The 123,544-nt window shown below is 38.9% G+C and overlaps 2 protein-coding genes and 1 long non-coding RNA gene across 4 annotated transcripts; all 3 read left to right on the top strand.

The window, feature by feature from the left end:
• The first annotated feature begins 8,827 nt into the window (after positions 1-8,827).
• On the top strand, positions 8,828-11,089 carry LOC122969992. The gene is made up of 3 exons (XR_006399127.1): positions 8,828-9,658; positions 10,022-10,278; positions 10,787-11,089. It is a non-coding gene; the product is annotated as an uncharacterized LOC122969992 (long non-coding RNA).
• Positions 11,090-39,166: 28,077 nt separating this feature from the next.
• Positions 39,167-82,496, top strand: cacng7a (calcium channel, voltage-dependent, gamma subunit 7a). The gene is made up of 6 exons (XM_044335987.1): positions 39,167-39,211; positions 56,111-56,306; positions 58,585-58,671; positions 63,400-63,540; positions 77,812-77,957; positions 81,968-82,496. The coding sequence occupies exons 2-6, from the start codon at positions 56,111-56,113 to the stop codon at positions 82,487-82,489; spliced, it is 1,092 nt and encodes a 363-aa protein (XP_044191922.1). The 5' UTR covers positions 39,167-39,211; the 3' UTR covers positions 82,490-82,496.
• Positions 82,497-98,274: 15,778 nt separating this feature from the next.
• LOC122969853 (voltage-dependent calcium channel gamma-4 subunit-like) lies at positions 98,275-122,364 on the top strand. Of its 2 annotated transcripts, none has more exons than XM_044335855.1 (5): positions 98,275-98,289; positions 108,233-108,443; positions 115,092-115,175; positions 117,727-117,867; positions 118,309-122,364. In XM_044335855.1, the coding sequence occupies exons 1-5, from the start codon at positions 98,275-98,277 to the stop codon at positions 119,151-119,153; spliced, it is 1,296 nt and encodes a 431-aa protein (XP_044191790.1). In that variant the 3' UTR covers positions 119,154-122,364. The 2 variants fall into 2 exon arrangements, with proteins under 2 accessions (XP_044191790.1, XP_044191789.1); XM_044335854.1 differs by lacking the exon at positions 98,275-98,289 and adding an exon at positions 103,122-103,152 and having other exon boundaries at positions 108,192-108,443.
• Positions 122,365-123,544: the final 1,180 nt, after the last annotated feature.

Below are 123,544 nucleotides of genomic sequence, written 5' to 3'. Positions count from 1 at the left end.
AAACCAGCATCCAGGGACTTTGGCAGAAAGATCATTTCTTTCATTGTGTCTGACTCCTGGTTGCAATACATCAGTTAACTTATCATGAGACTGGTGGAGACTTAAAATTAACACGTAATGAATCAAGGATGTAAAATTCGACTCAAAAAAACAGGTTTGAATGGAAACGGTGAGCAAGATTAGAAATGTACTGAACTTATCGCAGCAGAGGGGATGTGAGATCAAAAAGGGCAGGGAGGGCTGCACTGTAGGTCTGGCAAAGGAGATGAGTCGAGCAAAGAAAACTGGATGAGATGAAAGAAGGAATGAGAAGGTGAAAAGGTGTAAATCTGAAGAGAGAGATGCTCTCTTTCAGCCTCTCTGGGGTTTTCATCTTTTTTTTCTATTAGTCTCTATGGTAACTCTAACAACCAAAACATGATCTGAACATTAAACAGCACCACGGACAGCGTCAAACATCCACCTACAACTCAGCCATCTCTGGAAGCGACATTCATGACTTCAAATAGTGCAATCTGAATATCCAAACTATATCCCTGACTTCAGAACAGCATGATACCTATAGTTCAGATCATTTAAATCTGTATCAAGTCATATTTTTTCATATAAAAAGTGAATCATATGACACAGTGTTATTGCACTCAACCTGCCGCCTAGAAAAGGCAAAGAAGGAAAAATAGAAAAATTGCAGCTTTAGAACCAGATGTGTTTTTATATATTATGTTATGTTTGTGGAAACCAAGCAGAAAGGAAAGAGAGAATATCGTACTTGAGCTCCCCTCAGCTTTACAAAGCATTTTAGCATCTTTCAGCTATTTTTTTTTTTTGGTTTTATGGCCTGCAACTTTACTGTTTTAGTTCATCAGCGTTGTTTTGATGCAGCAAAAAATCTCAGATAAACCCTCCTGGCCAGCACCAAACAACAGATAGACTGTAACTATGTATTTCTGATGATCTGAATAGAGTGAGACACGCAAAGAAGCATAAGTTGAATACGGCTTTATTTCCGGCCAGGGTTCTGTCACATGCAAATACAATGAACAACAATCCCAGCTCAAGCCAACTTGAGCTAGGATCTTTTATACTTTGCCACTTCTTCAACATATGTTTTCCATTATCAGTGGACTTCTCCTTTGTATGATGATTTATGATATGGACCTGTCAATATGTCAGACATCTTGGCGTCGTTCCTATCAAGCTACTGAATTTACACCTAAGGGCCCCGCGCTAGATGTTGTTCCAGTTTGTCTTATTGACACATGAACATGGTGCCTCAACTAAAGGTTTCGTACATTCCTTAAGATGCATGCAACACAAAGAAAATACCTAATATCACAGATAAAGTTAACATGTAGCTGGTGAACATGTTTAGCAGCAAAAGAACCTGATATTTTTATCAGAGAGGAGCCAGAAGAGGCCAAAACAGAGCTGAAAAGCAGAACTAAAGTAGAGTTACATTCATCAGGTGGCCAGACACATGACTTCAAATGAAGGTTAATTTGTTCCATGTTTGCTGAATAAAATAAATAAATATATAAAATAGAAACACAGCTTTGCGGTTGTGAATCTCCACCAACTAGTCGAGTTGCAGTTTACATCCATGTCTGTCCAGACTCATATAATATTTTTAGTGAGGACTTTGAAGGAATTTAATAAAAGGCATTAAGTGGCTTGAGTATGGCCAAAAATGTGTTTTGTGGGGTCACAGTGACCTTGACCTTTGACCACGAAAATCTAATAATTTCATCTTTGAGTCCAAGTGGATGTTTGTGCCACATTTGAAGAAATTCCCTCAACATGTTCTTGAGATATTGTATTCATGAAAATGGGAGCAAATATTTTTGTCAATATATAACTTTACAAAAATTAATTTATCATAAAATAAAACTTAACACAGCTTTATAATATATTTTGTCAGTGTTGTGACAACAGGCGGTTCTGCTGCCACCAAGCTGCTCATAAAATCACTTAATGCAGATTTGATATGGATTCTTCGACATGGCTGACAGGTATAGCTACTTTTTCATCACTTTCATTTTAATTTATTTACTGACACCTTTCATATTTACGTTGTATGTGTTGCTAAATATTTTACAGATGGTGTCATGGAAAATGACACACTTATTGACTTCTAACACCTTTCCTTCCAAAAGACAGAAAAAAATGTGAGAAGTGATGTCCAATAAACATTTTTTCATCTAAATTTGTTCCATGTTGTTCATATTTTTCATGCAACCTTGGTTTATTTATTATTTTCACAGGAAATGGTGCTGATTGTATGTATTCAACATTGTGTTTACACAGCGTTGTGTAAATTCTTCACTGTAATTCAATTTAAAACTTAATTTGCTGGCCACTGTCGGTATTTTTTCCCACCTGAAAACGATGACTACAGTATGAAAGCATCTTGGTTAAAAGAAGAAGACTCAGAATCTTTGATGTGTCAACTGTAGAGCTCCTCTGAGGGCTGAATAACTGGAAATCAGTGCAACTGACAGGAGAGCAGAGACGTATCAGTTATTTGACATCAGAGCACAATACATGGTGAGGCAATGGGATGACAGGACCTTATGTGGTGGCCACGGGCTGATGATAAGAGGAGGAGATTATAAATCAGCCACCGAACAGGAGAGGTACATGGTCAAACAAAGGTGTTGTCATCCTGTGAATGCTGAGTTTTTGTTTGTTTGTTTGTTTTTTTCTTGTGGTGTCTGAAGGGACAGAGACCATCAGGGCGGAGAGAAGGCATACACTGAAAATTGACATGTCAAACACACCGTTATACCGTGTTTTAAATGCATTACAAGAATTATTTGGTTTCAGGTGGGAAATCATTCTCCTATGATGGATGTCTCAATATTGAATGTCCTTAGAAAAGAAACCTTCATTTTTATTTTTAAGGTTCTGTCTCTAAAGATGATTTTTAGTGAAGATCTCTAATGCATTTTTATTTATTTATTTTTGCTATTAAACTCAAATGTAGCTGTTTGGAAATATCTCACTTTCATATCACATTATTTGAGTTCCTCCTTTTGGGAATCCAAAAACTATAAACAGAGAGTGTATATGCACATACAAATGTTAATGTTTTAGGGTGTGTTTGTCCTTTAACTCCCTCTCTCTCTCTCTGCCCCTCTTAATGGTATTAGTTCAAGTATAGGGATCCTTCAACTAGTGTTCGAAGCTTCCAGATACAGAACAGATAAATATGTACCCTGTTGAAATTTCTGAACTGGTATTGCCCACTGTATTTTGACTCTATGCTGGCGTCCTACAGTGATTTTAATTCCTGCCAAATGCACATCTGGTATTTCACGCAGCTGAACACCTAGCCTGATTACACAAGTCATATAATTTTAAAAGGGAAGTGACCTTGTGTCACTAGATTACTGCCTTCGTCTAGTAAATTATTTTATTGCCCAGATGACGGTTTGTAATTTTTAATATGCATGACCCAAACTAAATGACTGACCCCTTCTGCTAATACAAATGATGCTGGAGAGTGTTTTAGTCGGTACAGACTCTACCTGAGTCTATTAGTACTATAACACTGTAAACCCAGCAAATGAAGGCTCCCATTTTCTAAATGTTCTACAACAGCTGATTTCATTTTCATTCCTACTTTCAGGTTGAAGTTGTTGTCAGCAGGGACACAAATTGCAATTTGCAGTTTAAATGAGAATCTGCAGACTCTCAAGATGGTGACAAATAACTAACTACTGTGCGATGAAGTCACAAGACTTTCCTCAGATACCAGCTGTTTGATTAGCACTCAAGCTAAAATAATCTGTTAGTAGCATTGGTGATTCTGAAGTCAGTTTTCTTAGCATTTAAGAAACTGGTTATTGACATGTTTTCTCTATATATATACAAATAAAGCACTTTGATACCAGAGATCTTATTTCTCAGTTGGACCTTTTGCCTCAGCTCTGACTGGGTGCTCTCCATGGTGCTGAACTAACACATCTAACCCACAGACTGTCTATAAAGATGGAGGTGGTGTAGTGTGATGTCACCCATTGGTTTGCACTGGACCCGTTTTGAAGCCCAAAGTTGCAGCTTATGGTCGGTGCCATCTTTTCTGTTTGGAGTGAGGAGCTTCCAAATAAGGGAATCAACGCCCACGCAGCGAACGTCAAAGTTACTATAAGTCCTCAAATCTTATTAACGGAGCAATAATTTCCACATACTTATTAGAGGGCTTTATTTTGTCTATATAAAAATAAAGCCCACATCTTTGTCAGAGGCTGGACAGGCAGACTTTCACTTTGAGACCTGAGATGTTATTTCTCAGTTGGACCTTTTGCCTCAGCTCTGACTGGATGCTCTCCATGGTGCTGAACTAACACATCTCACCCACAGACTGTCTATAAAGATGGATGCGGTGAGGTGTGATGTTATCGGTTGGTTTGCACTGGACCCGGTTTGAAGCCCACAGTTGCAGCTTATGGTCGGCGCCATCTTTTCTGTTTGGAGTGAGGAGCTTCCAAATAAGGGAATCAACGCCCACGCAGCAAACGTCAAAGTTACTATAAGTCTTCAAATCTTATTAACGGAGCAATAATTTCCACATACTTATTAGAAGGCCCGAATTCAGCGATTGAAGCCATAATGACTCGTTTCGAATGGGAGTCAGTTGGAGCCAGCATCTAGCAGCTGTCGGTGGGATTGCACCTGAAGTTACTTCCACATTAGCAAGTGCCACTTGATCTTAGCACTGTATCACAGTTAGCTTTAAAGTTGTTCTTAACTCTTTTTTAAAAATCTCTTTTTATCAATTATCATTAACCTTTTTACTCCAACTGATCCAGGTCACAGCATGAAGTTTTGATTTTTTTTTCCTGTTTAAAAGTCAATATTAGAAACATTTTTTTAATTAATTTATTTTTTTACATGTGTAGATGAAGAACATAAAGATATCTGGACATGTAATTTATGCCTTAACAACTCTGATTGGCTGATTCTTGGTCTGCTATGTCCTTTACTAGAAATTAAATTATAAATAAATACCAAATCACTTTATTTTAAAGCAAGCTTAAAAGATAATAATAACAAAGGCTTTTATTCTGAAGGCCGGACTCTCATTTTAGTTTATCTCATATTTAATCTTGTCTACCATTATTCAAGAACAGATCTTTACTGAACACGCTTTGCTCCAAAATGAATATTTTTCTCATATTCCATCAATGTGTGGTTTGATTCAATAAACAGAAGATTAGAAAAAAGGTCAATGGAAACAGATTTTTGGAATAAAACGTTTAATGATATTGCTGGACATGTTTCCATTCGTGTGTTTAATCATTGCAACAGCTTCCTCACCCAAAACTCTATCGATCGACTACAGTCTGTACAGAACTCAGCTGCCAGGCTTTTAACCAGAACTAAGAGGTGTGACCGTATCACATCTGTTTTGGCCTTCTTGCACCGGCTCCCAGTTTTCTATGTGTTAGAATTGATTTTAAGAACTTTTTGAATAATTTTAAGTTGCTCCTTGCTAAATTTCTGACCTCTTTGTACCAGATGAACCAGCTTAAAACTGGAGGGGACAGAACATTTGCACTAAGGCCAGAATTCATTTGATTAGACTTTATACTTTGCACTTTGTAACTTTGCTTTATAAATATAGGTCATTATTATTATTATTATTACATATTCATCTCCATCAGCATAGACACCTGCATCTGTATATAGCTGCCAATGACTGTTGTATCTCACATTGTGTAAGACCGATTGTTAAAATATTTACTCCATCAAACTTATTACCAGGTAAGTCATAAACACACAAAAAGGTCATCTAAGATTGACTCTGACCTTTAGCAACCTGAAAAATACTATATAAATTTGGTGGGTGGACACAAGAAACAAATCAGGTCATGAATTGGTTGTGTCGTCATAGCGACAGTCACATAACACTTCTGCACTTTTATGTCCATTTCCCATCACTGCCAGTTTCTAACATGTTCTGTCGTGTTACTGAGGTTCCTGTCATTTCCAGTTTGTTGCCACCAGTTCCAGCCACCCATGCCTGATCCCCCACACCCACCCGCACACCCTTAGTATATATACCAGCCCCCTGCCAGGTCTATTGAGACCTTTTATCCATAGCATTATAGTATCTAGTTGCATGTTTTTTAGTTTTTTCATGTCTGCAAGCTTCTTCCCTTTTTGGATTTGTTTGCCTTTGCAGATTGACTGTATGTTACCGTTGCCTTGAACCTAGAAGTAAGCTAGGTAATATTAAGCTTAGGCTACTTGTTGTTGTACTGTTGCCCCTGAGCCTTGCTTTTGAGGTCAGACATGAAAAACAGAAACTGTGAGCAGCAACTAAATCAAAAGATATACCAGGATTTCAGGTGCTCGCAGCTCCAAACATAGTGATTCATATTTTCTGCTTTTGATAACTTTTGTAGGAAATGTACTTAAAATGTTCATAACACAAAAACATAGCATGGTGTTAAAATGACAAATGTCCAAATGTTTTATATGACAAGTAATGAATTCAGTTCAACAGGAATATTTAATAAAGAAACTCAATGATAGTTTTGTTTACGTTTCAACACAGACAGTAAACCAAACCAGGCAGTTTAAAAGCCACAACTCTTCGAATCCACTGAATCATTTGTAATGATCAATAAACCTATCAAGCTGCTGCAGATATGATATTATGGTCACTGTGAGCTGTGGGGCAGTGAGGACCTTACTTATTGCCCCTTTAAATGGACACTCCAGATAATAGTCCCCCCACTGACCAGAGGAGGGCAGTCTGGTGGGAGTTCATGCTCCCCATCAGCTCCTCACTGGCCTCCTGGTGACCGCACACAGCTGCAGGCAGAGACATAAAATGAAAGACAGCATCAAGTGACAGTCTCATCATTTACCACACACACACACACACACACACACACACACACACACACCTGCACATGTGCTGTATATGATTAAAAACCTCATACGTGACATGTGACACCTACAAACGCTGACATACCTATAATTGAAATCCTATCATGATAAACTTCTACATGCACACTCACATCAATAAAATCCTTTCACGCTTCATACTTCATCATACACGCGCAACACCTATCCCACAGGTATGATTGAAAACCTTATATTGTACCGAGCTCGGTTTGACCCGCGACCCCTCTCACTCCTGTGAAAGCTATGAGCTGATTTAACATTGATTGAAGTATCATACAGCTGATGGGATGCGGTGTTTCTGAGATGTACTGCAAATGTACCATGAATGATCCAGCTCTAATTACAGTGAGGAGAAGTGAAAGAGAGATGTGATGATGGACAGCCAGCCAGCAGCAGGTAAACAAAAACTTCAGAAATATAGGAAGGCATGCTCTCCTCTGACAGGCTCCAATTTTCTGGGAAGAATTTTCATCAGATGTTGGATCCAGGCTGCAGGGATTTGCTTCCATTCAGCCACAAGAGCATTAGTCAGGTCGGCCGCTGATGTTGGATGATAAGGTCTGCGCTCCAGTTCATCCCAAAGGTGTTGGATGAAGATGAGGTCAAGACTCTGTGCAGACCAGACATGTTCTCCCACACCAAACTGGGAAAACCATTCCTTTATGGACCTGACTTTATGCAATGGGGCATGTCATGAATTTTTTTTTTCTTTTTCTTTTTTTGTGACAGACTGCAGTTAGACCTTATCTGTGCTTTTGCCAGATGAGAATCTTGTGGTTTCCCATTTATTCCAGTCGAGGGTCACCATCTCTTGACTGCTAAGGAAATGTGTGGGACCTTCATCATGACAAGACTTAAATAGGGACTCTTCATATTTTGTCTTCCAGTAACAAAGAAAAAAAGAAGAAGAAAGCAGTGTGCTGTTTTTTTTCAACGAAGTGATCCTGTCTGTTTTTATACGTTTTATTGGATTCATGGAAGATGCTTGAGAGCAATAGAAAAACACATAAATATTGTATCCAGTGGTGGAAGTAGCAAAACAATGTGAAAAAATATTCTCTTACAAGTAAAAGTTGTGCATTCAAAATCTGATGTAAGGAGAACGTGTTATACTCTAAATGTACCTAAAATATCAACAACAAAAAAAAAGAACTTGTGCAAAAAAATGTACCCTATTAGGTTTTATTTTTATTACTAATGCACTGCACTATTAGCACAGCTGAATTACTGTTTAAGTAGAATTTGAATGTTGTAGCTGGTTAAGGTGGAGCTAATTTCAACCACTTGGGTCATTTAATGTACAACAGTGATTCATATTTGATAAATTGATCGTATGTCTTGTATGTAAAATCTTAATCTGCAGAGTAAAAAGTATACAATTTACCTCTGAAATACAGTGGAGTAGAAGTTTAAAGTTATATAAAATGGAAATACTAAAGTAAAATACCTCAAAATTGTACTTAAGTAAATGCATTTGTTTCTGCTATCAGAGCCAAATTATGAAACTGGTCACCTAAAATTCTCACTGGGAGAGGCTGGTGCCATCTGTAACAAAATAATGCTTTCTCTTATATGTATTTTTCTACTGTTTTAATGATTTATTGATCCACTAGTCTGTTTTTTTTCTCCATCAGTGAGTTGTCACGTCCCAGAGGTCCTCTGAGCATTTGCTGATGTATAATTTGCATGTGTGCTTTAATTCTATGCATGTGTTGTGGATCTCTCTCCCCCCCCTCTCTCTGGTGATCCTGCTGTGGTGCCTGTGTGTGATGGGCTGCAGGTGGGCTGTGCTAATTGAATGATTGTGACTGTGCGAGTGTGCAGGTTGTTCCAGGGAGCTGATTGTTTCCAGCCTCTGAGCTTGCAGTTTTAAGGCCAGCTTCCTCCAGCTCCCGTGGGCTCACCTCTCTCTGTTTCCAACCAACATGTTCCAGTGTGAAATGTTGTATGTAGATTTGCTGATGTGATATACAAAGTTTAGTAGGGGTGTGTAGCATTTATGTTTAATTCTATCTTCTCCTATTTTTGTGACGCTAGGAGTTAGTGGTTTGTCTTACTGTTCTTTTTGTTTGAGTAGCTCAGGTTGCTTAGCTTTAGTTCCCTTCTGTTTGTTTTACTGTTACCCCACCCTGAAGCTTTAAAGACTTTAAATAAAACCTTTAAAGGGCTGCAAATCCCTTGTTGCTGGCAGTTCTTGAGAGCTGGGAAGAGGGGAGTCTCATTCTTTTCATGTTGCGCCGGGGTTTCCCCTAGGCTGAGTCGTAGCAGTTTGACAGTGTTTGCTGCTGCTGCTGCAGGACTCATCTTCTTTATTGAGATCAGTAATTTGTTGAGCTTCATGTTATCTCACCTAACCTAACAAGTTTAATCTCAGTTACTGGCAGCAGATGAGGTGTATTTTATGACTGTGTGCTCCAGTATTGAGACACAGGGTGCACTTCACTGTTCTCTCCACTAGAGAGTGCCAGATGCAGTGATTTTTTTTTCCCCAGTCAGGGAGGGAAGGAGGGAGGGGAATCCCTTCCTTCACCGCTTTTCTGACTACCTGCCTGAGTGACTTACTCACTGCTTCAGCTTGACCTAATAAATCACATTACTGAGGCCAGCAGTGTAATTACTGGCCAGCTGTCGCGCCTCTTCTTTAACTCTGGGCTGGATTGTGTGAACCGGACTGGACTGCGGGAGAGTCAGCAGAGTGGAATGGACAGAAATCCAATGGAGAGGACTGAACTGGACTCAGGTGAGTTATAATGAAGGGGAGAATGAGATGGGAAGTGCCACGATCCAGGTCAGCACTATCACAGCTCCACCACCGAGATGACAACCCTACTGTGCTGTCAGAGGCTGTTAGGTCTCTGTGTGTGTGTGTCAGACAGTAACACATACCTGAAGCACTGTATTTCACCTGCTACAGAGAAAAACTGTAGCTTTGTATGAATTTATATATCAGTATCTCACATTAAAGATTTAAAGAACTACTTTAAGCCGTCAGATGACCCCTTTAAAGATTTAATTAGAATGATTTTCACTTTCCCACATCAGAGAATGAGGTTTTGACAGCTTGGTCGAGACTTCTTATATGTTTTATTGTATTTTATTTCAGTTATAATGATGCAGCTTCCCGTAAACCCACAGATGAAGATACAGAGACAGGTTAAAAAAAATGATGAATTGATCTGCCATCACTTCCTGCTTTCATGTGTTGAGTAAGAAGACGGATAAAGGTGAATTTTCCTGCTACATGGATGGAAATTTAATGCTTCTGATGCTTATTTCTGCTGCAAAAACAAAAAAAAAAACTGTGGGTGGAACAGCAGGAGCTCAACCCAGAAACGTGTGAAGTTCAAAGAACAGACCAGAGTGAGTTACCTTGTAGAAGCTGTGAGTCACAGCAGCGAGCACAAAATAACATCAAAACCTTTTGATCCTCGTGCTTCAAATTTAACAAGAAATATAATTATGTTTTTTTTTTTTTACAATTGCTAACACACTTCTGTATATGTTTTCAAGACTGGTCACACTGTTAATCTCACATCCAAAATGCACTAATTCAACCAAAACACTTCAACTTCCACAACATCCATATTTCAGGATCAACTCTGACGAATTTCGGCTCCCGACTAGAAAACTTTGTCACTTACCAGACAAAAAACACAAACAACTGGTAGCATTACAATATGTATCAGTATTGTCTTTGAAGTAGCTTTTATTTATATTAAAAATGACACTTCTTTATCACATGCATGGTACCTTACAGTATATGTCATGGAAAAGAATCAGAAATGCTGCAATATGCTTCAGTAATCCCCGCATATACTATATCATCACATCTTCTTATGTCCTCTCTTGTATTACACACCTGGGAAAGAATCTTTCTACAAGCCAGATTGATCCCTGGCAACCAGACAAACCTTCACATATGTCCACACATCCAGCGTTCATTGCATCCAGGAGAGACATCTGATCATGTGGACATGTAGTCATAAATGTTCCACTTCCATGAGGAAAATAATTCCTTTATAAGATGTAGAACAATGTATTAAATTGCAGTCTAATTTACAGTAATCTGTGTTGTTTTTTTAATGTAAATGTAACAGTTTTGACAGTAGAGTTTTGTTGGTGGTTGAACTTGAATGAGAAAACATTTCATGAATTTTTAAAGATGAGTTCACTGAACGCGTTTTGTGTCAAAGCAAAGATAAGTGATCCACAGTTTACTCCACATTGACTGTGCTGCGCTGACTGTGTGAAGATGTTTAAACAATTGAACTCAGTAATGAGAAATGTCTGTCAGCAATTGTAAAAAAAAAAAAATGTAAATATGTAGAAGTCAGCCTTTATGCAGAAGTATTTTATTGATAGAAAACAAAGCTCGTCATTATGTATTAAACCTTTTAATAGTACACACAAACAGCACTTCTTCTACCTCTTGTTGATTGGCTGATTGTTCAGAGAAATGTAATTGGAAATGTTTGGTGAATATGACAACATTGCTATAAAACACATCCATGATTTCAGTTAGAAAAAATCGAAAGCAAAGATCAATAACAGGTGAGGATGAGGTGCCTTTATCTGATCAGGTGTTCGATGGCTTCCTGCTGTCCTGTCCAATAGGCCTACTTGAGATGATGTCAGTCCACGATAGATGTCCATGAGTCCATGAATGAGCAAAGTGAGTCTGGCATTGTAAGGCCTTTATTATAAGAAACTACTGTCATTTTGCAAACTCATTTTTATCTGTAACTGAAAGTCAAACTGAGATCAGGACTTCAAAGACCTTGAAGAGAGAAGGACAATAAACTTCCTTTAATCTAATCTCATGGTGTGGTAATAAAGTCTGAGCTGGCTGCCTAATATTGGCATCTGCAGGAGGTGTGTGTGTGTGTGTGTGTGTGACATCAATAGTTGTCTGTAAGTGCATGGATGTGTGTGCTGGATATAGACATTCCATCTGTGTGTGTGTGTGTGTGTGTGTGTGTGTGTGTGTGTGTAGGTGAAGCTGTGGCTGATGACAGCCAGCAGGAGATCTGGCGCCCCCTCTGAGCCCGACTCCATCAGTGAGAGAAGAGGAGACGATCAGCAATGACAACGACGGAGGGGGGGCGAAAATCTGATTCTTTGACACTGTGTGTGTGTGTGTGTGTGTGTGTGTGTGTGAGAGAGAGAGAGAGAGAGAGAGAAGTAGAGAGAATAAATGTCAGTCATTATTCTCTCACCATAACAGTGTACATACAGCCCCTATTGGCCATAGATATATATACACGTTGATGCCACGTTGTGCGTTGCTAGTCGTGTCGATGTGCCAACACGACCGCGATAATAGAACGAGGCAGTGACCCCTCTGAAAACATATGAGGTCTATCTGCTCTTACAGTCATAACTCATTGAATTGTCAATCAATTTCTCATGTTTATACTAGGGATGTGCCCATTATTTGTATTTGTATCAGTATTTGTTGAGGCAGCAAAATTATTTGTATTTGTATTTGTACAGTTAATTTTAGAAAATTAAAATGTTACAATAATTGTTCATGAATAAACTACCTTGTGAAGGAGGTCCACACACCAGATAAAATTTTATTCATCGCCTAATTGCAGGCAGACCTCTACCTATTTATACACCCATAACACAGGGACAGCACAGCATGTAACATGTAGGGAAGAACTTCAAAGGCAATTATTGTTTTGCACTTTTCATTTATTTCATTTATTTTTTTACAACCTAATTTTGTGGAAAGGAGAAGGGGAACAACAGGTTATGGAGAGTCCATCGGGAGCACTTTGCATGTGTCAGTAGCTCAACTTTATCTCTGGGGAACACCCCCAACTCCAGAAGTGATGTCCAAATAAGGAAATGTGCGTCATGTAGCAGGTGGATGTGACTCCCCTCGTTGAGACCTGCTGATAGACATAACAGCGGAGCAGAGGAGAGACACTGAGATACCAATGTAACCGATCTGCACGCTGGTATTTGACATGTTTTTTTTTTCTTCCCGAAAACAAATAATTTTAAAAAATATTTGTATGAAACAAATATTTGTAAAAAACCTCACTATTTGTGCTTTGCCAAATAATGTATTTGTATTCAGGCACACCCCTAGTTTATACTTAAGTTGATCAAAAATAATGGCTTTCATACCAGAATATTTCTGCAAGGTAACAGTAAGCTGATATTACTACTATAAATCAAAGTTGTGCCTTCTTTTTGTAATTATTTTCTTATTTAATATGTTACTATGATGATTTTGAAGTATGTTTTTTTTATATTAAATTCAACATATTCGTTACAATCGAATGTTGTAAATGAAATGTTATTCCTTGTTTCTTTGTTAAGCCGTTCCTGTCCGAACGCAGCACAAAAGTCTGGCATTCTCTACAGTGTAAAGCAGAAAGATACCCACCGCAACATGGAGTATCTGCGTGTACTGTATACATCGTCTATTGGGAGGATGATTTCATATGTCAGTGCCTTCCAAAATCATTTCAAACCACCGTTTGATCTCACCCAGCCATGGTTAATGTTTGATAGCTGGAGGCCATAAACTAAAAAAAAATAGAAGATGAATCAAAACCTCAGCTGACAACTGTACAGTTTAGCAATTTTTATTCCAACTTCACATCCAGTTATTTCATTGGCAGCAACAAAAATGTTCAACAAATATATTTTGGGATTAAATCAGTATTTGACTGAGTTACATATAAAGGTAGATAACAGCATGTTTTTGTATTGAATCTGTTGATTTATTATACTGATATTCAATGTTTGTGCCAAAAATATTCAAACATCCAGATGAATAAAAACCTTGAAGCTTCAATCTGAAATTTAATTATAAGTGGAACATGATGATGATGATATCTCAGTGTGTTCACTTTTCTGTGTGTCTGGCAGGAAATGCTGATGCTACCCTCACGTCATATCATATCATACAGACTGTAATCATGAGCAGCTGAGAAGGACAAAACTTTCATGTCAGCGATGATTTACAAGTCAAATTTCAAAGTCAAACTGCTGCCAAACTGCTGCGACACCATTACATTTTAATTCAATCTAGAAGATGTATGTTACATAATGAATGATCTTAATCACTCATTCATTCATAATTTCACTCTTCTCTCTCAGCTCCTCCCGCTTTCACATCAGCTTTTAGTCGCTTCACTTCTAGTTGACAAATCAGATTCCCCCACGATCCCTAAACAGCCAATCACGGCCTAGCTGTCAAACTTTAAAACCGTTTCCCTCTCTGTCACTGTCAGCTGTCATTTCAGGCAATAATCGCGTCCACCTCCACCCCATCCACCCCCACAGCCGCAACACCGGAGCTCGCTCCTCGCCTCCCCATCTCGGATCATCATTCGTTGTTCCGTCAAGGCCCCAAATCTCCAAGAGGGGATACCACAACACCTCGATCCACGCCTCTCTATCACCGCCACCAGTGTCTAGACTTCATCGGGGGGGGGGGGGGGTTATCCTATTCATGCATGCATCACCTCCTCCATATTAGGCCTTATCAAGATGGAGTCTAATCGCCAAAGACTTTCACATTCATTATCATGCTGTTCAATAAACACCATTCACTAGATAATACGGAGTCTCTCTTGATTGAAATATATATTCAGCCGATTTAAAAAGGGGCTAACTATGTCTGTATCTGGTTTAAAAAAAACAACAATGTGGACAACAAAAACAGCTAATTTATCATTTCTATGAATGAATAATGAATGAAATCCAGTTTGAGTTAGCTCAGTTAGCAATAATGCCACAGTGGGAATAATAATCACAGTGAAATCGAGATGAACTGAAGCTTTTAGAGTTTTTGTCTTCTAGTAAACTTGAAGACAAAAACATTGACTTTTGGATGACAAGCTACCTTGAAATTCTATACAAAAAAAAAAAAATCCACCTCCAAATGTTTGCCAGACAAAGATTTCAAACTGCTGTGAAGTTGAAGCGGTATTTAATCGATACCACTTTGTGTTCGCTATAATGTTTTTATTGTACAAGACTTTGTGAGAATGAAACTGAGTGCTGTGAAAACGGTGGATGGAAAAAGTCATTCCAGTGTTTTTATTCTTCTCAGTGAACACAAAGATGCCAATTTTAAGCAACACTAACAACAACAGCAGCACCCGAGTGCGACAGACGACTCATCATCGGCTGGGCTGTTCAAAAAAAAAAAAAAAAAAGCACCATATAGCAGCTTTAACTCATAAATAAATGTTCCCTTGAAAGAAAATTAATCATCACAAAGAGCGGGCTTGACGTTTTTACGGGTGTGACACTGCTATACATCACTACGGTAATTAAAACATGTTAGTTAATGGACGGGTTAACAAGCTCAGAGTTTCACAACAGGGTCGTTAACTGACCTCGGGTGGTGAAAAACTAACAGAGCGAATATTTCCCTGTCTCATCTCTGAGATTACTGTTTTAATGTGTGTGTGTGTGTGTGTTAAAGGTTGTAAAGGTTGTTATTTGAGATAAGATTGCCACCTTGTACACACATGATCATACATGATTACCCCTCACCTGGAGCAGCAGATGGTGGGAGCTCATAGTGACACCTGACAGACGGTAAAATGTTGTGGGCTCCATCCACCCGGGGGACACAACTGCCAATATATAAACATATATAAAGTGTCCGCTGCTGCATATTTCAAAAATATCAAATTTCACAAAGGTGGATGGGTGGATTATGGTTTTGTTTGTGGTATAGATCAAGTATTCAACGGGTATTTTTTATCAAAACTATTGAATAGAGATAACAAAGAGTGTTTAACCATCCTGAGGTGACCTTTAAAGTATCATTAAATCAATTGAACTTAAAATGAGACTGAAGACTTGTATTTGGGTACAGGTCCGGTATTATATCAGTGTCAGCGCTTCAGTCAGGACTTAAGCTACATTTCTTTGCAAATCATCATGACAATCATTCTTCATACAGGTGCTTTCATACACAGAAACCCAGTTGTTAAAGATATTTATGTGTTTTCCTGGATCCTGGAAAGCTGACTCACCACAAAGTCCATTAAAGCCGGAGCTTTCGGTCATATCACATAAACAGATGGCGTTTCTCCAGTTGTATACATAAACAACATAGGGCATTGCATCATATTAATGCTAAGGTTTGTCAGAATACCCCCTCTTTATTATGTTATATATTATTATTGTTTTCTGCTTTATTGATTTCTGGCTTTTTGCTTGTCTTCATTGCTGTAAAGTTAGAGGCATGACACTCCAGTACACCAGTGATTAATGATGGGCTACACTGTCTATGACAGATGTGATTTATCCTTAGAGAAATATGAGAAAGAAATACTGATACTGTACTGGATGAGCACATAAATAAGAAAATAGTTTGCTGCCACCTGGTGGTCACATGCTGCCACTGCACCTTTATTTTTCAGTCTTCATTTCATTTAATGCTTTTTTCCCCCCTCCTGTGCTGTTCTTATGAATGTTGAATGGCAGTGCTTGTTATTAACTGCAAGGCCAAACACACACACACACACTTCTACACAAATTAATATGTCAGATGTTTTAAAACATGCAAACAAACGTGCCTAATTATTTTCAATATTTACATAAGTGAATGTTCACATAAGTCACATAAGTTCAAGTTCAGATCATCAACACACACACGCACATACACACACAGACTCGAGGTCCAGCCTCCAGTCCAGCAGTCTGTCACAGATGTGCCGGAGCTGAGTGGCTGACGGCTAAAAAACATTCAGACATTCAGTCTCTCATCTGGCTGAGCAGGAGGTCCTAAATGGGTCAGAGGCATCATAGACCTGAACACACACACACAGTAAAGGAACCGTGTTTTAGTATTCACAGGTCATATTTCAGATATTTCAAAATATTTGTAATTGTCATTTTGTCATCAGAAAGTTTGAATTTAAAACTCTGACACATTAATTTGCTAAAACACCCCATGAGTCCATTATGTAATGAAAGGTAATAGTAAGTCATAATGTGCTTTAGTGTGGCTGTTAGCAGTAGCAAGCGTAGCTTTTCTTATGCTTATGTGTCTGAATGAGCATGTGAATAGATTATGTTTCTGTCTTTCTGTGTTTGACTCTGTACATACTTCACTGAGTGTGCACGTGTATGTGTGTGCATGTGTGTGTGTGCATGAATGAGGGGTAACTGTAGTCAGTGTGGAGGGCAGGACTCACTTCAGAGCTCAAGGTCCCTTCAGGCCTTGGCAGCGTCTGCCGAGTCAACATGGCTCCCGGCGCTGGAAGCGGCGACAAAGAGGAAGCTGCTGTTTATCTGACTTCTAATTTCATGGAAATCTAAACACTTCCACTAATGTAAATAAAAACAAGGCCATCTGTTTAGTTTTTTTTTTTTTTTTTTTGCTTTTGCTTATAAGGAATTACAGTTTTCTGAGATGGACTTGTTTGCAAATTTAATTAAGGATCTAGGGTATTTTATCACAGAGCACAGAGTTGATTTCATTCATTTGAGGTTATTGCATTGCTGCTGCTTTATCAGTGTTACTGGCTTCTTGTTAGATGTTTTTATCATTTATCTTTAGTTTATTATGTTATATGGTGAGCAACAATATATTTACTGCTGTACACTGATTATTAACTTTACAAAGTTTCTCTTATTCATTTTCATCACTTATAGAGAGTTTAATTTAATTCACTCAACATGTTGCCTGCTTATGTCACTATATGGATCCTGATCGTTTGAATATATGTGTGTGAAACATTGTAGACGATACAGGGTCAATCATGTTTGTCATTTTAAAGATATACTGTCTAGTATACATTAGGGGTGTGCATGAATACAAATACATTATCCGGCAAAGCACAAATAGTGGGTTTTATACGAATATTTGTTTCATACAAATATTTTTTAAATTATTTGTTGGGGGTGTTCCCCAGAGATAAAGCTGAGCTACTGACACAAGCAAAGTGCTCCCAATGGTATCTCCATAACCTGTTGTTCCCCTTCTCCTTTCCACAAAGTTAGTTTGTAAGAAATAAGCAATAAATGAAAAATGCAAAGCAATAATTGCCTTTGAAGTTCCCCCCTACACGTTACACGCTGTGCTGTCTCTGTGTTATGGGTGTACAAATAGATAGGTTTGGCTGCAATGAGGCAGTGATCATAATAATTTTCTACAATTAAAAGTGTAATAAAAACAAAAAACAGGATTTTTAAGCCTCTTTCCACACTTATTCGAATACAAATACAAATAATTTTGCTGCATCAACAAATACAGAAACAAATACAAATACTGGGATCTCTGCACATCTCCAAAATACATGACTTTGTTATGGTACTCAGTACTCAGGTACCCCAAATAAAACACAAAAATGTTTTCCCAGTCCGCTGTTGATGGTCTGAAATACAACAGTGTACAGCTGAGAACTTTTACAACTTTGTTGTAAAAAAGAATCAGGAATATATCATCAAAGTAATAAAACCCTAAGCAAAAATAAATAAATGAATAAATAATTGGATATGTCATGATTTTTGTATGATTTTTTTGTTGTTTAGATAACCTTAAAGTTGAGCCAATAACTATTATATTTAATTTTACAGGTAAAGCAGCTTCCGACGCACCCCGCTGTCTAATATTTATATGAATAATAATTTGATGTACTACTTAGAGTCACATCCAAATCATCCATTGGATCGGTGCATTGTGGTTTGTAATATGTGATTATGATAAATTTGAGAGAAAGAGATTCGATGTGGACAGTTCATCTTCATCATGGTTTGCATTGTTTTATTTTTGATCAGAGAGAAGACCGTGTGACTCATCTGAGATGTGTGTACAGTACAAAAAGACACATGACAAACCTCTTATTCATGACTTTCCTTAAATTAGTAAAAAAAAGACTTTCTGGAGAATTTTAACCCAAATGTAATGCATCTAACAATGTTTCTAAAGTCTCAACAGAACTTTCATTTTGTAAAGATTGTTATTTAAGCAAGAGATGAAATATTTACTTTAAATGCTAATAATCGCCTTGTAATTGTTATTTATTTCAAAGATTGTAAGCCTGTGTTTTTACAGTGTATTTATGATTCACATCACAAGGCTACAATTGGTACTTTTACTGCTAAAGCCGGAATCATGCTTCACCAAAGATCAACATAAAACGTCTATGCAAACCTCTACATAGAGGGGTGTTATGGGTCACAGAGGCTAGCAGAGAAGTTGACGTGCTCACCTTCCAAATCTCAACAATGCGTCATGCAGACATGCGTGTCAAGCAAGTTGTTTAGTTGACTCAGCTCTTGTCTGGAGGCGGGTCCGAAACATTCATGTATAAAAGAGACAGTCATGCAGGTGAACAGGTGCAAGTGAACCCCATGCACGTTCGCCTACATGCAGCCTACATGCAGCCTACATGCAGCCTACATGCAGCGTAATTCCATCTTTATACTTCCAAGTCATTGAAAACACTTGAGGACAGGGGTAGTGTCACATCTTATGTAACTAAGACCACGTCAGTGCGCCTCATCTCAGCCTCCAGTCTGATCGCTGCCATATTTCACTTCAAGTGTTTGCAAGCTCTTGGACAGAGGAAGCCTGAGGCGGGTGCTGCTGTCTCTGACAACATTTTCTCACACAAACACACATTCCACAAAGTTCAAATCTGTTTGCGCATTAAAGTTTGGTATTTTATTGGCATTGGTATTTTACATGCTACACACATAGGCTTTACAACATCTCAGCCTTTTTCTCCTATTAACACTTTTCCTATTAATCGTCACTTTGGCTGCTTAATCAGTGAAGCTTCAAACTTACATGATAAGAGGTACTGACGCCATAGTGGGAATAAATTAAGAGGATCTTCACTGTTGTTTCTACAGAGACTTCCCCTGCTGTGATACAGTACATGGAAGTTGGAAGGATTAAGAGAAAGAGAAAAGCCTGAGCCAAGACATAATGCCTCTTTGAAATCCTCCGCACCCCCTGCAGACGACTAATTTTCCTCTCTACTTAAATCCACTCTCTCTCCCTCTGTGTCTCCCTCCCTCTCTCAATATCTCTCTTTCTCCCACAGAGGGTCCCTCCCTTTGCCTTCCTGTCTCTTTGCATCTCTGTGCGCTGCTCTTAATGTCAATGCTAAATCGTGTTGACATCATGTATGTGATGTTTGTGTTCCTGTGACTAAGCTGATCTTGCCGGATGATTTCCTTCTATTAAACTGTACAGAAAATGTTCTTCTCAGTGAATTTATCTTGTGACATTGGTGCAGAAACAGTCTGACAGCTAAGAAAGTTACATCTTTACATATAGGTACATACAGTGTATTTTATTTGTAGATTGTAGACTGTTGTAGACTGTTTTTTACATCTTTTTTCCTTCCTTTCCATATGACAAAATACACTCTCAGCTAACTTGAATGGGGACAAAATAATTTAATTGTGCGGCTCTTCTAGACTTTCAAATGTTTGGACCAAATGGATCAAATTCTGATAGTGAAACGACTCATTTTGCAGGGGTTGCGTGGCGCCACAACAGTAGCAACAGAGTAGTCTGCCACAGAGCCTATGTAAGCAAGTGTCGGCCATGTTTTTGTAATTACTCTCACTACTAGAAGGGGGAGACAAAAGTCCCACAGTTGGGCTTTAACTGTACGAATCCATGATATTTTTGAAGGTATATCAACTGTGTACAATCTGTAACAATCATTGCATTGATTGATTCAACTGTATTTAGAAGAGCCCTTGCTTGTGGGTTGTCTTGTTGAACTGTGGAGAGGCTGAAGCCATGCAGTGAGGGTTCATGTTCAGTATTAAAATTATTATTTTAATTAGGTAATTTTAAGGTATTTCATTTTGTGCAGATTTATACCTTTGTTTAACATTCTAGCAACATTTTATAATGTTTTTTTTTTTAATTTCACAATAGTTGGACTGTAAAAATGCAGATGTCTACAGTAAATATCTGTATTTTTTAAAAAAAATTCTCTGTAGAATTACTAAAGTTTTTTTTTTTACTTTTACTACTTTTTTGTTTTGTTTTTATATTTTTTTACATTAAATTTAAAGTTTTGCTGTAAAAAATCAGAAAGTTGCTTTGACTTTACATTCAGTAATAGGATGTAATTCAATGTAATTTAACATTCAAGACCATTAAGTAATTGAATAATCCTGTTAAATAAACTATAATATTCCATTATATTAATTTACAGATTACAGCCTTTATTTTATGGTGAATATTTTTAATAAAAATAATTTATTGTGTTTTTATGGCATTACACTTAATGTAGAATAAACAAAAAAAACAAACAAACTGTAAAATAACACAGTAAATTTCTGTGAAATAACTTTTTTTCAACAGTGCAATTATCATTCAAAAGATTTTTGAAACTTTTCTGATCTGTCAAACCATCATATCCTTAATCTGCTATGACACAAACTGAGAATTTCACATCAAAAAGAATTTCTAGACGCAGTGAAAAAATGACTATTCTGCCTGTGTGAAAAACTGATTTTTGGAGGGTTTATCCTCCACTTCGTCTCTGCCTTCTCTCTTGGCAACCAGTCTACCGTGTGTTCTTATTGTTCTCTCTGTCCTTCGCCACCTCCTTTCCCTCTCTCCTCTCGTTCACCTCCCCTTCATCCTCCCTCCTCTCCTGTCCTCTCCTTCACTCCACAGCAACAATCATAACTGGCGCAGAGACGTACAATACGGTATTGACAGCTCACAGCAGTAACAACAATGCATATGCTGACACACATTTTTCAAGGACAGCCAAGCCTCTCACACGCGGAGCGACAGTACATATCACTGTATCCATATATTTAATATTCAATAAAGGGGACGATAAGTATAGTATTTACTTTCCTGTGTCCATAAAATGATTGTGAACAAAATTGATTTTCTTTAGTTTCTTCCAGCAGATGTTGATAAAGGTCATATACGTCACTCTGTGCCACTTCTCCACTAGCTTCTGTAAGTCAATGCAATCCTTACTGTAGAATCTGTAGAAGTTTCATGCATTATTTGTGAGAGTTGACAAAACAATGTCACCTCAAGATCTATTTAGTAACTGTTTTGGAGCTTTTGATCGTCTCAGCAGGTGCTAAGTTGTCATGGAATTGCAGATGTTCAAAGTTGTGAGCACTTCAAAGACTTCTCATGCATGTTGTCTTAAAACTTGATTCTTGAAATTAAAAACTGCTACTAAATGGACATTGAGTTGAGATTTCCGAGGTCAAAAATGAACCTTGAACCTCAGTGACTCAACAGTTTTTCCTCTCTATGACTAATATTAGTCTTCCAGATAACAGGATCATTTCAAATGATTATCATTTACGCTTTTTATGGTGATCTTTGGAACGCATTTTTTCACAGAACTGTGGATTTTCACCCCCATTTCAGTATTGCTTCATGGCTAGCATGGAAAATAATTACAGCAACTCATCACTCTTTCACTATACAGTACATATGGTATGGGAATATTGTATTAAGATAGACTTCAAAACATCCCATCTTATCCTTTAAGTAGCTCTTTGTGGCTCTGAGAGTCATTCATATTTGTTGAGAGATGCTGCCAGTGTGGTGGATAAATCCTGGACAAATGCACCTCTATTGTAATATATGCCTGGCAGGCATAAGGACTTATTAAAATGTATGCATTTTAATAAGTCCCCCTGAGGAAGACCTGTACCGGTCGAAACACTGTCATGTCCATGTGGAATTAAAGAAGATCTGGGAACAATATAGCGATGTGCAGGTACTTTTTGTTCTTTTCTGTAGATTATTGTTACCCAGCATCTGCAAAAATGTATGGATGCATGTGTGCCCACTGATATTTACATCAAAGTCCTCCTCCACTTTCAACTTTTAACTAAACTTTGAAAATGAACAATATTTGCATATTCATATATTCTGGATTTTGCAATGAGGGAGAAGGAGTAGATGTAATTTTAACAAGTTACTTGAGGGGGGGGGGATCTTTGAGGAACATTTGACTGGGGCTCAAGCCAGTATATGAATATGTGTGATGCCATCACAAATAGTTCACTATGTTTGATTGTGTATGTTTCTAACCAACTTTGAAGAACGGTTTGTGACTGAATGTCATTCTTACTATCAGTTATGATGTCATTTTCCCTACAAGCACTGCCTTGTTTTGATGAATGGCAGTAAAAGTGTAATACTCCACATACTGTGTGTCCCTGACTGATCCAGCTGTGAGCAATCATCATATTCCTAATCACCTTACTATACTATTTTATGTGTAAACAAGGTCAAGTATAATCTACATACATCCCACCGCAGCCCTTTTCTCTCTTTCCTCCTTCCTGTTTCTTGTCTTTTTTCCCGACTGTCCTCTGAAGATGCTGACCTTCCTGTCTGATAGTGTCGAAGCAGCAAAATCACTCTGTTTTCTCCTTCAGTCAATCTGCCTCCTGACATCCCCTCCTTCCCTTGATCCTCTCCTTTAGCTCGGCCCAGTTCACTTTGTTTGCCAGTTCATAAAGTACAGTGCAAGACCAAAGGTATCTTATTGTCACATTGGTTTTTAATTATCTGATATGATGTCATAGCGGTGCTATTGTTAGTGTTGATGCTTCAATATGCTTTGAACATGTTGTCTAAGCCCTTAAGAGCAAAAGCGTTTAAACTGCATCTAAGAGGCAGACTAATAGGCAAACTAAAAGGCAGGGGAAAAAGCTGCCATAATAGAGAGGTTAGTGATACAATTCACTGTACAAATGGGGGTAATGACACTTTGATACATCTCTGTTATACCGTCCCCACTACCTATCATCAATCAATGCATAAAACCACTTAAGTAAGAAAACTTACTGCAGCGTTTTACAGCCACCATGACAAAAAATATAGTGAGAAAGTATTACATTATAACAAAAAGGTTATCTCATTATAACAAGATATTTTTTCTCATTAGAACAAGAAAAACTACTTGTTATCACAAGATGCTTCTACATGTTAAAACAAGTACATTTTCCTCATTATAATGAGAATAAATACTTGGTATAACGAGCATCTCATAAAAACAGCAGCTGCTGAAATTGATACACGTGAATGTTTGAGTTGATAAAGTCTTACTTTCTTTTAGGGAGAACACTCTAGATGGGTTAGTGTCTGCTCTGTGTTTCATATTAGAGAAAGAAGCAAAATGGCATTCTAGATGAATTTTTGTAAGCCCATTATAATTTATAACGAGAATGGTATGTTGTTATAATGACATACATTTTCATATATGTCTTTCAAACCTTGACTAAAATGACAAATTCAATTTTTTACTCACTTACTCTTACCTGTTTCCTTTTGTAAAGAGATTGCTGCTTCCTTGAAGGTTTTCACTTTATTCTATACAGGGTAGGGGTGTGCCTGAATACAAATACATTATTCGGCACAGCACAAATAGTGGGTTTTATACTAATATTTGTTTCATACAAATATTTTAAAAATTATTTGTTGGGGGTGTTCACTGGAGATAAAGCTGAGCTACTGACACAAGCAAAGTGCTCCTAAAGGATTCTCCATAACCTGTTGTTCCCCTTCTCCTTTCCACAAAGTTAGGTTGTAAAAAATAGGCAATAAATGAAAAGTGCAAAGCATTAATTCCTCCGTAGACGTTACACGCTGTGCTGTCTCTGTGTTATGGGTATACAAATAGATAGGTCTGGCTACAATGAAGCGATGAGTAATGTTTTAGCTCAGTAATCATAATAATTTTCTAAAATTAAAAGTGTAATAAAAAAAACAGGATTTTTAAGTTTCTCTCCACTTTTATTCAAATACAAATACAGATATAAATAGTTTTGCTGCCTCAACAAATACAAATACAAATACAAATACAAATACTGGGATCTCTGCACATCCCTAATACAGCGTACTAGCTTTAAGCACTGGCATTTTTTTCTTTATTCCAATTCAAACATTGCTGAAGAGAATAAACATGTTGGGTAATTTTTCCTCCATTACTTTAATCTTTGAAAGCTTTAGATGTGTGTCCTCTGGGACGACACCACCCTCCCTTTCTTTTGTGGTAACGGCAACTCAGCAGATTTCCCTCCCAAACTAACCCTGTGGCTCACAGTGGAAAATGTACAGTAGCATAGAGACTGCTACAAGCTATTAGTTTTAATCAGGTTTATGGTAATTAATGAATATTCAACTATAATATAAACTAAAATACCTCAAAGTGGTTAGTTGCTAATCTATACATATTAAATTGCTATTATCCTAATACCATTTTTGCACAGGAAAAACATTTTTTATGATATTTTTCTCCAGTTCTTCATCTCTCTCTCTCTCAGCCGGTGATTGTCTGCCTGAATCATGTCTAATAAACATAATTAATTCATCTGTTTGTATTTGACTCATGTTTTTATCTCAGCGTTTTGTTGAACATTTTTCCTCTCCCATCCCGCTGCTCTTATCTCCGCTCCAACAGCTCCTCATCAGCCTCCTCTTGTCCTCGCCTCACCCCAACTTCCTTTCTTTCATTTGTACATATTTCCCTTATTTTGATTCCTCTCCCCCTCCCTCTTTCCTTTATTCTCCCTTCCTTGTTATCTATCTTCCCCTCTCTCCTGCCTCATCCTTCTCTCTTAGTTCCTGACTCCCCTCTTTGTCTTCCTATAATCTACCTTTCTTTGTCTCTCCCCTTCACTTTTAGCTTTATCTTCTTTACTTTTTCCCTCATTTTTTTCCATTTTCTTCCCTTCCACACCTTCTCCTATCCCTGCTCCATCCCTCCAACTGCCTCCTTCCTTCTCTTTTTAACATCCTCCTTTGCTTACTTCCTCACCTCCTTCATTGTTTTCTTCCTCTTCTGCATTTTCTTACCTCATTCCCTTCTATCCCTCACCCCATCCACTTCTTTTTGTGCTTCCTGTTCTCCCCCCTCCCCTCTCCTAATCACATCAACACCTCATTCGCTCACTGTCAGACCTCTCCTATGATTTGAATACATTTTTATAATCTCTCAGCTTCCTTCCTTCCCTTCATACTTCACCTCTTCCACCTCATGTTATTTTCCTGGTGGAATTTCTCTGAAATCACTGTTGTCACAGCAACCAGATAATGACTCTGAAAGTATTCAAAACAAGGTTGCACACAGAAGCAAAGGCGGCTGTTTGCAACCAGGTTTACTCCTCAACAACACATCACTATTCTTACATATATTTCACATGCAGCATCACCATTGTTTGGTAACACATTACCTAGTAAAAGTACCTATATGTGATTCATATATTGAGTGATGTGAGTAATGAGGAGTGTAAGGAATTACAATCTGAAATTCATTACAGTTGCTGATTTGGAAGACTGTCCTCCCAAGAAAAACCAAACAATAGGTCTTAATGTTGCCTAAAAACAACATATAGTTACGTTTGGGTGACAGATGCCATCTAGTGGCTGTAGTAATTATGACCTGGAGCAGTGCTGCAGTTCAGATGGCCTATATATACAGTACCAATCAAAAGTTTGGACACACCTTCCCATTCACTTGAATAAGAAAGTGTGCCCAAACTTTTGACTGGTACTGTAAGTTGACAATTTTCCTCATTCGGAGGAGGAGGAGGGGTGGTGGGAGGTTATAACCCAGCAGTGGACAGGGTTTGTTTCCCGTTTCTGACAGGAAGTCGGGACAATTTTTTCAAAAAACATAACTACGATACTCTAATCTTAACAAAGTGATCATTTTAACCCAAACCATGATCTTTCCCTAAACCTAACCAGACCTTAACCACAGCGTTGCCCTGCCGATAACTACCGATAGGGGGCACCAGATTAGAAAATGCTCCTACGGGTCGTTCTGGAGTGTACAAGGTCAATCAACATGTTTAGTCATTTCATTTGGAGGACTTGTTGTGATTTGTGGCCTGGGGATTTTATGGATGATTGATATGAGTTTGCTCTCTCAGGGCTCAGTGGACAAACTGATCCTGTATAGCAAGAAAGCTAGCCTCTACCCACTATTCAGGTGTTGCGTCTTATTATCATGCTTACTAGCATTAGCCGCTGGTAAGCCTACATTCAGGAATCACTTTAGGTCAGAGTTAAGTGCTTCAACGTTTTTTTTTTCTAATTCTATGTTAAATACAGAAGATGTAACATTTGGGTGTGGAGGCTTTTGTTTAAAAGCACCTTTGACAGAGCTGTGTTACGCTAAGTAACCAAAGTAGTGTCAAGAGTAATTACTAAAGGAGGCTAAAAAGTTCTGTGGACCTGCAAAGTTATCTGCAAAATCAGATCTGTTCAAGATTCAAAATTCATTTTAATTGTCATTACACAATGCAGATTTGCACTATGAAATTCAGTTGTAGCCCCCTCCATGCCGCACACAAAGACAATGCATTTAGGAATGTAAATGGTAAATGGACTGTACTTGTATAGCGCCTTTCTAGTCTTCCGACCACTCAAAGCACTTTTTACACTATGAATCACATTCACCCATTCACACGCATTCATACACTGAATGGGTACAGGGGCTACCATGCAAGGTCCCAACCTGCCCATCAGAGGAAATCTAATCATTCACACACTGATGGCACATCAGCCATCTGGAGCAATTTGGGGTTCAGTATCTTGCCCAAGGATACTTCAACATGTGGAGTGGAGGAGCCGGGAATCAAACCGCCAATCTTCCAATTAGTGGACGACCCGCTCTACCTCCTGAGCCACAGCTGCCCAAATATTAAACTATTTTAAATTAGAATAGAATAAAACAGTTTGGCAATAAAATAGACTGTTGTTAATATAAAACAAATTGATTAGTGCCATTTTGCATTGATAGTCAAGAATCACATGAGGAGATTCACTGGAGAAGAGGCAGCCTCAATATACCAGCATGCAATGCAGCCACGAGACAGGGCGGGGGTTTTGTGTGACAGGTTTTGCTCTTGTTTTCATTCAATTGGAAAAACTCACTATTATTATTATTTTTTTGTCTTCTTTACTTTTTCTAAATACACTCTGCATGATGTCTGGCAGAAGTAGAAGCACATACAAGGCAGGGCGGTTTTACATATGGATTTAATGTGTTTTGTTCCACTTGAATACAGTCAGATCACCCAGGGTGCATGTTAAAGCACACGTGCTGAGGCAGCCAAACACATGCACACAAAAAGAAAATGTACATGAACAAACACAAATAAATGTACACTCCAAGCAGTATGTACACAAGCAGATTATACACATGCATGAACACATGTAAACATAAACACAAACACACTTGAGTCATTTGACATTTAAGCAGTTTATACAAATATTATTGTGGAAATAATTTTGCTGTCACATCTTAGTTATAGATGTTTCTGTGTACAGGCCTGTGTTTGGTTTGACTCATTATTATTGTAACCATGACAACGAAGGTGGCCTAACTTTAAAGGTATAATATGTAATTATTCCACATTAAAATGTCTAAAAACACCTAGACCTATGTTATTTATGTTGTTGAGTTGTGTACTTACATTATCCCAAATGTTTCCAACAAGATAATACATTGGCATTGTGGTTGTTCCACAGAAACTGTTATAAATGGACTTTTATTCAGTTTTAAGCCATATTTTCATGATAAATTTAAGTCATTTTTATGTATCTTTTAGCCGGAAGAAGGATTTTAGTCATTGGACGTCTGGATTTTAAGTTATCAGATAAATAAACTGGGCAAACGTTAGCAGCAGCTCGGCCAACAGCCCCTCCAGGAAGTCCGGTGGTCACTAAACATCGTCAGAGAAACACTGAATTTTTAGGTAAAACAGCTTTAATTAGTATTTTAACAATTTTAATCTGTGTGTACGTTTGTTCTGGAGAGGAGGAGACCTCTGCGGGTAATTCGGCTCCCGGTAAAAACATCCTGAACGATTAACACAGGCGTCATCCTATCCCGGTGAAGCTGGTTATTTAACAATGAAGACAACAACTCCCATGATCCCTTGCTACTTCACACCGTCATCACACTCCTATGTGTCATTCTAGAGTCACATAATAATTACGACATTTAATTTTGAGGGCTTGTTGAGAATTTTCCTCTTTCTTTAATGCAAATTTTCCAAATGTTTAACACTTTGCACATAAGAATGAGGCCACATAATGATTTAAACAATATCACATTACAATTTACATGTGAATACATAAAGTTGAACTGGATGCAAGCTTAATTGAAGAGAGGACATATAGAATAAAGCATAAAAGTGATAGTCCATTTATATTTACTCCAAGAGGATTGGATTTGCAACAAAATTTAAGATTAAAGCTTCATTGTGTTGGCATCATTTGAATCCACAATCACAATAAAATGTTTACTGATGGAAAATGTGGCTGGAATAGAGATATAAGTCAATCATAAGCGGTGATGAAACTGTTCATTTCAAAATCTTTTTCATTCTCTTGAGAAGTCAATGTACATTAGCGCATATATTATATTTCAAGAACAGATATATAGTATTTCTATAACAATTCATTAAGTACATACACACAGTACTGTACACCAGTAATGTGCCAGAAATAGCTCACTATCCCTCATTACCACACCACCAGCATCCGCAGTCCATTGATGTAGAATCCCCTCATTTTCTATGCTTTTGCTCACATGTATAGATCAATGTACACCAGGCTATATATAGCGCTGCTCGTGTATTGGATTTCCCTAGCAGGGAGCTATAAATAGAGTGAGGGGTGAGGAAAGAGGGGGCGAGAGGGACCCCAAAGGAATAAGATAAACAGAGAAGGATGAAGGGAGGAGCAGGAGATAGAGGGTCTACAGTATATGGGCTCTGCTTGCTATACTTGCAATGCAGAATTTATGTTTTGCTGTTGTTACATTCCTGTTTTCCAGGTATTTTGTCCTTTTTTTATAGATGAAATTGCTGTAACATCACCCTGTTTTTATTATCTCACTATTATAGTTTTTGCAGTGTTTCTTTGTGTAACAAAAAAAAAAATCTTAATGACACTGCTGTGTGACAGCAGCTGTTAAACCCTTTTAAAAAAAAAAGGACATAGTTACATTTGTGTATCAGTGCCCACTTATGCCTTTAGCACCTTGGTGTCGAGGGAATTTTACTTCTGTTACTCCACAGTGGAGCTCTTAAAGGATGCCTCGGGCAGAAGTAGTGGGTTTCTGTGTCCACTGGGAGGTTTTTTTACGAGCTGTGCTAAGCAGAAGCTTGTGTTTGGCGCTGATCGAGCTGCTTCTGCTGCACGGAGGCTCTCAGCCCGCGAGCCGAGGCAAGTCACAGCCATTTAACTTCATCTTATAGATCTGAACATCAAGATGATTGGTATTCAGAAAAGGTGGTTGTCATCCTCATATCATTACTTTGACATAAATTGTTTTGTTTAGAGTTGACACATTGGAAATACATGTTGAGATTAAAGCTGCTGCTAATTATTTTCAGTATCAATTAAACTGCGCACTCCTTTTTGATACATTTAGTCTATAAAATATCAGAAAAAGACTGAAAATGCCCATCACAATTTTCTTCAGTCTTCAAATCACTTGTTTTGCTGAAACCCAAGGATACCCAATATGCAATTATGAAATAGTGACGTAGAACTTTGTATTTGAAAAGCTGGAACCAGAAAGTCTTTATTTGATAAATGAATGATTCATCATTTTGTTGATTATTTTTTTGTTAATTGACTGAACAATTCATTGACTAATCATGAGAATGGCTTATTAAATCTATTGTGTCCTATACCGTACGTACAGTCATTTCATCGGGGTTGTATAAACTTTCCATCAACCTGTCTTACCTATCTCTACTACAGTAAATGACCTATATGGTCCTACATTACCCAGAATGCCTTACTGAACACCTATACAGAATTTGACAGAAGTGGAAACAAGATAGAGTGAATCTGAAGATAGTTAGCCTCCTTATGTTATATGTTTGAGCAGCTTTTCAATTGTCATGTTTCAGTTTGAAGCAGATTCTAACAATTTGTTGAAATTTAGTCATTGAAATGCTGTTGAAACTATGATAACATGTAAACAAGACATTCAAAAGACCTCCCTTTGAAAATAAAGTTGTTGACGTCTTTTGACATACAAATAATAAAAATTATTGTTTACTGCAATGGGTTTCTTAAAAACTCAAAAAGATAAATGAAAAACTTTTTTTTTGGTATACAGTAATTATTGGATTTATCAATGCTAATCATTTACTAATGTTTTATTGATCCCCAGAGATGAAATTCATGTTACAGCAGTGCAGGAAACAAGGAAATAGATAAGAACTATAGGAGTAATAAACACAACAAAATACAAAGTCATTCAAATAGGATTCAGTCTATATACATTATAATCTTTACAATACTTAGACTATATACATGACGTAATGGTTCTGGAGATGTAGCTATAGTTATATATGTATATATTATAAAGGTGACGTAATGAATACAAAATAAATATGCAGTAGTGTTACCTACATATGTATTTATAAAACCAATCAAAAGTCTGGAGAAACCCCCCCCCCTCACTTGAATGAAGAAATGTGTCCAAACCTCCAACTGGCATCATACATACAAACATACAGACAGATGACAAATTAAAGGAAAAACTGGTCCAGGTCTGAATGCTGGACCCCTACAGTGAGAGGATCCGGTGCCTCTGTTATGCTTTGGGGGGCATTTTGCTGGCATGGTTTGGGTCCACTTCTTCTTGTTCTGACACCTTTATCCTATGATGAAACATTTCTATCCTGATGGGAGTGGTCTCTTCCAGGATGACAATGCCCCATAGTTCACAGGGCATTAGGGGTCACTGAATGGTTTGATCATCTTTTCTATTGGATAATAATGCAGTCATAAATGTTGGTAATGCGTTAATAAATGGGCACGGGTTTCCAATAAGCCATCACATGATTAGACAATCCAATGAGTCAAAGGTTTTTCATGAGCTGACCATCCAGAAGATGTTCTTGTTAGTGAAATATACATTTTCAGTCATTATAGCGCAAGACAACTTAACATGAGGCTTTTTTAATCTCCGCTGTAGGTCACCTTCTTACCAGAAATCAGTTCCTCAAATGCTGATGTGTTAGTTACCTCGCTCATGTAACATTCCCCGTTTCATAGATTTGAATCAATAATCATATTGATTGTGAATTACCATGTCAAGATTCCCCCCTGAGCCAATGCATTGTCCTCTTCTGAACTCTACCCTTAGTATAATTATTGATTATCACTCTGTCTTTTAAAATAGACTTCTGACTGTCGGAAGGGATATCAGTATTGATTCAGTGATATTTACTGTTTCTCTCAGCAGAAGACTTTTTCTTTAACTACACAATAGAAAGCCTGAGGGAAGTACTGTAGTGAGGAAACATTTTACAGTTCCAGGGCCTTCACTCCAGTGTTGAAATAGAAAAGAAGACTAAAGATGCCAGTTCTCTCATTTTCAGAAGATCTGTGGCAAAGACCCAACAACAAACAACAAACATCCTCTTTAATTTCATTGTTTTGACTTTCATATCAAATTTATCTTCAGGACTTTGTTCTCCTTTCTGTCCACAGAGTTAGAAGGACACTGCAAATATTGCCGTCTTGCATCTTTCCTGCATTAGCACTGCAGCAGCCAAGAATTAACATACTGTATGTGTTGGTTTTTTTGCTGCTGCTGCTGTGTGTTGTACATATTGGGAGCCACTGACATCGAATTTGTACAAGTCACAGTGTAATTTACCATTAGATAATGAATTATCAGGTGAAATTTTCATTTTTTTTTTTGTTATTCATTTTCTTTTGACCTTTCTTTCCCCCTTTCAGAAGTACACTGAATTGTTTTCTTTCCAGGTGTTAGATTTAAAGATCGATACAACTTTGATGTGGCTGAAGTACGGAGCTAGAGCCAGGAGGCGATTAGCTTAGCTTAGCATAAAGACTGGAATCACGGGAATACAGTTAGCCTCCCTCTGTCCGTAGTTCAAAAATCTGCCTGGCAGCACATCTAAACATCACTAATTAACATTCTGTATCTTGTAACTATACCTTGGATAATGACAACACTTTCTGGACTTTTTTTTCTCTTCACTGTTAAATATTGCCTGGAAAAGGCTACATCACACAACTTCCCTCCTGAGTCAGTATATAGAGTGTGCTTTTTGAACTTGGTCCTAAAAAGCAAGAGAGCACTCAGTCCAAGGACAGGTAGCTCACTGCCAACAGCTGGAACTGCACCATCCCCACTAGACATAAAAAAGAGGTCTTTTATAACACACAATTTAATCACATTAACCTCTATCATTATTATAGTGTATATAAGTCCTCAACATTCAAACCGTACTCACTTCTCTCAGTGGCTGCCTAATTGTTGCTGAAAAATTTGAAATTCTCTAAGCAGTTACTTTGGATTTGAAGCCGTTGTGAAGCAGTAAGACTGCAGCAAAGTTATTTTTTTCCTGATCTGTGCGGCAGGAAGAAGGCAGTTTGACTCAGGACCAGTTGGCCTGACTCGGGAATAACCAGTAAAATAGGCCATGTGCTCCCTCGCTATTACTATGTTTGTGATTATGAGTCACACATTACTCCATAAATGGCAGAAGGTTCCTTAACCCTCTGCTGTTCTGGGCCTCATTAGTGTTATCGCTTGGAAGCTGAGTTTCACTTGATATTCAACTGTGTTTGAGCTTTTCCACCATGATGAAGAAGAAAATTAGTCATTTAAAACTCTGTATTACATTTAGTTTTACATGGTTTCTATTTATCTACCGCCTTTGTTCAAAGCAGCCTTCAATGGCAGGAAAATAAACTAGATTTCTTTAGCCAACGCCAGAAGCGAACAAGAAAACAAGTTGTATTTTCATTTCTTGACTGACATTGCTTCATTAATCCAATCAAGTAAATTCATTGTAATATGACTAATCTTGACCAATATATAGGGGGCTGCTGTGACTCAGGAGGTAGAGCGGGTCATCCACTAATCAAAAGATCGGTGGTTCGATTCACTCTTCCAGTCCACATACCGATGTGTCCTTGGGCAAGACACTTAACCCAAAATTGCTCCTGATGGCTGTGCCATCAGTGTATGAACGTGTGTGAATGGTTAGTTTCCTCTGATGGGCAGGTTCGGACCTTGCATGGTAGCCCCTGTACCCATTCAGCGTATGAATGTGTGTGAATGGGTGAATGTGATTTGTAGTGTAAAAGCGCTTTGAGTGGTCGGAAGACTAGAAAGGCGCTATACAAGTACAGTCCATTTACCATTATACAAAGAAGATACAATCTCATTCACATTATTTTAAATGGCAACAAACATGGTGGGTGCAGAGAAAGAAGAAAAATTACAAATCCTAACTGACTTTAATTTCTTTGAGACTTTTGGTTTTTTTGGTCGTCCAAAGAACCTGAGAGTTAAAACAGAATTAGAAAGGCAAAATCATCACCAACAAATCATTGGTCAAACTAAATAAAACACTTTAATAATAAAAAACAACACTTTCCATACAGCCTGAGGCGTACAGATGATGAAACCATTTTCCCTCCAGCTCACACACTTTTTCAGTCTTGGATAAGAAGTTTATAGTTTTCCCCTGGGAACGGGACTTATGGAAGTAGATTGCCTGTTCTGTAACACTGAGGGATGAGAGCCCACCTGAAGTGGGGACGACCCATTTTGAGACTGAAAAAAAAAAAAAAAAAATCATTTTTTCTGAAGACAGATCCTACTGAAACGTGTGTGTGAATGTAGGCCAGTAGCTGTGAACCATCAAACTGAAGGATGTGATTACCACTGACTTTGTACCCTATAGAGACCACGCGGCACATGTCAGATCGCATCAGGCTCTCATTGCACTTGAAAGGATGATAACAGACTAGACATGTACAATTTTTTTTAAGATGATATAGATCTTTCCTCATGGTGTTTGCCACTGCATCACAGGGTGCAGTATTTCAACTGGATGTCACTGCAGGAGTCCTCAAACTGCAGTAGTCCTGCAGGAAATATTCTTCATAGTGTTTGAACACCAATGTGGAAGCAGTGCACCAAAATAGATGACTATTTTAATGTCTAATGCAAATTAAATATAATTAAAGCTTATATTTGCATACATTTTGTTGTTTGATCTCATATTCCTGTACATAACCAGGTCAGATTTACATCAAGTGTCAACATTCATTGCCAATGTAGGAAGTAATGTGTCCTTTATCGAGCAAGGTGGAAAGTATGTGTGTGGATGTTGCAGTGGTAGATGTAACCACAATCTTTCCTTAAAGGATAAGGCTGGTGATTCTCTATATTTTTCTTATTGTCAACAAATCTAATGTGCAAAGCCAGACCGACAATGAACAGATCCAATTATAAGTATTGTGTGTGTACCCAAAGCCTGATATATCTTATTCCTCTGTGTTGTAGATCTCCGTTGTTCTCCAAAAACTATTAAAAACACGTCAATGAGCCACACCACTGCTAGATTACTCACTAAATGTAGAGAGTGTCACAATTTGACTTTCTATGTAATGCAGCAACAATAAAGTTTAACAACATTAAAATGTTGCAGGTATAAATTATCAACAGTCCACATCAAATCTTGGTGTGTGGGTCATATTTTATTCTATCAAGACCTTACAAATTTAGACTTTCTGTAAAACAACTATAAAATGACCATGACACCTGTGTGGTTATCTTTTGGGCCAGTTATGTTTTTTGGGTTAGGGCTAGGTTACAATTATGACACATCAAAAACACTTGACAGAAACGTACAATGCCAACGTTTTATTGTGGCGACTGGGTTGTTTTTAATGCACTGGATACGCCTATGGTGTCATTTTTCAATGCGCAGTATCACGGCAGTTACTGTTAAAAAATAATTATATTTTATGTTGAGACAACACAGTGGTTAAGGTTTGGTATCATATCAACATTTCTACAAACGTAGCATATTAACATTTCTACCCGTTGAATAATGATGTTTTATGGTGTGACAACGCTGTGGTTAAGGTCTGGTTAGGTTTAGGCACAAAAACTACTTGGTTAGGGTTGGGGAAAGATCATGGTTTGGGTTAAAATAGAAATAATAAATAAAATAAAAACGGCTGATGTCTCACTAAAAACACAGTTTTATCAGTTGAAACTGGAAGCAGACATTGGTTTTGAGGTGGTCTCGAACCGTACTCTCTGCTGATTTCCAACTTGCTGCCAAGAAACTTACTAACCATCCACCGACCCATCCTCATTCTAATAGGAAAGGCACTTTAGAAATGTTGAGATGATACGTTTGTTGAAATGTTAATATGCTACATATTACATGTGTTGAAACGTACATATTCAATGTTTCTGTGGTCGGGCTGCATATGTACATAATTTAATACTAAAAATTGTAAAAGATACGTATTTAACATCCTATTTTGGAATTGGAGTGATGGTACTTCAGTAAAACATAATTATTACTGTGTGCTATAACCAGAGTTTTAGCCAAAGATGCTGCTTAAATTTGCAAAAACAAACAAACCAACAAACATCTTTGTCTGCATGGGCACATCAGTGGTGGAAAGTAACTAAGTACATTTAATCTAGTACTTCATTTCTGTACAGTTCTCAAGTACTTTTAGTCAAGTATTTCAATTTAATGCTACTTTACACTTCTACTCCACTACATTTAATTGACTGACATTAATAGTTACTTTTCTGATTAAGATTTTACATTAACATTACATAAAATAGTGGCTCCTAATCTTTTTGGCTTGTGGTATTATTAGTAGTTCCACCAAAGACACGTTTCCCCTGCTCTGAGGTCGTCTCATTCAAATAACTGTTTGACGCCCAAAGAAGTAAAATCATCCGATATTTCACAAGAAGAAAAGATTACAGAAAAATCCAGCAGAACTTTGTTTTTTCCATTTTCCCACGCCATTGACTACTCAGCTTTATCTTGTGACCTTTTGGAGGGGCCCAACCCTTAGACCACTGGACTAAACTACCTAACTGTATATAAAGTCAGCCCACTACAGCATTGTGGTAATGGTGTTTTAAGTAAAGGATCTGACTACTTCTTCCATAGCTGAGGTTTAAACAGTAGGCCTTTATGTGTGTGTGTATGTGTGTGTGTGTGTGTGTGTGGTTAGTGTTGGCAGGTGGGATGAAATCCCTTGTTGCCCACACATGTCCCCATGCATTTACACACACACACACACACACACACACACAGAGAGAGAAACACACACACAGAGTGAGTCACAGGGCAACACAGCCTACTGTATCAGTCTGTGGGTCGCCAGGGGCTGATGGGGCCACTCAACCATGAAAGAGGGTATGGAGGCATAAGAAGCACACACACAGACAAACTCGCACACACACACACACACACACACACACACATACGCAAAATATCACATGCAAAAGCACAGGGAGACACATGCACACAAATCTTTTTTTCTCACAAGCAAATGTGTGACGTCTTGTTCTCTCTCTGTCTGTCTATCACATGTGTGTTTTTGAGATTGTATCTTAACAGGATGACAGAATTATAGATAAGTTGTACATATATATGGAGAATATGATCAGGAGAATGTCAAGCAAGTATTAATAAAACATTTAAAGGGGAACTGCACCAGTTTTACACATTTGAAGTCTGCTTACAGGTCTTGGGGAGTGCTACTGCCCTTGTGAAAAAAAGTTGTACAAAGCCTTTTTTGGCTCCAGGAAGCTGCACGTGGTCTAAATTATAGACTTCAGTAGTAATACATTGCCTTAAGTGATGTCACTTGAGTCAGTGTCTGTTGGGGTTGAAGACTACAAGTTTGGAAATGAAAATAATCTGTGTGTGTTGTGTTAGAAAGAAGTGATGTTACCAGACCTCTGTAGCCCGCTCTTCATCTGTGCATGAGGCTAGCAGCTCAATGCTACATTAGCCACTACTAGCATAACACATCCAAAACTGTACAGGTGAGTTCATTGAGTCAAGTTGCATTGTGGGTAATGTAGCCGCCAGATTTTGACGAAGAAGAGGAATGCATGGAATTAAAAAAAAAGATCATATTTCCGATTCTGCAGCATCAGTTTTAATACTTTCTGTTAGAATCTGTCCAGCGTGAGTCCAAAATGATGGATTACTCCTTTAATAGAGAGCAGACAGCAGAGCAACTGATAACTTGATGATTTCTGCAAAATAACTCGTCCACAATATAAAATATTACTTTAAATCAATTTGACATCCCTTAAATTCAAGATAATGCAATGATTGTCGATTATTCCCTCATACTTCACATTTAACAAGGACATTTACTGTCAGTTATTACTTTCCTCTTATTTTAACCAAATATTATTATATTATCATATGTTGTAATCTCAAAACCATCCAGACCACTTTAAATCCATTTACATGGAAATCAAAGTCCATAATTTCCCAGATTATTAACAATTATTCATAGATTTTAACTGATCTATAATAATAACATTCATTGGTTATTGCATTTCTTACTGATGTACAATTTTACATCATTTGTAACTATTATTATTACATCATCATACGTTACATCACTTATTAACTATTACAAGTAAATTTTACTTGATGGTGTCACATTATTCACGCACATAGAACCGTTTTTATTACATTTTTAACTCATGCTGGGGGATATTTTCTAACATTATGACAACTTTACCAATGGCGCCATTCAGAAACAAAACTGCTCCAAATCAAACCATCTGGGCTCCTTTCATTATTCTACTGAAGATTTATTCCCTGCTGTCAATCATTCCCCTCAGTTATCATGTAGAAAAGATGAATGCACGCTCACACAACTACAGATCCATGTTTGGCTGATTTGTTCATTAATGAGTTACACGATGCTAATTGTTGCTGTATGTATGAATCAGTCATACCGTCAGCGTGCACGATGAGTCCTCAATTCATAGCCTGCACGCTCTTATACCATGCTGTCCTTAAGGCGTGCGCGTGTGTGTGTGCGCGCGCGCGTGTGTGTCTTCTTCTCCCTTTAGCCTTCATCACTGTAAAAACCCCCTCCCCTCCTCTCTTTCACACACACACACACACACACACACACACACACACCAGTCCCACCTCCCTATACCCAAACTACAGTGAAGCCCATTCAACCGATTCTCCGCAGTGCTGAAAGAGCAGAGTGAAGTAAAGAAGGAGAAGGAGGGGGGAGTGGGGGAGCAAAGAGAGGAGAACAGGGGAGATACGGTCACACACGAGTAAGAGAGAGAAGGGGAGAGAGAGTGCGGAGAGAGCGAGAGAGAGAGAGAGGAAGAGAGAGAGAGAGCGATAAGGGGAAAACTGCAAATTTGGTGCCCAGGCTTCCCAGTGCGCACGGATCTCTCGTCGGCTGCACCGTCCGACCAGCTCTCCGCTCTGCAGGGTGAGTAAAGCTCCTGCTGCCTTATTTTTTCAACTGCGCCGAGCTCTTACCAAACCCTTCCCTTCCACCACCCAATTATAACTCATCATTTCACCTCACCTCACTCTAACCTCCCCCCCTCCTCCTCTTCCTCACCATCTCACATCTGTGTTTTTTTTTTTTAAAAAAAAAAGCCACTCGCACTCTTTTGGCTCATTGAGCCGCTTCTTCGGTTGCGCACGTCAGGACTTCTGTTTTCGGCTGTAGAGCTGAGAGATGATGCTCATGCATGTGACTGTGCAGTGTGTGTGTGTTAACATACAAATTTCAGCTTCCCTCATCCTCTTAAAAAAAAAAAAAAAAAAAAAAAGACAGGGGTGTTGTATAAGAGAGGGTTGCCTCAAGTCGAGAGAGAGGAGATGTGCGCTGTTTTGTTGACAGCCGCTGATGAGTGTGTCTGCACGGCTGTTTGGTCGCCTGTTAGCGGAGGAATGTACTGTACAGTGATTAGTGTGGCGCATTTGGAAGGAGCGCGCTGTAACACTGTACAATCAGTCTGAATACAGTCTGGAGGAAGAAAAAGCACAATAAAGCGGCTTCGCGTGGAGGAGAGAGAGAGAGGGGGGGTGTGGGGGTGAGGCAAACTGTGTGAGGATGATGTGATTGTGGTGATTGTGTCACTGTATGTGTTAGTGTGTGTGTGTGTGTGTGTGTGTGTGTGTGTGTGTGTGTCAGGGCGGGAGAGGGATGAGAATAGGGAGGAGAGACCAGGAGTGAGGCGAACATGTGTGAGACTATGTGCACATGTGTGTGTGTGTGTGTGTCCATGTGTGTGCGTGTGCTCTAAAAACTCTTGGCTCCTTCTTGGGGAACCCATCCTGTGATACTGTTCCAGCAGACTGCAGCACTTCTTATTGGGTCCATCTCTCCCTCTCTCCCTCTTCTCTCTCTCTCTCTCTCTACTTACATACATATGCATAATGTGTGTGTGTTGTAGCGGAGGAAAAGAGATGAAGAGCAGACAGGAGTTAGAGACTAAGGAAAGCTTCTTGTGTGTGTGTGTGTGTGTGTGTTCATTTAATTTTCTGCTATTTCCAGTCTGCATTCTGGTAATTAAAGTGAAGTACTTGTACAGTATATTACTCTGTTAAAAGACAGAGGAGATCTGCGGTGAAGTCGTCCTGACAGGAAAAACAGAGCAACATATAATGATGGAACAATTTTCTCCACTGTAATATAACCCCTATACAGCATAGTAGACAGCATATGGACACGTCTGTAGAAATATGTCTCACAGATTTCGATCAAAAAGGAGTGATTTTGTCTTTAGCTAGTATGAGAAAGCTTTTATACTTGCTGTTCTAACGCTGCGTTCATGTCATGTGAGATGGAGGGCGGTGATGGAAAAATTTGCAACATGCAAGCATTCAAACCATCAGACGTTTAACATGGTGATCGCTTGAGTGTTTTACTAGTTGCCCTGAGTTAGGGTTCAATGAAGGGCAGAGTTGGTTACGAGAAAGACAAAAAGTAGTGTGCATTTACCAGATATGCATTAAATACGGTGATTGATTGTCTTTAGAAGTCAAAGACTGTTAAATACTGTGAATTCCATGAGACATGAATGCAGCACAAACACCCACCTTTTGGGAAAAATACTCTACTGCACAATGACTGTATTGATTTTTGTCTTCATTGAGGATTCTCTAGACTTGTTTTGTGTCTTGTCTTGTGTTAAGATCTGTTGACTTTCTTTTTAAAATCAAATCCCCATCAGAGAGGAAGACCTTATTTGTGTGGCCTTGGTTGACAACTACTTGCATTCAATAGTTAGTTTCTGTCATGCGTTTTATGTTTTTGGCAGCAGCAACATGAGTTTGTTTGGAATAAGCAGAACTGAACTGGTGGTAGCGACCAACCACAGCTGAATATGTCACACTGTTGGGAGGTGAAAGTTTTGTAAATACCATGGTGACCAAAATGAATACCTGTTTACTCTTAACTGCAGAATTATGTCTGGTAGAAAAGGGCTCAGCCCATCTGATCATGATCAGTCCATCAGAGTCTTTCAGCCGTCCAACAGGAAGAAATCAACCTGAGACGAAGAACCAAAGAGACCAACTTTGACTTTTACTTGACTTGATGTCACAAGATCAAGTTGTTCTGTGCATTAAAGCATTTTAGGAACTGTTGGAAACAATTCACTTCAGTAGAATTAGACGAGTCAGTTTGAGGGAGGGTTTGCATTTAAAACACATGCTTACGATATTAGTTCTGAATTACAGTAAATTATGAGATCCTCTTGTATCTCATAATTTAATATAAGTGCTGAATTGATTAACTGCCTCTTCCAGTGCTTTAGAAGGTCAGACATAATAACCATTTAGTTCACTGCGGAGATGTTTACAGATCTGGACGCTGGTAGTGAAGTATCAGCATTGTCTGATGGCATGCTGCTCTCTGAAGTGAAGGGAAATGAATCACATGCTAACTTCAGTTGTTTAAATGGTTGATTGATGGTATGAGTCACTGACTATGGCAGGGTCAGTGCTTCATTTCCCACTGGGGTTACTCAAGGGACTGCAAAGTGCTTTGGATTTATTTATCCACCAGAGAGATAACATGTCACTGCTGTCATGTTAATACCTTATTTCAGATTTTGTTTTACAGTAATTTCCAATACAGGAAAAGGCTACAAGTTCAGTTTGTGGTTGTGTCAAACTATGACTCTCAAGCTGATTAAACTATATTAAAAAAGTTTAAAATAAATTGGGCCTATAACTGTACGTGAATGAGTAAGGATTCTGTTTTGAATCTCATATAACCAGACCTTACCAAGATCAAGCAGATATTTAGCACACCTCATTAAAAAAATCAATTACAAACTAGTCTTAAATCCGGCTACGACTAGTTTGAACTTGACCCAAGCCTGAAACATATTAAAATCCAAACTTTCACCTCAATCCTGACTTGCCACTAAAAAATCTGTTAGATCTCATATTTCTGATTATTGAGAGCCTCATTTTTAACATCCTTTAATGTTAAAAATGAGACTTAGGTGAGGAAAGCCTTCACGTTCAAATTATATCACTGTCAAATGTGACTTTTCAAAACAGAAACAAACATGTTTGATGTGCTTTCATGTCTCAAAATGAAGAGCTGTGACTCAACTGTCAATGTCACCTGCTGACAGATGAAAAAAAACAAAAACATAGCTCATAATTTGTGGTTTATTAACGGTGTTATGGACCACAGTAGGGACTTCTAGAGCTATACAGCAATGCAGAAATGGCTGATTTATTAAGCTCTGTTCATCTCCATGGAGAACCTTTTGTATTTTTGTATTTTTTCTGACAAGTGACCTCTTGTGGCGGAGCGTATAATGACTGAAGGCAGAAGTAGTGTTATATAGACTGCTGTTCGCATCCTCTAAGTCAACATTTGTTTCTTTTAACCATGACTATGATCTTTCCTTAACCTTAAAGAAGACATGTTATGCACATTTCCATATCTATATGTGTATTCTGGGGCTCTACTGGGATATCTTTGCATGATTTACAGTTCAAAAAACTCCTCTTATACTGGCCCATCATGCAGCCCCTCAGTTCAGCCTCTGTCTCAAACAGGCCGTTTTAGCTCCTGTCTCTTTAAGGCCCGCCTCCCGATAAGCCCACTCTGTTCTGATTGGTTAACTCCTAGAAGTTGGCCCTCAACAGACTTCCGCCAGTTCTGCAGGCTAAACACACAGTAGTAGTTGTATTTTACTTCTTTTTCCACATCTCCAATACATCCGTTCATGTTCAAGCACAAATCTGATCCAAAACATGTGAGCAGACAACGTGAACAGCCCATTCTGTAGCAACAAAGGCTACAGAACGGACGGCCGTTTGTGGGCATATGCGAATGAACTGATGATGGGGGAATAGAGGTAGCTTTTGACTTGATGGCGGCATGTTTTTTTTTTGCAAGGGTTTTGCAAAGGCGACGATAAATGCTGTCATGCTAAGAAGGATGCATGATCATAAAATGTTCACATGGGTCCTTTTGGAAACCAGTGACAAACTCTTTTGCCATTTATATTGGAGGAGTCGTTGGAATTAGTCCCACTAAAGCCTATTAGATTTACCATTTGTTAGATGCAAGCAATAGTTGAGGCCACGATCACCTTATTGGCTCAGACTGAGAATCAAGACTTAAATGGAAAAATGGCAATGGTATTCATCAAGCAAAAAACAAATCTGCTCTTCCTGACATACAGTCATTTTGGAGATGCTAGCTTAGTTTTCACCCAGCAGCAGTGATATATTTCAGTATTTGTACAATGCAGTTAAGGTTGATTCCCCCTCAGGCTGCTAAAAAGCCAAACGTGACCTCAAACTCAAATTATACGACATTGAAACTGAGTGAAGGTGAAACACAGAACTTGTGTGACTGAATGGTGGAGGGTTTGTCTTTCTGAATGCTGCTTTGCACATGAACAGGCATATAGGATGTGTCACACCATCACCTGCCTGCCAGATCTGGTGAATGTGTGTATGTGTGTGTACAGTACAGTATGTGTGTATAAGGACTTCTCTCAGTTTCTGGGCCAAGGTCTTTCCTTGTAAGCCCCCTTCCCCTTTTTTTCTTCCTGTATCTCCGCATACAGTATCTCTCCCTTTCTCTTTATCTACCTCTCCTCAGCATATTAACAGACTGTCTCTCACAGGCCCCTCTCTCCTTTTCTCCAGCGTGTGCCTGTGTGTGTGTGTGTGTTTTCTTACCCGCCGCATAAGCTAATTATCTTTATCAGTCCAGCAGTCGTTCCACAGACTACAGAACGAGGGTTTGTTTCCCAAAGCTTTCATCGTCTCAAGTACTGCTTTGAGAAATGAGAGTCTTCTCGCGGCTCTCAGAGACTTGAACGTGGTTCAGCGTCATTCCTAGAAATGTCTCGTCTGGAGAATTTTGATGCTATTTTTAAAAAAAACAAGTTGTTTTTTCGGCATTTTAGAAGCAAAAGCTTCTTCTCGAAGAGCACTCGCTTCCTCTTTCACTCTTCCTTCTCTCCATCTTTCTACTTCTTCGCTTTTTTTCTTCCTTCCAAATTTAACTGACCTCAGTATTCAATTAATTTCCCAATTTTATTTTATCTTTATTTCCTTCCTTAATCTCTTCGACCCATGTCTACCTTTTTACTTCAGATGCATTCCTTGTCCTCCAGGCCGGTTACTGTCCTTCCCTTCTTCCCCCATCCAGTCTTTCCTTCTTTTCTTAGTGTCTTTTATTGAATGACTTTTATTTAAATGAATTTGGAGTTGTTTCATCCCAAAGCGCTGTGTGTGACCGTCTACTCTTCCTTGTTCCCTCCTTCTTCATGACTCCTCTCCTCTTTCCATCGTCTTTCCTATTCATCCCATCTTTAAATATCCATCTCTCCTCCTGCCAGTTGGCACTAGTCCCTCATTGCTGACAGAGGGACATATTGCCTTCTCAACAGAAAACAACCCCCCCCCCCCCCCCCCCCCCCCCCCAAACGATAGCAAGCTAACCTGGAAACGCCATCTGTGGAGCCCAGCCCGGCACCATGGGACATGTAGTTTCGTGGTGCTCAGCAGTTGCTTTGCCCTGCTCCGTATTGACCTATCGGTGCTGCAGAGTCTTTCATCTTTGTTTCATCTGATTCCTCCTTTTATTTATTCGCCGCCTCTTAATTTTGGGAGCCAAGACTGCAGTCCCCCTGGGGTGTATGTTGTTATAAGTTTCCTAAAAGTCATAGAGGATGTGCTTAAACTGAGATTCATTTTGATGTCACTTTTAGCAAATACTTGCATTTGGTAAATATTCCCCAAATACCCCTTTCTCTCTTTTTTTGACTGATTCTCCTTGAATTTGCAGCAGGGTAGCCAGGATTTGAAAATATACTGAGGTCATGAGTCCAAATTCACTGAGCACAACCTTGCACACCCATGACAGTTTCAACTATCAAAAAATGCTGTAAAAAAGTATTTAGAAAAAACTCAATTAAACATTCAGTTACATTTTTTGTAATTTTATGGTCTAAATATTGTTCTAAAAGTTTCTCTGAATTACCAGCTATGTAATTCTGGACTGGATTATTAAATCTCTTTTTAATTTAAACAAGGTATTTTCCAAAAATAGTCACATTTTCTCCTCTTCCTGTCACAAAATTCACAGAAATATTACCAAAAACATGACCTCTGTGTCTTCATTAGTAGCTACAACCTTGCTTTGGAGCTCCGTTGTTAGTCATAATGTTGCCTTGATATCGTGCATATAAAAGTGGTGATTACTTAACCTTTTTCATAGCAAACAGAATTTGCCTTCAACTTAATTTGATCAACCATTTTAGCAGAATTTGTCACCAAAATGAAATTCAAAGCCCCTGAAAACGTGTTTCAAGTGTTTCTCCATAACATTAAATGTTAATGAATAAATAACCAACAATCAAAGATCAAATATCTTTAGATGGTATTTATAAAGGCTTTAACACTCAAAAGCTCAGCTAATTTGCTTCATCAGGACTGTGGGTGTCATTTGATCAAGTACGACTGACAGAACTACTACAACTCAGATTCTGATTCAGATATGACTAAATCATCTTCCCATTTTATTTTTGATTCAAGATTTTCACCTTGGTATTGTTTTTCTGCCTCAGACAGTGTTACATTTAGACTTTATTCATAAATTGAAAAGCACAATTACGAGCACAAACAGAACAGCTCAATAATCACCAATTAAAAGGCTTGTTGATAGAAGATAAATACCATCTCTCAAACTGTAAAGCACAATGGGCTCTTTATTAAGTAAATGGCCTATTTCCGGAATTTAATTCATATGTACAAAGCTCCTGATTAAGGGAACTTATTATCACTCCTACACTGACAATCCTGCTTTAATGCCTTAATTAGCAACGCACACTCATTCATTAAGTTAGACTTCATTGAGGAGGCTTTTAAGCCTCCAATAAAATTGAACAGAATAAAGAATTAATAATGAAGCCAAATATAAGCTTAAATTGTGCCAAGGAATATTGTGTGGAGCCCTGGGCACAACCCAGTCTCACCGCAGTTTGGGAAATAGTCACGAAATTTAATCTATAGATTCGTGTATATGGACACGAATTTTTCCATTTTTTTCGTGACACTTTTAGCACAACTTTCCAACTGATGTTTTCAACTGGAAGTATCTTTCATGCCCGCACCACGCATCTAAATGATCTATGTTAAAAAAAAGTAAAAGAAAGTAAAGATGTTGGTTTATTTCAGATGTTTAAAAACTAAAACAGGAGTTGAATGCACCAAATCGACCCACAACACAATATACCCTCTTCACATGGTGGCCATTTCCCTCTGACGTCACACTCTGGATGGGAACCACAAAGCTCCTCCATCAGGACTGATACTAATGCAACACCACTTACACACTGTTAGCTTAACCTGTTAGCACCTGCCATAACCAATGTTACTGAGAAAAATACATTGAACAGCTCGCAAGTTAATCAAATCGGTATCTACGGAGCTGTGTGAAAGTTAATCAGGGATCCTTTCTAAGAAAAAGGAACAAAAACCAGCTGATGCAATCATGGCAGACAGGCTGGAAATAAAGCTGCTAAAGCTGTTAAACTGTCACATTCAGTCGGTCTGTTAGTTAAACTGTCAGGTTTTATCATGTTTTATGTGAGCAGTCCGCTTTCAGAAAAGGACAGCATTATTAAAACATCTTTGAATGGAGTTCTGCACAGAGCAAGTCAGCAGGTCCTCCTGTCCGTCCACTGGACTGACGCAGACCATTGACTGTACTGATGAAGTTAAAATAATAATAATAATAATAATAAGTTTATTTAGTATAGCACCTTTCACAGAAATGAAATTCACAAACAAACAACTCAAGAAGACACAAAAGCCAATTTAAAAAGATGGGTCTTCAATAGTTTTTTAAAAGCTTCTACTGCTGCTGCTTCACCAGACTGCTGACCGTATATGTACAGGGTATATACATAGGGTTGGAGCCACAAATGCAAAGGCACGATCACCTTTGGTTTTCAGTCGTGAGCGAGGGACAGCCAGTAGGTCCTGGTTGGAAGACCTGAGTGACCTACTGGTGACATAAAGATGGATAAGTTCCATGATGTACTCTGGAGCCTGTCCATGCAGGGCTCTATATGTAATAGTAAGAACCTTAAAATGAATCCTAAAACGAATGGACAACCAGTGCAAAGATCTTAAAATAGGAGTGATGTGAGTCATCCTGCTGGACCTGGTTAGCAGTCTTGCAGCCGCATTTTGGACCGTTTGTAGCCGGTTCACAGATGCTTTGCTGAGACAAGTGAAAATGGAATTACAATAGTCCAAACAGGATGATATGAACACATGGATGATCATTTCTAGTTCCGGTTGTGAGACGATGGACTTGATATAAAAACAATTATAAAATCTCGTGATTACATGTTGAGTAATGTTGCAGTTATAATTTAAAAAATGAATAACAAATGAGAAAAAACAATACAGCCTCTTTGCTCCCGAGCTCCACCTGAGAGAAAAAAAAAATGTGGTGCAGGCATGAAAAATACTGAAAAACATTGTTTTGAAAGTCATGCTGAGGGTCACAAAAAAAAGAAAAATACGTGTCCATGTACACAAATCTACAGATTAAATATTGTGACTATTTCTCAAACTGCCATGAGACTGGGTTGCTTGGTAATGTTTATTTTTACTTCCTCTGTGTGAAATTCACTATGGGTGCTGACGGGGTGCAGCAGGCTGCATATTAATGCTTCAGGTCTGTGATTATGTAAAGTTCAGTTTAACATTTTATAGTCAGCAAGGACAGACAAATGTGAAGATGCTGACATACAACAAGATGACAGCCAGCAGGAAGAATAAAGATAAGTAAAAAAAATTAAATCAGTAACAGTGAGCATCCGCCCTGCTCAAGTGCCCTTGAGCAAGAAAGATAAGCACTGCAGCTGACCCTGACCTTTGAACTTTGTCCTCTCTGAAGGTTCCCTCCTAGAGGAAAAAATTGCCTTCAGGACATTTTGTGGTGATATAATATCATACGTATTAGAAAAAACAGTGATTATTTACCAATAGAAATCCTTTTCAATGACTGTAAGCACTTATTAATTGACCAGTGATGTCTTTTTTCTAGGGAGGACAGTTTTAACAACTTACAACCTACAGAAACTGGGTCAAGGAAATGTTGGGGCAAGACATTTTCAAAGCAGATACACTTTTAAGATCCCAAATAGTGATCAGTTGACCGACGCCTGGCCTTGTGTGTCAAAATACAAAAATGACCCAATCAGACAAACTAAAGAGAAGGACGTGCCTGGCCCTAGTAGAGATAAAGAGAGACAGAATGGAAAAGAGGCAGCATGTTTCGCCAGGGGAGAGGAGAATCAGGGCAGCCGGGTGTAGTGACGATTTCAGCACCACAGCAGTGGACAGCTCCCCGACCTGCTGCTCACTGCTGGACTCTCCTGAAAATGTTCTTTCATTCATATGTTTTACACTGATTTTTTTGAATATGAACAAAACAGAGACTTCACGGAAATGAACCAAAATAACAAAGAAATTAAATATGGCAAAAAAAAAAAAAAAAGAGACAGCAGCTGCAGTCAATTAAATGCCTCCGCTCTACCACAAGAAAGGCATGTAAACAGAGGAGGATTTATGAAACTATGATCTAGACAGGTAGCAAAAGTTCCAGTTTCTTTCTGAATTATATAATCTAATTATATAATCTTGTAATCACAATTAATAATGAAAAAAACAAATTTGATTTTCATTTAAATCTACAATAAAAATGTACCACCCTAATGTCTGTCAGCGCTGAAACGATTATCTCCTCTAATTTCTAAAATTAGAGGAGATAACAGTTCTTAATCATGACCCTTCCACACTTTTCTTCCTTCTTCTAATCCTTCTCTCTCCATTTTCCCCTTCTCCCCTCCTTCCTTCCCTACCTCCTCCTCCTCCTCCTCCACCTCCTCTGTTCTCCTTCTCTCGCTTTCTTCTTTCTTCCCTTAATTCCTCCCTCACTCCTACTTTCTTCCCTGCTTCTGACCCTCACTTCCAATCTGCTATCTGTCCTATTTTCGCCTTTTTCCTTCCCTCCTTTTATGATCCTTTCTGCCCAAATCCTACTTTTCCTCCCCCCCCCCCCCCCCCCCCATCCTCCTCCTTTTTATTCTCCCTACATCCTCTCTCACAAGCATTCACCTTCATCTCCTCCTCTGCTTTCCTTCTTCCACACCTTCCCTTCTTTCCCCACATCATTACCTCTGATTGTTTGTTCCTAAGCACGCTGCTCCATTCATCTGTAATTCATTACATTGCCTCTGCACGTGGATTCTCCCAGCACACACACAGAGTTAGTTAGCGGCTGTTGCGACCTGGGAATTGTGGTTATATTCTCTGCTTAAACTACAAAGAGAACCTCATCCCTGCCCATTTGTTGTCAGCTATCTCAGCAAATACAGGCCTGGTTCAATTTTGTGTGTGTGTGTGCGTTTGTGTTTTAGTGCATGTTTGTGTATGTGTGTGTGTCTCTAAAATACTCACTGACCCATTACAACAGTTCTTGTCCTCCAAACCCACATTTTCTTCAGGCGTCCGACTCTGTAATTTTAAAGCCACAGTTCACAGCTCATGAAAAAAAAATAATGTTCAAAGCATTAAGATGACCAAAACTAACTAGTAATAACTGTTTATTTATACAAGAAAAATAAATCATGTTGAGAATTTTATTTTAGCATATTTTGCAGTTTGTATACTGTATGTCTTACACAGCAGGTACAAAAATAGAAATTAATTGTCAGTAATGAATTTATCATTTTTGTGCTGCCTACCAAAACCAAAATGTAGAAACCGCATTTAAATTTGAGTTGAAGACTTTCTGACTTTTTGTCATTTGTTTTAACACATTAAAAACATCTGTTGTTACATATTAAATAAGCCACATAGAATTGTAACACCAAAATGCAGAAATCGCATATTTAGCTAAAGTTGAGTTAAGACTTGTGACTGTTTCAACATCTGTTTTAATGCATAAAAAACACAAGATTGTAATTAGACATAAAAATGTATAATATCCATAAAACAGCATGTGAAATTTTCATTGTGGTGAGTTAATCACTGCTAGCCTTAGCCTTAGCCTTTGCTAAAAGTAAAACTACATTTACTTTTCTTTTTCTCGCTTTTGTCTGTAATGGAAAAAATATCCATTTTAATGAAAATAAATCTTTATAATTCAGTTTTGGCAGAAACTAAATCCAGTCATGATGGAAAAAATAACCCTCAAAACTCTAATTGTAGCTAAACTTCTAAACTCCTGCTAAAGCTAACTAGCTTAGCAGAGTAGCAGCACCACAGTGTTAGCTTTTGACTTTTGAGTGTAATTCATGTGATGTGCTACTTTTAATCATACATTTGAATCAATTAAATTCTATATTGATTTATTATGTTGATTTTCATATGAATAGTAACAGTACACAGACATACAGACACCTAGCAAAACAGAGATGGATCTATATTAATTCCTATGAACTCTGGGTTGTAAATAATCAAGAAAGCAAAAGGAACACATTTCATTTCTTGTACCTTGCATCCTCTAAACATCATCCTAAAGCACAATGCAGTATTGTCATTTTATTGTGCAGGTTATATGGTCAGTTTGTTTGGGGTAAAACTATCAGCCTCAAAAGAAAATTCAAGTATCACAGACTTTTTATCTGCCAACCAGCCTGAAACTATAGTTTCTCAACTTCACTCCCTGTGTAGTTTCTATCTTTTGTCTTTGTAGGACAGTTTTGCTCATTTAAGAAAAGCAGCATGCTTATGTAAATAAACTTGAATCTCAAAATATCATCTGTAGTGCCCTTTCATAAGTCTGAAAATTATTATAGAATATATTTTTTAGTCAAGAGAATGAATGAAACAGCCTAAATGAAGCGATCTCACCAGGTGAGACAGTTATCTGTATCCTGCAGGTACTCAGCTCTGTCTCTTCTGTTCTAAGTGGAGGATGGATTTGTGTGTTTTGACTCAGCAGTGCCGAGCGTCAGACTGCCTCTCGTGTTGAGTCTGACATTTCCAGCACTAAGACTGATGCTTATTTACACAAGCCCAGCACAAATCACCTTTGTCTTATTCAGACTTTCTGTGGCGTTGACGTCTGTGAAAGTGTCGGACATCTTTCGGTGACGTCTCCATGTTTGACTCTGCATGTAACGACACTCTCTCTCCTTCCTTTCACTTTGCTCACCAGGCAAAAGTTACAACAGTCTGACTGTATGTTTTGCTGCTGCAGTTTTGATGTATTTTTGGGGATTTGTATCGAGCTGTATGCCCTGCTTTAAAATTCATGTGTTGCCTGAAAAAATAATACAAGTTGTACCGTCTGGCTCCCACCACGAACACATCCATAGCCTTCATATGAGTTTTGAAAAATTCATGACTTATCCTCAAGCTCAAGTATTTGAGACTTTTAGGTAGTCCTTGATGGAGGTCATACCAGGAAGCTCAACTATTAAGTGACCTTCAGAGGTTGCGTATGCTTCACGTGTTTCATATGTGCACTATAGTTTTTGCACGTACACCTCTGCATACCTGGCGAGCCTGCCATCGTCTCTGCAGGGGGACTTCTGATTGGACGGGTTCACCCGAGGCAAAGAGTGTTTTACCATATCAAATATTTGTAACTGGTGACTCATGTCTGAGTGAGTGAATCCTTTCTGACACTGCTGAATGTGCTCTGCAGCGTCTCGCTTGAGTGATGAGGTCACTCCTCACTCTTTTCCTGCCTGACTGCAACTTTTCTTTTTTGCTTCTTATCTGTTTGCTTCTGATCTTGTCTCCTGAGTTCATTTTGTTCTCTTATCAGCTCGGTTCTTTTCTTCTCCCCCTTCAGCCTCATAAACATCATCTTACGAGTCTGACTATCCTTTAACATCCTGTTTTGAACGTGCATTATTGCAAGTAGAACATGAGAATTAGTCTGTTTTACTTTAAATATCTTTTCGCACAGGCTGCTGTAAGAAAAGGAAGTTAACAACCATCCTATACTGTATGCAGACTGTATATCTTGGATTTACATATTTATTGTTAATCCATCAACAGAGATGTAAATTTGTGTACAACGGGAGAATTCTTACGACCTCGGAGAAAATTTGTTTATGCATCATCAACTTCAGGAATCTGCCCTAAACCTATAAATGTATTTCTACACGGTAGCAGGTTTCTCTCCAAAGTTACATCATGTAAGTCACGACCTGCAGCACATGTTTCTCCAACTCCGACTCCTCTCACACACGTTGACCTGTGTGCTCTATCTGGAGGTGTTTTTCTTGAAAATAACTCTTTTTTCACTGTTGTTTTTTTAAGCTCTATTGTATAGAGACTATACCAGAGGTGCTCAGGTACAAGTCTAAGAGGTCCACTTAAAATATTTCGTGTACATTACATGATAATATTTCAGGACAAAAACATGAACAGCATTTCTGTATTTAATGGGAGAAGTGACCTTCATTGTGTCCTTAAACTTGAGTATAAAAAGGTGCGACGGCCGGGCAGAGACACTGCTCTCATGATGTTCATTAGTGTGTTTTTAGTGAGACAAACAGACAAAAGGTCCGAATTTGCGCCTGAAGTTCGATGATGTTTGACAATAAACGTGTGTGTGTGCTGCCTGGAGATCACACTGGATAAAGAAACACATTTAACATTTTAACAACACTGTTTTATCATTTATATTGATTATGATATTAATAATAAACTGCATTTCTAAAGCACAATTTATGCATAAAATGCAAAACAAAGTGCATTACATATAAGTGAATAATCATATTTACAATAAAGCAAGGACAAATATAATGAAATAGGTTCATTTGGAATAGAAATAAAATAATTGAGAGGTAAAACACTGTTTGAAAAAGATTTGTTTTAAGATTTTGTTTTATTTTTGTAAAGTATCCACAGATGTAGAGATCTAAAACATCCCGATAAACCATGTGCGGCTCTATAATTTTCCACCAACACTTCATCTATACATTTCATTTATATGTCAGTGTCAGCTTCTGTATGAAACACTGCATGAGGCGAAGAAATGCAAAAACAGAAAAAAAGTAAATGCAGTTACAGCTTAGCTCGAGCATATTATATCAAAGTAGAGCTCGTACATGCATAGCTCCGACTGTATATGCATCTCTATCTTGTTTACAGACTGCATTGCAGACTATTCATATTTTATAAATGCACATAAAGCCCACAGCATGTTGTATTGAACTGTGTTAACATGGTTCAACTTCAGTTTTAATTACTAGTTCGCTGTGCCTGCAGGTGATGTGAACTGCAGGTGGCTCGGCTATTAATATAATTTTATGCTGGTTTACAGCAGAGACAGACAGGTCGTATCTGACAGTCAGGAGAGGCTTTAAGTCATTTATGTGCATGTGAACACAGTTTTATCGGACACAGATGTCAGAAAGGACGGACTGAGAGGAGAGATTTGGGATTTGAAGTGTGATCCTGGTTTGACTAGAGAAGAAGCTGCGTTTTGTTGTTGTGTGTTTACAGTTTTAGAGAAGCTGTTAGCGTTGGAGCAGTTCACTGACAGCCTGGTGAATGAGACCTCCATTTTGACTGGATGGATGAAGCTCTGTGTGTGTGTGTGTGTGTGTGTGTGTGTGTGCATGTGAGAGAGAGAGAGAGAGGGAAGATGTTTCTCAGAGTGTCAACAGCTGAAATGATGCATGGCAGAGGCAGCGTTTCTGCCACCTAGTGAGTGTCAAACTGCACTGCATGTTACCTGGAAGTCTGACAAACCGGCCTCGCCTGATGAATAGCTGAATTCCAGCAGGGGCTCATTAGATGATCACCACAAGACACCAGAGCTGTTACATCACCGATCACAATTATTCCAGCAATTTAAAATTTACAGGAAAAGCACTCCTAAAAAAACGTTTAAACATTTATCACCACACCAGAATTCATTCATAATTTATCCGTTTTAATGGAAATTCTGTAAACTTAACATTACTGTTAATCATTTGCCAAAGTTTTTTGTTTTTTAGTGGGTTTTTTCCCACCTTCCAAGCATACATTTGCATATTGATTTGCATTCAAATTTGACAAACATCCTTGAGACTCAGTCAAAATTATGCCTCCTTTTATTTTCTTCTGTCTGGATTTTTTTAAACCATAATCATTGTCATCATTTCAAAGGCTATTGCTCAGTTGCCAGTGTTGATTTGTCAGAATAGAAAATAATGTATTCAGACCAGCCACAAACAAGAGACACAAAGAAAACAATTTCATTAGGTTCATTATCTGCAGATAATTAGTGGGGGGGGAAAAAAAACCCTTCACAGTCCACAAAACACTGGCCCTCCTCCATTTTCCTGGAGAGGAGAAAAAAAAAAACAGATCAACAGACCAACAGACCATAATCAGAAATACTAAATGTTAATGAAGTTAGAAAGTAAACATCCCCTTCTTTGGAACGGATTAAAATTAAAGCAGAGATTAAAATTAAAGGCAAAGTGCACTCCTTCTTCTTAAAGGGTCAAGCAGGTCGAGGAATTAAAGTCCCCTTACAGGAAACCTGTGTGAGCAAAAAGACTGAACCAGCAAACATCACAAGTTCATGACTGATATGTTGATTGAATGAGCGACGAGAGAGGAATGTGCACCTTCCTCTCAGCGTAGATACCAACACTGACTCAATTACATTTTAGGAACGGAGAAGGTAGACACGGGCTAAAGATGATTGCTTATTGATCGCTGATTGCATCCAGAGTTCACTAAGCGCCGGGTGCAGTGAACTCTGAAATGTCTCTAAACGTGATTTTGAGTCCTGCTCTTTCATTCTTGCAGCAAATGACTATTATTTAGTGTAGGTATGAGGTAAATACGCATTTTCCATCTTTCTGTCATTCATGTCAATCACACATTTGTATGATTTAATTCTTAAACAATTCATCCTCGCTGTTGGTATTTAAATCCTTCTTCTTGTCCACCATCTTTTTCTTCTACCGTGGTTTGAAGCTGTTTCTCCTCTCTCACCTCTTGTGTATTTTTTTGTCGGCTGAAAAATTTTTTATGTCTTGCGGATTTTTCAGACCTCCCGAAGTTGTTGTTGTTGTTGAGCGTCGTGCCCACGCCGCTGCCTCGTGGCCTCTTTTTCTACTCAAAACTTTTTCTTGAGTTTGTGATTTTGTTATTTGCAGGAGCACCATTCTTCATCTCATGGCCTCTTTCTCTGTTCATGTACAGGTCTACTGTTGGTGTTAGCAAAGTTCTCCATCTCCCAGTCCTTGAATTATACCAGCACCTCATGCTTTTTGCAAAATCTTTCGACAGTGGTGCCCCGATATGTTAAAAAAAAAAAAAAAAAAAGAAGAAGAATCACCTTGAAACTACAGGATTTAAATTATTTTTTGAAGAGGTGTTCAATACTCCCAGACTTTAAAGAATATGATGATTAGAAATAGGAGGTATTTTTGATAGATGGAGCGAATTTGATATTTTCAGATATGAAAAAGGTTTCAGTTCATCCAAGGTTGTTTTCCTCCTCTCTCTTCGATGGATCTCCTCTCTTCTCTCCTTTCATCTCATCTCCTGTCCAATATTGCATACATATTTAACAGCTGGAGTCAATGAAAGTCAAAAAAGATTAAAATCACAGATTCTCCGCCCTCCCTGCTCTACTGGGTGCATATTTTAAATTTTAAAAGTCAATAAATTAAACCAGTCTTCGCCTTTGCACTCATCTAAACCAAGCCTTGCCCTCGCTCTCATCACCTCTCCTTTTCTCGCCACACAACAAACGCATAAAAATGTTTTTCTGCTCCTTTTTTCCCGTCCTCTGCGTGTAAGCTGAACTCTTTTTTTTCTCTCTCTCTCTCTCTGTCCTCAGATGAGTTCGTTCAGTACGAGGGCTCTGACGCTGCTCTCGTCTGTTTTCGGGGCCTGCGGTTTGCTGCTGGTGGGCGTCGCCGTGTCAACGGATTACTGGCTGCTGATGGAGGAGGGAATAGTGCTGCAGCAAAACCAGACCACCGAGGTCAAGATGGCGCTGCACTCTGGCCTCTGGAGGGTCTGCTTCGTGGCAGGTAACGATTCACTATCTGTTTGTTGTACATTTTAGAGTTACAAGTTGTTTTCTGTGCTTGTTTGTACATGATTTTATGTTTTTTAAGGATAATCTGTTGCTGTTTTTTCATGCTGATGTTCCATATCTTAGCTAAAATAGCCAAAGAAGAACTTCTGGCGTCTAGATAATCATGTGACATGATGGAAGATTTCACAGTAGGGTTGTTTGTTTAAGTCTGACCCCCTACCTTATCTGATTATACACCTTCTATACCCTTTTAAAAACTTAAACATTATATACTAAGCTCACACATCCAAAACCAAACATACTAAACAAAATATAACACATGTACATCGGAGGACAACATGTTCTTTTATACTTATTACTAGGAGTGTGCTTGAATACAAATACATTATTCGGCAAAACACAAACAGTGTGTTTTATACAAATATTTGTTTCATACAAATATTTTAAAAATTATTTGTTGGGGGTGTCCCCCAGAGATAAAGTTGAGCTACTGACACAAGCTAAAGTTTTAGCTCAGTAATCATCATAATTTTCTAAAATTAAAAGTGTAATAAAAACAAAAACAGGATTTTTAAGCCTCTTTCCACTTTTATTCGAATACAAATACAAATACTGGGATCTCTGCACACCCCTACTAGTTAACCTCACTTTGCCTTTTTCAAATAAATCCATCTACAATAATATATAATACCTATATATAATATATTAATGCTTAAAAAACAGCACATACATGAGATAAGTACAAAAGATTTAGATTTCTTTAATTAAAAAAGGCACTTTAATACTTGTTTTAATCTGTGTATGGGGTCCATCTGTCCGTAGTAACATCACCGCCAGAACAACTTAGTTCCAAATTTTGAGGCGAACGTATATAAAATGCTTCCTGAAGCGCCAGAGCTTCAACCTCTAAATGTCCACAGCTCTCGTTTTGAGCAGTTTATCAGAAGTTAAGACTTCATAAAGTGGATCTCCTCCACATTTTTAGTAAAAAAAAAAATGATAGCGAGTGTTTTCCTGTTCAGCTGCAGTGGAAGGGTCATAAGAAAAAGAGGGAATTTGGCTCTAAAAGACAGTAACTTTGAAAGATGTTGACTTGATTTAACAAATTTGGACGACTGAAGCTTCATCACTTACATTATAAGTTCATTATGAAGGGATCTTCTAATGGTCAGTATGAAGAGCAGAAATGATTATGGCAAGAAAAACCTCATTTCAGTCTTCATTTGGGCTCCTGTTAAAATTGTGAACCCGTCATTTAACATCAGATCTAATATCACTATAACATAATATAGTAGTTTCTATTGTCTTCAAAGATCACGGCACTGCAGCAGAAACAAAGTGTTTGTTCATATACACGTTAAAACACACACACACACACAGCGAGGGTGGACACTGCAGATACAAGTAACTGTCCTTATTGCAGTAGCTGTCTCTGTGTTTTGGGTCATGATGGTGTTGCTCTGGGGAGGCGGCCATGTTTGTGTTTCCCTGTTGTCTGACGCCTGGTACAAAAGGTCAGAGGAGTAAAATGCTGGTGGCATTTGGAACGACCGTGTGTGTGTGTGTGTGTGTGTGTGTGTGTGTGAAATAGAGAGAGAGAGGGAGAGAAATCATGTTTGTCTGTACACGTATGCATCATTCTGCTGACATATTTTTGTGTATATAGAGATGTCTGTTTTGTGTTTGTGTGTGTGTGTGTGTGTGTGTGTGTGTGTGTGTGTGTGTGTGTGTGTGTCCTCTCGCTCTCTGCCTACAGTTTGAGGTTAATTGTTGTGTTTGTATTCAGCTCCTCTCTCTCTCTCTCTCTCTCTCTCTCAGCTCAGACCTTGTTTTCTCCCGAACCTTTCCGACCTCCATCTGTCTCTGCCTCTAATTCACTTTTTCCTCCCACTTCCATCCTCTACCTCCCTGTTTCTCTTTTTCATCATCTCTTTTGGGGCCTTTTTATCCTTTCTCACCTCTCTTCCCATCTGTCCTTTTTTTTTTTTTTTTTAAATCTCATTGTCTCCGCCGTCGCTTACTCTCCGTCTCTCTGTTTGCCCCTTCTCAGTGTTTTTTAACCTCTGTCTTTTTTTGGCTTGTTTGTTTATTCCTGTTTTATTTACATATGCGAGTATGTCCATATGGTGTCTGTGACCCAAAATAACTCCCACTCAGCCACCTACACATCACCTTTCCTCTTTGACAGGTTTTCTCTCTCTCTCTCTCTCTCTCTCTCTCTCTCTCTCTCTCTCTCTCTCTCTCTCTCTCTCTCTCTCTCTCTCTCTCAGGACCTGAGAAGGGCAGATGTGTGGCGTCAGAGTATTTCACCGAGCCGGAGATAGAAATTACAACAGAAAATACAGCAAACATACTCAGTAAGTCCAAAGTCAGAGAGTGTTTCCAAACTTTTGACTGGTACTGTATATACTGTATATACATAGTATATAGTCTGTCTTAAACAACAGTCAGGAGCCCAAATGGACACTGAATCATGTTTTTCTTGCTGTAATCGTTCCTCCTGTTCATACTGAGCATTAGAAGATCCCTTCATAATGATGGGGGACAAAATCCACAGTCCTCCTTCTGTGCAAAAATGTATTTAAAAGTTTAATATGAAGTCTATTAAGTCTAATATGAAGCTTCAGTCGTCCTAATGAGACGAATCAAGTAGATTTATTTCAATATTACAGTCTTTTTAGTGCCAAAGTTCCTCTTTTTGTTACTATACTTCCACCATAGCTCAGCAAGGAAACACAAAGGGGGAATTAGATGCTAAAAAAGACTGTAAATGTGTCAGATATCCACTTGATATGACTAACTCAGACTGATGAAGCCTCATATAAGCTTCACATCAACTTTTGCAAATGCATTTTTGCACAAAATGTGTCTCCATCACTTACACTGAAAGCACATTTGAAGAGGATCTTTTAACAGCCAGTATGAACAGGAGGAATAATTACAGCAATGAAAACCTCTTTCACTGTTCGTATGGACACCTGAGTGAACCTGTCCTTTAATGTAAATTGTCCACTTTTCAACATTATGTCAAAAATATATCGTTTAACTATCAAAATATAGGTAAATGTTTCAATATCAAGACATTGCTGTTTCCCGGGTGGATCAGTTTTTGACTGATCTGTCCTTTTCTTCAGTGTTAGGATGTAAAACATATAGAGCTCCCTTGTTTGTAGACTTAAGACATATTACAGTTTGAGTTCTGTGCCTCCTTGAATACAACCACATTTTTTAATATATATAATTTTTTTATTATATAAATATATTATATGTTGTTTCTTTAACCCTTCCAGTTGAGTTATTGATGTCTAAAGTGAAAAGCTTTATAAAACCTAAAGAAAACATACAATGACCAAAAAAATATATTGCTGACAAAGCTGCAAAATCTGTTTTGATTTTCACTTGTAGTCACTTTAAAGGGGACATATTATGTTTTTTGTAGTTTTCTGTCATTTATATACTGATATAAATATAATTATATACTGATGTCGGATGTTTGTGTTAAACATGGTCAAAGTTCCAAAATTTGAGGTGACAAATTCTCCCTGAAAGTCAAAAGCCAGGGCTTCACTCTGCTCTGAACGCTCCGTTTGTAAAGTCACCTCTACTTCCTGCTCGTGATGATGTCAGATTGTTCATTCATAACCACAAACGGCCGTCTGTTCTGTAGTCTTTGTTGCTCAGGTTGTTCCACGCTTTGTTCAAGTCGTCCAATCTCATATTTTAGATCGGATTTCGGCTCGAACATGTATGGATGTATTTGAGAAATTGACTTTTTGAGGAAAGGAAATAAACTATTGTTTGTTTACAGAACAGGGAGGGGAAGCTTAAAGAGACAGGAGCTAAAACAGCCTGTTTCAGACAGAAGCTGAACTGAGAGGCTGCATAAAGGGCCAGTAGAAGATAAATAAGGAGTTTTTAACTGTAAATCATGCAAAAATATTCCAGTAGAACCCCAGAATAAAAACTATAGACCTGGAAATGCGCATGATATGTCCCCTTTAATGGCAAACATGAGAGAGAGACTGAACAGGGATCAAGTGATGCTTCATCAATCCATCAGCCAACAATTATTCTACTTAGTTTTTTCCCAATGCCTACTCAAGGAAAATATATAACCTGCATAGAAAGTCAACCGTTATCATAGAAACCATTATATTCTGTTGTGCTAGTTGCTGCATTTCCATTATTTAAGATATTTTAAATTTAAAAAAAGGTAGCAACACAATTCTGTTTGATTTAAGCTTCTTGTCACTGCCAAAAGGCTACTGCTACCAACGCTGGCTAAAGAATTTATGAAGAACCTTATTTATTATTTTAAGAACCCCGTGTATAGTGAACATTTTTTTTGTCAAACAGTAAATGAATGTCGAGAGCTCGCTGAAGTTCCCCGTGGAGATATTTTGTCTCTGGGCTGTTTTAATGATTTAAGATGTTGACACTGTGAACTGCCTTCAAAGTGCTCTCCCCTCCGCAGTTTGTTCTGTCTCTTTGAAGTAAAGCACACACTGTTGTCGGAGAAGACATTTTGGTCCGTTTAATGCTAGATAAATGTCCTCAGGTAGACACACAAGTCATAACACTGTAGTGGCAACGGTGAGGCAGGGTGCTGAATAAATCATACCCCGCCTTGCAAAACATAACCCAGACTGAGTTCCAGCAGACCACTGCTTGTAAACATGCAGTGGAAATTTACACTATACCTGCGTATTTCTGAACACATTTTGAAAAAAACCAATCCTGTCATCAGAGGACGTTTATCCTCATGTTAATCTAACTGTGGATATGCTGTTATATCAATTCATACTTTTACTTGATGTGCAAAATAATTCATGGTTACAGATTTGGCAACAAAACAAATATGTTTTTTTCTGTATCTCCAAATTCTTGTCCTAGTAAATTAAAAAATGCAATTAATTTTGCAAAACAGACTAAGAACTAGGGATGTGCCCGAATACAAATGCATTATGCGGCAAAGCACAGATAGTGGGTTTTATACAAATATTTGTTTCATACAAATATTTTAAAAATGATTTATTTTGGGGAAGTCCCAAAGGACTCTCCTTAACCTGTTGTTCCCCTTCTCCTTTCCACAAAGTTAGGTTGTAAAAAAATAGGCAATAAATGAAAAGTGCAAAGCAAGAATCACCTTTGACGTTCTTCTACATGTTACACGGTGTGCTGTCTCTGTGTTATGGGTGTATAAATAGGTAGAGGTCTGTCTGCAATGAGTCGATGAGTAAAGTTTTAGCTCAGTAGTCAGCACAGTCGTCTATGATCTGGGAGACTCAAGTTTGAGACCTGGTGTGGGGACCTCTTTCGTAAGGTAGTTTATTCATGAACACTTATTGTAACACTTTAATTTTCTAAAATTAAAAGCGTAATAAAAACAAAAACAAGATTTTTAAGCCTTTCCACTTTTATTCGAATGCAAATACAAATAATTTTGCTACCTCAACAAATACAGATACAAATACAAACACTGGGCTCTCGGCACATCCCTACTAAGAACATAAGTCAAGGATGTGTTAGCATTCTCATACAAACAGCTAAAATAAGCTAAAGAAATACTGTTTATCATAGTGCATTATGGATTTCCTCACAGACAAGAAGAAATAATAATCTCATGATATTCATATATAAAGCTATACTGTTTAAGCTTCCAAACTACCTCACATCTCTTCTTACATTCAAATTGTGTAACTATAGTGGTCTAAACAATCCAAGATGTCCGTTATGTAACCCACTAATCTTAATCAGAACTAGTTCCAGGTTCTCTGCACCTTTTTAAATGGAATAAACTGCAAACTGTCCTCAAACTAGATTCTTTAATCTTCTCTTCTCACAAACTCATGCAGACTGTTTTAACATGTGGAGAAATCCAAAGCGTAACAGACCTGCTGTGCCTCATTAAAGTTTCCGAGCTGTGATTGGACATTCTCTGATCTGATCTGGGTTTGGCAAATATTCAAATGGAACCAAACCAAACAAGGTTTTGATCAAGGAAAGTATTTGTGTATTAACTTCTTGGGTTTAGCAAACAATAAGGGGATGAAGTATTTTGATCACTGATGAAATAAATCATTTTATATCCAGCGACATTATAAAAATAAAGCACTGACCACAAACACAAAATAATAAATCAGAGTAACATATGTTCTGAACAGAAGGGAAACTTTTGTTGGTTCATAACACAGTGATGAATGAGACTTCATCTTCTCATGAACAGAGGCAAATATTCATAGCCTGCCACATCAAACTTACGTCTGTGCCTTAAACAATTTGAACACTGTCGGAATAACCCAAGACAGAAGTTGATATCATTTTGAATTATGATTCACAAGTTTTTTGGTTGCTGATTTTAGAATTTGACTCTTTAAAGTGGGAAATGTTATGGAATTTTCCATCTTTAGGGGTTACGGGTTGGAGTGACATTGAGTCCAGACGACGTCTTGAGGTCACGCTGTAATTCTTAATCTCTCCTCGAGACGTCAGCTGTCTGTGATGTTTTGGTGAAAGCAGAAACCTCTTTGATAAAGAGTATATCAGCACTGCCATGGTAGGCCAAAGCCAGCGAGGACCCTTCTAGATAACAAAGATAGGTGGAATGTGTAGCCAAATAGAAACTAGTGAACCGATTAGACTGATTTTTCATATCGTAGGCCGATCTGCTTGGGTTAAATACTAACACTCAGAACAGGAGGAGACAGCATCCGAGTTACACCAACTTGGATGTTCGCTGTTTACAGTTCTCCTTGATCAAGTAACTTCAATAAACATCCTCAGCAATAAGACATCAAAGGCTCGTGTATGCTTCTCTCCACTGAAGTGTTGACCATCGCTCAAAAAAATCCACAACGGAAAAGTCTTGATATAAAATTATTTATATTTATAAATTATTTATTATTAAAACACATATGCGAGAATGAATAGCTTAATCAGATTTTGTCAACAGTCTACATATACAGCGTTCTTTTGAGCAACTGAAATTTCATTAATAAACATGTTATCCATATCTCTACATGATCTCGCTCGTACTCCTGTCTGACCTTCTCTAACCTTTTCCCGCCGTCTTCTCTGTCCTCCAGAAATGGTGCGAACAGCCACCCCCTTCCCTATGATTTCCCTGCTCTTCGTCTTCACCGCCTTCGTTATCAGCAACATCGGACACATCCGGCCGCAGCGCACCATCCTCGCCTTCGTCTCTGGAATATTCTTCATACTGTCAGGTAAAGTGCACATGCAACAACCAGACCCACTAAAACAAGGACACCATCGCAGCCTGATGGTCCAAGAAAAGCTTGAATGTGCTCAGTTTAAAGTCAACAAATCCTCAACACCTGCACAGTAAGACTTGTTAATAAGGTGCAATTCTACTCAGTTCATGCAGACCTTGTTGTGGTGCTCGAAAACAAGGTTTGCAAACAATCAAAACTCACAGAGCACTAATTTTATACTCTTGTGGAACAACTACAGACTCCGGGCTTTTCTTGTCACGGTTTGTTTCCATATTTTCCAATTATTCTGCTGTGTCTTGTCATTGCAAAAGCAGCCTGGGAGACAAACCTCAGCACGCAGCTGTCACAGAATGTGGACAGAGGGTCTGTGCAGAATAAACACATTTTCTAGCGATAAAAAAATGCAACTCGCCGTGTGTAACTGTGCCAAAAGTAAAATCAAATGAGCTCCATCCAACTAATGGGTAAGATGAACATCCTCTGAGGAATATTTTCCTGGCTTTTCAGCTGGACATCCTCCAGCTGCTCTCAAAGGTTTACGATCGAGTGATTAAACCCGACCGTGAACTCTCCTCGGCTGCTCTCGGGTCAGTCTTGTCTTGCCTCGCTTTAAATTGCAGGCTTTACAGGCTGGCACACTGACGGTAAGGGTTTTAAAGCTCTGCCCACTACTACAGATAAAAAAAGGCTTTAAGAATGGCGTCATATGAAAGATTTAAGAATGACTGAGGTTACAGTTTCTGCTATTACATTTTTTTCCTTCCTGTCATCAAAGTGTGTCAAAGTGCTTTTTTTGTTGTCTGTTGTCCCTGAAGAACAGCTTATATCTGTACAAGTACAAGTAGATAACATCACAGTCTCACATTGTGCTACAACAATAAATATTGAGTGTACAAAGAGTTATAAGACCAAACTGGGAGTCACAAACTTAAAATAATATAGTCAGAGGTGGATCAGTCAATACAAAATGAGGAACTGTTGGTGGTTAAGACATTGTCCTGTCAGTATCTAAAGATTTATGAGAAAGCTGATTGGTGATTTGCAGGTTTTTTTTAGACTTCTAGGTTATATTACAACCAAACACTAAAATTACATCTGTGCTTTTTTTTTGCCCAACCATCCACCCCAGCTTCATCCCTTTGACTTCTGTGCAATATAATTTCACAGTTCCCGGATTAGAAAAAGCACAGCCAGTGAACGTAATCCAAGCAGCATTACGTCTCCTCCAAAGCACATGTGGTAAATTAAATTATTAGTATTATAGTGAGACATATTTTTAGACAGAGTTTGTTTTACATGAGAAAAGAACACTTGCTGGGTCAAAATCCTTTGATAAGTAAAGATTTGTCTGAGTTATAAATGTTCTCTTTTGCCTGAACAACTATCTCTATGGAGCCTTTGGCACAGTTCATAAGGACTGTAAAAACAGCCAAAAAGACTGAGGTACGGTATAAATCCGTGAAAGTGTCAACCTCCTCCCTCACCTGCCAGCTTAAATAAGATATTAAAAAGCAGCAGAGCAAAAGAAGAGAAGCGAGCTTGTTAAAGGTCAACGCTGTTCAAGGTTAATGATAAAGAGACAGCTCAGTGTGAAAGACTCACTGCGGCTCTTCTTTCCTTTTCTCAGCTGACAGCTTGTCAGACTTTACCTTGTTCCTGCTGCTGGCCGAACGGTGAATGGGATTTAATTCTAAATAATTGCTCTCTAGGAGGCTTCGGGGCAGTGGTGATTTGATGTTTTTTGCTGCAGGCTTTTTGTGAAAAGTTTCAACTTTTAAACAGTCTGGAAAGCGACTTTGTTGTAGTTTGACATTTCAATCAGAAAGTTATCGATGTGGAGGTTGATTTTCTTCTGGACGACACTGTAGGGCACTGTGCCATTTTTGTGGGGCATTAAGATTAAATTTGGCTATAAAAAATAATTAATTATTATCAGAAATAATTAAGTAATAGGATTTAATTTACATTATTCTTGTACCACATTAAATAGACCAGCAGATGCATTCAAAAGCATTTATTAAAAGGAAAAGGAAAAACACACAATATGCAATCTAGCTAAATGTGCCTACATACAGGTGCTTGTGTGGGTGTAGGAAAACAGACAAAAATAAAAGGTTGACTCAAAATGGCGAAAGGGACTGCTTGGTGGTAAACAAAAGAAAACTACAAAGATGGTGGAACAAAGATGGTCGTTGGGACTGCATGGTGTGTGTGAGAGCAAGACAAAAAGACACAATGGTGAAACTAAGACCATGTGCTCGTTGAGGTCACATGTATATTTAAGAAAGAGTGTGTGTGAGGTAATGGTGCCCGGTTAGGGAAGAAGATAGTTTGAATGTAAGTCTAATGTGAATGAAACTCACTACAATCAGTGGGATCTAGTTCAGAAACTGTGAACAGACATTACAACAATAGAGCTCAATGAATAACATTAAACCAAGTCAATACATGTACATTTACAGCCCTGGGTTTAGCCGTGCTATGCTCTCTGCTCTGAGCCGTTAACATTACCAAATCCATGGAGGAAGAGAGATGCTTTGGTTTGCTGCTCTCTTGAGGCCAGTGAGCTGCAGGCTTGCACATCATATAGGCCAGAGTTGCTGCTGGCTGCTGTGTTGCTGATGAGATCGGTTGTGCTGGCTGGTCGGCTTCTTTGTTCTCAGCTCGGCGATAACTCTGCTTTGTGGCTCCTGTTGCTTGTGAAATCAGCTGGCAGACTTTGAGTCGTGGCCACTGGTGCTAAAATAAACTTGGATGAGGCCGGTCCTCACTCAAGAAAGAGCTCAGTGTGGTCTGCTTTAGTGAGCAGGCCACATTGGGGTCAGAGAGCTGCAGGCTGCAACTGAGTTCATTCATGGACAAAGGCCCTACAACAAATTTTTGGTCAGAGCCAGAAATCCTCCATTATCTCACTGCAGTTAGCAGACTGGACACCAACCTTCAGTGCAGTCAAATTCTATTCCAGCAAGTAGCTGAAAGCTTCACGTGCAGAGCAGAAAGTAACTGAATGAAATGTTTGATCACACTTATTCTTTTATAGATCCACGTGACAGTCTATTAAAAAAGACTCTCTCTTAAAGTGGAAACAGACAAGTTTTCAACTTCCCCCCCCAGCTTTTCTAAGTGGTATTATTGTTTACGCCGCTGTCGCAAAGACATCCAGATCGCTTTCAGTTTTCCTCAGAGCCAAGCTCTGTGAGGAAATTATCAACACCAATTTAGAGATAAGAGAAAAGAAAGAAGATGTTCACTGAAGAGGTAAATTGAAACTGTCACAATTTTATATTGAATTTGGGAACAGGCAAAAAGTATTGTATTGATGTGCATTGCATAGTGAGTCTGAGTAACGTTATTGCTTCACACAAACAAATAACTACAGCAGAGGTTGGGGTCAAGGTGGAGGGGGGAGTAACGTTAGAAGAAAACAGGAGAAAAAGCCTGAGTTTGCTCATTCATTTCTATTCATATATAACGGAGACATGAAAGCAGAGAAAAACAAACAGGGTTGGTAGCATATTTATGAATGAATAAGTTGATCATATGATTCATATCTGTTTATATAATTTTCATATTAACAAGTAGATCAGTTTGACAGCCAGCCTGACTGGATACTGATCCAGTATTCTATGGCTATAGGGCTGGTAGCTTAGCTAAATGATTTCTGGAGGGCTTTCTTCCCGTTAGCTTCCTATAGCTACTGGGAAAAACAAACGTGCTATCCTCTTCCTCTTTTGGTTGTGCAATGGTTGACACACTTCCTTTGTGCTGTAAATCAAGCCTTCATTTTCTTGGAAGAGCGTACCTTGTGGTAGACAGAATTGCGTAATGAAAGAAAGGCTTATTGGAAACCAATCTTAACGCTGATGGTATCATCATTCTATAGCCATTACACTGTGCAATCAACATTTACTTCATTATGATAAATTAAAGCAAAAAAAGTTGTCTGTTTCCACTACAATGTATTACATTCATCCAAACTACACAATATGTCTATAAGTGTGTAGACACCCCTAACCTCCACCTTTTGATGAACTGTAACTCCAACTGCGAGCCAGGTCTTATCACCCAACATCAGTGTTGGACCTCACTAATGCTCTTGTGGCGGAACAAATCCCTGCAGCTTGGTTCCAACATCTGCTGAAAAGCCTGAAACCAGAAGAGTGAAGACTTATACAGAAGCAGCCGATAAACACCCAACGTTTTGGAATGAGATGCGAATAACCAAATGTTGATATCATTTTTAGGTGTCCACATGTTGTATTTTGTTCTAACAATAATTGAAAAGGGGGATTTCACTTCAGAAAGGAATTTGCACCTACAGTATACATTACAGTTTACTACAGAAGAATTAGAAGTACTCTGTGGAGTTTTTGACCACTAGTCATGCAATATATTAATGTTTTTGTGAGTGGGTTCCCATTTTGTTTGTATCTTGTGAACAAAATGGTTTCCACTGATCAACAGTCGGTGGCAGTAACGTGCCAAGAAACATAGCAATGAACCAGCAAAAAGGTAGAATAAGACTGATACCTATAAACATTTTTATAAACAGTGCAGGTATTCAACAAAAGCTGTTTTTGCCAATATTTTAAGATTTGTTAAGCCTCAAAGATACATGCAGAGAAACCCAAAATTAGGCATCAAAACCTGTAGACAAATGGTCTAAAATAGTTAGGGACAGACAACAATATGCTGTATAGGCCATGTAGTGCATTACAATGAAAAAATCAACATTTTCACAGGAAACACACTCTCAAGATCTCAAACATCCCCAGATGGCAACAGTTTAACATCATTCTCATGTTTTGCTATTGTCCTATTCAGTGTATTCTGACAAAATTTAGTCAAATTTTGGCAAAAAGCAGTTACAGTTTATAAGAAGCTTTGCTGCAGCGGTGGTTTGTGCTCTGATACAATCACTGAAGTCAGAATTTGTCCAACACAGTCCCCCATCGATCTGTTTACTGTAAGCCTGGACACAAGCCCAACTTATACTATGTAATGTGATTTGTAGTCTTTTCACGTTTGGAAGGAATTATAAATTTCTTGATGTTTGACCAGCAAAACATGTCAAAACTCTGTCGAACACAAGCTACGTATGAAGTCATGTGACTTTGTTTACAGGCCCTGGTGAGCTTCAGTGAAGTGAAATAGACAAGACATCTTTCCCTCACAAAACATAAAAGAAAAACTTTACACCTGTAATCCATCTCCCTGTTTCAAGGAGGATTAACATTTAACAGAAGTCCTCTCTGTCACATCACTGGAAGGCCAGAGCTGTTACATCTTCCACTAAGCGTTGTTTCTCGTTTGGATCAGAGTCCTGTTGGGAAAGAGAGTCACTGCAGCCAACAGGGTGACATCACCTCCTCATATCGCTGCAGGACAGCTGGGTGATGTTTCCAGTTGGTTACCTCAAGAACAGGGTCGAGCGTTAAGCTGATGAAGTAGTTTGTTGGGATTTTTTGGACCTCACTACTCTCTCTCTCTCTCTGAGCAGACAGAATGACATCACCTTCCTGTTTCATCTCCCTTTTTTTTTGCATGAGGGAGCTTTACCTCACATATGCCAGCTTAGCATGGTGGACCGCTGACTGGACAGTCGTGACAACCACAGTACCATTATGGGAATGTCACCGAGCCAAGGTGGAAGAAACACACACACACACACACACACACACTGAACTCTCGAACTCAAAGACATGCATATACCAAACTATATATAAATCACATCGACACACGTGCAGATAAGTGCTCAAGAAGAAAAAATTCACACACTAGAATCAGCATTAAAACATTAAACATGGATAGAATATATATTATTATATTTATGTTTCACTTTATATATTTTGTTTTATATTTTTATATACAAATAATATAACATTTAATATTTTAATATTGTAATATTACCCTTGAAAATAAATTTCTGGTGTAATATCACATCTTAAAGGGGACATATCATGCTTTTTGTGATTTTCTGTATAATGTCAGATGTCTATGTTAAAGATGGTCAAAGGTCCAAAACTTGAGGTGAATGAATAAAGAGCCAGTTTAAGATAAATAACTGTAAATCATGCAAAGATATTCCATTAGCACCCGAGAATATGAATATAGACCTGGGAATATGCATGATACGGCCCCTTTAAACTGAATTTCACATGTGATAAATTCACATATAGACATACAAGACATGTCCCATGCAAAATATCATCTTAGGTTGTGAAAATGTGCATTTTACATGTGCTTTTCTATAAGGGTAACAGGGAAACAAAAGTTACTTTGTCAACATCTAACAAAGAAGTGAGAACGTTATTCTCGCATATAGAGAGAACATTAAGTGAAAAAACAGAGCTGAAGCGACAGTCATTGATTTTTTTCATATGTCACAAGTCTCTCACTTATATATAAGAAATCTAACAACCTGTAATTGTTAGGTACTTTCTGCCGAGAATAAAAACCCATTGCCTGTCAGACACTGTCAGAGATTTCTGTCTGGTGTTTGATAGCACAAACAAAGAATGACTCCCAAAAAAATCAATGGCTGCCATTCTCACCTCTGAAGCTACAAAATGACAAGTTATATTCTATACTTGCGTTGTTTTCTTGCTGTTTACTGCAAAAGAGAGTGTTTTTCAAAGACAGTCCTGCAATTATGTGCACAGCAGGGGAGTCAGAAAAAAAAAGACAGAAATCAGTGCTGTTTTAAAATGATGTCACACAGTTTTGCAGCAAAAACAGACTAGTCAGCCTCAGTCAGCATGTGTGTATTTTTGTCATGAAAACTGCCCATCAGTCGCAGAGTGCCCGAGGTTACAACATGGTGGCTGTGGACCAGCTGTTTCCTCCCTTCTCCCCTCTCCTGTCTGTCTTTCCTCCAGTAATTTCTCTTCTCCCGTTCTCTCTCTCTTTTTCTCCTTCTCTTGTGATTTTCCCCTCTCCCTCTCTGGATGTGTGAATACACATTCATACCAATATGGCACACACACACACAGTACGTCCAGGAGGCTGTTGCTGGAGATGAGCATCCAGCCACAATACTGCCATCTGATGGCCAAAAGAAGGACTCACAGCATTTTGTTTTTTGCTGATTTTTCTCTCTTTTTCACACATGTAGACTCACTTATTACTCTTCTCTTTGTTTCTGTGTTCCTCTTTTTCACTGTTCAAATTGTCTGTCATGTTATCTCTGCTGTCAACTTATAGAAAAGAAAAAAGACTGATAGTAAAGAGAAAAAAGACTGTAGGTGGTGAATTTTAATCTATCCCATTCATTGTTTTTTTTTTTTATTTTAAGATGCTTCCTACACTGAGTTTTTTCAGAGATCACATGTCAATCGAACATGACATGACAGATGTTTTCCTCTAAATATTCTGTTGATGCAGTTTTACTTTCTGCAGGTGGCGCTCTTTTCTTTATCTATTCAGCCATCAGTCTCTTTATCACTCTTCATACTGCCTGTTTTTTCTTTTTTCAACCTTTAACTGCACTGGTGTCAAAGCATTGAAAACTACTTTGATGACTAACTAACTAACTAACTGATGTCTGGGCACAAAATGGTTAACAGTAGTGTCTAAATGTACAAAGGCTGGGAGTTGTCCCACTTCTTCTGTTATTCCAGACAGGCCAAAATCTTCAAAGGTGTCGCCTGCTGTGAACTAAAGGATTTAAAAATTTTCGTGAAATGTGAAAGATTTTTTCTCAAACTTCTAACGGCTGAATCACTACTGTGTTATATCAAAACTTTTAAGGGGTAAAGAGCAGTAAAATAGAAATGTTCCTACATGTAAAAAATCATTGATTATTGCTGTAACTGCAGCCTGTGAATGCCTCAGTGTTTTATCTGTCTTCGATCTGGTTTCCCCAAGACGTCTTAACAGAGGACATGTTTGTTTCTTCAGTCAACAAATCTGCTGCCTGCCTCTGTAAAGACTATGTCTCCTCCTGTGATTAGTCCCATTTTACACAGCTGCAACACCAAACAATCTCAGCATTGAACAGGTATTTCTGATAAGGACCAGATGGTGGTCGGCTAATCTGTTTTCAGATAAAGGTTCCCTGTTTGTTATAACAGCAATCACTGTCTTTTAAGTTGCTCTCCCATGTATGGCTGCAGATAGATCATGGAGCGTTTGTCCACGTGTGCGATAACATGATATGATAACATCTCGTGTCTTAAAATTTTGCTGTATGTCAATTAGTTTGGGCTCATGTTTATCAAGCAGTACATTTTTGGGAATATGCACCAACTAACAGAACAAAAATGTCTTAAAATGACATTTTGATACCATTCCCACTTTGTCCAGTTGGTTCAGCCTTGACGACATTATATTTTGAAGAGACTGTTTTCCCAAGAAAAACAACAGTCAGTCATTTGAGAAAATAGGGAAGTAGTATGAGTGTCCATAAGAAAGGGAGGAGCGGTTAACTACCGATAGTCAACATTGGTTTCCTTGTAAACATGACTTTATATGATTATCACTGCAATCATGACAACAAAGATCCCCTAGCATTAAAGAAGTTCTAATTTATCATAGTACCGGATCATAAATCTCCGTTGAGGTAAAGGGGGTGAAGTTAAAGACCTGAACATTGCCAGAGGGCCTGTCATTAATTGGAGATACCCTAGGGGAATTTTCAGAATTATACAAGATACCAGAGGAAATAAAATGGTTGTTAAAATTATTTAACATTTCTGTCTTGTCAGTTACCCTGAGGCTATCCATGAGTATACTTGGTGGAAGATTAATTGAGTTACAGCTAGCAGACAATAATTCAATGGTTTTCCACTTTTGATTTTTTAGGCTTTTTGTAGTTATAAATAAGTAAAATTCTGCTTTTACTTTTCGGAAGATAGAGGTAAATTTATTTCTCCATTGTCTAAAATGAAGCCAGTGAGCCTCAATTCTTGACTTACGTGCCCTGGCCCAACTCGAGTGTTCACGAAGTACTTCTGATAGTTCGGTTGTAGATTATCATGCCCCTTAATTCTAAATTTGTGGAGTGGGTCCTGTTTGTTTACAATATCAACAAAGCTTTCATGGAAATAATTCCAGGCTAGTTCAGCGTCCTCAAAAAAAAGCAGTTCTATTCCAGTCAAAATGATATAGGTCATGCAAAAAAAGCTTACTCAACAAAACTCAGCTTACTTTTAGGAATCCTCATATCTCGCAGGACTGCTATGACACTATGATCACTCACAACATTTGGGAAAACATCTGGTGCAACAAATGGCAAGGCATATTTGATAAAACTAAGTGAATGAGTGTCAATTTTTATTAACATTTGGGATAAGGCCTTTTAGGGGAATTAATCACACTGTGCTTTCAGTGCGTCGGACACAGGTTTTAGCCAGTACCAGTTCAAATCATCAACCAACACTATTTCATTGTATTTCCATTGTGACATTAGCTACACAAGAGTGGGCAATTAATTACTGAGGGCATATGGGGGCCTATAACATCCCACCAACATAATATGGTGAATTATAATTCTACATCAAGAGCTAACAACTCAAGTTCTTTACTTACTGACTCAGTAAGCACTAATTTACTACCAAAATTGCGCTTGATATAAATAGCCACTCCACTGCCTTTTCTTTGACGATAAGCACAATAAACATTGTAGCCATTAATGCAAATATCCATATCATGCACAAATTTTGTAAGCAAGGTTTCAGATAAGACAACAATATCAGCATTTGTTGAGTTTATTCAGGTCTTTATTATGTCCAATTTAGAGAGTAAACTCATTACACTGATATGAATGTCCAAGTCTAAATCTAGAGTCTAGAAATCTAATCTGCAGCTGTAAAGCATTGTGCAGAAATGGATTAGTCCCTGCGAGCAAAAGCAATAATATAACTAAAAGTTTATGCTTTGGTGCTACAGCCTTTTTATGTCAGTCACCAGACTGGGGGAGAATGTGTCAACAGTAGAGAAGGTTGCAGAAATAGAAAAATATTCTCTCAAAACAAGGAGACAGTAGGGATGAAGTAATTCCTCAGCTATAAGAAACCATCTGGATATGTCCACAGTCACCATAACCCTCAGCTGAGATGAAGTTGTAAAAGTAATTCTGCAATAATTACCGTGGGGGAAAGTTAAATTGTCATAGTTAGCTGTGCACCCTCCCCAATACAGTACATCTGGAGATAGCGTTGCGGGGGCGTTGCCAGACCCATGGGGGCTCCCAGTAGTACTGCACAAAGATATAAAACACAATGATTCAATGATTAGTAAAAACTAAGAAACAAAGTGTCAGCGTGGGCAGAAAGCCAGCAGTTCATAAGTTCAAGTCAGTGGATATGAGCTCCAGATCAAGTTTTCCATGGCTCATGCCAGCCTTGAGGTTGAAACGTAGCAAATCTTCAAGTTCAGGTCAGCAGATCTAAAATCCAGGGCAGGTTTTCAGTCTCTCAACACAAGCCTTGAGGTTTAGATACGTCATGATGTAAACAGGAGAACTTGGTCATCAGCGATTAAGTGCTTTTACAGGAAAAAAAAAAACAGGCTCAGCAGACTCAAAACGACCTGGTAGCAATTCTCTGATATCAAGCAGAGCAGCAGATCCACCATCAATCCACAAGGGAAGAAAGGCTCAAAGGCTCAAAGCAAGCCAATAGCAATCCATCGAGGTCTAGCAATACAGGAGATCTACCGGCTGGGTTTATCAGGTAGAGACAGGCCCAACAGACTCAGACAAGCCAGCATCAATCCCCCACTGTCTCACAGAGCAGGAGATTCAGCGTGAATGAAGAGTCAGTCACCGAAGTTAAAAATTCAGGTAGAATCCAATTTCCACTTGAAACATAAAAGGGCAATCACAACACGATACAGCTGTTGGTTCAACGGCAATAACACACACAGAGAGACTGTAACAGAGAGCCTTGCTCACTGCCAGAGACGTGCTGCCATCTTGGATTGATTGCAAATGATGACAACCTTTATTAGTCGTTGAGGTTAACTGTATCTCTACCATGTCCACCATGGTAGACATGTGTCTAATATGTCCAAGAAAACACAAACAGTCCAAACTGACCAATTATAGTTCTTGTGGTTTCCAAGCTATAACTCCATCACCCCAACATGTAGCTACATTTTTAAGGAGGAGCACATCAGCCCTACCTCTGTGACACCCTGATGCAGAAGTTTAAAGGGAAACTTTGCCGCTTTTCAACCAACATTGTATCATTACAATGTGGGTAGTATGTGCAAATGAACAATGTTAAACTTCTCTCCATGTTGCCTGCATCCAGAGCGCCAGGTGACGTAAGACGCGTCATTGGACAGACTTTGGAGACTTGCCTTAGACTACGAACTACGTTTTTCTGTATTGTAATTTTCTGTAGTGTTCCCTTCAAGTGTGAGTAGGGTTAGGGTGTGGGTCTCCCAAATCACTCCTGTCTACCATATTACGCTAGCAATAGGGACAAACAGACACTAAAATATCATAGTACTAAATACTTTTAAATATTTTTACATTTGGAAGAAAACTAGTTTCATGATACAAGGCCAAATATCACACTGACACAACAGAGTCTAAAAGAGGAAATGACCACAGGAGCTGTAACAGCTGCAGCCGAGAGAGAGGTGGGGTGAGGATCATCAGGGAGACTGGAAACAGACAGAAAACTCGGCGCTGCAGCAGACTTTGCAGTGCTTTGGTAAACCTGACTTTGTTTTCTAACAGAATATTATATTTCCAACTGTGAATACAGGACGACAGCGACTGTGTTCTCTGTAACTTGCGGCTGCAAGTGGATCATTGCACTCAGTCAGTTTGCAATGATCCACATGACATTAACTGACACCAGAGCACCGTTTGTGTTATGATCCTTGCACATCAGTACAATATATCCAGACTCGATGAGGAAAAACATTTTGTAAATGAAAATAAGCCTCATTAAAGAGATATATTGCTGCTGCTCATTAACTTTGTCTTTGGTTCTCTGCTGGCAGTGAACACACCGTCAGTCAGTCTGATTGGACGTGAGCAATGCGTTCTGCTTGTCTACAGCCTATTTCTCAGTTTTCTCTAGTCATAGGGCACCAATTTCAGAAATAATTGCACATTTCAACTACATAGGTGACCCAGTTTTAAGAAATCATCATATTCACAGCAATGAATCTTCCCTTTAAATCCAGCTTAACTCATTTTGAGATGAAACTCCATGTAGGCCAGTGTTTTTATTTATTTATTCACAGTTAGCATAGTTTTGAAGGTTAAATTGACAGTATCAGATATCTTTTCAGAGAATATGAACTCTAAGATGTTTTCTTTAAAGGGAAGCAGAGTTTTCATCTTTGCTGTGTTTAGTGTTTCAGAGTTTCACTGCTGGAGGATTTTGGAGGTCAGCTGCAGCAGTTAGTCTGTCGACAGGGGAGGAAGCACTGACACACTCTTAATGAGGGCTCTGTGTGTGTGTGTGTGTGTGTGTGTGTGTGTGTGAGTGTGTGTGTGCGCAAGAGAGTCTGTGAGGATTCATATAGTGTATCTGCATTCAAGTATACGTGTTTATTGTGTGTTTGTGTCCTTGTTTATCTCTTTACCACAGCACAGTCTGTTGTTGGGGTTTTCTCAACCTATTTACAGTACAACGAGGACACGTTATCATTAGCTATTCCAGCTACAGAGCACACACACACACACAAATACAACGAGTCTAAAGGCCCATTTGAATGAGATTAGTGTTACAGGGTAACAAGGGTAATGCAACATCGGCCCTGCTCCTCCTGGTTTTATAGTTATTCGTAGCTTGTAGGTTTGTGAAACGTTTGTGAGGAATGGGACTAACAAAAAGAAAAGAAAGTCCTTTATTGGTTGACCTCGTCATCTGTCATCTCCAGTAGTCTAAACTGCCTTTATCATGAAACCCAATTATGATGCACTATACACTAAAGATCACATAAACCACCAATGTTCCACTCCTTTTTTCCCCGAGCTGTGTGTTAGTTTTTGCCCCCCAAAATAGTGAGTTGTAGCCTCAAAAGAGTTGTCAGTTTGAAGTGTAACAACAGCCCACAGTGAATTTTGATCAAAGCTTGTGTAGGAATTCCTCTAGAGCTCCACAAGATTGACAAGCAGGAGGTCTAGTTATTAGCTAACATTCAAATCAGCTGTGTGAACAACACGACAGCCATATTCACAAAACATCCGACAGCTAAAAGTAGCTCCTAACTGGCAGAGTCAGAAAAAAACTCCTAAAATAAGGGCATGTCAGTCCTAACTCCCAAGTTTTTGGTCTAGCTACGAAGCGTGAGAGAAGTGGAGGATTTCCAAGTCCACCGGCTTCCAAGATCTGCTCACAATCAGCCAGTAATGAGCCTTGTTCTGTCAGTGTTTCAAAAAAACAATAACAAACTTTTAAAAGCATATTAAGATGGTGGCTGTGTTAAAAAAGGATGAAACAATCCAATAACACTGGAGATGATGGTTTGCACAGCTCTTAACTGACCGGTCAACTGTCAATCAATCACTGTGGACACAGTGATTAAGCTAATTCATGAAACATGATGTCATCCATAGCAGCAGGGTCAACCTCGCCCCTTCTCTTTATAATAGCTGAGAAATTCTCCCAGTTCCTCAGTAAAAGTTGCTCTTAGTAGCTTTGAAAATAGAGCTTGAAAGGAAATTCTTAGCTAGAAACTTTTGGTGCCATTTAGGAGGACTCCCAGCAGTAAGATAGCAGCCTCTGGGAATACGGCACCAGGTCAGTCACTGCCTGTAGACTTGAAAGGTGGTTTGTGTTGGGAATGTTCCTTCACAAAGGTCTGCTTGAATAATGGTGGTTACAATGGTGACCATGTTTTATGACAAAAAAGTATTAAAACATCTGTACCAATGTCTCATATCACTTCTGCATCATAATCTACTATTCATGTGTGTTCAATAGGCTACATACACTCTTTCTGTTTCAGTCCCCACATATGACTCCATCAGAGACACTAATGTCTTCTCTTGAGCAGAGTTTCTCAAAATTAGGTTGTTTAAGGTGCATGCAGGTGAACAGCATTAGGCTTTGAGATGGTTTAGTGAATTGTTGTGATACCTGGTAACCCACAGACAGAAATACCAACAAGAATGGCAACGTGTTCCTAAGGAACTGTCCGCTCTGGGGCGCACAGACGGATCAGCACCATTAAGTCTACGAGAGGTGAATGTTAAATACTCAAAAGTTCATAGAGCTGAGTTAAGACCTTCTACTGTAATTGTGTGGTATATCATCTGAAACTCTGTGTGTGTGTGTGTGTGTGTGTCTACAGGTCTCAGTCTGGTGGTGGGTCTGGTCTTGTATATCTCCAGCATCAATGATGAGGTGATGAACCGACCCAGAGAGCCCGAGCAGTTCTTCCACTACCGCTACGGCTGGTCCTTCGCCTTCGCTGCTTCCTCCTTCCTACTCAAAGAGGTGATCAGCAAGCAACACACACACACACACACACACACACTCACACACACACACACACACACATACATAAATAGATTGTTAATTGTGCATGAACACTTAAATTTACTGGAAACACACAAACACTTAAGAATGTAGAAATGCACAAACAGGGAGACGCATGCAAGCATACAAAACATCCAATTAATCTCAAACTGAATGTGCACGTAGACACACACACACACACACACACACACACACACACACACACACACACACACACACACACACACGCACAAATTGTAAATGTGCTCACGTAAACACACTGAGAGGTTGCCAGTGACACTAATATGTACTGATGCTTAACATTTACTGACGCTACCTAACTGACATAAGACCTAATGTGCACAGACACAGACACACACACACACACACACACACACAAACAGCTTTGTTTGGAAACTGGCTCGGATGTCGACAAACCACCATTTAGTTAAACACACTCATGCACATGCACAACCGCACCCATAAACACACACACACATACACAGTTAAAATAATAATAATAATGATTTATTTATAGAGCATTTTTTAAACAGTAAGCAGAAAGTGCTTTCCAAGGTGAGGAAACTCAAAAACATAAGCAACATTAGGGACAATTGCAAGAGGTAAATAATAGAATATTTGCATATAAATACACACATTCATACACATACATTACATGTACACATACATGCATGCATACATACATAAATGCATAGATGTATATACATATACTTACACACACACACACACATATAAAAGATAAAAACTCTCAATGATAGAAAACAGCTCATGAGCTTCAGTGGGAGCCGATACCGCAAAGGCTCGATCGTCCTTTTTAACCGGGACTCTTGAATAGTTAGAAGACCTGAGGGGCCTGTTCGGACAGTAAGGTGTAAGGAGCTCAGTTATATATACTCCGGCGCCGGATCATTCAGAGCCTTGTATGTGATTAAAAGTACTTTAAATGGATTTTAAAGGAGACTGGAAGCAGTGCATCGAAGCCAACGAGATTGGTGTGATGTGTGAGAATCGCTTTGTTTTGGTCAGTCGTCTCCGAGCTTCTCTATATAGCTCAAGCAAGTAAACAAGGCATCACAGTAATAGAGCTGGGAGGATATAAAAGCATGTATAATTTTATGTGTTGCTGAAGGACAGAACTGATCTAATTTTGGAAATATTCCTCAGTCGATAAAAACACGACTTGTCTGCTTTCTTTACGTGTTGTTCAAGGCTCGACTTACTATCCACAGATTTTTTTGTAGCTGACTTTATGTTGGGAGTGGCTGTATTTGTTTGGAGACAAAAAAAACACAGTAAAGCAGCTAAAACCGCACACACACACACACACACACACACACACACATTTAAAAAAGTGCCTGCGTAGGAGCTCGTCATCTCGCCTGCATCAATATTCATAAATGTTAATAGCTTGAATACTTGAGGGCAGCAGCTCTGTCGCAGCACAGCTTCATATGCATCAGAATATTCCTCGCTGGGGGCCTCTGCTACTCCTCCTCCTCCTCCTTCATCCTCCTCTCCTCTCTTTTTCTCCATCTTTTCCTCCTCATGTCCACTCTCTCTGTGTCCTCTACTTTTATCTTGTCTCTTCTTTCTTCTCCTATCTTCAGTTATTTAATCCTCTGTCCTCCCCTTCTCCTCTCTTTTCTTCTTCTCTTATCTCCTCCCTTTCTCATCTTGTCTTCTGTCCTTTCATCTTCCTCTCCCATCTGTCCTCCTTCCATCTTCTCCCATTTTCCTCCTCTCCTTTCACTACTGTTTCTCACTCAAATCTCCTCTTTCTCGTCCTCTACATTTATCTTTTCCTCCTTTTTTTCCTCTTCCCTCCTCGCCTTCCTTATCTTCTCTCCCTCTTACTTGTCTCCTCCTTCTTTTTATTCTCTTCATTTCTGTCTTTTTATCTTTCTTTCTTTAATTCCGTGTCCCCCATTCTTCTTCTCTCTGTTCTCCTTACTTCTAATCTTTCTTCTTTTCTTATATTCTCCCTTTCTTTTCTCATATTTCCCCTTTAATTTCCATCCTCTTCCTTTCCTTATTTCCTTCCCTCTCTTCTCTCTTCTTCTTTGTTTGTAAAGAAATCTTTTCTACGCCTCTTATTTTTTTCTTTTTCTGTAATCCTCTATTCTGTCTTTGCTCTTTTTCCTCCTTATCTCCTCTATTCCTTCTGTCCCTCTTTCATCCCATCGCCTCCTCTCCTCTGCTCTCCTCCCCTCTCTTCTTTTCCTTTTTTCTCCACATCCACATTACTTCCTTCTCATCTCTCCTCTTCTTGGCCTCAATCAAGTCTCTATTTCTTTTGTCCTTTACTTTATCCTCTCGTCAGTTATCCATCTTTCTCTTATCCTCTGTTCTCCTGTCCCTTATCTTTTCTTCTTCTCTTATCCCCTCATATTCTCCTTTTCTTTCCTCCCTTGTCTTCTCTTATCTCCTTTTTTCTGCTCTTTTTCAAACTTGCAACTGGAGCTGCAAAACATGGGATTTTTCACAAACACATGCTTTAAAACACACAGTTTCTCTCACCTCCACACACACAGCGACATGTTCATCAGCATTCTCAAGTGTCGGGTCGGTTGTAGCGATGGCGTTTTGCGGATGAATAGTAAATAAGCTGTGAATGCTCAGCGGATGCCCGTGTGAAAATATGAATATATTTTTTGATAATGGCTCATTCCACAGAGAAGCGCCAAGCCTTTTTGTCAACTCTCTGCAAAAATTATCATGAATTTATTTAATTTCATCCCCCATCTGATGGCGGCGCGTCAAGGGAATAAGATGGTGCTGACTCTGGTGTTTCACAAGAGCTGTTTCCATCAGGGAATTTGCTGAAAACTCAGTTCATGTCGGTAACACAGATGTTGAATGTTATGGACGGTGTCCTCTCCTCTCTGTGTTTTGATTTATCTTTTTCGATACAGACATTCTCAGGTCTGTTTGATATATTTATTTTATCTATCATAACTTTCTATCAACGGCTATAACCAACCATAACCAGAGCTGCTCAGAAAATGTCCAATTATGCACAAAAGTGTAGTGGCTGTCATAAGAACCAGACATAAAATAACACAGCATAACATAATAAAAAAGGCTTGCAAAATATGAGGTGCCTGCAGGAGTGAGAATACAGTACATATCCATCATAAAATCAGTAATAAAAACTAGAAAGCACTCAGAAGGCCTCCTCCAGGGCTTCACAAGCCTCTAAACATATTTTTAATAGATAAATGATTAGTAATGTTTATTTATTTAAATGTTTAATGTATCTAGTTTTGCTGATGTGATGATTCACTCCAGTTATCGCCATAGTTCCTGAGAAAGTGTTCAAAAAACGCCTTATTTCCTAAAGTTAAAGAGCAGATTGTACCGTGTACAGTAAAGTCAGGACACTGTTGGGTTTGTTTACTGGCACAACAGGCTAAAATCCATTTAGCCGTGCCAGCGTGTTGCTTATTACGTAGGAGCAAGGGGCGAGGAATCGACTGGAAATTAAATAGAGTGCAGGTGGCATCGAGCAGAAGGTATGACGTTGAATCTCTTTCAGCTGCAGGAAATACTGTGGTAAACTACAATATCATCTTTTCACAGCTTTAATTATTGGTGAAGACAGTACAGTACCTTCTCCATGTCTGATTCAGACATGTTAAATGTGTTTGTTTGTCTGTATCTAACGGTGCTGTTGGTACGTGTGATATTGTGTTTATTTGCCACACTTGGGGTGGAAACCAAGACTAACTAGCACCAAACTTTCAAGATGTGAAGGCAGGGAAACATTTCTTTTCAGCCTGGTATTAAAGTACTTCATTTTCGCTGATGGGGAAAACTAGAGAAATTTAATTTAAGTATGCAATAAAGACATTGGGTTCATCAATTCAGGCTTTTTTCCAAACAGATGTTGTTGAACACATTACACAAAAGGTAGAAAAGACATTGCAGTAATCTCTGTATGTTTGTGTATCACTCCGTCTCCGTCCCAGGGTGCAGGAGTGATGTCCGTCTACCTCTTCATGAAGCGTTACGCTGAGGAGGAGCTGTACAGGCCCCACCCCACCCTCTACCGCCCCCGCATGTCCGACTGCAGCGACTACAGCGGCCAGTTCCTCCATCCAGACTCCTGGCCTCCGCCGCAGCGGGGACGCAGCCCCTCCGACGTCTCCTCTGACATTTCGATCCAGCTCAACCAAACTCCACCGCCGCAGCCTCCTCCCAAGGGGGGAAGCAGCTCCCAGCCGACGCCCTCCTCCTCCGGGCCGTCTTCGGCGGCCAGCTACCAGCTCCAGCCGGCCTCCTCCTCCTCTACCTCCTCCTCCTATCCCCATCCCCTCCATCCAGCCGCCACCTCTACCCTACCAAGGATGTCCCACGCCCACGCTCACCCTCAGCCCCACCCCCATCCGAGCGGGCCACCACCCCAGTCCCTGCCCATGGCGGCGCCGCCCTCGGCCGTACCTCCACCCCGCTACCACACGCACATGCGAATGAGCGCCTCGCCATGCTAGGCTACATACGCAGGGAAGGGAGGGGAAAACACAACTGGTGGGGGGCGGTGGGGGGACGGGGATTAGATTGGCTCTGTTACAGCTGTTACACACCACAAGACAAAACACACACACACAAACACAAATCCTGTACCCTCAAAGTGTGTGGGAGGAGGGATGAAGCAGAGTGGATGAAGGAGGGAGGTTTTACGGAGATCAAAAAGAGGGAAGAGGAGGAAGGAAAAAAAAAAAGGGGAGGAGGGGAGGAGAGGCAGGTGGGCGGAGAGATGACTCACCACCGATGCCGAGCCCAAGAAGACGAAGACAGACACTTAACAAAACTTTTAACACGCTGGGAGGGAACATGGGAGGGGAGGAGTGAGGGGGGGGTTTTTCGATGATAAGTAGCAACAAGACGTTTGTGGGATTTCTGACGGGTACATTCATCATCAGGGCCGTGATACACAGGCAACAGTGTGAAGCAGCACAGGAAACAGGAAGCTGAATCATTTCCAAAGTACTGTCCATTCAAAGAAAGAATAAAAGAGTTAAACAGACAATATATATGACTATAAATGTATTATCATTTCATCAAACAAGGACTTAAGCTTCCTGCTTTTCTTTGAAGAGCACTTGATTTAAAAAAAAAAAAAAAAAATCATCTATCATTTTTTTCATTTGATGGACATGGTTGGGAAGATTATTTTATTTCTTTATTTATTTCTAAATAAATGTTTGAAAACCATTTTTAACCTTTAAAAAAAATGAATTTTAAATCAAAAGCGGACTGCTGTTACTGTGGCATTTGTTAAAGAGCTACTAATGTTTTATTTTTGTTAAAACCATCGGACGGTCATAGCTTCAACTCAGTGACACATTACACAGTAAATACACGACAATTAATAAAGATACAAAAGTATTTTTAAACAACATGTATACCTTAATGTGAAGATTTATTCAAGATGCAAAAATGATGTGATATAGAAAGAAAATATTATGTATATTTCTGCCCGTACTGTTGATAGTCGGGCTGGCGATACAGTCATTTGATTACATTAATTTTGTATTTTGCATGATGTGTAAAATGACTGAATCACAGAGTCATGATTTTAAATTCACGGCAGATAGGTTTATGTTCATCTATCATTATGAGTCAGAAAAACCACCGAAGGCCCCCTATACACTGTGTGATCTCGCAGGGTCATTGAATGTCACACAATGTGCAAGATGAGTCTAATAAACTCTTGGTTGTGTCAGAAATGTTTGTATGCATAAAGTGGCGCTTATAATGCTGCATCAGCCATGTCAGCATATTCTGAGTGGTTTCTTTGGTTTGTAGACTCAAACCCAGAACCACACAGTGTATAGAGGCCTTAAGATGGCAGCAGACAGACAATATATTAAAGCCTGTATGTCTCTAGAACAAATACAGGTATGATATGGGTTCAGTTCTCTGTCCCAGTCTGTAAAAGTTATGTTTCACTAAAAGTTATATAACAGCACACCTATCTTTTTTTTCAGAATCACATTATGTATCTTATGGCAGTGTATTGGTGGTTCCTGTCGACCCCACCACCACCCCCACCACCACCACCACCACCCTGCACAAGATAAGCAGTTTAAAGAACGGATGATAGTTCACCATGTCTCACCCCAAGCATGAATAAAATACATAATCAAACTATATGCACCTCTAATTTTCACATTTTCTAGCTGGTTTAGACTGCAATATCATCTCTTTAATAACCGAGTGTATCCAATTTATCATGTTACAACGAGAAAAGTTTATTTTAATGAGATAAGTTCATTTGTTCAAGTGATTTGTTGTTATTACAAGAAGTGTTTCTTCTAAAAACGACTAAATGATTTGGTGTTTAGTAATAATAATAATGTTTTTTGTCCAATTAAATTGTGAATAATCGAATCTATTTTATATTCAGACCATGTCGCCCATTCCTACTAACAGAATTGTTCAAGTGTAACCTCCAAAAGGTTTAATTAGTAACAATAAAATTTAAGATGCTATTGCCACATTCATTTTGTAAGTACTTAACCCAATTATGAGTTTCATTACTTCCCAATCCTGTTCATGGAAATGTGCATTTCAAAAGACACATGAAAAAAACAAACAAACAATATGATAGAATATATATTGTTAATCATCAGTATTTGCTTACAACTTTTGCCCATGTACCATGACCTACAAACACCACTATATACACACCCAGAAGAAAACTGTATATGCATAGAGATTTATACTTCAACTGTATAGACATTCTTCCCTCTCTTACATTCTTGCTGGAACAAATGTTACGGAAATTTAACCACATATGTCTATCATGGGGTGTAAATATTACCATATGTTTTAGGTGTTTTAGCTATTGAATTTTCTAAGCTGTTTGTATTTTGAGAGGGAACGCTTTGAGGATGAATGTTAAACATTTTTTTTTTGGAATGAAACCGAAGACGTATCTGAGAGACTTTTTAAAGTGCCGAGCACAGTCGGAGAGCTTCGGGAAGTTTCTGTAACCGTAGAATTAACTAAAAAAAACAGGGACTGCCTTGGAGCTTTGACACTGTTGCCATGGGAATGAGAATTAAATTTTTTCTGAAGTGTGTAGCCTACTGTACATAATCTTACATGCAGATATTAAAATAGATACCAGACCTCTTAAAGCCAGGATCAGATTATATTCCATTTGAATCCATTCAATTAAGAGGATAAAAGTAAAAGACATAAATGCTTGCTTAAAGGTTTTTATTTATTTGAATGAAAATGTGCTTCCTGAATTGACAGAATGAGATAAAATGGAATCCAACTCTTCCTGGTTTTATATAAGGAATCAAAATGTTTATATGAAGAATAATGTAGATGGAAGTAAAGAGCAGAAATGGTACTTTGATGAACATGAGCTTATGGGAAGCAAACTGAAAAGTGCACTGTGACAGATGGCCTTGCATTCAACCTCACCTTCTGCTTTCATCTATTATTAATGCAAAGCTACCTTCAATTGGACTGAGATTATTACTGCACATCTACATTTATGCACAAGAGGGAAAAAGTTTATCCTTTCAAAGTTTAAAAGTTCTGAAACTTTATCTGATGTGCTTGGACGGAGCCGATGCCAGAAAATCCAGTGTCGCTCGACAAGATTAATGACTGGCTGCTTCGGTTTCAGGGTCCTGGTCACACTGTCATGGCTTACTGGGACACTTAGAGAAAATAGAGACATCGTTAGAGTTACAATGACAAATAAAAGTGTCTGCTGTGAAAAAGGCCTATTGAACTGTAAAAAGGGGTGGTTTAGGGGCATACAGAGAACAGGGTTTGTGTCAAGAATGTTTTCCGTCAACTATAACAGCAATCTTACCCTTAACTTAACTAGTTTTAGTTGCAGATTGTGGAAAGCAATGGGAGACTTGTTAAATCGAGTCAAATTTATTATGTTATGTGCTTTACAGGGAAATTTCAGATACAGGTCAATATTTAAAACAAAAAATAGAACTGTAACAGACAAAATTAAAACAATTTTGTCATGATGTTAAAAAATTAAGGGGACACAAAGGCAATTGTGTAAAGTTGGGTCTTTAGCCGGGATTTAAAAGTGACAATAGATGGGAAACATCTGACAGTGAAGGATGACAATGAGGAAATTGATTTGAGGGGTTTGGATGTAGAATATGGACTGAAGAGATTGGAGATGGAGGCTGGTGCCAATCCATGCATATCTTTAAAAACTTGTATAAGGGCCTATCTTGTTCCCTTCCAATGTACGTAGTAAACTATGTAATATAACAACAGCAATCCAAACCAGTATGATTTCCAATAATAGCACAGTAGGCTGTGTCAGACCCAAAATATTATACCCATAGGTGATTGTTGAACACCTCATTCCAAAACCATGGGTGTTACAACTCTTAAGGGAGGATTTTACCACCAGATTTTGGAAACCATCTGCAGAGCTCCCATTCAATCATAAAAGCATTAATGACTTCAGCCAATGATGTTGTGCGATTTGGCCTGGCTTACAGTCAGCATTCCAGTTCATCCCAGAAAGAGATATCTGTGCAAGCCAGTCAAGTTCTTCCACACCAAACTGGGAAAACCATTTCTCAATGGACCTGGTTTTGTGCACAGGGCATGGATGTATTATAGGAACTGGATACTGGACTCAAAGATGGCGCCTATTCACACAAATTAAGATTGCCGTGTTCCTGCTTGGCCCATAGACTTTACATTGGGATGACATCATAAACTTTCAAATCCCTTTTCTATGCTCTGGTAAAGTTTTACACATATAAAACCTTCATGGATTAAACATTCATAATACCAAGAGTACTAACTGACTTCATTTGCAGTATGATGTGTCTCTTTGGTCTGTGGGAAAAATACTTTTTGGGCCAAAGGGTATTTTTTTGCTGCAATATTGAAAGTGGCCACTGGGAAAAAATTGGCAGTAAGTCTGAGAGACGGCGCTTTATCCAGTTCTCTTAATACATCCATGTACCATTGACATTGTCATGTTGAAACAGGAAAGAAGCGTTTGTGTCTCAACAAAGTTGGAAGCACACTGTTGTTTAAAATATATTCGTATGCTATAGCATTAAGAAAACCTAAAGTTCAGGGCTTTTGCATATTTTTTGTGTACATTAATTGACATTTGTCCTAAATGGCACAGGAATACAAGAAGCTTTTCAGTTAGACTCCCATTGAAGTTCTCATGTTGCACAGTGACTTTTAGTCCTGTATTTAAAGATTGCTTGATTTTGTAGCATATTAATAATTGTGCCCAGGATAGGGCATTGTTTGTAGCTATTTTTAGACCTACGGAGGACAATGTTATGCTTACAATCTGTGGTACTGTTAAAGAAGAACAGTGTAGCAATTAAATGCGGTGTTAGCCTCTTTTATGAATATTTGCTCTGTAAAAATTAAATAGGAAATCATTTAGCAGCTGAGAGCTTTCGCTGATGTTTTAAGATGTTTATTTTAATTGCCAAAGCTGAGCATTCTTGCTGTGCAGTGAACACACACAAACAAACACACACAAATACCACAGATACACAAACAGACCAGCCCGTCCTCAAAAGGAAAACGACAGTATAGGTCGAAAATTCAGCCGACAAAACAACCTATGGTTACGTTTGAGTGACAGACGCCATCTTGCAGCCGTAGTAATTATGACCCGGAGAAGTGATGCAGTTCAGATGACGTCAATATAAGGTGACAAATTTCCATAATTAAAGGTGTTGGGATGGATGGCTGGATGGATAGATGGCGAAAAGTGGACTTAGCTGCAGACAGGAGACGACTATTCGCCTCCCGCCTCCAACCACGAGTGTCATGTTTCCAACCGCTACTGCCATGATGACGAAGGTTGCCTAACTTTAAGGAAGTAGTAACTTTAACCCACACCACGTTTCAAGTTATCATTTAAACCCAAACTTTGGTCTTTTTCTAAACCTAACCAAGTGTTTTTTGTGCCTAAACCCAACCAGACCTTAACCACAGCGTAAAAACATAATTATTTTTTAACTCTCCTGTTGTCCTCGGGTCAATTTTGATCCGGGAGGACAACATGTGTCATTATCTGCCGTCATCAAAAAAATTTAAATGGTTTCAAAACAGTATCCTGACTGAGAAATTATGAATTATTTTAACTATGAGAGGAAAATATGTTGATGGATTATGGCAGACTGGTATATGTAAAAGTTTAGTTAGGATACTGTTTTAAAACCATTCAAACTTTTTTGATGACAGCACATAATGACACATGTTGTCCTCCCGGGTCAAAATTGACCCGAGGACAACAGGAAGGTTAACAGTGATTTGAAATGTTTTTTGAAAGCACAGATAGAGGCGGCATATTAGAAAAACGTTCCTATGGGTCGTTCTTGAGTGCGTGGTACAATCGACCTATGTGGTTGTTTAATTATGAGGATGCGTTGAACAGACATACAGTGAAATATTTATGTAGCCGATTTCTGAAGAGTTTTCCTGACACAAATAAATCAGAACTGTTTTTGAAGATACATCACAGCAGAGAAGTGGAGCTCTGATACAGCGAAACACTTTTTTGAAATGTTTACTTCCTTTGTTCAATGCAGACGTTTCTTCAAACTGTGATTATTAGGGTGTAAATATCCATACTGAACATGCTGTATGCAGTCTACCTAAGACATGTTTACATTATATAGGTTGAGAAAAAAGTTTACATGGTCATCTGCAGTATGTTTTTGAGTCCGTCAAATCAGACTGACTCAGTACGTGTCAAAAACCAACCATATAATTATATAAACATGTGAATTTTAAATAGAGAGTTTTTTGTTTTCATCATTCCTGCAAATGTGTTATTAAGCAGGAGTGTGTTTTTTATCTGCCAGCAGTGTTTTGTTAAGTTTAAAACCAATAAAGCTTGCCTGGTTCCAGCCTCCTATTTGCTTTATTATTATTATTTTTTGAATCAACATATTTATGGGAATTCGTGTGGTCAAAGAGCAATTATGTGCAAAATTTAGAATTAGTGCTAATTTCTGTGCTTTGAACAGCTTTTACTGCAATTTAAAAAGGCCTTTTATCAGATGCTATATACAGTATGAATTTTTGGGAATATAAATAGAATTACATGTTATTTAATTTAAAATCTCCAGGATCTAGATTTCAAAACTGTTTTAATTTTATCAGTCAAGTAGTTTAGGTACCTTATATTTATCTCAGAAATATACATAATTTATTTTATTTATATTTATACAAAGCAGCTTTATGATACCGCATAATGATACCTCATTAAATACGCTGTTGTTTTACTGCATGTTTTACTAAATGCATTGTGGGGCATATAATGTACTTTTGACCTGTTAAATTAAATTTCTTTTAATTAATTATGATTGAATTGATTCATTTTGGTAATTTGAATTAACTACATGGCTTAAGCACTTAGAGAAATACATCAGGGTCACAGTGCTGCCCTTCATTAGAGATAACCAAAGACGGTTTCAATTTGTTTTAATTTTACCCACTAATTACTCAAATTGCTCCTTTGATACACAGATCCTGCAGTAAGTTAGACAAGCAGATTTTCACAGTATTCATTTTTTATGTTTTATACTGTATTATCAGAACATGTTTCAAATATAACAGGTGACTCACAAATTATGATTAGTTCATGTTTAGTTGTTACCAACACTGTAAAAATGTAATAATTAAACAATCACAGGTTTGAAAATGAGACACATTATGGTGCATTATTAAATCATGAGTCAGTCTTTGCAAAAATATTGCTATAAATTGTTTTAATTTATCAATTAACTTCTTATAAAGTTGAGTAAACAGCAGAAACCTAAATGAAATCAATATTTGCTGTGAGCAGCTTTGCCTTTAAAACAGCAGCAGTTTTCCTCAGATCACTTTAACACAGTTTTTCATGGTAACTTGCAGGTAGGTTGTTGTAACCATCCTGGAGAAAGAATGTTCTTCTATGGATTTATTATTCAGGCCATCTCAGGTGCTTCTTCATGTAATGATGTTCAGATCAGGGCTCTGTGGGGGCCAAACCATACCATCTGTTGCAGGATTCATCATTCTTCTTGTTGCTGAAAATAGTTCTTTATGACTCTAGCTGTATGCTTGGGGTCGTTGTCATGTCATGAATAAATTTGGAACCGATCAGACACCTCCATGGTATTGCATAATGGATAAGAATCTAAACATCTAGGGTGCCTAAAACTTTTGCACAGTACTGTATATATATATATATATATATATATATATATATATATATATATATATATATATAATGAGAGAGGTGATGGAAATGTCATGTTGATGACTTGGGGGCTGTCTCTTATATGATATTTGTTTTATTTATTTATTGGTTGGGAACTTTTTTTTGAGTGAATGAAGGTGGAAATTTGTACTTGTAAAACACTGACATGACCTCAAGATATATATTGCATTTTGTGATAAGCTGAATGTACGAAAGAGAAACTCCACAGGACACATCTTATAAAGGTCAGGTCCATCCATGCAGGGGTTTTCACTTTAGCTAATTAGATTATTATTAATTAATTTTTTTTTCAGTTTTAACTGGGGTTCAAACTGACCTTCACTTTATCTGTGGAGTCATAAAAATCATTTGTCCTACCAGATGTAAGAGGTGCAGCAAATCTAACAAGGGATTTAGAGAGATGTCGATCAAGCATCTTTTTTCACACCTAGATGTTCCTGTGAAAAAGTCTAATCAGCCAGAATAACTAAGCACATCTGCGAGGGTGCACCGTGGGTATTCAGGGGTTTTAAAGAGCAAACAGAGCTGCTGCTAAAATTCTCTGGTCCAATTTTATTTTGGACAGGCCTTATTCCTTTGAGATATCAGATAACTGGCTAATTAAAAAAGTTTGCAAGTTTCTATCAAACATGATGTTACATGGGTGTGTGAATGATGTAATGCTGTCTGCACTGCTGAGCTCACAGCTGCAGTTGTCATTTGAGCAGCAGGAAGAGACTCCTCTGATCAGAGGAAGCAGTTCCAAGAATTTTGTTGAGGCAGATTCCCATTTGGGCGACTGGTCTGACGCAATTTGTTTTTAGAGTATCAAAGACCAGGGTGAGTCAGCCCTAGCAGAAATACCTGCATACAATTTTAGGCTCTAATGAGCCAATAATGGTCAGCTTAGCAGCAGAGAGCAGGGGTAAGTAGTTGATAGGAATCAGCTACAGCAGCACTAGAGAGCTGTTAGTACACTGCTACCATTTAAATAACAACACTCAGTGTTTGTTTAGAAGTTCACCACTGGCTAAAATGATTTATATTAAGGTATAAAATTATGAGTAAAAATTATGCTTATTGTCAGGTTATTAAAATATTACCATGAATCAGCAAAAATAAAATGGGAAAAATCAAGAGAGGAGGATACAGAGCCATGAATTTTGCACCAATTAGCAGATTACTATATTTCATACATGTCTTAAGTAGTAGTAAATAGAAATATCTCAAAAACTACTGGATGGATTGCCAATTAAATTTTCCACAGATATTTATGGTCCCCGGAAGACGTAACCTACTGACTTTGGTGATCCCTTGATATCTCCTGTAGCACCACCAGCAGGTCAAAGTTTTAACTTAACCTGTGAAATATATCAACATTTATACCGGATGGATTGTCACAAAATTATGTATAACCATTCATGGATTCCAGGAGATGAAAAATCAGTGACTTTTGTGATCTTCCGACTTTTCATCAGGCACCATCATCAGGTCAAAATTTCCATTCGTCCAATACTTTGGTTTATAATTAAATACTTGTAAATATGATGCCATTCCCATCAGCCTCAGCTATACTAGTTAGCAACTTTCAGCATGGTGAACATGGTATATATAACTGTCAGCATATCAGCATTGTCACTCTGAGTGCATCCCAACAGAGACTCTTTAGTCTTGTTTTTAATCATACTCACAAGGATCCTTTGTACTGTGTAAAGAGGATTTCACTTATGTCCAAGTTTTGAGTAGCCTGATATATCTTATTTTTCTGTGCCATAGACCTCCAAAAACTGTTGTCCAAAAACTATTAAAGACACATCAGTGAGCCACACTGCTGCACTGGGTGACATGTTCCTTTGCCATGAAGATTATAGTCCCAGTAGTTTCTTTAGAAATGGCTCCAAAGACTAATAACAGAGATCAGATTTTCAGTCTCTGGAGAGTTGTTCTGTGTAAGGCAGACTGTGCACATGCACAGTTTACCATTTACAGAGCTTTGCTAGCTTCTTCTCGAGCTACATATCACAGCTTCTTGAGTTTGTACTGAAGTTGTTTGAGAAATGTACAATATAGTACAAAGTAGAGTAAGTATGTTGGTTCGGCTCCGCACATGAGATTTGTTGACAATAAGAAAAATATAGAAAACCGTCAGCCAGATCTATTATTGTATTGACTTTGCACCATTTGTGGCTCCTGGTATACAAGAAATTAATGTACTGACAGGAAATTTTTCCAACTTGTGCAAACACAACTTTACTCTTCTTCACAATGAGCCTACTTTTACTTTTGAGTAGTAAAGTACATTTTACTGTTACTGCTTGTTTACCTAACTGAGGGGTTTTTCAGTACGTGCCATGTTATGACAGTCTCTTCAATCTTGTTTAATCTGCTGCCAACCGCTGTGTGACTGAATTGTGAATGTCAGTGGAAGTTCTGGCAGACTGGCTTTTACTGTCACTACATAGGGGGGACTGCACTTCATTTCTAAATGTTTGTCTCTCTGGTCTGGGCATTGATTTCCTCTCTGTCTGTCTTTATTACTCTGGCTCCCCTCCCCTGTATTCCCTTTAACACACACACACACTCACACACACACAAACGTCTCACCTCTCCCCTTCCCATGGCTGCCTTGTGATCCATATTGACTATCCGTCTTGGTTTAACTCCCTCACTGTTCCTTATTAAACCTGTAAAGGCTGTCTTGTTCTACCTGTCTGTTCTCTTTTCCACACTCATTCCTCTCTCGTTCCTTTCTTCTTTTCTTGTGTCCTTCCTTTTTTTGTGTCTTCTGCTGGAAGGCAACGCAGAAAGAGAGAGAGAGAGAGCAAATAACAGTACATGCCTGACAAAAACATTAAACTGTTATATATTTATTATGATATATTGCTTTGAGTATCCGCTCAGCCCAATCCAATATTTATTCTTGTTATATTTTTATTTTTACCTACATGATGCCCATGTGTAATGGGACATTTTGATAGCTGTGTTCCTGGAACAAAGACAGGATCAGAAATGTATCAGGCTTGATATCAGAAGCTGATACCTATCCATCAAAAAATATCTGGATCTGCCACAATCCTGATCCTGTGGATGAACTCAGGATATCCATTGTTATAACTCTATTAAAGGGGATATATCATGCACATTTCCAGGTCTATAGTAATATTCTTGGGCTCTACTGATATATCTTTGCATGATTTACAGTTCAAAAAACAGTATATTTATCTTATACTGGCCCTTATGCAGCCCCTCAGTTCAGCCTCCATTTGAAACAGGCAGTTTTAGCTCCTGTCTCTTTAAGGCCCCCCTCCTGATGAGCCCACTCTCTTCTGATTGGTTGGCTCCCGGAAGTTCCTCGTCTGCAGAATTCCAGCTGCTAAGGAGGTTACGTACACCACCAGTAGTTGTCAGATTTAAGTAACTCATTCTTCACTTAAAATGAAAACTTCCCAAATACATCTGTACATGTTCGAGCCCAAATCCGATCCAAAATATGCAAGAGGACAACATGAACAACCTGAGCAACAAAAGCTACAGAGCGGGTTAGATTGCAAACAAAGTGTTCAGAGCAGGCTGCAGCCCTGGCTTTTGACTTTCAGGGAGCATTTTTACATATGTTCACCTCAAGTTTTGAAACTTTGACCATGTTTAATATCTGACATCATAGCAGAGTAAAAATAACAGAAAATCACAAAAAGCATATGTCCCCTTTAATGGTTAAAGTTGCTACAACATTATTATATTTAACTGCATGTTATCTAATCAATACTGATGATACCAAAGCTATAATTTCACGATTTAATAAAGAGCAGCGCTACTATTTTGATGATGATATATTATGATGATTGTACAATGTTATGTTTATCATTTTTTAATGTTTGGATACACCAGAATTTACCAGCATTAATTTAATTTGGTGTTTATTATAGAGTAGTTTGTCTGTCCGCAGTCTAATGCCACTTTGAGAAACCATTTAGAAGTGCTAAATTGACTTTGATTAATGTGAAATTTTGTCACACTGGCATAGTGTTTATTTTTGCACTCAGAAGCAGACACTGATTACCTCACTGTGTAGGAGCATGTATTGATTTTTTTTTCACATTTATCACCAACCAATTGACTTGGATGAATGGGGGAGTGGATAATTCATAACTGACAGAATGAGATGTGTGAAGGCTGAAAAAAACTGACACAGATCACAGTGTCCTAAAACTCACTCAAAGGAAGTTTGTGACCCAAAATTCAGAAAGTTATTTATTATTTGAAAGCCAAAATCCCAGCATCTGCCCCAACAATCAGTCAGTAATCATCAACCCCCTACAAACACACCCTCAGAATATTAGATACACCTATTTTTACATTGCACTGCATTGTGCATAACCCATATATTGATTGTCAAGAGGAATGAAAAATATAGTTTAACCCAACCCATCGTCTTCATCACCTCCCCTTCATATCGGAAATGGAACAAATGAATAATGATGGCCTGTTTGTGGAAAGAGCAGATGTTTCATCCACTAAGCATGTTATCATATTGTTCCATGAAGCAGTGAAGTTTTTATATATTGCCCCTTGCAAGTCATGAAACAAATACAGAGAAACATTTATTAAGCAAAAATGGTTGTAAGTTCAGTAATTAGGTAGCAGTATGTGTCAGCTGCACTAGAAGGTTCATTTCCATAATGATATCAAGAGTCCCTAGAACCAGTTTACAGTGGCAGGGGTCAGCATGCCGTGGTCCCCACCTCTGACCTGCCACCCATCTGACAATGCACCTGACCCCAGTGCCTATACCTGCGGGTGGTCAGCGCGCAGGGGGTCGGCTCCATAGGCTGAGGCCTGGCCACCAGATGCTAACTGGTGAGCTCCCCTCCCCAGCCTGGCTCCAGGAAGGTTCCCCGGTCTTCCTCTTCTAGGAGAGTTTCCTGCTGATTCGTCAAAGACCATCAATCATTCTTAGCCTGGCCGCTCACCTGGGACCAATTTGGACAACCTGCCATCGGCTATTGTCCTCGACATCTCCCAGGGTCATCACAATAAGGTGACAATTCTTGCAGGGGTTGGGAGTGAGTTGATGCCCTGAGTGAAGGAGTTCAAGTATCTCAGGATCTTATTCACAAGTGAGGGTAAGATGGAGCATGAGATCGACGGGCGGATCAGTGTGACATCAGCAGTAATGTAGGAGTTGAACTGAACCACTGTGGTGAAGAACGAGCTGAGCCACAAGCCGAAATACTCAATATACCAGTCTACATTCCAACCCTCACCTATGGTAACAAGCTTTGGTTAGTGACCAAAAGAAGGAGATTGTGGACTTGTAGGGTGTCTGGGCTCAGCCTTAGGGTGAGCAGCTCATTCATCCAGATGGAGCCCGTTGATAGTGTGATAAATCATGCTTTAGTTTATTTAAGAATAACTAGGGAGCAACCCAACTGGGCAGCGCAGCAGGAATAGTAGAGTTTAACTCTCTTAACTTTTTCTATTCATTTTCTATGGTAGTTCTTATCACTACGCATGTAACCCCACCTCCACAATGTGGGTTGCAATGGCAGAGTGGCACTGTCTGTATTTCTACTCGTTGATGCTACAGGAAGTGAAGATTGCAGAAGGAGCGATTTAAAGCTCATGACTAACTTTGCTGAAAACATTAACCAAAATATGAGATATTTGTGTCTGTTTATGTTTGTGGTGAATGGAACTCGCAAGATGAAGTTTTAGCCATCTGAGGCTCATTAAGAGCTATTTACATTCCTGCATGGATGAGATCAGACTATCCAACCTCACTTTGATGTGTATTGAGCAGGAAATAAACATCAACGACAAAGTGGTTGGAAGGTTGGCCACCGTGAAGGAGAGGAGGATAAAGCTTTAACAAGGGACTGTGATATGTACAAAGTTCATTAACCTGTCTGGATTATTTTGTTGTAGGATAGTGGAATATATACAAATAGACTACACTAAACTACAGGCTGAACAGGGAAAACAATTGGTGAATGAAAAATCCTTAATTAGTTTTTATTAACTTAAATTTTGGTTATTAAGAAATCAGTCAGAATGGTAGATTAATTTCTCGGCACCTGTCCATGTCACTGCCTGTGGTGTTGTAGACTGTTTTATGTTTGAATAGGCCTTGTAGTGTTGTAGACCTCCGTTTCTATTTTATATTTATGTTATTCCTGTGTAAGAAAAACATGGTACTGAGACAGTGCACCTGGCCTGTCGCTGTCTATCGGGGGTGGTGCTGAACCTTTCGTCAGTCGATGCACGTAGAGCTGTCCTTGGTGCTGAAATATTTGAACGTGACTGGCAACTTGTTTTCTTTTTTTTGTTATTCAGAACAAGCTTGTCTGACAAAGTGACATATGGTAGACTTATCTGGCTCAATAAGTGACAATTTGTGTTTATGGATAGGATAGGATAGGATATATCAGCTATTTTACAGGTGCAAATTTACAGGTGTGACTTTATCAGAAGGGCCCCTGGAGCTCTGCCTCTGCTAGCAAGTGTTCAGTCTTTGCAACAAACGTCAACTTTATTGTCCCAGTACTCCAGACACACAGGGTGGTTGTTGTGATCTGAATGATTCAGTTATGCAGGAGCAGATCTGAGGTTATAGATATTTACAGTTTTGGGGCCCTGGGTGATCTGTTATCTAGCAGTGCCCCTGCTGATGTGTTGTGATTTGACCTGGTTTTCCACATTTAGAGCTGAGACACATTTAGTCATGGACTCGTCAGATCTTGTGACTTTTGTCTCAAGACATCAGAATGTTTTGGTCACAACTCTTCCCGCCATTAATAATAAAACACCTGTTCCCTCAGTCAGCAGCCTCCACATCTCATCTTCACAGGTGCAGACACCAGACACAAACTACAAAATGATGTAATGTGTGCAACTGTACCTGCTGAGCTAAACATTCACAAAAGCTGTTAAAGCTATTTTAGGGGAAACTTCTGTATGTCACTATTTGTTCAATCTGTGATAACAGCAAGAAAAACAACAGCCCCCCACCCACCCACCCACACGCACACATTCACATACACACACACACACACACACACACAGCACCGAAAAACGTATACATCTCGTCCTCACATCCTTCTTCCTCCACCTCCAAGTCCATCTCTCTCTCTCTCTCTCCGCCGCTACCTGCATCAGCACCGTCTGCAAAAGTTGCTTGCTGCAAAGGTAGGTTTCTAACTGATTATACCTGATCTATATGCACATTTAACCGATCTCCAATACAGGAGCATCAAATTTAATGTATTAATGACATGACAGCATATCAATCCGAGCGATGCGCGCATGCTTAGAGGTGGAGAGAAGCGCACCACATGTACATACGTACACACTGTACTTTTGATAAAAGCATCTGGAAACGAGGGCGGACCGCTTTGCAATTGCATTTGTGCTCTTTAAAAAAAAAAACTATTTAAAACTGTTTTCATCGCACAAAGGTTCATATAACAAGGCAGAGTTCAGAAGACCAGTTTGAAGACGTTTTACAAGGTAAGCCAGAGCTCACGAAAAAGGAGTAAATATGTAAGAAATTCAAAAGAAAATCATCACATAGAACAGAGTGGTCACTATATCGTATACAAGACCATCTATGAGTTCAAGTGGTTTTAACTGGAGGACGTTTAAATCAACATTTATTGTGTCAAATGAGAACATCACACCATAAACTTGTTGTTGGGCATGATGTTCTCATCCTTTGTTCTCTGACAAAGGACAGGTATAGTATGTCTTATAGTTTGTGTAGGATCCTCTGTGCAGGCGGGATGTATAGAGTGTGGGCTCCAGAAACAGTCTGGATTTAGATTTCTCTGTCTCTGAGTATTGGATATTACTGGAGGAAGCAAACTGATCCTGTTTCATATCGAGTTTCACTTTGCTTCAGCTGGAGTTTGTGCACAATATCAATATCTTTGATTAAAAGCACATAAGCAAAGTTTCACCTCTCTCTTTCTTTTTTAACATATCTTTCCCTTTACTTCTGTAAATATATGGGTTAATATTATATAATTCTTCAAAAATATGAACATGGGTATTTTTTCTGTTGTATTATATAGTTTTAAAGGATACATAAGGCAAACAAATATCTTTATAATATTCCCATAACACTCCCACAGGACCATATAGTGTGTCACTATCCTTCTATGTGTCTATAAAATTTTATAGCCCTATAATCCTTTTATATAGATTGTCTGTAAAGTGTAGTTTAGTATTAAAAATGTTTCACACACACACTCAGAGGAAGAGAGAGAAAACACTAGTATTTCCTAGTGTGGGTCTTGTGAAATGGTATCCATATTTTGTACAGCATTTACTGCACTCTAGTGTAATTTTAACATGTAAAGGGATACCTGCACACACACACAATCATCCCAACAGGCCTCTGATATCTGAGACATTTGTTTGTGATGATGGTTGGCCGATGTGTCACTGTCATCATCACAAATGCTCCAACAAGCTCTCTACAGTGCGTCCATGTTCATGCTGCTGCTCGGTATTCACAGCAGGATTCATACCGTCGCTGCATTCATGATGCAGAGCATGGCTGTTTTGTCCTTGAACTTTCCTCCTCTGCATCATGATCATCTTTGCTGCCACCAGCAAGCCCTTCCAACATGTGTTTGTTCCATGTTGTGCTGCAGGAGCCGTCCTCATAATCCACACTGGATTCAGTCTGAATAGCATGTTAATTTAAGGGGATTTGAGCAAAAAAAAAAAAAAAAAAAAAGTCTGCTTTGTTGTTTTTGTTAATTACTGTTTAAATAAGAGTTTTGTACTTTACTTTCTCTTGTGGATTATATAGCAGTGGTCCAGGCCCTCCCAAGTGTCCTCCAGGGCTTTCAAGGGAATGCAATAGAGCTGTTTTCAGCTGCAGTTTCTCTAATGGCCACTAGATGGGACTCCCAATAAAATTTACTGTATTTAAGTGATTGACAAAACTCTGAAATTCTCTTTTGAATGACAAAATCTAATTTTCCACAAGATCATATAGTCTTAGTAGCTTATTTTAATTTGTGTGTGATTGATCAATTATGCAATAAAGTTTTCCTGTGATTAACTACCGTAAACCTTTAGGCATGGCCTATTTGACATAAACTACTATGACTCTGCAATGCACTATGCAATTGCAATCAGTTCTAGATGCGCATATTGACTCAACTCTTTGAGAGGATTTACATTATATACATTCAAAAGGTAATAACCGTGAATCTGCCTCACTTGAGATTTGGCAGAATCCATTCTTATACAAAGTCCCAATGCTCCCTGATGTGATTTTAATATTTTCCAAAAATAAAAGCTGCCATCAGCCTGTCAGCTTTCAGCATCGATTTGACAAGCTTAGCAATGGTCTATCTGCAGATCATCTACTTTAATCCTGTGTAAATGTGGGAGGAATTGTTGATCAGGGCGTGCAGGGAAACTCTTTTGTCATGATTTACCGATGAATATGAGTTGGATTTCAAAACATAAATCTGGTTATGACAAAAGCGTGTAACATGTAACAATCACTAGATTTTTCTCCAGCAAACCTTGCTGCTCAATATGCTGTCTGAAGGTGTTGAGACATAGAGAAAGGTCTATTACGCAGCATGTTTGCTTCCACATTTGCTCCATCCAAGTTTGTCCCTGAGCAGGAAACCCAAATTCAGGATATAGTCTACATTGCAACATCCAATTTATGATTTTTACTAATAAGCTGGTTTGGGTTTTATTTCAGAATGACAAGACAAGTGACACATCTGCCACAGACTAATTGGCTGGTATTAAGTTCATCATAGGTGATTTTTTTGTCTTTTAAACAAGTATATTTCAAAGTCAGATTATATTTGTTTCATCTTTGATTATGACAAATTCATTCAGGTGCACCTGAAGCATTTTTAGGTGCTGCGATTCAAATCTAGTCAAATCTTGCTCACAGAGACTTGAGTATTAATATTTCATCAAAGGAGAGACAGCTGCACAGGCAGATAATTTATCCAGATGTTTCACTTCTCTTGCTGTTAATCTTCACCAACAGTACAAACTTCATAGCACCAATAGATTCCTAGTAACGAGGATCCAATCTGGCTCACATGTTGGGATCGGTCTGAAATACTGAGTATGCAATCAAATCAGATCTAGGTAGGGTCAGTCCCTTTTAGTTCGGATCTTTTTGTTTTATGCAGGTCATGTTGGGAAAGGTTTTCCAAGTGTTTGATCTTGTTCCAGGTCTTCGCCGGTTGTTGTTGCCAAATGGGCTACAAGTCTTTCAAACAACAATATACTTCATTACAAATTACCTTCCAAAGCAACCCACGGTAGCATTTTCTGATCTGACACAGAGTTAGTGTTTGGATAGACTTGTGGCACAAAAACTACTTAACTGAGGTTAGAGAGAGATCGTGGTTTGGGTTTTTAAAAAGGGAAAGATTTTGGTCATGGCTGAAGGAAACCAACACTGACTGTCTGTAGGTAATGGGATGGAAACAGCAGCCTCCGGTGTCATAGTCACACTATTCTTCAATGCTTTTTGTCCAGCCAAACTTCCTCTTTATGAAGATTTGTGGGCTTGTATAAAATTGTTATGCTGGTCCTGATTTTACCAGCCAACATTCATAATTCACACTGCAGCTAGAGCTCTCTGTAAGTTAAAGGATAGGTTCACAATTTTTCAAGTCTTATAACAATAGTCAGGTGCCCAAATGAACAGTGACACATTTTTTCTAGTCAGATATTCTACACATTCACTTCTAGTCTGTCACTCCTCCTGTTCATACTGGCCATTAAGAGATGCATGAGTTAGTCAAATCAAGTGAGTGTCTTCCACAGTTACAGTCTTTTTAGTAAAAAAATTCCCTCTTTGTGTCTTGACAGACAGCATTTCAGCTACAATGGAAGAATTGTAACAAAAAGGGGGACTTTGGTACTAAAAAAAAACAATAACTTGGAAAGATAATGAAGTGATTTGACTATTTTGGGTGATTGAAGTCTCATATTATCTTCAAATTTATTTACTTTTTACTTTTAAACACATTTTTTTCTTGAGGACTTCGAGTTTTGTCCCCTATCACTTACACTGAAAACGTATTTTCAGGGGGATCTTCTAATGGTCAGTAGGAACAGGAGGACTGTTTTACTGTTCAGATGGGCACCCGACTGTTGTTTTAGGACAAACTTGGAAAAATTGTGAACCTGTCCTTTAAACATAAACACATCACATATTTAGGCATGACTAATGCTGCTGTTTCTGCGTGGGAGTTTCTAAATGGGCATTCGCGGTCACAGGCACCTCTAGATCTGCTGTTGGCATTAAAAAACTCGGGATATCCTGCTGTGCTGCTGCTGCTGATTCCTCTCATGTGGATTTTAGGTGCCCCTGAAGTTTTTGGCAACAGCTTGCAAAAATAAAGAAATAAATAAAACTAGCAAAACCTGACCCTGTGTCGGTGCTGACGGGGATTTTCTCTTCAGGAAGACTCTGCTTGTTGAAAATGTAGGACGTGAGTTCAAGCAGGAAAGCTGCCGGTTTACTGAAATGCCCTCAAGCAAGGCATTAAATCCCTACGAGCGCGGGGCGTAGGAATGATCTTTCAGCTTTGAGAAATCTGCATTGTGCATTTCAAAGCATGAAACAGCGCTAAATGCTTATGATTAAGCCATCACACCAACAGGAAGAAAGTTGGATGGATGAAACATGCCGAGACACTGTGACCACAGTGCAAATGACTCACAAGTCTGTCATTTCTCCACCTCTCTCTCTCTCTCTCTCTCTCTCTCTCTCTCTGTCTTGTGAATGTTCATTCCTCATGTGTATATATGCAATTGTGTATAACCTGTATACAAATGTGTATGTGTGTGTGTGTGTGTGAATCCGTCATGTATGACATCCAGGCTCCTCTGCACACCAGTGGAATACACCCACTTTTTTTTTTTTTTTTTTAATCTCAGCAAAATCCTCTCAGCTGTTACATCCATCCCTCTACTCCCCCAACACACACACACATGCACGCACACAGAAACACATACACACACACACACACACACACACACACTCGCCAGCTCCACCATAGACTTGGAATTCACTGTTGCCATGGCAATGGAATAGAGCACGCTCTCTTGCATCGCCTGTTCTTTTCTATTGCTTTATCTCTCTCTCTCTCTCTCTCTCCCTCTCTCTCTCTCTGTGGAGGAAAACCAGCTTCTCTTGTTTGACAGGGGGGCTCGTTTTCTGCCATCGGCGTCAGGTTTTGGATGTTTGTTTGTTTGTTTGTTTGTTTGTTTGTTTTTTCAATGACATATCATCATCATCATCATACAGAAAACATGTTTTTATGGGAGATGCTTCTGTACAGGAGCATCCCCTGGTTTCAAGACTCATGTCACGTTCGTTAATCGAATCCATCCTTTCTCCCCCCCCCCCCACCCTCCCCACCTCTATCTCTTCTTCTCATCTCCTCTTCTCTCACTCTTTTCTTTCTCTCCCTCATCTTCTCCTTGTCCTTTGCTTCTCTCTCTCTCTCTCTCTTTCTGTCTTTCCTCTCACTCTCTCATTCTCTCATCTGCTTTTTACCCTCCCCACACCTCTTTTTCTTCCTTTTTTCTCAGTAGCTAAGATGACTGCCATGACAATTCAATGAGAGGAGAGGACGCCAAGTGAAGTATCCCCCCGCAGCACGCTGAACAGGAGAGAAGAAGTGCTCAAGGTAAAGAGAGGAGAAAGAAGAAGAAGAAGAAGAAGAAGAAGAAGAAGAGAGGGAGAGGCAGAGGAGCGAGGGAAGGGGAAGGGGCGAGAAAGGGAAGGATAAACGGTGGATGGAGGCGGCTCGGACCGGGGCTACGGAGCGCTCTTCACCGACGAAGAAGAAGAAGAACAGCAGCAGCGGGGGGGAGAGGAGATGGAGGCGAAAGGCAGAAACATGCCCTCAGGTAACACACACACACACACACACACACACACACACACACACACACAGATGCAGATGTGCATGTGTCTTACATACACAAGTAAATAAACAACAGGATGCACATCTGGATTTCTGTATGCATATGTGACACATACGTACATCCATGTACATTGACACTTAAGCATGCATAAACACTCAACCACATAGATATACAACACACAAACACATTCATGCAGGAAACCACCCATACACAACACAAACACACACACACACATACACCACAGTGCAGATGTGTACAGATGTCTACATTCAGAAGACAAGTGGCTTTGATTAATCTGCAGTGGCATTTGTGTAACCAAGCTAAATGTTTGTTCTTATTTAGATCAGACACAGCTAAAAGGAGCGCTGACATATAAGCAGTTGAGGATATTCAGGAAGCACGCTGAGAAAAAAAAAAAAAAAAAAGATTATCTGACTGTCACTTGAAACGTCATTGAGTTTTCTTTAAGTTGTCTTTAAATATACTGTGTGTTTTTTAAATGCTAAAGCAGCCTCGGTTGGTTGGATCTCGCTACTTCTTTGATAAGACTAGCCAATCAGGATCAAGTAAAGCTAAGAAATGTAGCATTGTGTCACCTCTTGTTGTCTACGCTGGATATGACTCAGTTGTGTTTTTAGTTGTCTGCACATAATAGTAGAAATTGAATGAAGTCATCGCTGAGTTCTTCATATAGTGTCCATTTGTTTGACTACATGTATGCTTATAGTACTTTAAATATAGAACAAACATAAAGCTGACTTTTAATACACTGATCAGGCTTTCTAACCATTTTAAGATGTGTGTTTTATCCCGAGTGGAAATAATTCGTCACATCTATGGCCGTCTTCAAAACACAAAGCTTAATATACTTTCAGCAAATCAATGGTGAAGATAAAAGCTTGTACTTAACTTAAAAAAGCTAATAACTAACTGTAAATTCTATGATTCATGAAGACAGATGTATCAGTATTGATTGTGAAGCTTTTGTTGTGTATTTAGAGGCTGTGTTTTTCTCCATCAGAAGATTTTTGTTGTTTGCTGCACAAACATGTCAGTGTGAACATGGAGGAAGCTTGTTGATGCCATTTTGTTGATGTGCTGCTCACATGGCAGGTTTCCACTTAACTTCAATTTCATTTAACAGCCCAAAACAGGAAAATGTGACACATTTTCTTTTAATCACTCAAACAAATTCAAATTCCAAGACTGTCTTCTTGACTGAGAAGTCCTGATTGAACATTACATACAGTATAATGGCACTTTGTATAAATACTGATGATTGTTTTGTGTTGTTAATCTACAATAAACAGATATGGGTTCAGTGTTTTGTTCAGATTACTTCAGCAGATTTCGATGCTGTTGACTGCTCTGACATATCTACACTGCTTCCTATAATTACTCTTTTAAAATATAGATATGTACCTGTGATATCAGTTCCATTAACAGATACTTTTAAGATGTGATTATGGTTTCTGTAATTAAAATCAAGGAGGAATACATATTATGCAACTGAGGATTTCAGTTGAAATGGAAAATTTCCATCATGGTGACAAATTAATACTTTGCTACTAAGATTAAAACACAATTCAAAAATGCACTAAACAAAGTAAAAAATACTTCCTGATGTGCAACTTTTGACTGAATATGTACTTTATGCTTTGCCGCGGTGTGTTTCTGCAGTCTTTGCGGGATTTTACCTTATGCATATTCCAGCAGGCAGGTCAGTTTCAGGGTCAGAGTACCAGTGCTCTCTGTTATTTTGGGATTTGCGTTGCCATGGGAACACGCCACAGGCCCATCAAATTAGACAAATAGTTTAAAAGCCCACAGTGGGATTGATATTCTCCGGGTGATCGATCGTTTGTATTAACCTCCCATTTGTAATCCTGTGAAAAGAAATCGTGGTCGAGGGTTTTTTCACATCAGCACTCGGAGCGGTAGACGACGGTTTTATTCAAATGGTGGGAATCGTATTGAGGAACTAAATGGTTAAATGGGAACCTATGCAGATCCCACTCTCCCCTTCCACGCTCCCTGGATGTTTCATTTATGTTTCCTGAAGCACAACAGATGTGTTGTATCTCAGTTTTCCTCTTGTCGTCTTTCTTGCTGTTAACCTCTCGGTTCCCATTTACATCTCTTGTCCCCTCTATCCTTTCCTCTCCTCTCCATTCGTCTCTTCTCGTCTTATCATCCACTCTTCTTTTATCTCTTCTACCCTCCTGTTTTGATTAATGTCTACATAAACCTCTGTCCCTCTTTCTTGCTCCTCTGCATTTGCCCTTTGGTGTCTTCTCCGCTTGTGCTTTGCTGTTTTTTTCCCCCCAGATATCCTTTATTGATCCAACTATCCAATCAATTCAAAAGATTTTTCCTTTCCTTTACTTGTAAATTCTGTTCATATTAATGCCTCTCACTGTAAGTCTTTCTAGAAATCATAAAGGTGGTATCCTAATGCATATTTTGACACAAAGTTCAGCAGTTTAGCTCAAGTAAATTCACTGAAATATGAAATAATGCATTTTCAAAATGTATTTGACAGAAGAAAAGCAATCCTCCATTTTAAGTCCCCCAGCAGTCCATCTTCCTCCCTCCACTATTCAGTTCTGTAACAATATTGGTTGTTTTTATATTTTTTGTTGATGCAACGGGGTTGGCATTTTGTTCTTCTGCTGGCTGCCAACATTTCCTTCCGCTTGAGGCTGTGTACGTTGTTTTTTGATTAAAAAAACCCGCTGTAGTGTGGTCACCCAGAATGCAACGGAAAGACCCACGAGCAGCTCCCACCACTCACCTACAGTGGCCCGTGGGGGACATATCTTCTATTAATGCATAAATATTTGACAGTTCAATGCATAAATTGCGAGCAGGGTGGAATACTCGGTGGTTACATGTCTTTTTTTTTTTAGCCTCCTCATTTTACATTTCATGGGTGCTCAACCTATCTATGGCATTTTTGAATGGAAATAAACGAATTGAACAAAAAAAATGTATTTAGTTTGACATTTACCTAAATATTGAAATGAAGGGATGATTTGGTTGTGTTAGTAAACGTCTGAAAACCAAGCAGCAACTTGTAGGCTAACACAGTGACTCACCAGTAATGGACAGCATAGGATAACAGTAATCTTTGCTTGGCTTTACTGGCTTATGACTGGAAGATAATTTATAAAAATCCTTCAGACTGAGTGCAGAAAGTGAGTTGAGAAAATAAGTTTACCTCTAAGTATGATACTGTGATTGCTTGTTATTGTTTAGGTATAAATATGTTAAACTCTTCATCTGTTTGTAGCCTTAACCTTTCAAACTTTCTTATCAGTCAAACCAGAATGCTCAAATCAGCACAACTTCCTTTTCCAATAGATGTCAATATCAATCAAAAATAAAGGAATAATTCATCCAATTAGAATGAAGGTGTTCCTTATAACTTGAGCTCTTGCTTGATAATCATCCAATTCAGACTGCTCCTTAAATGTCAAATGTAATTTGCTGGATTGTTGTCTATACATTCATGGTTGCATTGCAAACAGGAACAGCGTGACTTTCAATGTCGCAGATTGCAGATGTAATATTTATGTAATATAATTTTATTCATCTTTAGGGTAATAAACAGGGCTCAGCTATATGGCTCACTGGCAACATTTTACTTTCTATTAACATCAGCCAAAGCATGATGAGAGGAGTAGTCTAAACCAGGGAATTGTGTACAAGGAGAAACGTTCTGGCAATAGTGACACGGGTGGGTAATAGTATTTACTATTAAACAGTATTTAAGGAATCATAGGTGACTGATGTTATCCTAGAGGCAACAACATAGGAGTGTGTTGCAGCCATCAATGCTGATGGATAAATAACATCTAAATCTTCCAAAGAGATTAAACAGCAAGTGAAACTGTTCATAGCCACACAGCTGATGTTTAGATTTGTGATTGACTTCTTATGGTGACAATAAAGATAATGCTTTCACTATATCTTCTTCGTCTTTCAGCTGCTCCTGTTAGGGGTCACCACAGCAGATCATCCGTTTCCTTCTCTCCCTGTCCTCTGTATCTTCCTTTATCGCGCCAACCATCCCTCAACATATCCATAAACCTTCTCTTTGGCCTCCCTCTTTTCCTCTTGCCTGGCAGCTCCATCATCAGTATCTTTCTCCCAGTATAACCAGCTTTTCTCCTCCACACATGTCTGAACCATCTCACTCTCACCTCTCTCATTTCTTTCCAAACCGTTCAACCTGAGCTTTCCCTCTAATATACTCATTCCTAATCCTGTCCATCCTCATCACTCCTAATGAAAATCTCACCTCCAGCTCCGCCTCCTGTCTTTTCGTCGATGCCACCGCTTGCAAACCATACAACATAACAGGTCTCACTACCCTCTTGTAAACCTTCCCTTTCACTCTTGCTGGTACCCTTCTGTCGCAAATCACTCCTGACACTCCCAAGTATTTAAACTCATCCACCTTCGCCACCTCTACACCTTGCGTCGTCTTCATTCCTCGTCCTCCCTCCCATTCACATACATGTATTCCTTGCTTGCTCCCACTGACTTTCATTCTCCTTCTCTCCAGTGCATACCTCCACCTCCCCAGACTGTCCTCAACCTACTCCCTACTCTCACTACAGATTACAATGTCATCATCTGCAAACATCATAGTCCACGGAGACTCCAGTCTGATCTCGTCCGTCAACCTGTCCATCACTATTGCAAACAAGAAAGGGCTCAGAGCCAATCCTTGATGTAATCCCACCTCCACCTTGAACCCATCTGTCACTCCAACCGCACACCTCACCTCTATCACACTGACCCTCATACATATCCCGCACCACTCTTATCTACTTCTCTGCCACTCCCGACTTCCTCATACGATACAACACCTCCTCTCTCAGCATAACTTCAAGCTGTGGCTGATCTTTCATAATATCTACTAACCATAAAGTAAAAAACTTAAGTATTATCATGTGCATTGCATAGAGCTATCTACTGCAGGCAGATGATTTTGGTTTCTGTTCTCTTTTCAGATATTAGTTTCCTTCCCCGCCCAGCAATGGTGTGGTGTGAGCGTGGCATCCAGGTGCTGCTGACCACCATGGGGGCATTCGCGGCTTTTGCCCTGATGACGGTGGCTATCGGTACGGATTACTGGCTGTACGCCCGGGCCTTCATCTGCAACAGCACGGCCAACTCGTCCCAGGAGGAGTCCAACAACAAGGACAAGAAAGACCCAGGGGCGCTCACCCACTCCGGCCTCTGGAGGATCTGCTGCCTGGAAGGTACAACTGGTTGTATGTGCGCAGGCATGTTTGTGCTTGTGTGTGTGTGTGTGTGTGTGTGTGTGTAGGGAAAACGTCTGGATGAGTTGGGGGTTGAATGTGTTTGTTTCTTCATATGATGGTCACTGGAGGGTCTTGTTGAGGTCAGTGTGCTCATCAGTGTAATCTGAACAGACTTAAATAGGTGTTCTCTTACTCACAAACACAAACACACACACACACACACACACACACACACACACACTACCAGTAAGATATAATGCCCCACTTTGGTTTGTTTGTGTGTTTTGTTGATCTGCTCTTAAAGCTTTTGTACTCAATATGAGGTAATTTATGAGAATGATACACTGAAATTCTTAAAGGGACCTGATATGCTTTTTATTATTTTATACTGTTATGATGTCAGATGTCTATGTTAAATATATCAAAGGTCCAAAACTTGAGGTGAACATATGTAAAAATGCTCCCTGTAAGTCAAGAGCTTGGGCTTCAACCTGCTCTGAATGCTTCGTTTGCAACGTTACCTCTATTTCCTCCTTGTGATGATGTCAGATTGTTCGTGCATGTCCACAAATGGCTTTCCATTCCATTGTGTTTGTTACTAAGGTTGTTCCACGGGTCAAGTGTGTTGTCCACTCGTATATTTCAGATTGGATTTTGGCTTGAACAGGAGTTAAAACGACCTGTTTCACACAGAGGCTGAGCTGGCGGGCCAGTATAAGATAAATAAGGAGTTTTTAACTGTAAATCATGCAAAGATATTCCAGTAGAGCCCCAGAATAAAAAATATAGACCTGGAAATGTGTATGATACATCCCCTTTGAGATTCTTTCAGACAGCAAGCAGTTATGCTGCTGCTTCCACTGTTTTGACCTTATCCCTGGGGGTAGGCAACAATGAAAGCTGCAAGGAGAAGGCGGCTGTACATTCATGGTTACAGTATTTGGTTATTTTGAGTGAATGATGGTTGACAATTTGTCTTGTCATATGTCTGCAATTGTAGCTACCCATAATGCATTATTATAAAGTCATGTTATGCTGCAAACATGATAATGAGATGCTATAAAAGCAAAGCGACGCCCTCTGTTCACTTTTTGTTGCATTGTTGCGCATTTCAGATAATATTTCCAGATGTAGAGATCTGAACTTTGCCCAGTGTTGTACATGCTGTACTCATTTTCAATATCTAGCATATGTATTTAAATATACACACACACGTACAGTATGCACACATACTATGCACTGAACATAAAGCTCATCATAATGCCCCAGAGCTTCGTTATAAGTGGTGACTCATTCAGTGACTGATTAAGTAGTTTTCCTGCGTTGCTGCAGCTGACGGACAGACAGGTTTAAAAGGACAGAACACACACATACATATATTAACACTCTGCAAGGTCTGCAGGCCAAAGCTGTTCATTATAAAGGTTCTTGTGTTTTAGATAAAGGTGTGACGTGTTGCATTTTAACATCAGTAAATTACCACACTCATTTTGAGGCATTACTATAATTCTTATAAACAAGAAAACAACATCAAGAACTCAAACCTTTCTGCATTTTTCACTGTGTGCAATCAGATCTGAAATAACAAGAAATCTATTGGATTTGCAGCCTCAAAAGGTTAATCCTGAATCAATTTTTATGTTTCAAATGTTTTTATAAGCTGTTTCATCAGGAAAGGTCTTTTTTTTGTTTGGTTGTAGTTTGTGTTGCCTCAGGCCAGTTGGTATTTCCAGTATTTTTTAAGTTGTTAGATAGATGGTTGGCCTTGTCATCCAGGTTTACTGTCTACTAACCCCATTTTTGTATTTCTATGCCTCCTTAATCCAGTTCCTCTTCCCATTAGATATGACAATATTGCCCTCTCCCAGTCAATGACCTGGCTGTCTCTCTTGAAAAGATCTGATACTGCTGACCCCAGGTTTTCTTAGTTGCTCTTCTTTTCCTGTTTACCAAACGCTTGGCCTGTCTCTTCAATATTGCAAGAGAGACATGGGATCTGTCTTTTCCTCTTGATGTTAATTTCATCCATGGCATGCACAAATAGTTGTCTAGGTAAACAAATATTGTCTGTCAACAACAAATTGAAGTGTACAGAAACTGTTTCTGCTGTGATTTACAACACAAAACAGAAGCAGGCTGCTGTTCTTCCAGAGATAAAGCTTTCAGAGGGTCTAGTAATAGCAGATGGTTGAAAAGGTAACAAGCCAAATCATATTTTGTTTGCTTGTTGTTGCTCTTGTATTCAGTAAAGAAAAAAAAGAAAGAAAAAACACCCAAAGCAATGCCATGCAGGGCTCTGAGAAGTAGATGGAGCATTAAAGCAGACTCTTTCTATTAGGAAACACGACAGCATTGGTTGTTTGTTCAAACGTCTAAAACAATCTATGTTTACATTTACTCTTATAATGACTCTTGCCTCAGGAGCAAAGGTAGAAGTAGTACGATGTTGTTAGCACCTCAAAAACTCCTAGTCCTCCTGTTATCTTCAAATTAACATCTTTTGTCCTTGGGGTCAATTTGACCCCAACAATTTAAACCACCAGAAAGTGATTATGATTAAAATTGTTACCCAGGTTTATGTGTAAGGTACTTTTTCTTTGTTGACTACCTAAATAGCCCTTTAAATAAAACATAATACCCTCACCCCCATACAACCAGAAAACCTATTATGCGACTATGGAAAAATATACAAATCACCACAAAATCTCACTGATTGACCTTTTTGGTGTTTTAATGGTGTTATATAACTTCTAAGTACAGATTTTTGTTATTTATTATGTTTGGAAAGAAAACAATTTCTCCTATCAAGGATAGTAACATGTATTATGTTCAGGGTCAATTTGACCCCAAGAAAAACTAACACAATCTCAAAACAAACAGAAACGTCATCATCATCAGAACATCAGTAAGGAACACATAACAGTTCTTTATTGACAGAAAACACCTGTAAAAAGTAAATTTGAGCATTGTGTCAGGGATTGTTCTATGCTACTGTAAGTATGCAAATATGTATGTATGAGATAGAAATGCGTCGGCAGCTGTATGTGGCTGTGACCTTGTCTAGGTTATCAATCCCTCCCTTTGTCTCTTTGTAGTCCAAGACCATTTGTTGTTTTCTGTCTTCTGGTGCTCAGTGTTGTATAGATCTTGCTAATTCAGAAACACCAGGAGATTTGGATGTCTTGAAGCAAAAAGATTTATTGGCAACTTGATTGACCAAGGAGACATTGGGATATAGTCTTAAGTACACAGAGTGGACACCTAGGTGAATGCTACCTCAAAGTCTGAAGGAGAGCCCTGAGAAACGCTTAGTTAAAACTTCTGATAAGGATTTGTTTACCAGTCAGCCTTGGCTCCAGACAAAACATAATTAAACCGTGCCATAAGATTGTTTACTTTATTAGTTCTCATGGCTAGGATAGGTCAGCTTGACCAGAAGGAGGACAGCTGTCTGCTCCTCTCTGCCTGCTTGGTTTAAGGAGTATTTATATATGATATATATGAACATCCCTTCACACTCAGGACTGCATCTTTGTGCACGGTGCTCATCAGCAAGACATTTTTCCCTTTCTTGGGGCAAGAGGAGACAACAGTGGCTCTGTCAGTTAAGGCAAACATAGAAGATGTTACCTTCCTGCTCCCCAACACGGTAACCTTCCTTTTCACCAGGTCCTCACCCAGGGCATATAATGTAAAAAACAAAAAGTATCACATGTAATGTTATGACCATTCAGTCCTTCAGCCATGTCTAGTACCACCCTCATGCCCTGATTTTTTTCAAGTGATTTACTAGTGTACACCTGCATATTCCAGGCATAACTGGACTGTCTATCACATGCTGACCATATTTTGATACCGTATTTGGCTGGTTTGCTGTATTGTCTGAAGCTCCGAAAAGAAACCAGACATTCATTCACAGTCGCATGAAGGCCTGGATTGTAAAGAATGGGTAATCTCTGAACCCACTGTACCCATACATCCCATATTGCTGCGAGTTTGTCACATTTTTTATGGCCCTGTCTTGTTTCTCTGTCATCAAAGCGTATGACACAGGAGAAAACATGGAATTTCTTTAGAGACATGGTGGCTGAAAATATATTGCTCTTCCAGTTTCAGCATTCCGAAGGCTTGCCGTTGCCTTTTGACTCACATACTCCTGCCAAAACAAGCAACCCAGTGTAGGCTTGCAAGTGGGTCACATCCAAGTCTTTCCAACTGTCCCCATACCCACGCCTTCCCTCTAAGTTTGTCATTTAAGTATATCCTTTTCGATTGATGGTGTTATGAACAGCTCAAATGCAGATTTTATGTCTTGGACGTTGTTGACAGCATGTCTGGTCGGGCCTGGAACCATTTTGATGACATTAGAAGCATGAAGTCTACCCTGTCGTTCAAGTGGGAAGAGGGACCATAATAACTTTTCATTTTTGTGAGATAACATGTCTGCTGGTGGTTGAGAGACAACAGGACACCATGGGTCTCATTCTCATCAGAGGAGGATGCCTCTTAATCAAGGTCCTCCTCAACATCATCCTCTGCCTCAGACACATTCTCATCTGTGCATTTTCACTATCAAAGGGCTGTGACAGAACCTCATCGGCAGAAAACCTTTGCTTGGAGGTCATTTTCAATTGAGAGCATAAAGAGACAGCTCATAAAGCACTAAGAGAAATGGTTTGGAAGGCTGCTGTGCAAACTTTTATATGTTTGGTCCTCCCCTATGTTGTGTGAACTATCAATTTCCCTGTCATATCAACTATCTATTTCCCCATCCCAACAGCGTGGAAAATATCAGAGTTCTCATGGGAATTATGTTTTCTACTCCCTGATGTCGTGTGAACTATCGGTGGTTCTCACACTTCTACAGATATGGTTATGTTAGGTTAGACGTTTTTCGAAGATTATAAAATTACATGTTAATAGTGACCTCTTTATCATCCAAAACAACCAAAACAAATGTGTGTAAAATGTTGATATTTCTTATATGTTTTAAACAGTTAAAACAGCCTGGAGTCAAATTGACCCCAAAGAACATCAATGCATCTAAAATGTGTTCAGGACATTGAAAACATATCATTAATTTTATGTTTACCCAGTTATCCCCATGAAATTAGGAAAAGTCATTAAATATTAGGCAAAAAAATGACCTCATTCATTTATTTAGAGAGGTTAAACATTGAATGGGGTCAAATTGACCCCAAAGATAATCCAAGGGCTAGAGAGGACGCCTGGATGGATGGTTGGGTCAACAAAAAGTGAAGGCTGTACACATTCTGTTTCCCTCCCAACAGTGAATGACATTGTTGACTGACTTCTTTGGTAGTTTTTTTATGAAACAACACCATGAATCCTGTCAGTCCACAGTTTGTTTGGCTGCACTGTAAATAGATTGAGTTTCTCTTCTTCTTCTGTTGCATTTCTGAGCTGCTCAAGGCATGTTTGCTGTATGCATGTGTTATGTCAAGCAGAACTCTCGGATCTGGATTATTAAAACACACCATGACTCTCTGCTTACTTATCATGTTACAGCAAAGAGTGTATCTTATAGGTCTGATCGTAGCAAACAAAATGCTTGTCATTCACTGGAAGAGCCTGCGTGCGTCATCTCATAGAAATGATTACTTTCATTGTTGGATATCATTTATTCAGAACAAAGGGCAGCCAGAAAACATGGGAAGAAGGCAGAAAATATTGAAATCTATGAAAGTTTTACTCTGTTGATCATATGCCTTGCCATATAGTGTGTGTATATATACGCAGTATGTGCACATGTTATTTAATAACAATAATAATAATAATAATAAATATTAAAAATCAGCATTTACAAGGCGAAGGCATAAAATAAACAAAGAACAAAATAAAATACCAAATACACTTAACCTACAAATGTATGTGTATGTATATGTGCAGTATGTATATTTGTACTATATAAATACTTGTATGTGCATGTGGCTGTATGCGTGCATGGTAGCAGTGTGGTGCAGCCTTAATCTTGTAACCTGGGGAGGGAAAATAGAGGAATATTGTGTTCTGCGTGTCTGTGTGTTTATGTCTTGTGATGCTCATTAATGAAAAATAAAAATAAAAACACTTTGCGTTTCCACCAATAACCAGAGGTGTTGCTAAATCAACCAGGACTGAAATCTAAAGAATTATAACTCATTGGTTTATGAGAGATTTCTAATGTCTAACTGTATTAAATAATAGCCTGATTGTCTCATGATAACTATGTCAATAAGAATTCAATAATCACTGGTTTCATCTTGTTAGTTCCTGACAGAGACTTTTGTCTCTCCTCGCTTTTGTCCTCCTCTATTTGTATTCCATTGTTTGTCTCATCATCATCAATTCATCTGTCTTCTCTGTCCATCTGTTACCTTGTTTACGCCTCCTGTTCCTCTATCTCTTCATATTTCTCTTAATTAATTTCCTCCCAATCCTTCGTCGCATATTGTATACCTCTACCTCTGTCCATTTCTCTCCCTCACCTTGCTTCCTCATCAACAATGTTTTTCTTGTCTGTCCTTCCTTCTCATCTGTTCTCCATTTCTGCCATTTCTGTTTTCCCTATCTTCCTCATTTCCTTGTGATCTCAACCTATCCTCTTCCTCACCCTCTCCTCCTCCTTCTCTCTGTCTTTCTCAGGTTTGAAGCGAGGTGTGTGTTCCCAGATCAATCATTTCCCAGACGACGCAGACTACGACCAAGATGCTGCAGAGTATCTGTTGCGTGAGTGACACACACACATACACATACACACACGTTGATAAATGAAAAACAAATGCTCACAGACATGTAGAGAAACATTAAATAAGAGTACACTGGCACACACACATACAGATTTAGTATGCACTACACACATCTTAACAGGACACAACACACATACACACTCCGCAGTCTCCATCACACACGGATACAGAAAGGACAGAAGGGGATGGTGGGCGGACATCAATGCACGGATGTCAGATTCAAGCGAAGCATTCCTGGAGGTGTGTTTGTGTGTGTGTGTGTGTGTGTGTGTCTGTACTGTGTGTGTAAATGCCCAGGTGCATGGGGTTGGGAGTCTGGGGGTGTACAGAAAGCTTTTTTTTCACAGATGGATTGAAAGAACAGCCTTCACTAATGGATTATTTTCAGCTCAGGATTCAGGTTTCACATCCTGCCTCCATTGTGAGAGCAGATTCTTTTCATACAGCCCTGAACCTTTTGGTTTTTACAAAGTATATGTTCCATCTACGTATATATATTATATAAAGATATCTATTTCTGTGAAGGAGGCAGTGATGCTATCTTGAATTTTCATGTCTGCTTTGCTGTTCAACATAAACTGAACAAGACATCTTATACTGCACCTCTCCAAAGGTTTCACAGTCCTCACAATTCATTTTTAAAATCGCCAATGCCAAACATTATCAGTAACAGACAATCTTAGGGTACATCTTCCAGGTTTTTAAAATTCAAGCAAATGCATTTGTTGACAAGAAAATAGTGAACCAGCAAAAAAATGACAGAAATAATTAATCGATCATTAAATTAGCCGATAATCTCTTTATCACCTAATCATTTCAGCTCTGCTGCTAAGTAACAGGGCTTAAAATTCAACCTCCTGAGGAGATAATCATTATTTGACGTAAGAGGAGCCCTCTCAAGGTTAGAAAATCACTACAAACTCAATACTTAAAGTTACTGTAGCTCAACATTCTTTCTTATCAGCTACTTATCGGATAATCAATAAATTGTGCTGAAGAGGCGAACACCACCTACGTAGGTTCCTTTTCCAGTTAAAAACAAATCCAGACAATCATTTGACATGTCTGACAGAAGCTTCTATGAATAAATGCTTATCACAGCATTATCTTTTTTTCTCTTCAGAGGCAAACAAACGCTAACACAGCTGGCAAGTCACCTTCAAAACTTGCTGAATAGCTTCCAGAGATGAAGCTTTTTTTTATAATTTTCTATGTCTCTGCTACTGTATAAGTTATATGCTGTTTTTAGGTTTGAGGTGTGCAGTGTTGGACAGTTAATTCACTGCCATCCATTGGTTAACTCATTTGAGAGTCAATACACGTTATTTCCGAACTAATCATTTTGTTGCTGATATGTAAATGCTTCTTGTTTCCATAAAGTCTAGTTGTAATATATGCTGCCATGCCTCTAACTGTTGTGAGTAGGGTAGATTTTCCAGTTATAATGTACAAGAGACCTCTAGTGTTTCCTTTCTGGAACCCAAAAGCTCAAGTTGATAATATGAAGCTCCATGCAGCATCATACAGATATGGGTGACAAACTAAAGGAAGAACCAACATAAATTGTCTTATCATTGAGATGTTCTTCCATTGTAAGCTTCCAGAACAGCTTCAGCACACCACGTTATTGATTCTCCATGTCTCTAAAGTCTAATGGATGGATGGACATAATTTTTCCAAAAGATATTCCTTCATTTGGTATTTTGATGATGGTGGTGGAGAGCGCTGCTTCACATGTCACCCCAAAATCTCCTGCAGGTGTTCATCTGGGTTAAGATCTGGTGTCTGTGAGGGTCACATTATTTTCATCAAATCATTCATTGAGCCCTCATTGACTTAGTTTTTTTCTTTAACCCTCCTGTTGTCCTCGGGTCAATTTTGACCCGGAAGGACAACAGGTGTCATTAGGTGTCATCAAGAAAATTGAAATACAGGTATACAGGTATACTTTGTTTTAAAACCATTTCAATGTTTTTGAAAATTGCACATAATGACATAATGTTGTCCTCCCGGGTCAAAATTGACCCGAGGACAACAGGAGGGTTAATTTGATTGGTAGACAATTGAAATTGAACCAATAATCATTTTAAAGGAAATTGTTTGCCACTTGTTGAGCAGAGTAATGGTGACCCTGACTGTTATAGCTGTTTTGTAATGTGCTGTGACCTAAGGGTTATATTTGTAACTACATAGAAGCATTTTTTAAATCTTTTTTTTTCCTGCTATCAACAATTATATAACTTAAACATGATGGAGGAAACTGGTATTTATAGATAGACCACAGTATCTGCTGTTCCAGTGCCAAGTTGTAGTGTCAGCTATAGCAAGTCTTTGTAACACTTCTTCTCCCAAGAGTCTCACGAGGCTGTTAACTTTGCACCATCAGATGGTGTCGCGCCTAAAAAAAAAAAAAAGTACAGAATCTGGCCAATTTATCAGATGCAATTAGATCAACAAAAAGCTGAAAAGGCTGGGAAACTGACATTTCAGTCAGTAGGATGATGTATTTCTTTCGGTGTCGTCATCTGCAGGTGTGGTGCGAGCCTCCAGTATCTTCCCCATCCTCAGTGCAATACTGCTCCTGCTGGGTGGAGTGTGTGTTGCTTCCAGCAGCTTCTACAAGAGCAAAAGGAACATTATTCTTGGTGGAGGGATTCTGTTTGTGGCTGCAGGTAAGACTACAGCTTTGATATGGTTTCGGCATGGTTTAGAGAAAAGGTTTCTTGTGGGTGTGCTTGCTGTTATGACCAAATGTGGGTTAAAATTATATTAAATGTTATCAAAATGTGCTATAAGCTTTGTTATTTTAGCCTTGGGTGGAAATTGTGTCTGCTGGCGTTGTTACCTTTAATTCATGCCTTTGTCCTCCCAGTCTGTCTTATTCCACTCAAAACTGAAATTAAATTGTGCTATTTCATATTTAGATGTTTCGGATCTATTAGTCAAGCACATAACATGATATTTTTATGCATAATATACAAATCTTTTTTATCGTGCCTGCCTCCACTCTGTTTAATTGAAGGGGAAATATTTCCACTATCCCTGCCTGCAAAATGAATCTGCTGGTTAATTTGTCTCAGAAGAGCACTTAGAAGTCTTGTATATTTCCTCAGGCCTTAGCAACATCATCGGAGTGATCGTGTACATCTCTGCAGCGCTGAGCGACATCTCCCCCAAGAAGGATGAGGATAAGAAGTGGCATTACTCTTACGGCTGGTCCTTCTACTTCGGTGGCCTGTCCTTCATCCTGGCTGAGATGGTAGGCGTCCTCGCTGTCAACATCTACATTGAGAAGAACAAGGAGCTGCGCTGCCGCTCACGCACCGACCTCTTCAAGAGCACCACACACGCCATGCTGCGGCTGCCCAGCTACCGCTTCAGACGGCGCTCTCGCTCCAGCTCACGCTCCACCGACCCGCCACGCTCACAGGAGACCTCGCCCATTGGCGCCTCCAAGACCTTCAGCCTGCCGCCGTCTGCCCCGCCCTTCTCTGTGGCCACTCTGCCCAACCCGCACCACACCAGCAGCGGTGGAAGCGGAGGAGGCGACATCTCCATGTACACCCTGACGAGAGACTCCAAGCTGGGCAGCCTGGGAGGCGGCGCCCCGCCTCTCTATGGCACGGTGGACCGCGCCACGCTGTACCAGCTCCACAACTACTTCCCAAAAGATTCTGGCGGTAGTGGTGGAGGAGGAGGAGGAGGAGGAGCGGTGATAAGCAGCGGTACGCTCCCGTCTCACTCCAAGTCCAACTTGGCAGCAGCGGCAGCTGTAGCCCAGAATTCAGCACCGCTGAATACCTCCACATCAGCCGCCACACCGGCCCAGCAGGCTCCAATATCTACAGCCACCATGGAGAGGGACAGGGGCAACGTGGGAACCCTGGACCGACTGACAGCTAAAAGGGACAGGGATAGCAACTCAGATACCCTTAACAGGAAAACTACGCCAGTTTAAAACTTAACCTCAGAGGGGAGGGAGAGAGGGCAGAGAAAGAGAGGGAGAGTGATGAAATTTTTAAAATAGAGAGGTTGAGTTGAATTTAAATAGATGTGAGATATCTGAGTTGAAAGACAGGAAGATGAGGGCTGAAGATGTGTGGATGACACTTCAACGGTAATGTTACTGTCCTTAGGTCTGGGGTATCCAGCTGCCATAAATACTTACCAATATCATAACCAGTCATACAACACCTAACGTTATGTGCAAGTCCATGAAAACTGCCTTAAAAATGGTCATGATTTTTACTCTGAAACCTTGTTTGTAAGTTGGTTGTACAGCAGTGGTGCAATGGAGGTTTCAGCAGGAGGGGGTTTTGTTTTTTTTTAAACTTCTGATTTCAGCATCACTCTGCTTCACATTGTTCACTGTTTCACAACTGGGAGCTGCCCAGTAAAACAAGTCTCCCAGTGCAGGAAGTGGGGGTTAAGTGCCTTGGCACTTTGGGAGATCATTATGGGGGTTTTCCATATACACACGTAATGGTTTGGCTCGACTCGGTTTGACTTGGCGCGTCAACCAAGCGCAACAAGGATTTGCATCTCCGTTACAACAGGGCGACTTGCTTGAAGGTGTGTCTTTAACTGATGACACGCTTGTCTTGAGTTGATGACGTTTAAAAGCAGCACCCTCTTTAGCGCTATTTACCGAAGCCCCCAGGAAGTGTGCCAGGTAGTGACTAGTGGTCAAGGGCGCTGCTGTAAAATGGTGGATAAATTTCTCTGAGCATCACAACCCCTATGAAATGACTCATTTCACTATGAAAATTTTATCCATTCAGTCTGATAACATTGGAAAGTCTAGAATACAATTGAATATTTTAGCAGAGGGCTAAAGTTAGCGGAGGGCTAAACTGGAACTTAGCCGTCTCGTCCCTGGATGATGACAAAGCCCTTCTGACGTCACCACAACCCGTTTGGAGGTAGATCGGGTGCACTTTGACGCAACTTCAGAGATGGTCTCGGGCACAACTCAGCGCGTTTAAACTGGTAATGGAAATGCAAATCAACACAGCATGGTTTGACTCGGCGCAGCCAAAAAAGTGTCAATGGAAAAAAGGCTATCAGTTAGTTTACCCAGTAAACCCAGAAAGCTTTGATTTAGTGATTTGCAAGTCACAAGACGTCAACTGGCCTGAATTTTACACATTTAGGTCATATAACCATTGTTTCAACAGCGTTTCAATAGTTGTATTTCATTGTGAAGGTACAATCTACACGTTGAAATATTAGACTTGCAATCACCTGATCAGTGCTTCCTGGGATTCTCAACTTTACAACACTTTACAACCATCACAAATAATGAAATAAAAAAAGTGTCCAGATGGTATAAGCCACATTTCTCTGTTATATTTCTGCTTTTAAAAGGAACAGAGAGTCACAGACGGGTACATTCTGCCAAGTAACAAGCTGCTCAGTGACAAGTTGACTGCCAATTCAAAGTCAACAGTAGCTACTTAACCTCTGGTCCCAAGAGAGTGACCTCAGCCATATCTAACCTACTGACACACACACACACACACACACACACACACTCAGACGCACACACACACACACCAGAGGAGGCTGACACACTGTGAGCTGATTTATTTTTCATTGTGTGTCAAAGGTAATTACAGTGACAGATGGGCATTCTCCACAGTCCTAAAGAAAGGAACAGCCATAGCTTCACCCTGAAACGCCTCCATCACACCACTGCCAGTCAGCTACGCATGGCAACAAATGTCCATCTGAACAAGCAACTTCATCGAATGATAAAGTCTCAGAATTGTTTTTTTTCAAACGTGCAAAATACTCGCTGAATTACAGCCAGGTGCACACTGACTGCTTGTTTTTGTTAATTCATTGTCTGACAGATAAGATTTAAAACAAACAGCGGCCAAAAACACGGCAGAAGCTATGACAGAAATCCCAAGTAAAGAGTTTGTAAATCATGTTGCAAGTAGTCACTTTTTTATATATATATATTTTTGGCTTATAAACTAAATTACCTCTGCAGCCAGATGTTTGTAGCACCAATCTCTATTCACAAGGACAACAAAAATGTCAGTAGTTGAGCTTGCTGGGGAAAGAGATTTTAACAGCCAGCCATCTAATTCTTAAATAATAACCCCACTTTCAACTCAGTTATCGTCATTTTGTGTCACAGGACTAAATAAAATAATAAGAGTTTATTTATGACTTTAAAAGACATAAGAAATCTTGTTTGTGATTATCAGCAGATGGAGTTTATGTTGTCTTTGGGGTGCCAACCTGAAAAGTTGAAGTAAAAATCTTGCAAATGGACCTTCAAAGTTGATGAAAGTTCTTGTAAAAATGGGCATTTTTGCACTCCATGTGATGTTTAATTTCTTAAAACTGATTTCATGGTTTGTATGACTGCTTATGATGATGATGATGATTTGATACCGAAGGCTACGATGGCAGCTTCTGCTGAGTGTTGCTGTAAAGGGCTGCAACCACAGGGTGGGGGGTCAATTCAGTTTACACTCAGGGGGTGGAGAGATTTAGTTAGAACTGAGAACAAAAGCTAAAAAAATTTGAATCCAATATGAGATATCAGCCATCTTATCGCACTGAGTTCCTCACTTAGTCCTAAAATAACACAAATGTAAAGCACATTGTGGATTATTAAAGAAGTTTGTAACAAACCAATCAGATTTTGAGCACAGGAATTTTTTTTTTTTTCTTTGCATGTTTTTTGAAAAATGTCTTAAGATATTTCAAGTGGGAAAGATTTCCGTAACGGACGTACTGCCTAAGATTTTGGACTGAAATCCTTCACATACTCTAAATCCGATCATTGGACTAATATCATGAACTCCGAATGCACTTCTGGATCAGCTGCGTTTGAAAAATGAATTCAACCCGACCCTGGTTGACAACGAGGAGGAGGGAAAGAGAAAAGAGCACAACAGCCTTCTGTTCCCCTTCCCTCCATCTCTCTTTTAGCTATAACTATATCTACTATTTCACAAACTAGAATAATAAATGTATTAACTGCGTATATTATCAATCCATTCAGTTCAACAAAAGCACATAATGTCTGTAAATGGTAATCTTTGGGTTGTCTTTTCATTCTGAGTGATTGATTATCATAGTTTACATGAGATTGTAACTCCTTGAGTATTAATATCATGTTGCTGGTGTTTTTATGATCGTAATGGTTATTGCAGGGTATTTATACATTTTGAAATCTTTTTTTTTTCTTTTTGTAATTTTTTTTTTTTTATATTCCTTTCAAGGACTTTTCAATTTTATTTCTCTTGCTTATGTACTCTTAAGTCAGTGGTGTCACGTGGAAAGCATGTGCACAAAAGTGAGAGGGTGATCATCTCTAGTTCATCATCATCTTCATCATGTTATCGATTTGATTTGTACAGGGAGAGTTGACTGAGCGTGCATGCTCTTCTTCAGCAACGCCCTGCTGCTTCACCTTCACACACACACACACACACACACACACACACATTCACACACTGGAAGCCGTCCAGGATAACCACAATCATCTGCTGCTCGTTACTGAGGCGGCTTCCCTGGAATATTTGGAGGTTATGTACCTTGCTCAAGGGCACACAGATAGTTGCAGAAAGAGTGTTTGTCATTTCATTTCCTCCATCCAGGTTGTTTGTTTTTAAATTTCATCATCTGTAAATTGTTTTTCTGTTGTTTGTGTGTCATTTTTCTTTTCTACTTCTTTTTTTTACTAATATTTTTTAATTTTTTCCTTTTTTCTCTATTTTTTTCTGTAATCTCCTCTGCTTCTATTTACAGTAAATGCTCTTTAATTTTGTCTTTTTCAGCTTTTGTAATCTTGTTGTTTGTTCCCTTATTTTTTTTTATTTTTCTCCATTGTCACTGCTCATCATTTTTTCTACATTTCCTTGCAGGCTATTAATTATTTTTTTTCTCTAAACATTACCAACGTAGCCTAATAATCAGTGTTTTTTAATGTTCTGAGTGTATAAGTGTAGGCGATAGAATTTATATTTATCTATTTATTTTCGTGGTGATATGTATAGATATTCTTAATGTTATATTGTTTCAGAGTTCCTACAACTGTATCTTTGGGCTATAAAGGCTCCATGCCTGCCTGGGACATATAGTCAGTACTCTAAGTGCTGGGAAAGTGAGCTGAATGTGGTCTGTTTTGGTGTTGTCAGTGGTTTTTTTTACATGGTGAACAGTGAGTACAACAAAATACATCAGCCTCACGCTTCTGGGAAATGTGAGAATTGTAACAAAATCACTAAAAGGACACCGACATGTATCCTAAATTTGCATTTTACATTTCACAAAATGACAGAAACACTTAAAAAAATATATTTGTGAGAACATGGTCAAAAGCGA

Source organism: Thunnus albacares, chromosome 19, assembly GCF_914725855.1.
Source record: "Thunnus albacares chromosome 19, fThuAlb1.1, whole genome shotgun sequence".
In the NCBI taxonomy this organism is placed as follows: domain Eukaryota; kingdom Metazoa; phylum Chordata; class Actinopteri; order Scombriformes; family Scombridae; genus Thunnus; species Thunnus albacares.
The sequence above is the reverse complement of the archived record's forward strand: the minus strand, read 5'-3'. Positions and strand labels throughout refer to the sequence as shown.

Excerpts from the sequence above, each read along its gene's own strand:
- cacng7a (XM_044335987.1), top strand. The coding sequence starts at position 56,111 with ATGAGTTCGTTCAGTACGAGGGCTCTGACGCTGCTCTCGTCTGTTTTC. Across the intron at positions 58,672-63,399 it reads AAATACAGCAAACATACTCA|AAATGGTGCGAACAGCCACC; the intron begins GTAAGTCCAAAG and ends TCTGTCCTCCAG. Across the intron at positions 77,958-81,967 it reads CCTCCTTCCTACTCAAAGAG|GGTGCAGGAGTGATGTCCGT; the intron begins GTGATCAGCAAG and ends TCTCCGTCCCAG.
- LOC122969853 (XM_044335854.1), top strand. The coding sequence starts at position 103,122 with ATGGAGGCGAAAGGCAGAAACATGCCCTCAG. Across the intron at positions 115,176-117,726 it reads TGCTGCAGAGTATCTGTTGC|GTGTGGTGCGAGCCTCCAGT; the intron begins GTGAGTGACACA and ends CGTCATCTGCAG. Across the intron at positions 117,868-118,308 it reads GATTCTGTTTGTGGCTGCAG|GCCTTAGCAACATCATCGGA; the intron begins GTAAGACTACAG and ends ATATTTCCTCAG.